The 143,239-nt window shown below is 41.9% G+C and overlaps 7 protein-coding genes across 15 annotated transcripts; 2 read left to right on the top strand and 5 right to left on the bottom strand.

Annotated features, from left to right (window-relative positions):
- The first annotated feature begins 25,072 nt into the window (after window positions 1-25,072).
- On the top strand, window positions 25,073-30,336 carry otx2b (orthodenticle homeobox 2b). The gene is made up of 4 exons (XM_031759638.2): window positions 25,073-25,303; window positions 27,369-27,576; window positions 28,125-28,276; window positions 28,762-30,336. Exons 2-4 carry the CDS (start codon window positions 27,480-27,482, stop codon window positions 29,383-29,385), a joined length of 873 nt encoding a protein of 290 aa, XP_031615498.1. The 5' UTR covers window positions 25,073-25,303; window positions 27,369-27,479; the 3' UTR covers window positions 29,386-30,336.
- Window positions 30,337-48,926: 18,590 nt separating this feature from the next.
- tmem260 (transmembrane protein 260) lies at window positions 48,927-75,831 on the bottom strand. 4 transcript variants are annotated; one of them, XM_031759607.2, is made up of 16 exons: window positions 75,334-75,831; window positions 71,968-71,999; window positions 69,794-69,945; window positions 61,522-61,699; window positions 61,313-61,426; window positions 60,664-60,843; window positions 60,545-60,585; window positions 59,146-59,232; window positions 57,971-58,079; window positions 57,483-57,655; window positions 56,028-56,199; window positions 55,389-55,528; window positions 54,602-54,778; window positions 53,584-53,637; window positions 53,229-53,313; window positions 48,927-53,107 (listed from the first exon to the last, which is right to left on the bottom strand). In XM_031759607.2, the coding sequence occupies exons 1-16, from the start codon at window positions 75,440-75,442 to the stop codon at window positions 52,847-52,849; spliced, it is 2,064 nt and encodes a 687-aa protein (XP_031615467.1). In that variant the 5' UTR covers window positions 75,443-75,831; the 3' UTR covers window positions 48,927-52,846. The 4 variants fall into 4 exon arrangements, with proteins under 4 accessions (XP_031615467.1, XP_039459687.1, XP_039459688.1 ...); XM_039603753.1 differs by having other exon boundaries at window positions 51,375-53,107; window positions 57,971-58,076; XM_039603754.1 differs by lacking the exon at window positions 61,313-61,426 and having other exon boundaries at window positions 51,375-53,107.
- Window positions 75,832-82,632: 6,801 nt separating this feature from the next.
- Window positions 82,633-96,378, bottom strand: peli2 (pellino E3 ubiquitin protein ligase family member 2). Its single transcript, XM_031759625.2, has 6 exons — window positions 96,062-96,378; window positions 90,129-90,258; window positions 87,937-88,038; window positions 86,483-86,680; window positions 86,058-86,246; window positions 82,633-85,587 (listed from the first exon to the last, which is right to left on the bottom strand). Exons 1-6 carry the CDS (start codon window positions 96,136-96,138, stop codon window positions 85,009-85,011), a joined length of 1,275 nt encoding a protein of 424 aa, XP_031615485.1. The 5' UTR covers window positions 96,139-96,378; the 3' UTR covers window positions 82,633-85,008.
- Window positions 96,379-99,483: 3,105 nt separating this feature from the next.
- ktn1 (kinectin 1) lies at window positions 99,484-118,355 on the bottom strand. 5 transcript variants are annotated; one of them, XM_039603509.1, is made up of 36 exons: window positions 118,103-118,355; window positions 112,125-112,825; window positions 111,690-111,848; window positions 111,445-111,537; window positions 111,228-111,358; window positions 110,983-111,087; window positions 110,706-110,846; window positions 110,405-110,511; window positions 110,035-110,179; window positions 109,381-109,477; window positions 109,102-109,286; window positions 108,917-108,964; window positions 108,755-108,792; window positions 108,556-108,646; window positions 108,178-108,246; window positions 108,017-108,054; window positions 107,841-107,931; window positions 107,608-107,676; window positions 107,469-107,506; window positions 107,082-107,172; window positions 106,847-106,959; window positions 106,665-106,761; window positions 106,387-106,427; window positions 106,172-106,262; window positions 105,315-105,401; window positions 103,825-103,914; window positions 103,633-103,719; window positions 103,464-103,553; window positions 103,243-103,335; window positions 103,067-103,135; window positions 102,882-102,965; window positions 102,073-102,156; window positions 101,027-101,110; window positions 100,836-100,931; window positions 100,614-100,724; window positions 99,484-100,502 (listed from the first exon to the last, which is right to left on the bottom strand). In XM_039603509.1, the coding sequence occupies exons 2-36, from the start codon at window positions 112,822-112,824 to the stop codon at window positions 100,473-100,475; spliced, it is 3,783 nt and encodes a 1,260-aa protein (XP_039459443.1). In that variant the 5' UTR covers window position 112,825; window positions 118,103-118,355; the 3' UTR covers window positions 99,484-100,472. The 5 variants fall into 5 exon arrangements, with proteins under 5 accessions (XP_039459443.1, XP_039459442.1, XP_039459441.1 ...); XM_039603508.1 differs by having other exon boundaries at window positions 111,445-111,561; window positions 111,690-111,845; window positions 118,103-118,350; XM_039603507.1 differs by having other exon boundaries at window positions 111,445-111,561; window positions 118,103-118,349.
- Window positions 118,356-118,604: 249 nt separating this feature from the next.
- msh4 (mutS homolog 4) lies at window positions 118,605-125,717 on the bottom strand. Of its 2 annotated transcripts, none has more exons than XM_031759627.2 (20): window positions 125,329-125,717; window positions 124,968-125,039; window positions 124,705-124,868; window positions 124,503-124,613; window positions 124,248-124,363; window positions 123,993-124,166; window positions 123,730-123,902; window positions 123,562-123,629; window positions 123,400-123,474; window positions 123,192-123,256; window positions 122,924-123,093; window positions 122,690-122,826; window positions 122,434-122,537; window positions 121,023-121,147; window positions 120,228-120,428; window positions 120,013-120,131; window positions 119,788-119,916; window positions 119,408-119,582; window positions 119,237-119,325; window positions 118,605-118,947 (listed from the first exon to the last, which is right to left on the bottom strand). In XM_031759627.2, exons 1-20 carry the CDS (start codon window positions 125,519-125,521, stop codon window positions 118,756-118,758), a joined length of 2,652 nt encoding a protein of 883 aa, XP_031615487.2. In that variant the 5' UTR covers window positions 125,522-125,717; the 3' UTR covers window positions 118,605-118,755. The 2 variants fall into 2 exon arrangements, with proteins under 2 accessions (XP_031615487.2, XP_031615486.2); XM_031759626.2 differs by having other exon boundaries at window positions 124,968-125,102; window positions 125,329-125,716.
- A 667-nt stretch (window positions 125,718-126,384) lies between these two features.
- vcpkmt (valosin containing protein lysine (K) methyltransferase) lies at window positions 126,385-128,001 on the top strand. Its single transcript, XM_031759629.2, has 5 exons — window positions 126,385-126,668; window positions 126,818-126,931; window positions 127,040-127,112; window positions 127,226-127,345; window positions 127,429-128,001. The coding sequence occupies exons 1-5, from the start codon at window positions 126,412-126,414 to the stop codon at window positions 127,531-127,533; spliced, it is 669 nt and encodes a 222-aa protein (XP_031615489.2). The 5' UTR covers window positions 126,385-126,411; the 3' UTR covers window positions 127,534-128,001.
- A 7,171-nt stretch (window positions 128,002-135,172) lies between these two features.
- Window positions 135,173-137,961, bottom strand: arf6b (ADP-ribosylation factor 6b). Its single transcript, XM_031759615.2, has 2 exons — window positions 137,651-137,961; window positions 135,173-137,396 (listed from the first exon to the last, which is right to left on the bottom strand). Exon 2 carries the CDS (start codon window positions 136,756-136,758, stop codon window positions 136,231-136,233), a length of 528 nt encoding a protein of 175 aa, XP_031615475.1. The 5' UTR covers window positions 136,759-137,396; window positions 137,651-137,961; the 3' UTR covers window positions 135,173-136,230.
- Window positions 137,962-143,239: the final 5,278 nt, after the last annotated feature.

Genomic DNA, 143,239 nt, shown 5'->3' with positions numbered 1-143,239 from the left:
AGACTTTCACTGAAACCGCACAACATTTGCTACGGTGTCTTCAAACTCTTACACATCTGTCACAAGTGCTCCATCTGAACCTGCTTTCATCTGTGAAAAGAATGAGGCGACAGTGGCCAGTTCTGGTGTTCTTAGATGAATCCCATTCAAGCTGCGCGGCACTGGGCTGTGAGCACAGGTCCTACTAAAGGAGGTCAGGATCCCACATCACACTCATGGAATCTCTTTCTTACAGTTTGGTTAAAACTATGCACATGAGTAGCCCACTGGAGGTTATGCTGTGGGGCTGTGTTACTGCTCCTCCTGTTTCTCTTTACACAAAGGAGCAGGTAACAGTCAGCAGCAAGAAGCAAAACTACAGAAAGATCTGTCAGGACAAAAAAAGGAGAGAGCAATGGTCTGTGGCCACCACCACCTGCAAAACTCTTCGCTTTTGGAGGTTTTCACATTGTTGCATCTCATGGTTGGAAATCACTGATTTATATCATAAAACTAAGGTTAAATGAAGTGTCATCACACCGGCAAAACTGTAGTAGTAGTCCTCTATGCTTCCATCAACATAAAGAACATACAGGGAACCATCCATTCTGCCTTTGCCTTGATCACCTAGATGTCCAATTTTGGACAACAGAAAATAGCATCTCACGTGCATTTTTCTATTTCTTTGGGATCTGACTGGCATTACAGTGCAGTTTAAACCATTTCAGCCACAGCTATGATCTTAATTAGCTATACCTAAAGCCCATCTCTTCCCCAGACAAGTCTAATTAAGCCCAGCGCCTTTCCCCAGCCAGAGCTCCTCTGTTGGCTAAAAAGGAGCCCACAATCTCTTGTCCAAGGATTACAACTTGGGACATATTACAAGCAATCATTTTTCCCCCACAGCACCAGAACCCTTGGTCGATGTCCCCCCATCCTTGTTTCATGAAAAGCACAATATTATTTCCCTGCTAATTTGCTCTGAGTGTGTATTAAACAGCCAAGCAAAGAGGAGAATCTTTTTTTTTTCCCCAGGATTCTTAATAAGAAGGGCAGACAGGCTAACTGTGTAGCAAAGACCAGTCGCTCTTTTGTACATGGCAGCAGCCGCTCAAGCTAAACGGTTTGTTATTAGTAGACGGGGGGGGTTGCAGCTTTACTGCATTAGTTATAGCAGTGTCTCTTGCCTCGCATGCTCTGAATGATGTGTTTTCTTAATTGGATAGTTCCCTTAACCCTGCTAGGATCTTTGATCCTTATTGTAAACTTTCATTGTTGTCCATCAGTCTTACCACAGCTACTGCAATTGCTTGGTCTCATCTTAGCATCCTAAACTCCTTAGTGTTAGTATCAGCTCAAGCTCTTAGCGCTGGATAAGCTCTTACTAATGTCATAATGGTGATGATTTGGCTGAGCCCTCCAGCGTTATGTCAATTCAGCAGAGGAGAGCAAGAGCCTCAATTAGCAGAAATTAGCTAAATGCTACTGAGTGGTTCTGCATATTTGAGGGCAGGGGGCTGACCCCCACAACCCTACAGTGTGTCGGCAATCAATTATATTTTCAATGGTGCAGCCTAACTTCATGATTGTGAGTGTCAAGCAGAATCTTTCAGTCAATTACGGTCAAGTAGCTGATTATCTGTGGAGTTTAGATGCTTTTTGCCTCATCACCAATTTACCCTGCATGGATGAGTGCGCGCTATTACAGAAATGCTTTTTATATCAGTCAGTAATACACACTTTTGGTTACTAATTTCATGAAATGTGCGTATATGAAACACATTTGAAACTGCATGTTTTTTTATCTGTGTTGTCAGCTTGCACATTTTATAGCTTTAGCAACCAGAGGAACACAGTGGAAGGCGTTGCTGCCTCCACTTGTAGTTAAAACAGCTGAAATGACTCTGTGCACTACCACTTTGAAGTTCCTTAGCAGACTTGTGGGTCAGACCTCCTGAGGAGAGAGAAAGACTCAATTCATCAGGGTGCAATAGAAGTGAAAGTAGAATACTCTTCATGTCCAATCATTGAGGGAGGGCCTGAGGAAGAGCAAGTGTGTGAGGCTGGGAGTAAGAGTGGTGCAGGAAAGACAGAGCAGAGGAGTGTGTGGGGATCTCCTGCGAGGAGCCCAGCCCTGGGTGGTTCTCACTGAAAGCCTATTTGTGGATGAAAGTGCACCAGCCCTGGGGTCCACTCGCTCAGAGAGACGAGGCCAGTGATTAAGGGGGCGCGAGGGCAGGACGGCCCTTTAATTTGGGGCTCCAGAGAGAAGGGGAGCCAGCACTGGTGTATCTGTAGCCAGACAATGGCGATTACCTTCCTCTTTATCTGGCGGAGAGGGGGCTTTGAGAGAGCAATCTGAGGAGCGGAGGAAATGGCACGACACAGGATTAGTGGCACAACAGGACGGTAAATTAAATGTTGGAGATGAAAGAATGAGGCTCTGACATGCATCAATAGAGAGCATTTGCTGCATTCTAATAACAGCAGCCGAGGAGAAATACCTGTAGAGATTAGTGTGTGTATAAGAGAGAGCCGGGAAAGATACACAATCACATAAATGACTTTGGATGTCTTTTGTCATGTGACGACCCTGGGTGGGTAAGTAAACAGGAGGGGTATGTTTGTGGCCATGTATGCAACACCACTGTAAGGTGTGTGTATCTGTGTGAGAAAGAGACACAAAAAATAGTGTCAGCAGGTCATAACTGCTCAAACACAATGAAGGTGTAAATGTTAGAGCAAAGATAATCCATAGCACGTCCACTGTACAGTAGCCCTACCTGGTCAGGTGAGATTTATGCATTTGTTGTAGACATCCCTGCATCAAAGTGGCTGATTGGCTGTGGGTGACTCTTCTTTATCCTTTTAGACATTGAATAATGTCTAAATAGCTTTCGGATTGTGTTTAAACGTGAAAAGAAACATAACAAATATTCATTATTTCATATCGGACTGATACTAGTGCCATAGGGTCAATACTTTGTTTCTATCCTCTAAGGTCAGTACATAGCACACTGATTTGTAACCCACTAAAATGATGATGGTTCATAAGTCATGACACACTGCTCTCCCCTACATAAGCTGCCTTTATAAGTTTTAAGTATTGGTACTGACATCTGTAAGACTGACCCTGTAGTTACTCAGTACTGGATCGATAACAAAATTTAAAGTATTGCGCAGCAATAATCTAATGACGTTTATATAAGAATATAATGATTTCCCCTTCACATATAAGCTGAATTTAAAACAGGTTTATTCATCAACAAGACTGAGTAAAAAAAGGCTATTTTAAACACAAAATCTATCTTATTAACAGATATCAAAAAATTGCTCCAGGTAACCTTCTTTAATTTATTCATCAATTATTTCTGCCACAAATAAATCGCTGCCATAAATGTATTAACTTACATTCATTAACAATGTTTTAATCCATTTTGACCAATATTTACTTTGTTAAAAGAATTATATTATAATAGCAATAACAGGAATTCTATATGTTACCTAAATACAGGAGGACATTTAAATGGAGTGTAACTGAGTGCCATAATAATATTTATACGTAAATCCAGAAGCCAACGCTTTCATATCCTACCTGAGAAATCTGGAAAGTTGTGAAGAAAGCTGGACCATTTTGTGTTCACCTAAACGGAATTTGTATGTGTGTTTGTTGGTTGTGAGGCTGGGATCTACAAATATTGCACTTAAAATAGCCACAATACCTGTGCGATAATCATCATCAATAAGTAATTTTTTGACTTCCACATGACACCAAACACAACTAAATTCTCCTAAACCTTAGGACTTATGGTCACATGGATCTAAAGACCCATCCGTAACCTGCTGGGATCCTCTGGTCGGTTAGGAAAATGTGTATTGCCCACCTGGTTGGTGAGTGGTTGCTGGAGGTTGCCGACTGTTGCTGAGTGAAATCGGTTCCAAAGAGGCTGCTGCAACAAAAACATAATTGTGGTTACTTTAGTTGCTAGCAGATTACTGCAGTCACCCATCTTTTCCATTAGGTTTCTGGAACTTGAAAAAGTGTGACACAAAAATGGAGAAAGTTCACTTATAAAGTAAAAGTTGTGCCTTACCGCTGTGACTAAATTATAACTAAATAAACAATTTACATGTATCTATGGACCAACTTCTACCCAAACTAACATATCAGAAAATCCATTTATTACTCTGTGCATTACAGCAATCAAAAGGCATTATTCAGTTATATTCAAGTCATCATTAGCAGAAATCTACATACACAAATGTTCTCATTAGTTTCTAGCAGTGACTGACAGGTATTACAGATAGAAACTTAGAGAATAAACAGAGTGGCAGAGTTATGAAGAAAAAGAAAGCGTAAATATGAGGCGTCTGATACACGAGCGACAGCTGACAGGAAGAGAAAGAGAGGAGGTCCTGAACACGCACAGAAATGATTCAATCAAAGACTAGCTTTATCTAGGTTATTACTACACCGAAGGAGGATGATGAAGAGGAGGTTTGCCTTAATCTTGGCCACAATGGAAGGGAACAAAGGCGTACTTACAAGCACTATCAGCCACAAATATCAAATCAGCTCTAGCTGCACCTAATCCCGCCAGACAGCATTGTTGATTCAGTGAACCTGCGGTCAGAGACATACACAAACATATGTGTAAAGGAGGCAGATACACACTGTGACACACAAATCTACATGTACAGTGTTCGTATCACTGGAGAAAGTTTATTATATGTTATGTTATAACACTGTATTCTTCTTAAAACAACCTTAATCCACAATAGCAAGCAAATTCACATCACTTATCCTTTTTTCACGGCCACATTTGAACACGCGTGTTAACGGTTTTGAAACTCAGGCTTGCGATTTTTCTTGATTTAACACTGGATAACAAATGTAATACCTGCTCAAACACCACATCCTAATGGAAATTAGGTTGCCACTTCACCACTACACAAAGACAGCTGTAAAGCCTTATGCTACCACTATACACCGTACTATTCCCGTACCAGATCATGGTTTGTGACCCCTGAACTTCTCAACAACCTTCCCCTCAGGGCCCTGTCCACAGTAACAGGAGCAGTGGAGCGATTGTCCTTGTACAGGATGTCACTTGGCAGAGGGAAAAGGACACTGGCAACTTCATTATCCTGCAATAACAGGCTAATTATTGTGTTTGTTAGCAACAAATCAGAGCACAACAGACTGCATGTCCCTGTCCTGTTTTGAGCATCTTAATTACTTACCCCCCCCCATCCGCATCCCTCTCTCTGTTGCCACTGCTGCTGTTGTTATTTTGCATATAAAAGGCACAGCTAATTGTCTGGACTATAAATATTCGGCATGCAATTAGCATCCTGGCCTGCCTCTACGTTGTGTTATCACCTCGCTGTTTGGTACGTAGTGAAGACCGCACACTCAATTCTCCATATCTAATGGGAGTTTGATAGCAGCAAAGAACCTTTGTTTCTAAGAACAAATGATAGAGAGTGCTTCCCTGTTGTCTCAACCCTCCATTTTGCTTTGAGAAAGAACACATCCACAACATCATTTGAGTAAGGGAGCAGCAGAAGGTTAATGCCACTCAGAATATACCTGTAAAAGGTGAGTTACGTAGGGTCATGTAAGAAGAGCAATTAAATGAAGTTCCATGAACAACGATTAAAAGATTTTTGACTGTGTTATGAGAAAAATAATGTAAACTTGTAATAGAAATGGTACAAGCAGTCTGTCCTTCTGTTCTATAGAGCTGCAGCATTGCTTCTCAAATAGCTCTTATGGTCCACGGAGCAGGTTCGGGTGTTGGTGCCAGTTCTGCCTTAGTGCTTCTTGAGAGCTAACCAGTTGAGGTTTTGCAAATGTGTGACCACTAATTATGTGACATCAAGTTTATTTACATGTATAACACTCATAGTGACAACATAAGATCAAATTAATAAGGTCATTCATACCAAGAGACTGATCCACGACCATTTGTCAACTACTGGAAAAATCAGAAAAACCACAGGAAAAATCAGTATTCTTGGACCGCCTGCAAAAATCTCCTTGTAATTAGATATCGCTGCAGTCCTAGTCTGAAAACAAGGGATGGACTTGTCTCCAAAGGCTCTCCAGCTACTCTCTGAGTTGCAGTAAAACTTGGAAAAGTGCAACACAAACAGGAAATCAAGAAGGTTCACATTCAAAGTAAAAGTTGTGCTTCTGCGCTGCAGCCAGCAGATTTCAAAAAGGTCCGACTTTTATTTTGAGGTGAACCTTCTCCATTTCTGGTTTGCTTCACATTTTTCAAGTTTTACTACCATTGGACTAATAGATAACGACTATTTGTATATAAACATTAAAAAACAGGCAACAGTGACAATCTGGTAGCAACTAAAAAAACAACTTGGTGCAGCGTATAGTTTGCAACTGATTTCAGTCAGAGAAAGCCAGCAACATCCAAGTTGGGATGTTGGGAAATAAACAGTTTTCCCTAACAACCCATGGTTGCATCACATCCAATATGGCGGACAACTCTTGCACTCAATGTGCACATGACCTCACGTGAGAAAGATCAGTACTTTTTTGGACAAAACAAAACATGTGTAGCTGATTCCAGAATATGCACCATTGAGAAAGAGTTAAGAGTTAGCTTTGCTAATACAGGAGAAAGGCTAATAAAAGAAACTTTTCCATCTGGCCCCAGGGACATGGAAAAAGGAGCCAGATCATGAGAAAGACATGAGGAGGGGCTGAAGAAAAAGAGGGGTCCAAACACCAGGGTGCTGTGACACTCTTTTCCACCCCACCTAAAATCAAAGAAAGTATGGAAAGGGTAAGGTGCACAAGAGAGACAGCGGGGGAGGGTAGGTAGGAGAGACTTCACGGATGATTGCAGCCCTGTTTGAGCCGCTGAAGTGCAGACGTGAACTTCTTTCATCTCCCTTCCGGGTCACTGTCCATGGAAGGAAGGGGCCTGTCAGCCTGCTCTCACTTCCCCATAGCTAGCCTTACATCTTCTCAAGATCCCCACCCAACAGAGCCACAGCACCCTGTGAAAGACCAGCAAATACAGCGGGAGTAACATCAGGCAAAAGCTGAGAGCAGAAGTATGAGAAGCAGAGAATTATAGCATGGCACAGCCTGTGGAAGGCCAGAAAGAGGCCACTTTCACTTTTGGAATTAAAAATATAAAACAAGTCCACAAGAGAGCCAAAAAGGTTGCCTGATGGAAGAAACATGGAGCAAAACAAAAGAAGCTTTCAAAACTAGCAAAAATAGCCAGTTTGTGGGGGTTTTTACTTGTTTTTTGTAAAACATAAAAACATACAAAAATTTGCAAAATAAAATTAAATATAACATTAAACTAGTTTGGCCCTTCAAAGAGATGAAGAAAAAAATGGGTAAAGAAAGGCAGAAAAGAGCAGGTGGAGATTTTGGGGGATGTTGGAGGGGGTGGATGTAGAATGAGCAAGACTGACCCTAGGTCTGTGTGGAAAGGCTGACTGGAGCCTGGAGGCTCGTTAGAGGCAAAATCCTGAGGGCTCCTAATTGGGCCGGCCAGGGCCAGGCAGTCTGAGAGAGCAGAGTCAGTCTCAAGGTTTGCAGAGGGGGAGGATGAAGGGGTGCAGGAGTTAATGGTGAAACGAGGGGGGGGGCTTTCCAAGTCACATGAAAGTTTGTAGGGATGAATGTACCATAATTAGATTAATAAGTAGCTTAATTTATCGCAGCAGAGGATATCAGCGGCTCCACATTAGAAGCAGGCCAGAAGATTAGCCTCGATCGGCGTTTCCAAAACACGATTAGCCCCCCGGCACAAAGACCAGGCTCTTTCACAGGTTCCTACCACAAGGGCTGGGATTAGAGAAACATGTTGAATAATCAGCAGTGCCCCCGCATGCTCCTCTCAAGTCTGCACCACAGCCAGGGGCGTAGTGCAACCCTTTGCCCCCTCCCTGTCCCACTCACAACACTTATCAATTAGACTATTATAAGGCCAATTAAAGTCAAGAGCAGCCATGTTAAAACAAGGTTTGCCTGTACCACCCAGGTTCAGATACACACCTTTTGCATGTCCACTTTATCCACCTGCACCTGCTGATACATGAGTCATCCTTTAGTAATGTAAAGCAAATCAGTGAGTGGTATTCAACCAGTGGCATTTGCCCATGAAGTCAAGCCCAGGGAATTAGCATCTTTGTGTGTGTACGGCCACTAAGTCATTTGTATATCCTAAGAGACCCAGAGGACTCACAGCTAATTGATTGTCCCTCCAATCTTCCCTAGAATGCCAATAAAGACTTCAGCATATGTTTTCCTCCGGTCCCGACCATCAGACACATGCATCATGAATGCAGTGCTTTTGCTAAGCTTTAGATCCCTTGATCCTCTGCATTCTCCACATCCGGCCTCTTGTTTGGGGAGAAAAAAAATCTGATGGTCCTTGAGCCAAGATTTTTGCAAAGTATCCCATCAATAGCAGAGAGGTTGCAGCTGTTAGCTATCTTCCGATAGGGTACTCTAGGAATATCTCTTGGATTTGTCACACAAGTAAAACTCCACTTTGGCTCACAGGATGGTATTTTACATAAAAGGACATTTGGTTGATCTTTGTTTCTGTTCACAGACTGCAAAACTGCAGAACTGCAATAACACATGAGAGGAATCTCAGGTGAACCTCTGCATGCCACTCCACTGACTTAATACTGTGCTCAAAATACTACTGCACTCATGTGGGAGAGTTTTAAAAAGCATATTTATAAATCACTCAGCTGTCACCACCTTGTCATGGAGACAAGTTCTATTTACCCTTGAACAACCAGCAACTTTTACATTTTCCGCCACTGTGCCACTACTGCATGCCAATTATCCAATGTGACTATGCAGCACCATGCATTGATATTAATGTGCGCAGAGTCAACATGCCCTACAGAAGATGCTTGCTGACAGATGAATCCTGCTGTATTGGCCTGTACGGCAGGTTGGGCTGAGGTTTGAAGAGGCTAACTTGTGGGTGACTATGGATGTATTTGTGTGTGCTTTTGGAAGGATGCTGGTGATAACATGCTTTCTGGATATTTGGTTTACAGATCCTGCAGTGTCAAAATGTCTTCAGGCAATATATATGGTTGCCCTTAAAGGTCAGTGCCACAGCAACACAAGAAATCCAGGAGAACTATTACAATTTTAACAATGTAGCTGTCTGTACATAGCAAAGCAGCACAAAAAAGGTGGCCAGCACACTCCTGCTAAACCTGTAACCCAATCTAGGTTAATTATGTAAAATGGGCTTATACCACCTTCTCTAACCAAATAATTCCTAAAGGAAATTAAGTTTTTATTTGAACCCAACTTACATAGCACATTTGTGTTTTTTTAATTACATTTTCTGTAAATAAGAATCTTTGGTTTTAGTCCATTAGCGTGTCAGCGGTTTCTTATCCACCATTCATTACCTAAACCTTTAATGCTCCCAAGCTCTTTCTTCTGCTTTTTTATATTAATTAGTACTTAAGGCAGAAAGTGAGCTTAGTTTGACTTCTTAAAATAGGTAGTTTGACCTTTCAAATCCCTCAGTTTCATCAGATTGTCAAATTTAAAAGGGTTGGCTGGAGTTGAGGAGATGATTTAGAGTTTCACCTGTGAGGAAGAGACAAAAGTGACTGAATGAAAGTTAAAAAGCAGTTTAGATGCTGTAGAGAGAAGGTGGAGGTTCAAAGACCTTGATGAAACATTGTCCATAACTTTTAAATCCTACTTTAACTATGACTGAAAAAAAGCTCTTGGATGGGAATAAAGCACTATCTACAGGTTAGAGGTGATAAGGTACCAGCCCATGATCCATGATACCATTTATGCACCCAGCCTGTTGCCAGCTTCACCACTGGTTAGCCAGCTCTCTCCAAAACTTCACTCCAACATCACGGACCAGCACTCTCTGCACTCTGCTTGTTAGATAGCAGCTGTTACTCTCTTTCCCGGTGAAGCAATGTCTGTTGTTGAACAAACGAGGGAAAAACAAGCAAACCCTGGGCTTGATCAGGGCCATGTGCAGCATGCAGCGTGTTGTACACCCTGCTCCGCTCCGCTAGCTACCCCATCAGCTAACCTTCGCCATGCACCAAATTAGAAACCCTTGCCATCAGGCAGACAGCTGGCAGCCATCCCCCGGGAATGCCAATTAAGTTTGTAAAACATTTAGACAACAAAACTGTACAAGAGAAAAACATCCCACAGAGGCGGCCGTCCCCACAACTCCCAGCAGTCCTCACCATAACCTCCACTGCCCCCTCCCCATCTGCAGCAGCTCCAAGAAGCCTCACCTCACAGCATATACAGGCCCAGGAGAACAGCAAATATGTTCAGAGAAATACATGAATATCAAATCAAAGCCATTGATTTTGTCATGCTAATGTTTTGTTATAGCAAATTAAGAGATGATGTTTTATTAATAAGTTGGCGCCTACTCAGTTAGATAAAGACTGGCAGCTCAGTCTACTGCTGAACATTCACATACTAATTAGCAGCACTACAACGCTGGATTCCTGATACAATCACCTATCATGACAGTGGAGTCAGAAGATCAGGCTGAATACCTCGAATCTGCCACTGTTGGCTTCTTATGCTCTAACAAACAGCTTCAAACTTTAGTAGTGCATTTGATCAACTGTCCAAAGTGGTAACCTGAGTTGTTGGCCTTGGGGGGAAGAAACTGGGTAGGGATTAGAATAATACCTAAGTAGCTTTCTGAAAATCGAACCCTTGAGTAGGAAAAGAATATGTTGGCCTTAGGCAGAGAGTGTGACCCACGCTCTCTTGCTGAATGCTTGCACTCACACTTGCTGTTTGTTCATCCAGGCAGCCCACTCCATAGTTGTTTCAGTGTGACACACCAGGATGTGACAGACAGACTGACAGCGTGAGTAACTAATTGCGACAGGATGCAAAAAAAAAAAAAGATCCCCTGAGCTTTAAGTAAATGGAAGTGGGAGAATGCCCTCATCTCCCAGCACTCCCCACCTCTCCACACACACACACACACGCAGAGCACTATCCCAGCTCAGGGCATCTCTATCAGTGTTAATTAGCTGAGCAATGATTAATATAGACGCTAAATGAAGTTATTTCTTGTAATCTGTGTTTCCTTTGAAACATCATTCATTGTGTCAATAAAACTCTGTTTGAATTCATTTAAGACAACATTGTTACAGCGAGAGGAGAGAGGTGACAGAGCTGAAAGCATGAAAATGAAGAAGAAACGCAGCGCCGACGAACGTGGTCCACAAATTACAAAGTATAACACGCGAGCCCAATTTATTAATTCACGACAGAGATTTTCTTTCATCTCTTTTGTTTGAACCAAAATGCCTGTCTTCATTTTCATTACTAACTAACATCGATTCACACAAGTCAATCTTCCGCTACATCCACAGGTTTTCCATTTTCTACGCTAAGGTTATCCAGAAAAGTCAGTGAGGCAAACATTTAAACAAATCAAACAACAAAATTTTGAATAATTAAAATAAAAAAACAATCTGTAATTGTGTTGTGTAGTCCGTTACAGTAATCACATCTAATTTAAGAAGTCACAGTTTCCTGCCAAAAGAAGAGATAGTTCGCATCAGACATGTTCTTGCGACTGGAAGTACTCTGGTGTAACCCAGGGTGCCGACTAGCTACAGCGTGCAGGACGCAGGACACGTGATGACCACTTATTAGCTGTGACTCTTACCTCAGATCATCACAGTATAGCATCACGCAAACTTTCTACGAGTGAGCTGGCTGGTTGAAGAACGTTGAATCCGTCTGTATCAGATCACATGCACTCCTATTGATTAATGTGTTGAAAACAGTGCTTTCTTTTTTCTCTTTAACTAATCAGGTGAACACATCTAACAGATATCTTTTGTTTCAGTTTGGGCATCGAAAGAATCACGTGTCCCAAAAAATCCAATGTATGGTCATATGTATTGGAAAAAAATTAAATAGGTACAAAAATAAACCAAACATGCAAAAACAGAAACAGCTTGTAAACTAACAGTTTTAACAATTATTGCAATAGAAAAATAAAATATTAATATATAACTTTAATAAGACTTTAAACTAAACTTTTGCTTCAATTTCCACAATTTGCTTTCCATTGTGGATTGTGAGGGATTTGCGAAAGCTGCATTCAAATAAATGACAGTATACAATGCTGTGAAAAATGTGCTCCCTTTCTGATTTCTTTGTTTTTTTTTTAGATATTTGACTCACTTAAATGTTTGATGACAATGACACTGACACAAAACACAACAGCAAGTCCACCTCTGAATGGCTCAAAAAAACACAAAAGTCCATTTTTGACATCGAAGGTTCAGCACGACCTTAAACGGGCTGTTTGTACTCAAAAACCCTTCAATGTGGCTGAACTAAGACAATTCTGCAAAGGAGGCCAGAATTCTGATGTGAGAGATTCGTTGTCAGTTAATCCAATGATTGACTGCAGTTCTTGCTACCAAGGGTGGCATAACTAGTTGTTAGGTTTAGGGGGCAATTGCTTTCTAACACAGAGCCGAGTAGGTTTGGATAATTTTTTTCCTTAATAAATAAAAATCATCATTTAAAAACTGCATTTTGTATTTACTTAAAATTTCAGCCTACCTCTCTGCATTAGTAACATCTTGCACGTTGTTCCCCACAAACACTCTTTTCTCCAGCTCTAATTTGTTGGATGAGAGGAAACCAAATTATAACATTGCAAGAAGATGCAGGGCACTAAAATACTGAGGAACACAGTAGGCTGCTGACAGCTACAAACAGTGACTCCATTCTTTATGTGCATTTAAAAATAAATATAGCAAAGCTGTAAGACTGCTACAATATGTATCAAACAGCTCCGAGGAACCTTATATACTTGTCATGGTGTGATGGCCGAGGAGAATGGGTCTTGGGTTTGTCTGCTTCAGTGCTATTAAAGAAAATGCGAAATGAGTGAAGCTAAACTTTGGCCACTGGAGGCAGCGTAGCACAAAGACTCCTAATCAAACTTCCCAAGGTTTCAGCTTTCTTTTAAATCAAGAGCAGCAATCAGTAGATTAAACTGTAGCCACTGTCAGAGTCTCTGTGCCTGATTTTCTCCTCCTCTGTCTCTCATCATCGCCGCTATCTGATGACCTCTCTTCTACGGATGGCACAAGAGCAGGCACTGACAGCTTCATAATTCTCCTGACAAACAGCTCAGTAAATGATCACTTTGCCACTACGATAAGTGCCAGAGTGGATGTAAAGCACACAGCCCCAGGAATGAAGCCAGAATTTAATTTCTGGCGGCTGTGTGCCCATCGAGATATACTCTTATTAAGAAATGAAAGCTGGTAATTTTAGATACAAGCGGAGTAAATGCACAGACAACTAATGGAGGCCTATTTCCCCTCTCTTTTTGGGCTTGTAGAATCTAATCTCAGCCTATTGTCAGGATGGACAGAGAGTCTAATCACTCTTAACCTTGTATCAGTGCCATAACCCCTTCTTTTTCTTTGCCCCCCAACAATTTTAAAATGATCTTAACATAATAACGGGACTTTTTGCATCCCAGTGACTGCACCTTCTTCCAGAATCACCACGGCTAATGGGATCTAATCTATACAATAAGGGACATTAATATATATGCAAATCAGATGCAGCTACATCTCTCGCGGGGGAGACAGAGCCAGTTGGCACACACTTGTATCATTTCTGTCACATGTGTCACTTAGTTGTTAATTACTGTTAACATTCCTAAAATGCAAATATGCAGTTCTGCAAATACCGCAGCACATGTATCCTTAAGTAATAATGCTCTGAGAAGAAAAAGACCCCTTCCCCCCTTGAAGGTCCAGCAGTGTGGGGGGAATTTGAAGCATTGGGGGGTTGAGGCTGCAGGTCGGCTGTTCAAAGCCACTCTGTGCATTGTTGGGCAGTAGGGGATTAGGTCTCTCCAGGCTGCAGAATTTGCTTTCTAATTAAAAGGGATAAGATGTAGAAAAATAGTGAGAGGCATTACTACTGTAGAAAAGAAAAGGGGTGGAAAGAGCAATGGTGAAAAGGAGGAATAGAAGTTTGTAGTGTAACCACTGGTGCTTGATCACAAGACTGGGCAAGAGTTACCAACCTCTTGTTCTGACTCTCTTTATGCCCATTTTTTTTTTTTTTTTTCCGCTGTACTGTAGCTCCGGCCTCCATCTCATTAACTCGCATACTTTGAACCTCGAAACTAAATATTTGTGTTATTGTTTTCCTTTTCCAACACTGAGAAAGCAACTTGTCACATCCACACACCAGCTTTTCTATGATTTAAGCAAATAATATAATGTATATTGCACTGTTTCCAGTGTTTTGCACATTCTTTAATACTTTACTTCTTTTCCGAGGGAAGTATTACAATTTTTAAAACACTACTCCTTCATCTTAATACAAAGTATGTAACCTTTCTAAATACTGTGTATGAACCAATCAAAATTAAAACCATGTTGAAGTACAACATTTAAAGTTCAGACTTTCTGAAGGCGTACTTTTTAAAGTAGATTTTGCTGATAATACGTCTGTAGTTTTAAATCTTAAATCAGACATAATCAGTGATGAGTTGGGTCAAAAAATAAATACAAAACTAAAAGCTTTTCCAGACTACTGAAACACTTCATTTGAGCAACTTAACTGTTTATTGCTGAACCCTGGGGGGTTGCTCAGTGACCCAGCATGCAGTTTTATTTAACCCTTTACTCCACCCCTTTTGTCAGCATGCTGCTGTTTTGGTACCCTGTCTTCCAGCAGGGGAGCAGTGCTCCCCGGGCACCTTACAAACGAACCCTGAGTTTAAAGCATACAGAGGACTGATTCCTTTTTCCCCCCGATCCCCGGGAGGTTAACGACATGCCAACGACAAGCCAGTGGAGAGCGTGGTCTCCACCTCGCTCTCCTACCCTCTTGGCCAACGCATGCACTGGAGTTTTGGGGTTGTTCTGCACCAGCACCAAAACCCCTCTGAAATCTCCAAGCACTAGAAAGTCCATCTCAAACTGAGCTCATTTCCTGGTAGTGTCTGGTTGCTGAAGCATCTCCACACCACCACCTCCTCTATTTTAACCAAGCTCCATGTAGCTCTCACCTTTTGCTCCCAGGCAATCTGATCCTATTTGGAGTGTGTGACGAGGGCTATTCTCCATCACCTCACTGATCAAGAGCTCCCCTGTAAAGCGGGCCCAGGGATGAGCAGGTACAGATTTGGGGAGATGAGGGAGAGGGGCATGTAGTGAAAGAATCTGCAGTGAGCCAAGGAGAAGATTAAACGGCAGCTAACCATCAGCACCCCACTCTTCTCCCCCCGCTTGCTTCTCCTCTCTACCTCACTGGTGTCCTGCGGGGAGGTGGGGGGCTTCCAGGGGGGAGGGAGGCGAGCATGAAAGCAGGGGGAGGCCAGTGGCACAGTGGTAGCTGAGCCATCTTGTCATCATAGCAGGACAAGCATATTCAACCATGTCCTCTGTACCCTCCCATCTTATTTCAGACACTCTGTTGACCTCCACTGAAATCCATCAAAACCTCTCTCTCGGCCCCTGCCCACCCCCTTGTTGGAAGAGTGCTCTCCGCTGGTGCCTTTTCTTTTTTAAAGGGCAGAGATGAGTCCCGGGCTCTGCAGTCTTTCCAGGCGTCCAAATTAATTTGCGTCTGGGCAGCAACATAAGCAGCACGGGGCTATTTGATGAGAGTGTAGGGCAATGACATGCACTGGCAGTCATGCCTTGATCTCTTGCTTTCTTTCCTTGTCACTTTCCACCTAACCTTAATGCCAGATTCATGCCAGTCTAATCCACATGGGTGGCACACAAACCAAACCTTGTGTGTCTTAGTGGAGTAAAATCCAGCTGAAAAGACACTTTCAAATTTCCGCTTTCGTGCATGTATCAAATATCTTTCTTGATCCAAGCGTAAATGACCAGTCTACTAAGACTACCATCAAAAGTGCACCAATCATAAAATGCATTGTCCTCACAGCAAATAAAATGAGCCATTTCTTAAAAATCCCTCTGCTAATTTCCTGATCAGTACCTCGAGAACAGATCCGTTTCACAACAATAAACACACTAAGGACATCTACAAAACAGCATTCCTTTAGTTTGATAAATGGATGTCAAAGTGAACTTAATGCAATTTGACATGCATTTGAAGTTGTGATCCAAAAAGGGGACCACAGCTAATGCCTAATTAGCATCATTAAATAATAAAGCAACTTAGACTAATAATTATTGCATGTACCCATTCTACCACTTGCACTGACAATTAACCTTTCTCAACTGGTGATTCGCAATTTGAGTAAATCCTGTTATCAGCAAATATAACACATGGCACGCACACACAAATGTGTTTCAAACACCACTCAAGGAAATCTATGCAGTGTTTACGGTCGGGAAGCAGAACAACAAAACAAACAGCAGATATCCACTTTCAGTAAACACCACCCAACCACTTAGTATCTTCCCAGTGGCTGGAGGGGGTGGGGAATCAACTTTAGGTGGCTGCTGCGAATGTCATTGAACTACTTGTGTTTACGCAGGCTTAATATTGCCTTGACAAGGTCTCTTTAAACACACAAGGAACGCTTCGGAATATATCAGCCCACCCGAGGGTTTAATTTTATAAATGCCTGCTGCTGCTGTTAGCAATATTTGACAAGTAATGTTTTCCAGCCTGAAGAGAAGTCGTCGAATTTAAGAAACACGGGAGGCGGGGAACCTCGCAAAAGTGCACTCGTCTCTGGTGCCGCTGACCACTGTTCATTCTGGCCAAATCTCTGATATTAGCTCACTGAAGCCAAAAACACGATTACCCAGAGACAACATAAAGGTGAAAAGATTCAGGATTGAGCACTCTCCCAAAATGTCTCTCCCTCATCCCAATTTGGCAGCACTTGGCTTGTTGCCCACTCACATTGTGTGGACGGCCCTGCCACTGTTGCCATGGGGATGTGTGGACCTGCACAGGGCCCTGAAGGCAGAACGGCCTGGTGGTGAGGTGGGGGTTATCAGCAGCAGCAGACTACACTGGGCCCCCATCCAGAGGCCTGGGTGCAGGAGAAGCTGTGAGGCAGTGGAGGCACCTCCTAAGCTCCGCAGGGCCTCTCTCCCTGGGGGATTCTGCTGCTGTTTCAAACCCAGCAGAGGATCTGAGATGCTACTCAGTAGCGCAGGGCTCCGGCCTGTCCACTGGGGGTCGGCTGCCTGACTCCCGTAAGCCTGGTCCAGACGGGGTGGGCTACAGTGGGAAGGGGCCAGGCCAGGCGAGCTGGACTGCGGCCCAGTGCGGTGACTGCCTGTCTGCCCAGGCGCTGGGCCACGCTGCCACTCCTCCCTGGGCTCGTGCCCCTGCACTTGGATTTCAAAGGGATGTGACAGGGGGGATTGGCTTTCCCTCTCCATTGCAGGATCTCTGCCCCACCAACAGCTTCTCCAGTGCCTCCCCCAAACCCCCCAAAAAAACAGCTTTCAGTCCCCAATTTCTCCCAGCCCCCAAATGCCCCTCCAACAGCTTTTCTGTTTCAGCCCTGAACTCAGACTCCCTCTCACACTGTGCCATTCCCACCACTGCTGCCTCACATTTGGGAGGAGAAGGGGGAGGTTGAGTTGCTACACTGCACCCATCTGCCCCATGTCTTTCCATGCTGTGGACCATGATGCTGCAGCATGGCTCTCTGGGCGCCGTAAAGACTTTGGCAAGTACGCTGGGCCTTAGAGCGCCCCTCCTCCTTTGTACTCCATCTCCGCCACATGTACACACTGGTGCACACCATCTGATTTAAATTTTACTTACGCAAAAACACGAATACATCTGATCACGTTCAAGTAACGAACGTCCACTAAGACAGATGGATGATTTGCATGGTAAATAATGGGAAACATCTCTAAATGTGCTGATTATAAACTGTTGAAGCTACTTTGGTTATGCCCGCTGAACCTGAAAAGATCGAAGTCAGATGCGGTGCCACAGTGTCTGTGTGGCAACCAGCTCATTCAGCAACTGGCCCATCATCAGTAATCATCCTACGAAACCAAAATGACACTGACAGGCTGCGTTTCAATTGGCTGAGATATGCTTTTCTGTCTCTCGCTCTCATTTTAGGTTTCTCTCTTCATTGCTCTCTGCATGGCATTTCTCTGGCAGGTCAACCAGTGAAATTCCTCCCCTCTTGGTCTCAGCATTCCCGCAGCCCACCTCCCTGCCTGGGCAGTGTGGAGTGGCTGGTTTAGGGTAGCATGGCAGTCCCCCAAAGCTGGTCCCGAGCTACAGCTACAACTCCAGCCCACAACACATTCCTCCAGCAGCTGACCAGTCCCCCCAGCAACCAGGAGTGAGGTGAAGAGAGGAGATGAGGCTTTGTAGTGGTGTTATGTTATCGCCTAGAGACCTAAATGAGCATTATACTGTTAAAGAAGTACAAGGAACACCTTTCTGTGCACAGCTTACCCATATCAACATTCTCATCACTTTTTTTGAACAGCGCTCAGATCATCTTAAATGATCCGTTTCTTTCTACTTCTAAACAAAGGTTCAGCTTAGTGAAAAGCCTCCTCGCTGGTTCACTGATGCTCAACAAGGTACTGATGTTTCTCAGCACGTTAACAGGCTGCACTCTCCTCCGCATCTCCATCCTTTGCAAGGATGTGAAGGGGCTGCACATCACAGGCTATCTATCCAAAGCTACTGCTGGACAGCTCAAGCAGCAGTAGGACAGGAGCCGGACGGTCCCCTCCTCCGCTCCCTCCTACTTCTCCCCCAAGCCGAGCCAGACGCTGTGTTTACTCTCCTAATTACAGGGGAGGGGCCGGCTGACAGGCGAGCCATCACAGATTCCCCACAGGCCCAGGGCTGGGAACGCTACAGACACCCGCCGCTGTCTCCCAAATGTGAAGGCAATGTCCAACTGTCACTGGGGAGCCTTCACTGGCAAAACCCAAGGGCCCAAAGAGAGATATTAAAGACATGAGAGGAATTGGCAGAGTTGGCACTGACAGGGGGTACGCTTGAGAAGTCGAAGTGGGGGACTGGGGGCATCGCCAAAGTGTCATTCAAAACAAAGTGGGGTTTGGACAGGGCACAAATACTCATTTACTTCCACACACACACACACACACACACACACACACACACACACACACACACACACACACACACACACACACACACACACACACACACACACACACACACACACACACACACACACACACACACACACACACACACACACAGCTCTCGCTCTTATCAATCCAAGGCGGGAGAGTTACACACCAGACACAAAATTCAAGTAGTAGAGCCCCGAAAATATATGTTCACACAGAAGTTCACTTTCTTCACTCCCTTTGGGCTCCTTCTGGAGCATCTGGCAAACAGCTATCGATTCTGCAAGTACACATCGCTCATTTTGGATGGTGAAGGATGATAAGCATCCACCTCCGCTCCTGCTTTGCTCCGCTTATTGTTTCTCTTCCTTTATCTCTTTGATCGTGACTTTCCAGATTAATCTGCTGAAAGGGGGGAAAGGTTCTCTATCGACATTTTATACGAGAGGGCAAAAGCAGTGAGAAAGAGCTAAATTTGGAGGCATCAGAAGTAGCCTGGAGCTGATATGTAACTTACAATTCCAAAGATGGTTTCTTAGTAGGAGACCCCAGTATTTGACTTATCATTAAGGACCTTTATAGAGTTTAAAAAGGAATATTTTTCTATGTCATAAACCATGCTTGGAGGGATTTTTGCATATTACATAACTGGCTTGCTACTAATATAAAATGCTGTAGTTGCACAGTTTTCTACTCAACTGCAATAAAATGTGCAGCCCGGCGTGCTAATGTATGACTGTGGCTTTTATAAAATATACAGCAAGTTTAATAAACTGTACCTACAGTGTGTGTGTGTGTGTGTGTGTGTGAGTGTGTACACTAACCCTCCTCCCAGGGAGGTATAATCCACTAGAGGTTGAAATGCTCCAGTGCTGTTGGGGGGTCTGAGAGAATCGCTCTGGAAGCATGGTGGCTCACCCTATCACATATTCAGGTCAAATAAACAAAAAAGAAAAAAAATTGTTGAGAGAAAGGTTAAAACTGAAGAATCGTCTCTTCGCCGGCTCTGAGATCGCCTCCCCCATTCCCCCCGGGCAACACACACACCTCACCCCCAAGAGGCAAGACAAGAAAACCATTTGATAAATCATGAATAGTCACAGTTGTGCAAGTGCTGTGACCATTTCTAAAATTTATTATGGGGATTACACACGAAATCACACAATGTAACATTTCCAAATGTGTTATGAATGCTTCCCAGAATCCAATTCAAATCCTAGGTTACCAAATAAGCCTGAACAAATCCCCCACATTGAGTTCTTCCACCTTTGAAGACTTGAGAGGTCCAGTCTGCAGGGCAGGTTTTACCACGCCACGCAGACACCTCAGCAGCACACAGAGAAGAGGGCTAGGTGAAAGGAGAGGGGGGGAAAGCAGAGCATAGCGGCGCTCTTACAGTGATGGCAACATAAATCTCTTTATTTGCATATTAACCTTGAATTAATTGCAAGTCACAAAATAAACAGAGGCGTGTCAATAAATAAAATTGGTTTAATTTTTCTGCAATGATACAAAAATAAAACATCAACTGAGCATCGTGTCAACTTCTAAAAAGAGCACAGATGCTATAAAAAGCAATGAGTGATGTGTCTTTGTGGCGAGACTGATAGTGTGAAGACGAGAGTTCATTCAGTCAGCGTTAACCTTGAGGCAGCAGAGTCCTCTCCCTCCTTGTTTGTCCTTGTCGGCTTTCCACCAGACTCGACTTTGTCTCCTCAAAGATGATCTGAAGGCGAGTGTGTGTTTAATTGCATCCGTTTTGTTTGTTGGCAAACTCCTGCGTGAAACACAACACAAACATTTATGGCAGCAATTAAAAGACTTGTCATATTAATGGAAAGAATGAACTTGGCAAACACACACACACACACACAGACACACACACAGAGCCGTGCCATTATGGCGGCACTGCATTTGAATTTATGGAGAAATGTGTGGGAAAGAAAGCCCAGAATTTCCCAAGTTTAGCACCAGCTTGAAAACTGGAGCACAGACTTATCCGACATCGTGCCCGTCTCTGAAATCATTTAAACAGAACTTTCAGCCTAAATTAAATTTATAAAACTGCACATGCTTAAGGAGATCAACATGCCTTGTGTGCCTCCGTGTTAGCAAACTCTTCCCAAACAGACACTGAATGAGGTTCTGCCCCTTTAATCCCCGGGGAGGGGACTGGATGTGTTTTGATGACCTCTGGGGTCACTTACATGTTACATTACACAAAGGTTTAGCTCCTTTGTGATAAGGGAAGAGTGCAGGGAAAGCCCTCTGTTTAGGCATCTTGTTCACTATGCAGTTGTTGCAGCAGCAGCAGTGGTTGCATGTATCCATCAAACCTGCCAGGCTAATTAAAATACAGCTTGTGATTATCCTTCTCCAGCTCATCTTTCTCTCTTTCTTCCCCTCTCTCTGTCACCCACACACTCACAACCAAAAAAAAGAAAGAAAGGGAAAAAAAGAAAAACACACACACACACACCAAATATCTAGCTACAGTAATTACTGCCTGCATCATTGATAAACAATAGAGTTTAACCTCAATCATTACATTAACTTAACTCTCAGCTGCGATAAAAACAGTTTGAAATAAAGTAGTTTAAAACATCATTACTACATTTGCATAACAATCCTATTTTTATTTATTTTTTTGGCAGTTAAATGATATCTGGATGGATGGTAATAGTTTTAATTCTATAAAGTAAAATTTCTGTTGGTTTATACATAACTTTGTGTATTTAATAAAGAGGGGAGAAAAAACTAGAGCATGTTAGCAGAAGTAATATTGAACGATAAAGGCTGACTGAAGTGTAATCAACCTTTCCTGGGGGTAAATTTGAAATCCTATGTGGAGAAGGAAAGGCTCTTCTTGACATTACAGATTATCGTTTCTATATGAATGCTTTACATGATTTTGTTCCCATTTTAAGTCTCTTTTTAAGCTGAGAATGAATTCCACCAACACATTCCTCGTATTCAGCCATGCGAATATGAAACTATAGGTGGGAAAAGAGAAGCAGAAGAGATGCGAGAAAAGCTGTTTTTATGGCAAATATGTTATTTGAAATTAAGGAAATTTACAAGCACCTTTTTTTCCTCTTTTTTTGTTAGACTTTCCAGTTTCACCTTTTTGTTTTTTAAGTGCGTTTATGTATTCTATAATGTGTTGATTATTTCTTTTCCACGCCTGGATAAAGCACAGAGCAGTGAGATTGGGGTCTGTATTGCCTGTAATTATCCAATCTTAAAAATGCGATTTTTTCCCCCCTATCAAACAAGGGTCAAACATCCAGGGCCTGCGCAGTGCGTTTGTAAAGATGCATGGCTACGCATTAACTGTAGAAATCACAGATTGGAGCGGGCCTGGTGAAATCCTCACCCTCAGGTTGAGTGTAGCAGAGGCGGAGATAAAAGCAGTCGTCGTCAATTAGCCGGGAGTCAGTGGGAGCGCTGCTCGCCAGAGGCGTTTAACTCCTTCTCCTTTTAAACGTCCTTTTAAGATACAAAGTCCCCGAGGAGGGCCAGGCTTTACAGTTTAATAAATTATTTAGCAATTTAAACGGTGAGATCCAGCAGATAACAGCACAAGACGTCATCATTTTTCACGCAGTTTGAGACCCTCTGCATGCAGCTGCCAAACATAAGGAAACATTAACAAAATATTTTTTTAATTAAGGTTTTACTGGCAAACTGTTTTTGTTTGTTTGTTTTTGTTGTTTTTTTTATTTAGGCTTGCACACTTTAACAGTCACAAGCACACCCTCGTGTGAAATAATGTATAACCTGAAGAAAGTGCAGGACTTCATTCACACTTTGTGCGCTATGATGAGTTTTGCTGTTTTAGTCATAAAGCAAACAGCAACACAATTAAAAAAAAAAAATACTTATCCAACAGTTAATTATTCCACCCGTTTAAATTTGCCTCTATGTGATAAATTAAGTGATTAATAGACTCTTTTTCGAATAGATGAGGCAGTTCCTCTTAATCTTTCAAAAATAAAAATAAAAAAATAAGCACGAGTTGCAAAATAAATAAATGAACAAAGAGGGTTACCTGAATGTGTCGCAGCTCCTCTTCCTCAAACATCTCCCAACTTTTCTCCCCTCGGCTGTGCTGTTAAAAGAAATCCAGCTTTGTGATCCACGCCGCCGCGTCCCCACGATCGAAATCTGTCAACAGAGATGTCACTGAGTTTTGCAAAGTTGATAAGGTGTGCTGTGCGTCAGACTGTGTGAGCTCCAGAGGCTGAGAGAGAACCGGTATTCTCGGCAGCTGTCACTGCACCTTTGACTCCGGCCTTGCACACGAGCCATGGAGAGAGGCAAGCGACGAGTCATAAAAGCCCACGGTCTGTCTGTGTTTATAAATCTAAATCAATATTCAAATCTGTTTGAAGTGGAGCGGGTGTGTCCGTGCAAGCGCACAGTGTGTGTGTGTGTGTGTGTGTGTGTGTGTGTGTGTGTGTGTGTGTGTGTGTGTGTGTGTGTGTGTGTGTGTGTGTGTGTGTAGGTGTTCCACAAAGCCTCTTAAGATGATACATTTACCAAGCCGTGACAAAAACCCTCGGCATATTATTTTGAGATGGGCACGCAGGTTCAAAATTCAAGTGACGTAGAGGAGGCTTATGTGTCCCTTGCAGCTTGTTGGTCCTCCAGTAAATATGAAATAACATCAACCCTGCACTAAGTAGCTGTTACTAGGTAAAAACAAAGGGAATGAATAAATAGTTAATATTATTATTGATATTAGTATTATTGTTCTTAGTATTATTATTATTAAATCTACAAAAATGCACTTTCGGCACATTAAACAGAATTAAAAGAGGCCTACCTTCATATAAAGAAGTCTGTTTCTCTTCGAGCACATCTTCCTCCTGCAGGAACCGTTTCAAGTGCAGTCAGTGAAAAGTCGTTCCGCACGTCGCCAAACGGAGAAGCTTTTTTTTTTTTTTGTATGTGTGTAATTGCATGGCTGGCTGTACCCCGCAGGTGCGGTGGCTGTGAATCCCCAGGCGCTCAGGTGTCTCCCCGGTGGGAACCCAACTGGAAATATTGTGGGTACATTTTGGTGCAGGGCCTGCAGCGGGCTGACGGTAGCAGACTGGCTGGCTCAGTGGATGGGAGGACAGTTTTAAGGAAATAAGTCGCTCTAAATCCCCCTTTTTTTACGACGTGCTGGAATGTGAGAGGACGGTGCAGCCTTGAAGCTCCGCTTTGGTCCCCCGTTTTTTTGTTTTTTTTTTTATTTTTTTAGGGTTTTTTTTAATTTTTTTGTTTGTTTTTGGGGTTTCCCTACATATTTAATTCTACTTATATTTCCCGGTCTTCTTCTGCAGATTTATCTGGTGCCTCAACGGAGATGATAAAACATTTTATAATCGACTTTTAATATTGATCGGTTGTCTGGAAGCTTTCGTGATATTATTCTATAATAAAACATCTGTGGTTGTATTTAAACTCGTAAAGTAAAGACGAGGGTGTGAAATTATAAACGCTTAAAAAGAGTTTCCCACTAAAATACTCGACATACATTAAATGCTCTGAGAAGTCTTTATTTTTCGGATATGTTTCGCCTCTTTCCCCCTTTTTTATTTATATAATATCTCTTACTTTAAGGCTTTCTTTGATGTCATGAAAAATATAATAAAATGAGAAATAAACTGACTTTTCTTTGCTTTAAACTCCTTCCACCTCTCATCATCCAACGGCGTACCGTTTATTTATTATCAGTGTGCCCTCTCTGCGGTGGGATGGGGATGTTGTCAGTCGCCCTCTCGCTGCCATTGGCTGAAGACTGTGCGTCAAAAAAAAGTAGCTGGAGACATTTGTTTCCCAGAAAGGAAAAAAAAAAAACCCTCCCCACCAGTGCAGAGACGGAGACAGAGACAGACCTCAGCTCAGTCCTGCGGCTCCCATTGGCTGGCACTTTGTACAAAATCTAACTCAAACCACTTCACTCACAACACACCAACAAATCCTAAAGGCGTACATGCAGCCTCCCTCCTTCACTCCGCCGCTGTCGCAACGCTTCAGAACCTCATGTAGGCGCTCAACGCTTAACTTTTATCTCCAGTGAAGACGGCTGCTCCTGCTCTGCTCGGGTTTGTGATATTTTCCTTTTATGCGACAGGACGTCGTCGATTTCTACTGACTTTTATTATTTCTCCCGGAGGACACCAAGTAGACAAAGAATTTTCCACTCATCCCTGCCAAGGTAAGTTCAGCTTTATTATTATTATTATTATTATTATTATTATTATCATTACACTATCGAAATTTAGTTAAAGCCTGCAATTCCTCACCTGATCACTTCCTCGCCTAATCGTTTTCTTTAGAAGAGGAAGCAAAACGTTTCAACTGGTGCTAAAATAAAAACCCACGAAGACTCTTAAAGAAATCCCAGCGAGGAGATTTCAGGATATTTGTTGGCATTAAATAAACCGTCAGGCTGTCACTGATTTAATGTGAGCACAAATACGGGTGCAATGGGTGCACTCAACAAACTGATTTATTATATTAAAGAAAAGAAAAGAAAAGAAAAGAAAAGAAAAGAAAAGAAAAGAAAAGACGGAAATATTGTAAATCACATCTAACTGATAAAATTACATTGTGATAGCTCCTGATACTGAAAGCAAGACCAGACTCAGCGCTGGGCTGAAGTTCTCTTGATGTAATAATGGGCTTTTAAATAATTAATTGATTCCTGGAGGTCATATTTTACCAATTTCACACTCACTCACTGATCCAGGACTGCAAGGGCGTCTATCCATGTTTACTGAGTCAAGTTTCAGACAAAAATTTCACACACGTACACACACTGCACTCCTGTATTCTGCGTAAATTAATACAGGATAAGGGAAGCAAAAATGGAAAACTGTGGAGGCGTCCAGGCTGAAAAGTTCACCGAAAAAAAGAAGAAGAAAAGGAGGAATATTCGGGCCTGCTACTGAAAATTATTCCTGGGCCTCCTCTGTCTTCTAGCTCTCCTTTGCCTCGGAAAATAAATAATTCATAAGACAATAAACCAACACTTCATTTGGATGGATCCTGTTTGGGGAGGGGGTCACAATTAGGAGTTTAGCTCAATCAAGCAAATATCTACGCGAGTTTAGTTTCTTTACTTTTGCTGATACTTTATACTTTTTCCTACTTTATATTAGTAAAATTTGCGATGAAATCATAATTAACGCACGAGGATTTGCAGGAAAGGAATATAAAGAAAGAGAGCCGGGTTTGATTTGCAGGAAGCTCTGTGGACTGTACGCACACCAAACTGCAGCTCGGTTAGCTGCCACCTGGATTCCCTCGTTAAATCACGAAGAAAAAAAACATTTCTGATAATTAATTCTTGGACAGAGTAATTATTATCGAGCGTGTGTGCGCGCAATTGGTTGACGGGTGTGTTTTAAGTGTGACAGATTGGGATGAGGGGGTTAAAACCGTTGGATATTGAAAAGGAAAAAAAATGCAACTAATCAAGAGGCACAGTGGGGATAACGCGTGAGGTTCACTGAAGTTGAAGTGACAGCAGTCAAAATTTACCAAGGAGCAAATTTGTTTATTTAAAGGAACTGCAAAAAAATAAATGTGTATCGAGAAAGTATGTGTCCATTTTTCTTTCACTGATTCAATATTTTTAAAATGATCTCCTCCTTACATAAAAATAACATAATTTATTCACTAAATGAACCTGAAAATTCAGTAATTTTTATTCTAAATCACTTCAATATCGGCGCATATTTATCTTAATCATAAAAAGTATTTATTAATGTTGACTGTGTGCTTTCACACTAAACGGATTCACACGTTTTAGTAATAATCAGTTCAACTTCAGCTGTTTTTCTTCTCATCCAATCGATTATTACATACATACAATCTAATGTTAACATAAAAGAAATAATATTAAAAAATAAAAATAAAGTTAGCTCCTAATAAAATAGATAATTTGCCAGCAACTTTTATTTATTTTTAGCTTTTATTTTGAAGAGATTTATCTTCAGTTCATGGTGTTTAATTTCACTGTATAAAGGAGAGAGTGGCTTTAACTTGTTGCAATCACAGGGCTCCTTTCTTTTTATTCATTTTCTTTTTTCTTAATCGTGGGAGGGCGTGTGGGGGTTGCAAAGATGAGGACAGCTGGAAAAGTGGCTGGTGCTTTTTGAGGAGAGCCATGCGCTCTGGAGAGGACTTATTTCGCCACAGCGTCACGTAAATAGAGCTAATATCACTTCACGAGAATATCCATCTTCCTCTTCTTTTCTTTTTCTTCTTTTAAACAGGTGCCAGGTGTAATACGGACCACACGGCGAACAGAGGACACCGAATACTCCTCGGGAGTTCCATCAATTTTCAAAATTTTCTCCAACTTCAGCACTCAGACAAACATTAGCATGATGTCGTATCTAAAGCAACCACCTTACACAGTTAATGGCCTCAGCTTAACTACTTCCGGCATGGATCTTTTACATCCATCAGTGGGCTATCCAGGTATGTTTAACCTCTTTGAAAATTAAAAAAGATGTGATCACGCAGCCTGAAAATGACTTAGGGCTCCTTGCTATTATGTTACAGCAATTAACCAGCCCTTCATATACATTATTTTTTAATTCAGGAATGAATAATAATTATTATTATTAGTCTATCTTTTAATAAAGGAAAAAAATTAAGAAAAATAAATACATTTATTAGACTGACCAGACCAATACAAACAAAAGGTGATGGAAAGTAGTCTACAGCAAACTTCTAGCGCACACAGCTTGGAGTGAGAACTAATCCCAAAGTCTCTCCGTGTGTGATTTTATTTTTAGATGTGGCTCCAGAGGAAATTACTGGCAAATTACTTTGATGTTTGCATTAAATTTTTTGGCACGTTAGACTCAAAGATGTCAAGTGCTACAATTTGCCACCGGGTTTTTTTTTACTCTCACAGGACTCCTGTGTAATTAGTTTCAAATTTGCCTTTGATGACTTTTTTTTTTAATTGTACATGTATACATAAATAACATATGCGATTTGTGTTTCTCTTGCACTTACAGCCACTCCACGGAAGCAGAGGCGAGAACGGACTACTTTTACGCGCGCACAGCTCGACGTTTTGGAGGCGTTATTCGCTAAAACTCGGTACCCTGATATATTCATGCGCGAAGAGGTAGCGCTGAAAATCAATCTACCTGAATCCCGGGTACAGGTGAGTCAACTGAAGCCAAGTCATATTTAAAATATTGTTATATATTGTAGAATGGAAAAAAATTGGCTCTGTTATTTTTTATTTTAATTTGAGAAGCATCAAACGAAACATTTCACTCTGGGACCTGTAAAGTGTTTTAGTATTTTAAATATATAGTATTTTAGCTGTACTTGTATTTGATTTAATCTGGGGGAAAATATATTTCTGACTCATTTAAAAGGAAACACAAGCATAAAAATGTTGTTTTTTGATGGCTGCTTTTTTTTTTCTTTTTTTCTTTATATGTACTCTAAAACGCTCCCCCGCCCCCAACAGCATAATATATGTTTTATCATCTTTCAATTATCAGGAAACTGTTCCAATTACGCTGAAATAATTTTAGTGGGGCAAAAAAAGAGGAACTATATAGTCTATTTTCCTATACAGCTTGGTTAGTATTTATGGGGACATTGTAATGAATGTGTTCAATTATGTTCCTGCTTTAGGTCTGGTTTAAAAACCGGCGGGCAAAGTGTCGCCAGCAGCAGCAGCAGCAGCAGAATGGGGGGCAGAACAAAGTGCGACCTGCCAAAAAGAAAAGTTCCCCAACCAGAGAAGTGAGCTCGGAGAGCGGGGCCAGCGGCCAGTTCACACCCCCCACCAGCACCACTACGGTCCCCGCCATCTCAACCAGCACCGCGCCAGTGTCCATATGGAGTCCGGCGTCCATTTCTCCCCTCTCAGATCCCCTATCTACCTCCTCCTCTTGCATGCAGAGGTCTTATCCGATGACCTACACACAGGCCTCGGGCTACAGCCAGGGCTACGCCGGGTCGACGTCCTACTTCGGGGGTATGGACTGCGGCTCTTACCTCACTCCCATGCACCACCAGTTGTCAGGCCCGGGGTCAACTCTCAGTCCGATGAGCACAAACGCAGTCACAAGCCATCTGAACCAGTCCCCGGCGTCCCTCTCCACCCAGGGATACGGGACGTCCGGCCTGGGCTTCAACTCCACAGCAGACTGCTTGGATTATAAGGACCAAGCGGCGTCGTGGAAGCTGAACTTCAATGCCGATTGCTTGGATTATAAGGATCAAACGTCCTCATGGAAATTCCAGGTCCTGTGAACCGAGCAATCAGCTGTCAAAAAGTGCACAAACAGTGACGATCACACAAGACACAGCGCTGCCATCCCTCAACAGAACACTTCAGACTGGGTAAAACGTGAGCCTGGCACACCGAGGCAGGGCTCTCAGGGGAGCCTCTAGTTTTTGGCATGATGGTCTTTGGTCCTCCTAGAGGAGAAGTTAATGTATTTTAGCACTGGCAAAGAGATTCTCCCCCTCCCGTTTATTCACCGGTTGTAGCCCTTCTTCTTTATCTGTCAGTGCGTACCTATGTGCGTAAAAAAACAGACAAACAAACAAAAAAAAACACCTGTTGAGGACGTCACAGAGTGGACTCAAAAAGAAAAGCACACCACAGCCACGGAAGTAAAAGAACAAAACTCAAGTTAATAGTCCTGCTGAAGTGCTCGGGATGGACAGACCTTCTTAAAGCTTCTTAAACAACTTTGCCGCCCTGCCGGCAGAGAGACATGAGGATGGCGTGTGGACATGGATGCACTACTTTATTTAAGAAAAAAAAAGTGTTTATAAGGAATCAATATGTAGTTTCTAAGAGACAATCAGTGTGCGTCTTATATAAATGGTACATATGTGTTTTTTTTTTTGTTTTTTTTTATCTGTGCTAGCCTTCGAAACTGTGATCTGTTGTATTGTATGCAATTTGTGAGCCCCCCCTCGCATCGGACTCTCTGCTGTGATTTTATTAGATTTCTAACTTTTTTGTTTTCTTTCGTTTTTGTTTCTTTTGGGGTTTTTTCACCAACGAAAGATGCTAATGGTTATTTTACTGCATCACAAAGAGAGACGAGACTTTCCAAGCACATGGTGGATGGTAGTAATTATCAAGGGTTAGCCATACTGGAAAAGACTCTCGGCTGCTGAGAGCTCTACACTTGCTTCCCCTCCATTGATCTCAACACACGGTGATTGTGGATCCTTTACTGGCTCCAAAGATGGTGTGACCTCACCGCTGAAAAGACATGAATAAAGGTCCTGTGAGCTTACTCTTTCATCAATAGACGATCTGTGTGTGCGTGCGCGTGTGCGTGTGTGTGTGTTGGAAATTAAAGTGGAACCCTGGCAATGTGCGCAAAAATCGCGGTTGTTTAAGGGGTTTTCTTCGTTTTCTACGACTTTAAGCCCTAAAAATGGAACAAAACCTTTGTGGGTGCTAATGTTTTTTCAACCGATGCTGCGGTGGTACATGTGGCTGATGAGGCAAAGAGGGAAAACCAGAACTTTCGCATTAATTAAGCCAATAATGGCCGTCTGAGTAATAATTAGCCTACACTTGTGCGTGCCGACCAAACTCTGTTTTCTCACGCGTAATTAGTTTTTCTATCACGTCTTAAAAACAGCCCAACGCATTAACGCCCATGTGTTGTCTTTCGATGAGTTTCAGAGCCATCCAGTGTTCATAGTGGTAATACGCCACATAAACCTAATCCTCTCCTTTCCCTTTATTTCATCGCAAAAGAAAAAAAAGAACGAATTAATGCCGCATTGTTTCCGGTAGTGCAATTCAGACAGTGAAAGAGAGTGTGCGGTTTGAGAAAGCAGTGTTTAATCCCGGACTCCAAGAGATGTTAATCCCAATATTTTACCGGCGGGGGTTTCTCTGGGGCGCAGGGCAGCCGTGGTCCTATTCAAAGCCCGCGCGGCATGGCTTTCCACGCCTGATCCCTGGATGAGCTCTTTAATATAAAGGCTAATATTTCATGTCTCACAAGCGCGCTGATATTTCATCAATATATCAAGAAACAACGCTAATTTGCTTTCACTGCCCTGAAAGTACACCAGTAAGAGATACACATGAGCAAAAAATAAATTAAAATATACAACACTTTATTTTGTTTTGCTCTGTTGTGGGGTTTACAGTTTAAGAAGTGCTTACAGCAGTGCAGTTGTACAAAAGTAAGAAATTGGCTCAAAAAGAGGGCAAGAAAAACTCCGCACAATATTCCTGTAACTTTTTTTCCCACATGCGCGGTGTGTTTAATTAAGTGCACAGGAGAGGTTATGTCTAGAGGAAAAAAAGAAATCAATACATTTTAGGACTCAAGAGGAGAAAGCTGTTTTTAAAAGAGGGTTTGTTGTTATTTACTTTTTATTGCTCCAACTTTCAAGTCCGACGTTTCTCTTTAAGACGACAGACAATAAAGTCAAAGCGGGTATGGGATCTGTAATGACTCGACATGGTTGTGCAGCGGGCTAATTGTTAGAAGTCCAACATTCAATTAGCATCCTTGACATTGCCAATAATCTCTCTTTCATTGGAGTCTCCGCTAAAGGATCACACTAATTAAAAGCGTTGCTTGAAATAATCGAAGCGTTAAAGAGAAGAGCGACTTTGACTCCACTCCTGCGTGGTCAGAAAATAGGTGTGTGCGCGTGTGTGTTTGTTTTATGAGGCTGAACTGCAGTTTAGAAAGACTTAATTATATAACAGGCCGTATAACTTATTCAAGGTTGAAGCACAAACAGCAGATTATTTATGGGTTCTCACTGCTGGATGCTCCTTTTAATTTAGCCTATTACACACGCAGATTGCAGCGTTATTCAACAGTAAATTACAGCCTAAGTTCGCGCAGTGCACCGCCAGGTTTAGCAACATACATGTATTTCGTTATGGTCATAAACAATGAAGCAATTGAACTCGGAAACAATAGCTTTGGTTAGTGGGTGACTGAATATTCATGAGATGCCTCAACAACTCCTTCTGCTGAGGATGGAGGGAGGGGGTTCAGACTGCAGGGTCACTTTCAAATGCCAGACAAGGAGGGAAAAAACTGTAAGAGACCGAGACAAGGTGCAGGAAAGGGAACTGGAGAATAAGAAGCATGGCAAAGGTTTGAAGATGACTCCCTTCAGAGACTACCAAAAGCCTCGTAACCCGGTTAAATTTAATCATACAGCATCACATCACAGAAGAAGTGTAGGGCATCGAAAAAGGTAAAGAACCTACAACATTATGACAGATACAATCTCAGTCGGAATAAATGTGCATTCTTGAAAGTGAATGATGAGTCCCATAATTAACTTTAGGCCTCCGCACATGACAAGAAAAATTATATATAAATATATACACACACCAACAGTAAACATACTTGTCATTTTCGCATTTAATGCTGAGTGATATATCCAATAGCAGCTGAAAGGTTCCCTTTCTCCGCTTGTTATTCTGACCCTGGAGTCTCGTGTCTTCAAAGTGCACAAGTCATGAGAGGGATTAGGCGTCCGGCCTTCACAATACTTCAATACTTCATACACAGCCTACAATGAGTTTTAATCAAGACCAAAGCAGTCCTGAGGAGCATATGGGACCAACAGACGCTGCATTAATCCCTCTTGGTTTTTGTCTAACAGCGGGCCGCGCAGCGCCCCTCATCCCCTGGTCTGCTGTCCGGTCTGTAACAACTGCGAGTCATCCTCTGCATCATCGGCCTGCGCAAAGTTTGCCGGTTGAGGCCTCAACGCCCGCGGGAGGAAATGGGGAGGATTACAAACCGAGTGTGTGGTCTGATCGGGGGTTGTGAAAATTAGACAGATGAGAGTAAGTGATCCTTTTATAAAATAAGGCAAAAAAAAAAAAAAAAAAAAAAAGAAGAAGAGAGAGATATAAATATTAGCTGCTGAACTCAGTGAATTTTTCATGTAAATGCACAGAACACCAATTTTTATTACTGAGGGAGATTATTAAAATAGCTGGCTAAGAATATTGGACAGGTAATTGAGAAAAAAATGCCTTTGAATAAAAATTAATTAAAAAAAACAGTAATTGAGAAAAAAATGTCTTAAAACATGTCTAAAAGCCTGCATGCTTTGTACATATAGTATACTTGTATATATTTATGGCTAAAAAATGTAATAATTCTTTTTAAATCAATAAAATGATGATTTTCAGGCGAAAATGTGCCAAAAACTAATACAAAATAATAAATAAATATTTTAAGCTAATCCAGCAGTATCCCCTTGAAAGTGCTTATCCAGGCTTAGTCGACATTTTCTGAAATTATTTAAGTTTGTGACATCATCAATTAATTTGATAATCTTGTCAAAGATTAAATTAAAGGGGTTTTGTATAGCCTACATAATAACAGATTTAGATGTTTTAAAAAATGAAGTCTAAAGAGATTTGAAGTAAGCGCAGTAAAAAGCATGTTATTTTAATTTCTCAGACTGCTCACACAAATCCGTGGATTTACAGAGATCCAAAACTGATAATGATACTAGGAAGCTAGACTAGGAGGTCTCAAAATGCAAAGGGCCACACATTGTTCGCGCAGCAGCAGCAAGCACCGCAAAACCTGTAACCTCAAAAATATCCTCAGCGTTATTTGCTTCACGGCCTGCAGCAATTTATAACTTTCTGTGGTAAAAAGACATGCATGTGAAGAGACTTTTTAAAAATTCTTTAGCTACTGGGTCAACGGGGTCCTTTGCCCTTGTAAGTGCTCTTTAAAAAAAACTGTTTCACCAAATATGCCCAAACATTTGGCTTATGATGTTCATAAGCCCCACAGGACACAGAGGGCTTATCAGTTCATTAGCCACTTGATGGCCTATTTCAAGTTATAGTAGCTGGGAGGAGGGTGATGGATGAGGATACAACCATCCATTACTGGGGCATATTTTGTTAAGCTATTCAGAAATGTAGAAAAAAAACCCATCAAACCCGTAAGAAGATTACCAGACCTCAGCATATGTTAAAAAACACATTATTACTATACTTATGGGTCAACTTAATACCTAGTTAGATAAAGCTCACCTAGTTAAGACTGGGCAGAGGATGTCCATCCATTACTCAACAAAGCAATTTTAGACACAAAGGTATATATAAGAAATGATAAATTTATACTCTGCAATGATTTTATTTGATTTTTATTTATTTTGTAACAGTAACTACATTTTAAAAAGGCTGAAATTCAGCATTTTTTAAAAACTCTTTGGATTAAATGTTTCCCAGACATTAAAAAAATCTCTCCACCAGACAAAATGGAAATACTTTCAGTGTGGATTACGCGTCATCCTAATGGTGCCGTACCACGAGGAGGGAAGTGTAACTGGTGGTTAATATGGCTCAAAAGGTCACACATATGATTTCATCGCATAATATATTAAACTGAGCCACATATGGCTTCAAGCGAAATACACGAAATTCTCAGTATTGTCAGAGGGGTGCAAACTTGATATCATATGTCATATCATATGTCCTTAATGAATAAATATTTCTGTCTGTTACAAGTGCAAAAAAAAATGCATTAAAAAATAACCAAAACTATCCGAGCTGCTTAAGCATTTCATCATCGTAAAAGTAAAATTAAAATATTTCACAGCCTTCCTTTGATTCCCAGCTTTTTTAAATTTTTGTGAGGAAGGCCTCAATATTGCATAAAATCTCCAGAAACGCTTTGATTTTTTTCCCCCACACTGCTGTCAAATTCAAACTTTCTAGCTCACAATATTTGTGCATGGTTTACTCCATAAAATGTAAAACATCGGCCAAAATGACTCATGGATATAAACTACTGTGTTACCCACATGCTATCCAACTGAATCACAGCTAAGTGAGGATCAAGTGTTAGTAAAAACAAGTACAAAACAACGCAAAGCACGAGAAACCTCCTCGATTGTGCCACTTAAAAACATTTGCACAGCGAGTAAGCTTTTAATGCTCGCTCCTGTTTTACTTACTTAGTTTTGAAGGGGGAAATAGCAGGAACAGCTGACATTTGACATTACATGCAAAACCATGATCAAACCCAATAGTTAATGGCCTCAAACACACCTTTTGATCACAAACAGCTTACAAATTTAATGACTTCATGGTGAACTGAGCCAATTTCTCTCCATTCTTGCAGTATTCTCACCACAGGCGACGCAGAATATCAAAAACCCGCGCAGTATATCTCAAAAGAGAGAAAAGAAGTTGTGCAACAATATACTTTAATAATTTCAAATTAATACTCTGCCCTCTTAATTCAGCAGTGTAAATGAATTAATCCATAAAAGGCGATCTACTCCTCAGAGAATAATTCGCCATCACTAACAGCAGAATGCTGCAGTGGTTTCCTCTTCCTCATCAACATCTGTATAGATCACGTAAGTGTTTCGGTTCCCCTGGAACCACTGAACAGCACACTAGAACAGATACCTGTGAAAGAGCCACTTCTCTCCTCCTCGTCAGGCTGCTAAGCCCACAAGACTCCTCGTTATAACAATTAACACAGGTACATGTGATGAGACCTCCCTGATAATTTACACCTTTCTAACCAACACTCTGTGGTTTAATCTCCTGCAAACATCCCTCTCTTGTGAGACAGGCCTATAGGAAGAACCAAAAATTAATTAGCTGAATCCAACAGATTAGAGCTCAGAGACCGCAGCTCAGATGGACAACAGCTAGTTAGAGTGCAGAGATGGCGGAGAAGCAAATCAGCCCCAGAGGAAGAATTTCTTCTTTGCTTATTTCAATATTTCATTGAGTGTTATACATCAATGAACTGTTTCAGGGTGTCATCGCACAAAAAGCTAAGCCTTTTGAATTCACGGCCCCGCAAGTGTATGCCTTCATCCAACGTGCCTTGAATACATGAAAGCAGCCGTCTCCATGACACACAAGTTCGAAACACATTTCAACTTCTAGAAACCTCAACGCCAACATGACGGTGCGGCTTTTCTTCCAGCAGGAGTCAATCTTAACTTTTCACTTTAGTCCACTGCATGGTTGAATAAATGGTAAAGGTGGTTTTTATCTCTTTTTTATGAAATATTTGGTACACGCTCAAGAGAGATGGGATGGAAATCCACTAATTTAGCAAAATAGCAACACATTGAGACAGTAGAGACTCGGTTTTAGAAGTATGTATATAGAAATTTCGAGCTGGAAAATGAGAAAGTTCACATATTGGTGGTAAACTTGAAAATATTGCTGCTAGTTTCAAAGCCATCAACACTAAAGCACAGCTTCAAATATGTGAATATAGGCCTTTTCATGGCAAATATTCACACTTATAATAGCAAGAAAATCAGAGTTGTAATTAAAAACAGTAATGATGGCTGCAGGGTGCAGGTATTGTGCATGAACCTGAGCTTTCGTTAATGTCATTAATTATACCTGTGCACATCCTGTTACGACGACCCAGAATGTCTGGTGTGACAAAGGCTTATTGCCACTATAAGTATGCACACAGCACATCTTAGTATTAAAGCTTAGAGAATCTGGATAGAAGATCATTTGACAGCAAACGCTTTGACTTTTCATAGCTTGAGTGTAATAAGTAACACGGTTGCATCTGTGTTTTTAAAAGAAAAAGCTTTACTATGATTGAAGCCAGTAAACAGAAGATATTTGGACCAGCTGTTCACTTAAAAACAGCTGGTAAATATTAGAATTACCAGGATTATTACTGATAAAATGTGGAATAATCTTCATCTATGTTACAATTACATCCAAAATCAGTCTGGCTAAACCAAACATATATTAGAGCAAGACCTACATCAGATGTTTCCATCGCTGATAATAAGACTTGGACCTTGATAAGAGCTGTTCTGTCAGTATATCTGTTAGGTCTTGATTGAAAAGCCGTCTTTGGGTGGTGCTACTTCATCTCAATTTTGTTAAGTTTAGCGACGTGACTTGGCCTTTTCAGAACCTTAGTTGCTAAACTTCGGGTAACATTTGGTTCTTAATTCATTGCTCTATAAGTGTTTGGTAGGCATCAAGGCCTTTAATTGGCAGTGGAGACCCAAACCATGATAATGCCTCCACCATGCCGCACAGTTAGGATGTTAGGAGGTGTTTCCCCCCTCTAAACATACCACTGTGTTTCTTTTGATAGCATTGTTTTCTTTTCAGGTCTTCTTCCTTTTTACATCATTTTTACTCAGTGATTTTCTTACAGTGGACACACGAACAAAAGCTTTCTGTTACCCGTTTTCTAGCTCTTTCAGGACTCCGTATCAAACTCACCCCTAAGGAACACGAGCAAGGGTCTTGAAATTTCTCAATTTGTGGTTTGTGTAACTTTGAATTGAAGGACACCCAGGTCTTTGAAAAGCATCTCTGTAATGCGTCTACGATCCTGTTAAAGATACTGTAATCAAAGCACAGTTCACACCAGTCAAACCAGCCAAAATAATCCTTTATACACAGGTAAAGAAAACCCAGGCCGCCAATCTCATTACTTTAACTGGAGCAGCTTTTGGTAAAGTCTTTAACACAGATGTTAATTTACTTTGTCCAACCCAGACTGTGACATGGAAAGTACACTGCATACCTTTCGTAACAGGAAAAAACATGGAGATAATAATTTCTTTTATAAGTAATAAATCCATAAATCCTCTGATTATTTTCGGTTTCCCTCGCAAATACTCTGTATCGCTAACTGGCACAAAGATTTTTCACTTGTCTCCTAATATATCTTAAAGAACCCGCTTTTTTCCAGTCTTGATGTCAGTGATACAAGATGCAGTTTGACTTAATACAAACCTACATTTTACAGCACCAGTGATTATTTGGTCAACTGGCTAACACATAAACAGCAACAGTTGCCCTTTGAAGACGTGATGCTCTAGGGCCTGTGAGCCAATATGGCTGACAACAGGCAAAACTGCTCTTCATATTGTAACCCAGAGACTTAATATGGCTTAAGGTTTGAGAATCTCTTCTAAGCGAAATCTTCCGGGGATAATCAAATCTCTCTCTGTCTTTATACAGCTAATTTGACAGTTTCAAAATCCTTCTCTGATCAATTTTACCTCTCTTAATCCCCTCTCACCCCCCCTTGCACCTGTTAGTCTGGGTCTACATGCGTGCCTCCCTCTCTCCTGAGAGCATATGGAGCAGTGGCTGACCCAGAGAGTCGTTGAGTGTGGAGACAGATGCAGCCCCCAATCCTCCACCCCTTCCCTCCACCCCTCCTCCTCTTCATCTACCCACCACGACCAGCCCAACCCTCCAATCCACCTGTTTGGGTCATAGACCACGGGGATGAGTGGCTGTGCGCGTGCCACACCAGTGGCTTGGCCACTGCTTTGTTATCCAACCCAAGACAAAAGGGTATTTAGGGAGACCGGCTGCCTGCCCAAGGGGAACACAATGCCATGAGGCTGGCAGGCCTGTGGACCCAGGGACGCCGATCACGTGCCGACTTTATGTGAATAAGCGTTAGGGGGCATCTGTTGTGTGTGTGTGTGTGTGTGTGTGTGCACGCGTGTGTCTAACCTGAGGTATTATGCCAGACGATGGGGAATTAGACAAAGAAGTATGATGTGGGAGTTGGAGGGAGGGTACTTAAAAACAATCGCATCTATTATAATTAAAAGAGGTCTACACTTGAATAGACTGCTGTAGTAATAGCAGGTCAACTTCTGCTGCAAATAAAAGGCATACTAAACTACTATATACTTATATATCACTGCACAGATCCATAAAACCAAACGCTGCTTCGTGATTTATGAACTTCAGTGCAGGAAAATACATTGTCACGCAGGTATTGGGGTCAAGTCATAAAGGTTACCGAGGCTGGGTCAAGTCCGCTCATCCCAACTGTGAGGATCCTGACCCCCCTACTGCGATTCAAGCTCTAACATTTGCAGCCATTAATAACTTTTCTTGCATCAGCTTTCATCGGAATAAGTTAAAAGATAGAAATGTGACATAAACTGTGATCAAGACACTATTCATGATCACCGATGGCAATAATGGACAAAAGCACGTACCCCCATTCGCAAAGGTGAAATTTAAATAGCATTCAAGTAATAACATCAATACTTGATCTTAAATCGGCCTTAAAATGCTGCCACACAAGTGTCAAAGTCTTGAGTCACACTTGCAACATCTGCAAACATACATCTATCAATACTGTGTATAAGGCAACAACAGAGTTTTTGTAGCTCCATGAAGCTACTCTGTACACACATATCTGGAATCATCACTCCATACGACCTGTCACCACTGATTTTTAGTCCAGGTCTTGTATCAACTGAAGGGCCACATGCATTTCTCAGGTCCTGTGTTTGCTGGTTGTTGTTTGATTTTTTACTGTTTCTTAAGGACATGACGTTCAGATTCTGTTCATGTGCAATAGATGTAGAGGATTTATGATTTTTAGGGCTGCCACTTTTTATTTTATCCTCCACTTGTCCCGTTTCCTCAAATCTTTTAATGACACACTGCACACCACACTGAGATATGCCAAACTGTCAGCTAATAGGTCTTTGAAATCACCTTCTTGGTGCTAAAATGCTATCTTATGCCTCTTAAACTGAGCTATCATTTTTCATAAATTCACTTACAGAAATGGGAACAAATGAGGTGTTCTTGGATGCTAGTAACAAAGTGCCTAAAGATACATTTTAAATTGGGTGCTTGTTAAGTTGTCTGTTGTATTTAGGCACAACACTGGCTCATCTCTAGAGTTAGGTGGCTTTTATAGGCTTGAATAATTCATAGGTTAGTGTTAAGTTAACAAACAAACAAAGAAAAGAATTACTTCTTAAGACCCCATTAAAAAATACAAGAAAGTCTGACTCTGTCAAGTGCTTGTTGTAATTTTTTTTTCACTGCAGTCTTGGTTTTATATTCCTTACATCAAACATACCAAGAAGTGTTGGTGTCAGAGTCTCAAAAGCAGGTCATACAACCCGGGAGTGATGCTGTTCAAATGTGCCCAGAGCAGCTGATCTCACCGAGATGCTGACAAACTGATCTGTGAAATTAAAGAAATTATATTTCTGTTTCCCTGAAATGGAAACACAATCTGCCACTTTAAATAATTAGAAACAAGTTTTCTTTTGGCTGGAAAACTCAGGAGTCACTCTCAGATATACTGTTAATAGGATTTTTTGTTCGAATGAGCTCTATTTTTGACATTGCATGTATTTCTTAAATTTTTGTCGAGTTTTATTAAAACTACAAACATTTTGACAAAACAAATTGAGTAAATCTGAATGGTTGTGTTAAATTTAGCACTATGAAGTTCTCAATGTAAATAAAATTATCTGTGCTGTGTGGGTGAAGATGGTTTTCCAGTGAAACAACTTTTCACATCATAACAAACAAATATTTACATTTTTACGAGTCTACTTTATTTTTCTTTTTGAAATATTTGACATATTTCAAAGATTTGAAAAATAATAAAACCAAAAGTGAAGCAGACTTGAACCACGATTCTTGGAGCTGGTATAAATGTTTAAGTTCATTTGCCCAGTCCAAAAAACAAGAACACACTTTTTTTCCCCCCGTGTGTGTCTTTGTTTAGTCTAGACAATATTACATCATTCTGGCAGGGGCGTTTGTATGTTATTGTGTCTATTGTGGCTTATACAGTGTGTCATGCTCTCTCAACAGGCACGGTTACACATGGCTTGGGGCGCCCTGACCTACAACTCCCCCTCTTGTTTGTCAGCAGTTGTTTGGCCTACTTTCATAAAGACAAACACAGCCATTTGTTTTGTTTTGCATTTCCATGAAAATGGAAAAAAACACACAAAAAATAAAACGGCATTGGGGGGGCAGGTGTGTGTGTGTGTGTTTTTAATTGTTGTTGTTGAAAGGGTAGAGGAACTCGTGAACACCCTTAATAGATTGCAGAGACTTTAAAAATAAAACCAAACATAACCCAAGTGACAAGATTTTGCCTGTTAAATAATGACTATTACCCCTGAAAAAAGATAATCAACTTCCCATCATGCTTTTAATTATCAACAAAACCTTTTTTGTGCAATTTTTAGGCTCTTCTTCAACCTTCTGGACACCAACTGAACTACGAGCCATTCAGCCGGCAAGCCCTCCAGCTGAATCGGCCCCTCCCTCCTCTTTTCAGTCTATGGACAGCAAGGATGCTACAGTTCATTAATGAGTATGCTCCGTAGCTCTTTAAGAGTCCTTAATTACACTGTGACACCAGTCAGCCCCAAACTAGGAGGGGCACAGAGGGGAGGCACGCTGGGGGAGGGGAACAAAGTCCACAAACCTCGTTTTATAGAAATCAAAAAGGGGCACCTAACCTATTCAGAATTATCAGTCAACCAATCTCATTCTGAAGAAAAATCAATTGTTTTGACACGAGGAACTTGATCAAACAAAATTGATTAGGTCTTTGAAAAGGTGTGACATGGATAGCACTCTGAGGCTAGGCGATGGACTGTGGCAAACACATGTGATTGAAAAGCTTTAAATGGGTGTCAAACAAGCAGGGACATAATGTTTGACTTAAATTATCAGCAGTCCCACAGGAGGCTTGTGGGATCGCTCCCCGGAGCCGGGTGTGTGTGCAGAATACAAACAGGGGATTCACCGGTGACCAGTGGGTCAGCACTGGAAGAGGGATGGGTGCCGGTTGCTCCTGTGAGACTTGGCGACATTCCTACAGCAGCTTTTTTTAATTTGCTGGACATGACCCCTCCTAGCAGGCGCTCACAGGGCAGACAGCACTTCTAACACACAGCCACGGTTGCTTTGAGTGCGTGTTTGCAGCGTAGGTGGGAGTGGGGGGGTGTTGTTGATGGGTCCCAGATGGGGTAATGGGGAGTTTAGCATCAGGATTACAATGAAATAGTGTGGCTTTGAATTGAATAGTGATTACCCCAAGCTCACAGTGGTTACACAATAACGCTGCTCCCCAACACCTCCACCAACAGAACAGGGTGTGGTCAGATATTTAAATCATACCGGCCAAAATTATTCTAAAATATTAGAGCATGATAACTGTCCTGTGAAAAATTACATCTCGACCAATTTTACCAAAACCAAAAACGTTTCATTTAGCCACACAAATCCCCAGTTTTAGCTATTAAAGTTAGTGGCAAGTACTGTGTATGTATAAAAAAAATAATAAAAAGTGCCCCCCCTCATGGTCACAGCTGGTTATTACTGCACTTTAAAGTCAAAATATGTAGCTGTAATAATTGACAGTCCCACTGCAAAAGGTGTTCCTTTATGCTTTCTCAGTTATTCTCCTCTTCATCTTTCTCGCTTCTACATCACATACGTACGCTGCCAGGATGACTGACTAATCTGTTTGTTAAACATGTGTCTTGCCTCTGAACTCCCCAGCTGCTGGCCAGTCAGCCAGCCCAGGGAGATTGAAATGTTAAGAGCGGTGAAGACAGGTCCACTAATTAAATTCCCCAGGTTAATCCCAGCCGATCCCCTCACCACACTCTCCAACCCGCAAGGAGACAGGAGGAGGGCAGAAACCAGGGGGAACAACAAACAAACAAACATTCAGCGCTAACAATGGATGCACGAAAAGAAAAAAATCACAACAAAACCGGATGAGGAACTGAAAAGACTGAAAAACCACATGTGGTGAGTCTCATTTAAACAAGCAAGCATGCAGACAAACATGCATCTGCGTGGGGAAGGGTGCAATAACTTCAACAAGCATGTTTAGAGCCAAAAGGCCACGACATTGGAGGAATCTTCATAAACACAAGCACACGAAAGCTCATCTACTGCTTCCACGTTGACAGCCATCACATCCCCAGGACTGCTTTGAAGAAAAGTTCATCAACACCAACCTCAGCCCTGTCATCATCTCAGCATGTACAGTGGTCTCATGTCTGACCCTTTGCCACTGTACAACCGAGGACAGCAGACCAACGACTATCAAACTATGTGACCTTGGCGGCATCACAACAGGTGCTGCATTCCACCTCATCAAGGTGTCACAGCTTCAGGTTGCAGAAAGTACTTTCAAGCTGGCCTAAGAAATAACAAACTGGCTTTCAAAGAGGTTTCATCGTGACAGAGACAAATAATTCATCGCCCAAAACAATAGACATGAGCATGAAGTAATGACGAAAGAAAACGAGCTTAAGTTGTGAGCTGCCAAGTCTTTATACAACTTTTAGGGCACAAACACCACAGACAGAAAACAAATCTTATCTGCCTTTCTACAAATCAAGATATTTATAATGTCGTGAGCAACGGCAGAAAAAAAGAGCACAAACCTCTGCCAAGGCAGCTCACTCTCTCTAAACATTATTTACTAATAAGGAAATAATATTGTATTATTTATATATTCACTTAGTTTTCTTTTTTCTTTTTCAGAATACTTTAAAGAGGCTTTTAAGCACAGTAAAAATCAGATACTTTAAATACACAAACATTATGCAGACGTATGTAATGGGTAACAGGTACTGATTTATAAATAACTTACTGGACATGAATAACTTGAGTTCATTATAAAATATCATATAGTTCAAACTAAGTAGGCAGAATATTCACTTTCTTCTGACAACACTTTCCTTGAAGCTAAAACACAGTTTTGGGTCAATTTCAAAGAAAGGCAGATATGAAATGTAAAAGTGAGGTCAGAGGTCAAATGTGACATGACGCTATAATGTGATATTTATAACCTTCTATATATCAGTATTGTTTCATAAATGTTGTCAATCCAAACAAAGGCAGCAAAATTTTAACCACAGTTGTAAAAATAAGATATTTTATGAAAATTTGACCTTATTTGAAGAAGAGCTCAGAGCTCCAAAGTACTGTGATATTTACAATCCCCTTCATACATTCCTGTGTATCAATACAAACAATGGCACATACTTCTGAATAGCTCTATATAGCATTAGTATCATTTTGACCTTCAAATCAAGCTACTGACCTTGAAGAATAGGTCAAAGGTCAGCTGTTATATGATATCTTAAATCTTTATACTGCATTTTCTATATGTTGACGATACACGCCACATTTGTAACAATCATAGTTGAGTTTGAAAGATTTTTGTCAATTTTCTAAAACTAAATTATTGAGTTTATTGAATTATTGAGACCTGAGTGGATGTCAGCCAAATTTTAATGGAAAGTTTAAATCATAATTCACTGAAAACAGAACAAACTGACGCGCACGCAGGCAAACGCTACCAAAAACATAACCTTTACTACCTTTACTCAAGCACACCATTTAACTATAAATATCAAAAGTAACTGATTTTTGCATTGGCATATCATATATCATTATATGATCCAATTATTATTATAGATAGGATGATGTATATGTGTAATTATCATTTTAATTAAAATAGCTAAATTGCTAAACTTATACCAGTGAGCAGCAATTCTGGCTGTAAATGTTGCAAAGTAGAAGTCTGAATATATATTTCTGAAACCTAGTGGAGCAGAAGTATTGTGCTTTAATAAATGTTATGTTTAAACAACACCAGACTGTTATAGTGAAAAATGAATGAAAGACACATGCAGAACTTTATGATACATCCACAGCAGATGCTTCATGACAATTACAAAGATTACAAAAGGAAAACTAGAGCAGGTGCTTTTGTACAAAGTGGGTGTAGTTTGGGGGAAGATGTGGGTGTATGACACAGTGTAGGCGTGCTGCGTCACAGACACGACGCGCCTGCGTTGTGGCTTCGCTCAGAGGTGTAATGCCTGATTAGGGGATTACAGGAAAGTGCTTCTTTGCAGTTCTGTGAGAAACAATTATTAACATGTTGGTGTCTCTAATCCTGGATAAACACAGCTTTTCAAGAACAACAGCGAGTCTTTCTTCCCCTCTTTTTTTAAAAAAAAATCCATGTTTAAACCCTGTAGTCACTTGAACTCCAAAGCCTAACTAATACCAGCAGAGGAGACAGGCCAGTCTTGTGGAACACTGTCATTACAGAGGTTGTGCTCTTGGTGGAAGACATGGCTGGCCAGCAGGCCTTCACATCAACGGGGAAATCCAAATTTAGCTTGGGGAGAGAAAAGCATTGTGCTGAGCACAGCTTGTTGAAAGGGAATTAGACTGAAACATGTTCACAGCCTGTAATCTTTTATTTGTTTGTACACTTGTCTCATGTAATCTGCTTTCTAGTAATGCAGAGATGATTTCCTAAGTCATGCTGGGGAACCAGTGGATAATAGTTACAGGTGGGCTGTTATCACAAAGCACTGGAGGTTCATGCAAATGTCAAGTTATCCACTTGCGATTGATGGACTCATAGGTCGCTATGAGTTTAAGAAGGAATTGTAACGAAACAGAAAACGGCAAGATTTTTCACAAGGTCGATGAGCCAATGCATAAAAAGCAAATAATTTTATAGATTTATGGGAATACATTCAATATTATAGATGCTATTTAGTGCCAGTTGTGCCTGATAAGAGTCAAGCAGGAAGCAATCAACCCACTGCTGATGCCTGAGCCACCAATCTACACACTTACAGACCTTCCCACACACACAGACACACTTTATCATTTCAGTGTAGCCTGTGGCTCTAAAATACAGCACATCAAAACAACCTGTAAGTTTCATTTCTGATGCCCTTGAAACCTGCTGACTGGCCATACTGTCCACTACCTGACACTTTGAAGCGTGCCTCATCTCAGTCGTCTCCTCTGCCGCGTTTCTGTGAGGTCCTGAGAAGAAACGATGGACAACATATCACGGCCTCGTTTTTCCTGCTACGTCAGTGTAACAAAACACTCATGCACCAAATTTGAAAATTCAATCAGTGGAGAAATTGGTATTCCTTAAACAAACAAAAAATACATATCAATACTGCACAGACTGGATTTTTTAAAAAGTGTGTAAGTATATCAGTTTGCTTTTTTGTCTCTCTTTTTTTTTACCTCGGGTTTAAGTCACTTAAGTTTCCACAGAGAAAGGGGGCAGGGCAAAAGCAGTCCTAAAGGTGCTGGTGCTTGTGTGATGTGGGGATGTGTTGTGCCCATCTGGCAGGACAGGGTTTAGCCCTAATCCCAGAGCCCCTCTGCAGGGGAGCCCCAGATTGTTGATCACTGCCCCCCTGCTGGTTCCTCCACACTCCTGACCTCAACACCACATAAACGCACAGACTGCTGGCATAAGAACACAACACAACTGCACATAAACAGCAGAGCAGTGGTCAGCTTCACACTTCCATATTCCACTCCAGCAAATAGTGCCTTATGATATTCAAGTTACAGGTCAGTACTGAGTTCGGTGACCACTAAGCACACACGGGCAAAAGTGTCCGCTGCACAAACAGAAACACAGAGGAAGACGAGAAAGAAATATGACCCTAACAGAAAGGAAAACAGAGAAACATACCCACACACATGCAGAGGGCACAGAGAGACTTGTTTTTGTGAGACAATATGGAATAACTAATTTATCAAACACACAACTATAGACAGAGTAAATATACACACACATAATTACAAAAACATAGACGGATAGGCAAACACACAAAGACACCCAGAAGCAGTCACCCAGCCATACACACCACACACCTAACCACTGATAATCCCCCAGACACAGGAACACACACACACTCACACACACATACATACAGAGCATCATTATGTTTATCACTGTGAACCAGCCCACCGACACCCATCATTCTAATTCCATTTGTCTGTTTAGATTCGTTTTGCTTTAATCCTCCCTTGTTTGTGCACATCTGCAAGCACTGCAATAGTACAGACCGAGAACGAGAGGAAGAGAGAGAGAGAGAGAGACGTACAGAAAGAGACAGAAAGCAAAACAGACAGAGAGAGAGAGAGAGAGAGAGAGCTCACAGGGAGCACTCTCCCTCATGACATCCTGGTCCCTGTAGCTCCAGCAGAAGGGGCAGACAGGCGTATCTCCTTGCCCAGGGAGAAGCTCCCTGTCCCAGCCACGGAGCTGTCGCCAGGCCCGGAGGCCCCTATAATCACTGCAAACAGTCAAACATCCAGTCACACAGGCTCTTACACCAACACAACATTACAGGCTTTTTACACAGTATTACACCACATCTTATTATCCCATTCAAGTCCCTCTATTAGCTCAATTGGATGGTGGGATTTTCATTTGTAAATTGGGGGATTTCAGATTAGCTTGTCTGTCAGCGATGAAATGCCCCCTGAGACTGTGAATTATGTGACCAATCACATATGAATCAATGCTTACGCATGCTGCAGCTGCATGAATGGATGGTGTCAGCAAGAAGAATTAAAACAACTTTAACCTAGATTACGTGTTGGGTGTACAGTACACATATTTAATCAATGGTCACAGCTGCAATGCACGAACGCCTCCGTTTCAATGTACACCCCACAATAAGCAGTGTAGGCTTTATGTGGCAAATAATATTCAGGTCTAATGGGGAATTATTAAAGAGATAAATATTAGCTTCCGTACACACCTAGCAGCAACATTATGCAGAACTGAAGCTGGTTGGTTGAAAGGAAACGAATGAATTACCCCTCTTCCTCCCCGGGCCTTCCATTCAGATACAGAGTGAGGGAAAGAGAGGCAAGAGAGAGGAAAAAAGGCACCCCGAGCTAGTCGAGAGACCCGGCAAATTATGAAAATGCCTCTCTGTGTCCTAAATGGAGGCCGAGCTCTTTAATGTGGCACAAAATTAGAACCTGGGGGAGGAAGTGTGGCCCGCTTGATTGGCGAAACCCCTCCTGGCCCACTACCCCCCTTCTTCTCAAAGCACACAGAGATATTATCCAGTGCCTAGTGGCGCTCTCTTGTACTGGGAAAAGTGAAGGACCCCAGAGAGAGCCCAGGGGCGTCCATAAAGGTGCCTAATTTGTCAGTTTACTCCTCAATTATTTAAATAGATCTAAGAAGGGAGCGGAGAATGAGGCTTTTTCCTGCCTCTTCTCAGTCAAAGCAGAGAGACCTTTCTCCACGGTAGCCATTTTCAATTACGCTCCGCACTGCTGTCTTTGATATACAGAAGTGCTGTAGTGGAGCGGGGCTGTATCAAATAAACAAATGTGTGTACACAAGATAACAACGGGAACTTGGGGATAATATTCAGCCTGCTCGGAAGAACTCAAAGTTATTTCACATTTACAAATTTGCAGATTAAAACAAAGTTTGTGGACATGTGCACACGCAGGAAGCACACAGACACATACCGAACGTTTTTCATCTGCTAAAATGTCACAAGCGTGTGATCATACACACCATACATTTACACTTTTATCCGTGAGGATTAAGGTAAGGTTTGGATACAGGGGAGGGACCTATTGTTACTCATCCCTCTGCTCTCCTGTCCATCCACACCATCAACCTACAACCTCACCTCCCCGCTATCCTATCAACCACGCACACCCAGCTGGAGTACCAGCTCCAACAGCCTGGCAATGCCACCTCCCCGCCAGAGAGACCACTGGAGGTATGTGGAGCCTGGGGGAAGAGATTACCAAGCGGTTGAAAATTGATCCTGGAAATAGAGATGTTGTATTCCCCAACCCTCTGACCTCTAATCCCTCGGATATCTTCCTCTATTGTTTGGTTTGATTTACTACTGGGAGGAGGCTGTGTGGGTTAAAGAGGACGAGGATGCTGTGAAGCTGGAGGGGGGTCCACACAGGGTCCTAATGTGACCTGATCACTCACAGGTTTTTTGTGCAGGCAGGTAACGGACCCTCTCTTTCTCTAACAGCTGAGCCACAAACCCCAAGTGAGATAAACTCATCTCTCAAACAGTAAATTTCAATAAGCACTATTTATATGTAGGCAGCATTGGCAGTGCAGGATCCAGCTGCAGTACAATGGTATAGGTGCAACCACACAAAGACTAGAGCAGGAAGACAATGCCATAGTTTTTTTTTTAAACACAGTAAAGAAACTTGCAAATACAACATACAAACAGTAAAACAATGGAGGGCACTACAAACACCTGTACAAATAAACTTGCACACATGCTGCACCTGACATACAAACACTGGCCGCCACACACTGTGGAAACACAAATCAAGAGTGATGGCAAACGGAAACCTGAGAAAAGTCAATCATGATGTCAACACAGACTGATGTTAATGGGCCTAATTCTACGCAATACACATTCAGGAGAGCAGTTAATTTAGCCAAGATAACAGTAGTGCTACCTCTGTGAGAAGTTTAAGGTTACAGTGTGCCTGCTCACAGGAGTTGGTGTTTCAGACAAACCTGCAGGCAAATGCTGTTTTTTTTTTAATTCATTTGCATGATGGAAGTGAAACTCTTGAGATTCAGAATCACTTTTGTCCAGTGCACACAGAGGCACTGCATGGGTCCAAACCCATGGACCTCCTTACACTGAGACATAAGTGATAACTATTTATCTGCTTTATTTAAGTCAGCTTTTTTACATTTTCTCATACATGTTTACTTGATACATGCAGTACCGTCTTCTATCTTTACCTCTTGCGTTCATGAAAAATGCCAAAGGCAATACAGGTGGACAAGTACAAAATAGTATTTTTGCACCAATAAGTAGAGTCGCAAAGAGCTATTAGCTGAAAACTAGGCATGTTTTGGCATGGTGTGCAATGTGTCACAAAAAACTGAGGAAACTCGACGAACAGAGGACAGAAGTGGCAGACCTCAAAACTATCTATAGCAGATGAACAGAATCCAAAAGTCACGTCCTTAAGAAATAAGAAAAAAAATAATTTAGTCTATCCATCTACTGCTAACTAAAGGCTCATCAGAAATGGTCTCAGTGGCTGTTAAGAATTCCTTCTTGTAGGAGGTATTCCAACTTACACAAGAACAGGACTGGAAATCAGTGGTGGAGCGATGAATGCAGGCCTGGCCTCCCCAGAGCCTGCACCTCAGTGTTACCAAAGCAGTGTTGGATCATTTTGACAGAGAGCAGAAGAAAGGCAGACAACATCCAGAGAAATATTACTAAAGACAACTTAAAGAAAATACAAGAATGCTTGCCTACAAGAGTTCAGGCTGTGTTGAAGAATAAAAGTGGTCATACCAAATATCGACTTTAAAGCTTGTTAGAAATGTACAAACTCTGTTTTTACCTCATATACTGTATTTCCATGTACGCTTGCATGTTTCAACAAACTGCTCAAGACTTGGACAGTACTGTACGTGAATAAGAAAATGTGAAACCGGTCACTTTCATGACTAAATCATAGTATGAAATGAGACATACGAGTCTTAGGAAGAAAAAAAAAGTTTTTCAGAGTGTAAGATTTTGCAAAATCTGTGGCCAGCTCAGTATATCATGCCTCTCACACCCTCTATTCTCTTCCCAAACACTAACCAACACACCCCAGCCCTCCGCCTCCTTCCACTCCAAGCTCCCATCCAGCCAGAGAGAGGAGTGGAGATAGGCCCAGTTGCTAAAGCTGTCTTTTCAGCCCCTGCTCCCGCTCGGTCTATCTGAGATACACAGCAAGCGGAGGTGTCGCTTTTCCGCTGGCATTTCGGACAGTATCTACTTATAGACGAGAGAAAAGGAGAAAAGAAAAACAGAAGGGGTATTATCAGGGAGGGATGAGAGCAGCAAAGGCATTTTGTCTTTTTATTCCCCTCCTAAGCCCTGGGCTTTGCTCCCAATCCGATTGGTCGATACGGCCAGGGATGTAAATGAAATGCAAAGAGGAATAAGGCTGGCTTCCCATCTCCAGTGTGTGCCCCCCTAAGTCCCCCGCCCCTCTTTCTCTGTCTCACTCTGTCTTGCTCTCTGGCTGTTTATGGCGTTGTGTTTCTGTTTCCCCATTCACAGACTTGCTGCTCTCCCTGTTTCTGTCTCACCCTCCTCACTCTGCCTCTTCGTCCTCCCCCACTTCGCGCCTCTCCCTGGCTGGGCTCACAGCTCTTATCTCCTCAGACGCCCCACATTCCAGCGTTGCCGTGGCTCCCTGCCTGCATCCCTGGTCACGGCGATTCCATGGGTTCCCACAATCCTCGGCAGCTTGCTGATTTAGGGTGGGCAAGTGACTCTCAGAAACAGGGGAGAGAAGAGGAACAGAGGGGTTACGGAAAGACAGAGTGAGAGGGGGTGGGAAGGCGGGGAGGGTGGGTGACAAGAGGGGGATGATAAAAGGAAGGTAAGGTAAAAATAAGAGGGGATGAGGCATGTGGCAGCAGATAACTGATGTAAACATTAAACTACACCAATACAGTCAAGTGAAGTTAAAAAAAAACACGATTTAAACCCGCATTATTAATTTGCCTGCAATGTCAAAACAAATATGATAACATTTTTTATCAAAAATACTACGTCTGAGAGCAGAGCACAAAAATACGTAAAAAAAAATCTTTATTGAAATATTTTAATCTGTAGAAAGCAGAATGACAGTTTCCCCCTTGTTTTTATGTGAAACCAAACCATCTGTGCTACAGCAGGTCGAACCTCATCATCCAGCCAGCTGACAGCCGCTAACCAGGCCTGCGAACACAGAGGGCAGATTACATTCTGAGAAAACTGCACATGCACTCACTGTCCCTCGCTTTCCGCTGGTATCTCAAACAGCAGGCTTCTTCAGAAACGTTTTATAAAGCTTATGGCAATATGCTGATTTGACCTCTGCGCAACACATTTCATGGCACGAGGTTCATTAACATCAACACGAACATTTTTAAAAACTGTGTAACTGATGCGTCAGATCCCGATCAAACGTATAACAAAGGCGTACTTCAGGGGTGTTCTTGAAACAACCCTGGTCCAGTCCGACTAAGTTTGACGGCACCTCTTCCCGACATTCACAGACCTGAGATTCCATTTTCCTGTGAGTCGGGCACTGAAAGTCTTGCGTATCTGCGTTTGTCCGTGAACTTTCCATGACTTTGCGTCTCTCGAACGATCAAAGCATTTTGCTTTTCAGTTCCCCCGATCTGTTTATCGAATAGGTTTATGAGCAATTCTGGCAAGGAGAGGGGGTTGAGTGGAGATTTAAGCATGTTCTCACACACATGCAGACCCAAATCAACATAGATGCCCGCATGGGCACACGCACGAACGCACCTCTAAAAGGGTCCCTGGCATTGTGACATTTCACATTTCATTTAAATCCAAGAGGGATTACCGCCCTCATGTTAGGAAGGAAGAGAGAGAGAGAGGGGGGGGAAAGCACTCATCGAATCCATTAGTTTTAAACATTTAAAGGACCATCTAAGATAGACTGATGGAAGGATAGAGGGGTGGGTGGGTGTGTAGGGCTGCCACTGATGTGGAGTGAGGACTGCGTGGCACAGCACAAGTCTGTCCTAGATTAAACAGCCGCTCTAATCCCCCATTTCTGCCCCCAAATTGGGTTTCCCTCAATCTCGGTCTTGCCATCCTAATGTGAGAAAAAGAAGTAGAGCAGAGGCTGAGGCAGAATAATCAGCACGTTAAAAGCTCTGAGAGCAGAATAGGAAAAAAAGGGGGGAAAAAGAACGAGATGTAACGATAAAGCAATTGAATGGGTGACTTTAAGAGAAGCGTGCAGAGCTTGATTGAGGTCAGACAGGGCTTCCTAAAGTCATGCCCTGCCGCTGGTCAACTGTAAACATTCATCAAATGAGACATAGCACAGTGTTAGCTCTGTTTGGGAACTTCAAACGAGAACTTATCCGCCAGCATTTCCCGTAATTTCAAATTTTGACATACAAGTCCAATTTGGCACAGTACATTTAGCCAAACTTAACACCAGTGCACCAGTCTTGATCCACATAGAGCGTCACCTTAAAACCACACAAAGAGGCACATTGGCTTAGCCATAATGTCCATTGTTCCAGCTCCATGGATCTTATGGGGTTTGCCTCCGGCTCTGTCGGAATCTGTCTCTCTCTTGGAGCAGGTGAGTAATGGCTGAGCGGATGGCGGGTGCCTGGGGATCAGTGGGGTCCTTCTCTAAGTAAAGACTGAAGTGCTGGACACTGCAGGTCAGTAGGCTGTCTGCACTGTAACCCCTGTGACCGGAGCGGAGCAGCCTCTCGCAAGCCAGAGCCAGGTTCTTGTCCCAGTTTGGAGGATAGTCGGAGTGGGCCTCAACAATCTCCTTATATAGCTGCCCGGCAATAAAAAAAAAAAACAGAGATAAACATAAAAACATTCATGCTTTTCCTGATGCATTTTAATCTGCCCTACTATGGTAAAGTGTTTGCAGGTTTGCTGGGTGTCAGACTCACAGTGTAAGACAGCTCAAAGAGGCGAGCTTTCCCCTCTCCTTGCATCCTTTCAGCCAGGTCAAACAGAAAGAAAGCTGTCTTCATCCTGAAACAAAGCACGCAGGCTCAGGGCTAAGTGCTGGATGGATGAGCCATGCAGATCTACACTCTCAGACGCACCACTCCAATGGAGTGATTTATGTAGATGCCGGCACCAAATACAATGTACATGTAGATGTTTTACCACACAAGACTGGTTTATGGAGATGTTCTGGTGAGGCAATATGCATCGTGACACAGCTTTTTATTTACGCTCTAAAGTATACATCCACTTCAAACAAGAAAACTAGCATCCGCTGTAAAGCATTCAGCATACCTGGCTTGCCACATCTCTTCATTAGCAACACGCTCCCAGGATGCAGGATGGAAACTGTTCATACATGGGGAGAAAAAAAAATCATTTCTTTATCTAAACCACCTTCAGGCACCGCGCTGGCTTATTCACAGTTCCACTAACTATAAATGATTATTTATGTGAATATATTGTTCCACTTGGCTGTGCAGGTTTTGATACACTAAACATCAATGTTTGCTGCATAAACATTAAGTGACTGAGCAACAATACCAGCTAGCACATTAGACATGGAGTAAAACCACATCTGCCTTTTTTTTTTCCACTTTGTTGACTGTAAACACTTGACCTCTTCTTCAAAAGAATATTTTAGCAGGGTTTCCGAGCTAATATTTGGCTTGTGGGCATCGGCAGACACGCTTGTCGTGAGGGTGCGGGAAATAATGTCACAGTATTCAGCCGTGGATATCTGAGTGAATGAAGGGCTCCTGGCAACAGCAACAAAATATGGAGCTTTGACTAATTCCACTTTTGACACAGTTATTGACATAACGCAATAAGAAACTCATTATTTTTCATCTTCAGTCTCATTTCAGATGGCTAAGGGCCTAATGTCTTGCTCTGGTTAAATTCACAAAGAGCTGGATCACAGCATGGAGAACAGAGGACAAGCCCACTGAGGGACGTTCTGTGGAGTCTGTGGAGGGACGACTGAAGACCACAGAGAGAAAAGTGAGCACTGAGATTTTTTCTTTTCTTTTTTTTTGCTCCACAGGATTTGTTTATTTTCTTGGCCAACAGCAGACCTTAAAAATTAAACCATGATAATTTTTAACCATTTAAACTTCAGCGACGCTGAAATGTTATAAAAATTCAAATGAAGATCAAAGAGATCAAACTTTTCTAAAAACATTTAACATGTTAGGTTGAATTTCAGAGCAATGAGCATAACATGACACCCCCATTACCAATCTAAATATATAGTATTTTAATAGTATAATCCAGGCTGAAATACGCATGAAGGTAAGAGTTAACTGTTAACCTGTTGTGTGGATCACTCCAGTTGTAGATATTGCGTGTACGATGAGCCCACTCTTCAGGGTGAAACTGCTTCTGAATGGGCACTAAGTAGTCACACACACCCAGGGGCCAGCGGGAATAACTGCGTTCCCAGCTCAGGTCTCCATCAGGAAGCCCGATGCAGGCAAACACATCCCTCCTGCAGAAAAACAGAGACAAACTCTCAGATAGAAGCTTGCTCGTGCCCTCAGTTTTTATCTCCGGGTAGCTGTTTATAATGACACACACAGTGACACCATGGAGACAGAAATTTCCTCACATCCCAGCACCTTCTAGCTTCCCATCAGCCCTGCGCTTCTCACAGACCCCGAGGGTTAGTCCCGCAGGTCAGTGTTGCCCCCACAGAGAGACATACATGTTGGCCTGGCAAACACTGCCCCCTGGTGGCCTTGGTATTAACAAGGCACCATCCAATTTCTGGATCTCAGTTCCTCCTGAAGGAGTGAATCATGGGAGCAGGGAGCAGCAGCAAGTCCACCAGAGACCGTTTAACCAAATCAAGTAGATTAGCTGACTTTTGTAGTTCATCAGACTCCTTTTATGGCCTCAACAGTTCTGTGGGCTTATCTCGTGCTTGCACTGTGTCGACCATCCTGCTGATCTCTGCCTCATTAGATCACCCACTTGTTCATTGTTGCCCTCCCAATTCACTCACTCTCTCTCTCTTTCCATTTAACATCCTCCTATTTAGCTGTTCAGACCATCCTTTTATTCCCTCTCTGCTCTTTTCATGTGTCTGAGGCACTCACTGCGTGTTGCGGGACAGAAATTGATCGAGACTGAAGGTGCCTTTCTCCTCGGGGTTGACCGGGTCCCACCAGCGGCCGGGAAAGTGGATCCCAGGGTGGTGCTGTGCCAGCTTGGCCACATACCAAGCATATGTCATCATCTAGTGAGAACAAAGAGCACCACCAATCCCAGAGAAATATTTATATCCAGTCGATTATCAGTTAAAGAATCATCAGTGCAATTAGTTTAAAGTGATTTTTTTTGTCATTATCTCTTAAAGCAACTGATGAATCATACTGATAACATATACAAACTAATAAGTATATAAGACAACACACTCAATTTATAAAGCCTTTACTTGCTGACTTAAGGGTTTAATTTATGATTTTCAATGAATTTCTTTCAGTTATCACAAAGCTGATTTTTGACATTTTGCAAAAATATGTTAAACACTATATTATCATGAGAAATCACACTTTATTCACATTTTAGTCTTCATTTGTTACTTTTTAAATATATATAAAATCTCTTTTGAATATAGTGTGGTTTTAATGGTTAAGAAAAATACAACAAAACAATTTCGTCATAAATAAAATTCCTTAACTTATATTATGAAGGACAAATCATTTCAATACAGGGAAAAGGGAAAACCTCCTGACCTCCTGATCAACCAGGCGTACATCAGGCCGTACGCCCTGGCAGTAGTGCAGGTATCGCAGAGAATTTCCAGGCAGATCTCCTCTGGTCAGGATGATCGAGTCTTTGGGGAAGGAGGCCAGAAGCTCCCTGCCGAACCTCTCCACCACAGTGTTCCCACTCTGATCACACTCCCTAAGATCATCAGCACATATGCAAGCAATTACTCTACACTAGCATCAAAACAGAAGTTGCATTTTCTCCCATTTTAAAACTGGTTAAACACATCTTTACCCCTGCTCAGAAGTGTGTGTGAGATGTGTGCGGCGGTGTACATGTGAGTGTCTGTAGGTATGCTTTCAAGGTGCTCTGAGGGTAAGTTGTCAGTGCCCCCGCCCCTTCCCCTCACTCTAGCTGCCTATCTAATCGTGGGGAGACAGGTGTGATGGGTCTGACAGCACAGGCCATGCTCTCCCCTTGATCAAAGCCGCTCAGTGATGGCTGTCTGGCACTCCCCAGCGCTACGCTGGTGTAATCTGCCTTCTCGGACAGCTAACATCTCAGACTGAGCTCTGAGAGTAGAATCTATGTGCTAACCGTGCCTCTCTTTAGCCCCTACCATGGGGTGAGCAGAGAAAAACCTGACATGTGGAGTTCAGACCTGCAGTATGAAGCGCAGAGAAGCAAAAGAGAAACAAATCAGGTTGACTCAGGAAAAACTGTGCATGGGGATTTTAGAAGGAGCTAGAAGAGTTTTTACTTCATTTAAAATTTACAAAGCAGAAGTATTTAACTTCATTCTTCATACGCATTTGGGTTCAGTGTAGTTACTGCAACATGAATATTGTAAAAACATTAAATTGACAGATACATGGATTGCAGAGTATCTGAAAAGAAACCGTAAGACTCGAGTGGTCGGACACAAAAACACTATTAGAGCCTGAAATCACTAATAGCCTGTAGAAGAAAAAAACAATGCAGCTACAATAATTATGTCCACTGTGATCAAAATCTTTGCTGTTAAGAATTAGTTTTCTAATTGTCTCCAAATTCAGACGTTACAAAGCCCTAACTCAGCCCTTTTACTGCAAATATACAACAGTGAAAATGGAACTGTAAGGATTTTATAAGGAGTTAAAGTTCGGAGCGCTGGATTTTTAAATTAAACAATGAGAATTCATTTAAAGTGCTGCTTTTGCGTCCCTTTGGTAGTGTCTTCATTCACATGCAGTGCAATTCTGAGGCCCAGGCCAAAATGAGTCTAACTGCAACAACACAACAAATCTTCAAATTTAAAGTCAGCATTTTAAACTCGTTGCTTCTGTCAGATGAAATCTACCATTTTAGACTTGTGCAATGAAAACCACTGTTGCACACCACAGTAATTCCTGACTGTGTATCAACAGCACTGCAGATTTTCATCATGCCTAACAACAGCAAGCTTGTTACTGTTAGCAAGTGGCAAGTGCAACACTCACCTGTGATTGGTGTGCACCATATGTGCCAGCAGAGCTGCAGTGAAGACCCAGCCTGTGGTCTTCCACAACCCCCCATAGCCCAGCCTCCTCTCCAGCCCAGCTAGAGTCCGGCTCAAGCCGAGGCCTGCCAGCACACACACTGCAGCATCGCTCTGGAGCCAGAAACGCTCAACCTGCAGGAAGTCACCATACAAGTGTATACCCCCCCCCCCCCCCCCCACACACACACACACACGCGCACACACACAGGCAAAAAAGTGTTTTCTTTAGTTTTTTTTTTTGCTTTGTTTTGTTTTGTTTTTTTCTGGGTTTGCTTTGCCGTTGGACCAGGATCAGCATCAACATACAGTATACTGCTGTCTCTGTGGTTTTATTTCAGAATATTGAAAATTGAGACATACTTGTAATTCAATGCTGAGCACAAGGTGTGATGCTTTAGCTATGATATGAGAAAAGATGTCAAAGAACATAAAAGTGTTATAGCTCACCACTCCGAGCAGTAAGGGTCTGCTAATGTCCAGGTTGGCTCTCCATGCAAAAAACAGCGAGTAGACCACCAGCATGACAGTTAACAGCCAAGACACTGAGCGACACCTCCTAGGACGGGACACCTCGGATTATTCAGCGCACAAATATTTAACCAGCTTTCCTTTTTTTTCTAAATGCATAGTCTGCCATTTCCATATTTTTAGTCTAATGTATCACTTTGTCTATTTACTCTGTAAAAATATACTTGTTTTGAATAAGTCTGTAAGAATATTAATGCACGGACGGGGATCACAAGCCTGAGAGAAATGTATCTGCCAGCAAGCTAAGAGGTGCATGATTGATTTTCTAATGCAGACTGAGTCATAATGAGCTGGTGCCAACCGCTGAATCACAAACTCATTACAGTACAGCTGTAAAATGTTCTTATACACCAAAAAGAAAACATTTCCCCTCGTGGCAAAAAAACAAGCCATCGTCCGAACCTGAAGAGACAAGCTTTCAGGCTGGAGCACAGTTTCCTGCCAACACACTGATTTGCTGATGTCTGTCAGCCGGACACTTCTACTCACTCAAGCTTTTCTTCATTTACGTTTTCCTCACTTACAAGCACAATAGCTAAAAAGCAAATGAAATCATATTTATAACCTTACACTTTAACATGGGGTAAATAAGCATTTGCCGGGTTTCCTTTGGGCAATCTATTAGACGACCTTCCTCTTCTTCATCATCTGTCTGTGTATGTAGCCAAGTTTATTGAAGTGCACCTCGGGAGAAGGGGAATAGCTTGTGCCCTGCGGGGCTTTGGGGCATTACTGGGGCTTTATCAGCTCCACCCAACAGATCCCAGCAAAGGCTCTCCTGTAATGAATTACAGGATCACGCTGCCACATATAGATGCATACAGGCAGTGATTTACTTGTACACACAAACATGATTTTGAAAATCCAAAATACACATCAAATCCTCTTGATCTGAATGTGGAGCGTCGTGACAGTTTGACAGTTAGGTGTCTCAGTGTTGTTTTGTATTCTTTTTTTCTAAGATCAGCATTTTGTCAGTGGTTTTGTTCCCCGTCTTTTACTCCAGGGGATTAGATTTTTGTAGTTGAAGTGGGTGCTGAGATGTGCATGACAGAGTTTGGTGTGTTGCACGCTGGCATCCAACTCATCCTTACCTGTCCAATGAGGAGAGCGCAAAGCCCATTCCTGCCAGTACCAAGACAGGAAGTGAAAGTTCTGCCAGGGAGTGGTCCAACTGAGCCCTGCACACACAAACACACACAGAGACATGACGGACACCGAAGACAAGCTCAATTACCCTCCCTGCTACTGAACTCAAGGACACCAATTATTAAATGCCCTTCATCCCCTATCAAAACAAACTCCTTGGACTGTGCACTCCTCCTTTCAATCGGATTGACAGATACGAATGACTGTGTCATCCACCCCCCACAGCCCCATCCTCTCCTCACAGCGCCTGTCAGTCACACAGCGCTTGCTCATAGCGGAGAGATAGTTTCCTGCCTCTTCCTTAATACCCATCTCTATTTGACAGCTTATTGAGTCTCTATATCTCCCAATGTACACTATGTGTGAATGTGCTCATGAGCGTGTGGTCGTGTGTGTGTGTGCGTGTCAGTTATTCCAGTGGGTTTACGTCTCCAGTGCGACATGCCTGTCATGTTCGCCTCTCTTCCCCATCTTGAAGGTGTGCTTGTCCATCAAGCAGCAGGGGTGATGGAAAGGGGTGGGTGCTTGGCAGAGGGGGGGCTGGTAGTGGGGGGTCTTAAGACGCACACGCACCCCATCCCGTCAGCTGGAGAAAGATACCAGGAGTGGGATGACTGTGGTGGTGGTAGCAGAGGGAAGCAAGGGAGGGAATGGGGTGGAGGGGGTGGGGAGGTGCTAGAGTGGAAAAATACAATTTCTCAAGCTCTATTGCAATGTCTGTCATCACAGCTTGTCACGCTTAAACACCAGAGCTGAGTGATCATTTCAAACTGCTGGAGAAAGAGAACACAGCGATTTGGCCCTCTAAGCAGGTTCAGTTCTGCTTTGATGGGAGAGAGTGGAATGGGAAGAACAAAAGCTGCTGGGGAGAGTAAGGGAAGAGATGGGCTGCAGAAATTACTGTGGGCCCTTATAATGGCTTGGTGTGTGTGTGTGTGTGTGTGGTTAAACCTGTGTAAATCACCAGAACCATTGCAAAGAGCAGTTGGGTCTTCCATCTCTAGTCCCAAACGTGCCCTCACTGTGCCTCAGATCAAATCGACCTACTTTCTTCCCTTCTCCATCCTAGATCCTACTGTCTAAATAGAAATGAAATACTCAAATCAAACATGCTGGGCAGTTTATGGATGAGAAACACACTGTTTCCTGCGAGACGGACAAAATGTGCTGCTTTGGCCACAAGAACTAGAAATTCAGTGATGTTACTTTGTTCTGGGAAACGATGATGTGAGTTTAGCTGATGGTCATTATACCCATTAAATGACCATCTTGTTTTCAAGTGCCGTTTACAATATTCAGACCAGGAAGTTTCATGTGCAAACAGCAGAAAGACTGTTTACTTACTGCAGCATTGTGGTCAGGTTAACCGAGGTTTCTGTCTTTGCCTGCAAAACAAAAATCAATGTAAGCTAAGCCAACAGGGTCAGGGTGTGTTTAAATGCAGCGAGGCAAGCAACACTTACCAGACAGAATGTGCCATATTCAGCTCGCAGCAGGTGGGTCAACAGACCCGACAGGGTGGTCTGGTCACCCCAGCTCCAGCGGGCTGTGTTGAGGTAGGATGAAATCGGCAGGTAGATGTACGGCAGGAAGCCAGCGAGGAAACAGAATCCCAGAGATACAAGGCCACGCAAAGACAGCTCCTGTTTAAATACAAGCATAAGATGTTCTTAAATTCATGTTGTCCAAACCATAAGCAAGAAAGTAAAATGGAAAGTGCGTGTGTCAACAAGACTGGAGAGTCTTGTTTGGTCATGTTTTTCCCTAAAAGCCCCTTTTTTCTTAGACCAACACTAACTTTGAAGTTACACTAATTTCCAGCTTCATATATTTAAAATTCAGAGTTTAAAACAATCCATATTTATATCTATCTTAAAGCCATTTTAGCTCCTCTCCCTTTAAACCAACTTTCCTCTGATTGGCTGCACCTCACAAACAGCAGCTTTTAAGAGGATATGTGGAGAAAAAATGAATAAGGAAAAAACATAGTAAATTATTTCTTAAGAAATCTTGTTTTTGTAGTCTTTTTATTTCCATCAATAAAATTGCACACACTCTATTTCTTCTTTGCCATCTATAATTCTCTTTATTTAATGAGACCCTGTGACTTACCTTTTGAGAGTACAGTCGGTAAAGGACCCAAGGAATGATGACCAACACATACAGCACCAGTGTGTGCTGGTTACAGAGCCCCAAGCCACAGCATAATGCCCCCCAGTGTGCAGTCTAACAGGAACAACCAAAACAGTGCAGCATTGTGCGTTTACATTGAATAAAACATAACCTGTGTGTTGAATCTGTTGTGTGGTGCTTTGAGTTACCTTCTTCCTCTGCGTGGCATTTTCAGCACAGTGGAAGCTGGCGGTCAAGAAGAAGAGAAGGCCAATAAAAAGGTTATTGAGGGTGAAGACCTCTGCCACCATGGACCACTGCCAGCTGAGTCTGGACACAGCAAACAGCCCACCAGCCAGCACTGCTCCAGGACCAGGACCTGCCAACCTGACAGTGTGGAAGAAGAGGGTTTCACTCTTTAAAAAGGACTGCATCGGAGAGCAATGATAAGAAGTTAATTACAATCTGGTCAAATAAATTAACTATTGTACTAATTTAACCATCTGGGTGTTTCAGTTGTTTAAAACGACTGCATTAAAATGAACCTCAAAAACAGTATTTCTAAAGGCTGCAGAACTTAAATTGCTTTTTTCAATTTTTTGATCAAAGTTGCACTGCAATGACACACGGAAAAAAAAAACAGAGAGAAAATAACAAAGTCAGCAGCTTCACACAAATTTTAAATGTTGTTGTCAAAAAAGCCACCACTTCCCTATAACTAATTTGGGGACCCATTATAATCTTCCTTCTACCCAAGTTTGCTTCTCGGACAAGACCTTGAAAAACACTCAGCGATTTGGGGTAATTCACATATCATGAGAAGTCCCTCTCGAGCAGCCGGTTGATCTTGAACAGACTGGCACAGAAACCACCGTGGTGGAGATAGCACTTTATCCTCAGCTTCTTAAATATAATGTGTGCACAAAAGTTTTCCCCTTCCTCCTCTCCTGTACTGTCTCCATCTCCTCTGTGGTAATTGAAGCAAACTTGGGATAATCTGTCATACGCTAAGACCCACCACTTACTAAACTGAGAGACAGAGGGGGAGAGAGAGAGAGAGTGAGGCGACAAATGATGGGGAGAAGGGAAAGAAAAGGAAAATAGTGCAGAAAAGTGTGCATTAAAGGGGTGAGACAGTGTGCGGGATGTAGGATGAAATATAGAAAAGGGAAGAAAAAAGTTCAAGAAGAGAGAGGGGAAAGAAGAGAAAAGGAAAAAAAAGGCAACCCAGTCCCCAGCATGCTGGCTCTGAAATATGAGCAGGCTCGACAATTAGGGAAGTCAGGCAGTATGGCCCTTTCCGCCATTGTGTGGAGTGGCTTAGAGTCCTCATCAGCCTATCAGCTAACTGACAGGCAGAGAGCTGCTCTATTCAGCACCGCAGATACAAGCTGCAGGCCAAACGGCTGCCAGGTCCCTTATGACCCCACAATCCCTTGCCGGTGACAGCTTCAAGCTCCATAGCAAATTAGGCGCTCTCACATTACAATCGCAGAAGACAGATTCCATTAACGGTATCTGAAATTGAGTAGAGAGCAGGCCCGTTATCAGACCTGACTCATAAGCACCGCCATTAATCACAAGGCATGATACCATTTATACATTTCCAGCTCTCTGCCTGCCGCTGTGATAGTCAGCCACAAAAGGCCTGATGAGACTTAGGCTAGGGGAACAATGGAGCTTTCTGAGGAAAGCGCGGTAAATCAGGAAAAAAAGGAGAGGGAGAGCGAGAGAAGGGTGGAAAAAAAAAACTTTAGCTTGCTGACTACTTCCCCTTTTATTCTTGGGTTTTCTCTCTGCTACTCTCCACTATTTTTTTCTGTGTTCTCTGTAAGGCAAGCCTGCTGAATGAGCACACGTATATGTGTGCGCGTGCACTTAATGGGGTTGGGGGGTTGTGGCGTCTAGGAGTGGGTCTTAATAAGCGATAGCAGCGACTTCCTCGCTGCACCGCTCCAGGAATTAGTTGTAACTTAAAGGAAAAATGAAGAAGGGTGGCGTTTCTAGAGGGGGGTGGGGGGATGCAGATGGGGACTTTTGTTGAGGTGCAGAGACCTCCCGCACCCATAATTTTACCTCCTCGCATGACAATTAACCCACAGCTCATGCACCTAGCGGGGGGGCTGGTTTGGGGGTGGCACGGGGTGCAGAGCAGTCATGGGGGTCCCAAAGAAGGGGTTATTACACCAAGTCTGTTCCTCCTTCTGAAGCTCGTCTGATAGCCAGCACTCGTCACATATTCAAAGACACACACACACACACACAGGCACACACTTCTGTTCCTGAACTTCTTTATTCTCCCTGAGTGCCTGACAAATCTCTCTGTTAGAGCTTGTCAGTCGGTAAGAAGCCAGTGATGTGTGTACAGTGCAGCCTGTAAATGACCTGTCTGTCTGCGCGGGACCACCTGGGTCCCAGTCAGCCTCTCCACAGCTCATTCTCCAGGCTGGCTGCTCCCAGGGCGCTCGGATAAAGCAGGACACATTTTGACACCAGTGTGGCCGTGTTCCCCGTTATCACGATTCAGTGCTGTGCAGGATGCTACCGCTGTACTGAAATGTTGTGGCTCAGTGACAATGGACTGGTTGGGACGTGGCAGGAGAATAACACGGCTGACAACGAGACTATTCAACCCTGAACTGATCCAACCTGCCAAAAAATGCCTGTGTCATCACTTGGGTAATTAAGTGAATGACCAATATACTTAAAGCATAAACGAAACACAAACTTGGAAATAAAGTAAGTGGTTAAAAAGAAAAAAAAAACTATCCATAATTCAACTTGAATAATATGAAAGAGGAGCACAGGCTGAAAAGGGAGGATTAAAGGTAAATAAAATAAAAAATAACAATGATACGAGAGACAATGTCCCCTTCAAGGACAGAATAAAGGCTCAGTATAATCACTTTGAAGTGTCAAAATGAGAACCTGCCTCATTTACACACTCGGTTCTACAGTATGGGCCGGAGACATGCCAGCATCGGTCGTCTGCACTAAACAGCATCACACAAAAAACCTACACCAGCACTCTGCACTGAATGAAGCTTCACAATGGATCTGGCTAAGAGAGCCGCTGTTACACACCACCCCGGGGAACAGACAATACCACAGCTGTGCCATCGCGGATCAACGACGCACTGTTCTCTAACCGAGTGGTGGTTTGGGTTAAGCGGTGCTGGAAAACAATCACACATTCCTGAAGAGGGTAAAAAGCCCGAGAGGGGGGGGTGGCCTTGCTCGGGCTGAGGCTGAGGTTTCCAGCTGGCCCGAGCAAACACCCCAGGGCTCCCCTCTGGCCGGGACACCAGGCAGGCTACTTACCAGCTATTATATGACAGGGGTATGATGTATTGCTTTGAAGTTTCAAAGCCAATCTGCAACTGATACACAAACATTAAGGAATGTCAATAAATCAAAGTATTGGCTTTGATTTAGTACTACTAAATGATCCAATGTTAATTTTCTTTCAGAGGAATTACATCATGACAGTACGATCGAACAGTTTTATGATTTTATACATTTCTGCTGTTTCGAGTTCAAATGGGTTAAGTTATTATGACACATAAGAGCAGAAAGATTTGTAGATTTGTGGGTTACTAACAAAAAATGCACTTAAAAAAACATGACACTGGAGTTTAAAATATAAAAAAATATGCAATGTGCAGTATTACATTAGAGAAAATGTAGAGTCAAGAGCTTAATTTATGCTTGAGAGTAAAAGCCAGATGTTACATTCTGCTGTTGTGATTATTATAAATTCATCATCTGTCAGCTGCACAATTGTTTAGGTATGCAATGCTAATTTTAAGATTTCAATTGGAGTTCAAAATGGATAAAATGATATGTCGTAATCTTATTTATATTTGTTTTTTATGGTTATTTAAACAGAACCATAACAATCGTGTTATATGGTGATATTACTGTTGATATTAGTAATATGGCAGCACTGACATCCGTACAGTTACCCTTTCACTTCCCTTTAATAGATAAAATATTGATATAATTACCTATCATATCACATTTTATTATATTTTAACTTTGCTGGCTTGAGGAATGACCACTGGAATGACGGCTGTTTATGATATTTTCCCCAATTATTTCATCTTAAACTACAATAAGAACTAACTAAGAAAATCTGATTTCTAACTGACGTCCACACTGTATGGTTCAGGAGGAAAAAAATAAAGTCTAACAAGTCTCCAAACCAAGCACTTCTCCATCTTTCCTTCCCTCGTGCGGTGTATGAAGAAGACGCTGTCTATTTGCGCTGAAAGGAGGGTAAACGCGGGTCCTGGCTCTGCCGCTCAGACACCCCTCCTCCAAGAAAGCGCTCCAGCGCTACAAGTGCGTGTAAAATTAATCACCACAATTCTGTTCAAACAATGCAGCCACTGACATGACAATTTCTCCCAGAATGCCATCTTAATCTCCACCCAACACACAAAAATTACAGGAAGAGGGGGGTGAAAAAAAAAAACCATTTAGAAAAATCCCGTGTTTATGCAATTCACTGAATGCCATTTTTTATTGCTGCTTTTTTCCAACAAAGTCATTAGGCACACACCAGTGATACATAAATGTTGCTGTATAGATTCCATTAACTAATTCTGGGTGAATTGTAATTGCCGAGTCTGATCCGTCTCTGTGCCTGGTGCCTTATTAAGACTGCCTGTGGTGGGTGAGGAATGTAATATTGACGTCCGAAGCAGACACAATCTCGGGCCCACGGGCAAAAGGAATATTAAACTGGTACTGTATTCTGCTGTCTATCTAGCCCTCCTCCCTCCTCCGCTCTATCCCCATCCCGTAGCCAGTAATGAGGAAATAACATCTTCATTAGACATCTGTTTAACTGTATTAGAGGATGAGTCCTGGGGGAACCATTGGTCATGCTGAGGAGGGTGGGAGTAAAGGAGGTCTGTTGGACTACAATGTGACGGATGAGATACTGCAGAATAGGAACAAAAGGTCCAGCGATTGAGGCCTTTTAAACAGACAAACTTAAAATTGTCTTCTGCATTTTCATAAATAAATTTAAAAAATAACAGTAATGGGTGTATTCTCTATGGATACTTGGGCTGAAGATTTTATCCAAGAGTAGCAGACGTGAGAGGGAGGGGCATCCTTGCCACCTACAGGAAGAGGTGAGAGCATTACCCAATAAAACAACTCTATTCAGCTGTTTTTTGGATACAAACCTACATCAGTTGTTGCTAAAAACAATTCCCCCACACGTTGCTCCTGACACGACCTCAACAAGACACACACAACCCCACCCCTGTGGAAAAACAACCCACCTGAGCGAGGAGAGAAAGCACCATCGGGACCATATGGTGGAGGTCCTTATAAGGAGCTGGGGATGCAGCACGCGGCAGGGGATGGCACCACGCCCACCCTCCCGTCCACTGAGGTGTCAGCTGTGCCACATGGGCTAGCTCTTGGCAGGGGAGCCTTTCGCAGGTGTGCAGTTTTTCTCTCGAGGGCCGCCGAGGAAAGAGGGAGGCCAGACACGTTTGGTGTGCTTCAACGGGCCTGTTATGTAATCATGTGATCAAACCGAAAAGTGCTGATGACTGAGCGGGGCGAAGTTGGGTTTTTTTCTGCTGTGATGGCTGTCAGCTCGCTAACGTGTCTGCTTGCGGTGTCTCGGGATAAGCTGGGGAATGGAGAGAGATTCCTCTCAGGTAGCAGAGATTCAGAGCAGCTTTAGCAGATAAACTATGAAACGAGAGAGCACAAAATACAGAGCTGTCTGGATTATCCCGCTACGAAGGGCGCATTCCTCCAGAGACTCACAGCTGAGGCCTTTAGCATTCCACCAGCCAAATGTTTCTCTCTGTGAACCTCCAAGTGCAATCGATAGTAATTATCATTACATCCACCATCCTCAAAGGCTTGTCAGGCCGTGGTGTGAAAACATAACAAGACATGCAATTCGGCCATCAAACTATATGATCAAGCAAAGAAAACTGTAATTGACAAATCAAAGGGAGGCTAAATTGCTACATTTAAACTTATGCAAGAGAGAGAAGTGGCTTCCAAGCCTATCAACTTACATTCCCCCACATTAAACACGGCAATCTGGCCGACTAATTTAAATTGATACATCAAAGGCTCACAATGTTGGGTATATTCCAGATGAATTTCAAGGTCTTACCATTTATTATTTGAGAGAAACTGACTTCGAGTTCCCGTATTAACTTCAAAATATTTTGCCATCTGAACATAATTTCACAAAGCAATAATTTGTTTGGGAGGGTGAGGGCGGCCTATTTCCCAGCAAATGAAAACCAAAAAAATGAGAAGTAGTTACAAAAAAAACTGTTTAGAAGGGCCAACAAAGGGACAAAAACAACAAATGACATTTAAGAAATTAATTATGTTGGGAGAGGACACAGCACACTCACTACAAGGGCAGAGCAGGTATGAACGGCTGGTCAGTTTTGGCATTTCATCTGAGGGAAAGGCCTGAACAGAGGGTCTCTGCATGGCCGTGGCATGACATTTATGCCAGTATTGTTGACAGGGTTAAATCACACAAATGCCCTGCACGCCAGAACCAAGAAGCAGGTCTCGACCATCCGGGAACCCTCGCCCAGTTCTCTCATCTTTTGCCCTCTCCAGTAACCCCTCAGTACCCTGAGTGTGCCAACTGATCCACAGCCTCATAGCTCATCCCAATCTAGGCCCTGAACAGATAATGACTAAAACCTTTTATGCTTATTTCTCTAAACTGGAAGCGTAGATTATACATTCACACTTAAGAGCTTATATGGTGTAACTGTGCGCTCTGGATGAAGTCCTCACCACTCATCAACCCTAGCTGGCGGTTGTGGGTAAAGGGGGGTTGCAGAGCTTTATAATGACTTTTTACTTGACCATAATCCACAACTGGATCTAAATCCCCTGAGATTATAAACTGGGGCTACGGTTAACATGCAAAATAGGAGCCAAATATCACCAGACTGCATGGATATTTTCGGCCCTCAAAATAACTGTAAATGTCTGGCCAAGAACGGAGTCCAATCCTCTAATTGACTGGTAGCTCATCAAAAGCATTAATACCAGGGGAGCAAGAGGGATGTGCAGTTAAAGCATAACAAAGAAGTGCAGCGTTTTAACCCCCCCTTTTATTAACCCTCTTTTTATTGTTTTGTCCTTTTTGCCTTGTCCTGGGAACACTGGTGAAAGCTGGCAGCCTTTGGTTCACCTCTCAGGAACAGTAAGACAGGGCAGGGTCTAAGACTGATGCAGTCTGGGCTTAGGGCCAGTCCCCTGGGTAGCTCTCCCTCTCCAGTCCCTGCCCTACTTCAGCAGGGCTGACCCTGTACCCTGACCTTCTCCAGACCTCCTGCCACATCGCACACACTGGCCAAGCACACAGGAAGCAGGCCCAGCACTGCGCACTTTATAACACACACAATTTCATTTTCACTTGCTGTCCTCCCGCTATCACAGAGTCCTCACAGCCTGCCAAGGTGTACAGCAGGAAGAAATTACATCATATTCAACAATTCCTATTCTGGAAATAGTAACTTAGAAATATACGACATGATTGGAAACAGCCCAGTATGCACAAACTGGGACAAAAAGGTAAAATGTTGACACTAAGCTGCCACTAAAATGCAGTGTGGAAAATGACTAAAATCACCAAAAAGGGTGATGTAAGGCAGTCTGGCTAACCATGCAAGATAAACACACAGACAAAGCAGGAAGGGGTAAAATACTACTTATATGATACGGTCAGCAGCCGGCGAAACTGCAGGGTGGGTAGATGGCAATGCGGGGACCGTAAACTGTGTTTATGACTGAGCGAGGGGAGAGGTAGTTGTAGAGAGGGGAGAGGGAGGAGCGCAGAGAGTGATCCTGTTCCTCTCAGACCCAGGAGGCAAGAAGGGGAGAGATTAGAAATCGTGCCATGTCAGGATTGGGAGCATGCTGGGCAGTGGGGGGGCAGAAGAACAGGGATGTCAGGTTCGGGGGGGTGGAGGGCACAATAATTGGGATATACATACACATACACGCATTCTCACAACGGGTGGCTGATAGGTAAACAGGGAGGGTAAGGTGCTGGGAGGGAGGACGGCGACTGGGTTCTGCTTCTGAATACTGAACAGAGGATCAGGGAGACCACTGCCTGTCAGTCAGGGCCCAAAAATACCACTCTCTGTTCCAGACAGCTTCACGATGCAAAAAGTCAGTAGGGGAATGTTTAAAGACTGCCGCCACTCAAAAATGTCTTCTTATTATTGTTACTTCCCTTGATGTGAGTTACTCACCAGAAGGCTCCTCTGCTGAAGGAGGGAGGCTCTTTGTGCCTTCCTTAAAGTTCTGTTTGAGAGTTTAGTACTTCAGTTACTGATACCTATTCGACTGCAGAGTACACCAATGTAATTTTTTATACAATCACTAAAATCCCGGAACAGAACATAATGCATCGAGAAATTCCAGGATTGGGAAAAACACTTTTCATATGCCTACCTGCAGACAGTAATGCAGAAGCCACCACAAGCTGCAGCCCCCAGGAGGCTACTCATCAGGTTAACACTGTGAGCTGGAGAGAGTGAGGGCAGCAGAAGCATAGCCATGTGAGCCAGTAGAGTGAAGAGTGGGTATCCTGGAGGATGGGCCACCTAAAGACACAAAAACAAAGACAGGGGCCATTTCACACGTGAACTTTTTACACTTTTGGGAGAATCAGGTGCTCCTTTCTTACATGCAGCATATAGCAGGAGATGCGTTCTTACTGCTATACTAGAGGAAATACTCCGTTTGGTTTGTGAATGGAAGCAGGTTTGATAAAGTGAGTAGGGGGCAAAAACACGTGATTACGCTCACTAGTCTTAAATTCAGTGATCTGCTATTCACACACTGCCACAATCCCAGAGATCTGGCAGGCAAAGCACTGATGTTTAGAAAAAGAGCTGCAGTATGTGTAAAAATAGCTCACAATGTGATGCTATCACAATAGGTTTAACACTATGATGAATGTATCACAATACCTTATACATTAAGAGACAATAATCAATGATATATGCACCTTAACTGTGCAACTTTTTAAAAAAACGAAGACAAATAGGAGAAAAAATGTATTTATTCACTGCAATGTAGTGCCAGTATGCATCACTATGCATTACTTTTACTCCATTTCAGTAATGAAACTGTTTAATTTTTTAGCTCTCTTTTCCCTTTTTAAGTTTCTCCTTCTTCACCTTCTGTTTTCCCTTAATTATGTGATAAGCGCCGGCAGTGACTCCGGTACATCGGGACTGTGTGGAGAGTCCCTACAAATCTTACTTTTAAAAATTCTGATATTTAACACCAGTGTACCATATCTGTAATTCTATCGCACAAGAAAGGGATATGATATATTGCTGTATCAACATTTTATCCTCAGTAGGTAAGCACATGCGAATTTTGTGAGGAGTCAGAAACATCCTGCTTGGCTTTACTCTGACTGTGCTGTCATATGAGAGCCCTACTCTCTCTTTCTTTCCCCCTTTTCTCACTTCTTTGCCGCGGGCCTCTTCCCAAGGACAGTGCAGCTCCCTCGAGCCCGTGGTATAACACGTGGTGCTCGTCAGCCTCAACCCCCAAACCACCGCAGAGCCGTAGTCATTTTCGCCTGGGAGATCTTGGCAATCGCAGCAATTAGCCACTAAGTCTCTTCCACCCAGATAAGGGCTCAGTCATTAAACACAGACTCATTCCCTGGCACAGATAACACAAAGCATCCAGGCAGTGAGAAGGGGCAGCGCTTCGAATGAACAGAAAGCCGAAAGGTGAGAGTGTGACTGACTCACCAGTTACCTCGAACACAGCAAAGGATCTTTTTGCAGACATGCAAACAGCTTTGCTAAAATTTGAGTGAGGAGCTGGGAATGGAAAAGGCACGTCGCAATAACTCGATGAGCAAAAAGCGAGGCTGTAAATATGAGAGAAAAAGAAAAGCTCCAGCAGCGAGAGTGGTGAACTAAATGGTAGCATCACGCAGGTGGGTAACGTCACCAAAATGAAGAGCGATTAAGAGAAGGACTGTGTGGGCTGACAGCAGTGTACAGACATGCAGCTAAAGGACAGCTGAGCGATAAAGGCCACAGGGAGCAAAGAGAAGGAGAACTCTCAAGCTCTGGGGATCAGAAGAGGGGGGCCAGCAGCCTGGGTCCCAGAGATGGCCTGCAAGGCCCTGGGGAGGCCTGAAAGGCAGACAGGCAGGCCACACGGACTGCAGCACTAACGGCAGGATTACTGGCATAGTGACACCGACACAGCCTCCCTAAAAGGATCACAGCGGCGTAATAAACTTTATTAAATAATAAAACTTATTATAACTGTTAACCCGATTTAGTTCATTCTTCGCGGCTTACACACACACACAAAAAAGAGGGGTGGATATAATAAGCCTTATACCGTACATAAGGCAAAGCCTACAAAAGCCATCGCCTTACCATTGACTTTAATTGGATTTGAAAAACGGGTTGCAAATTATAGCATTCTCTACTTGCAACTTAGTAAAATAAGTGTATAGAAAAGAAGGGGAAAAACCTGTGGACTGAAAGTAAATTAATCTGCTTTCTGCCCATGCTTAATTAAACTTCCTTAATGCTTATAAGAGTTAATGAGTGAATTGATTAAACAATACAGCTAATACTTACCCCCAGCTCACAAGCAGTGGTGATCAGCTCTCCTGTGGAAGAGAATAGGGGAGGAAATTAATGTAAACCCAATAATTATTATTAAGAGACAAGTCTGCTCCCAAAGTTTTCCCAAATCAAATACTTGCACTGGGGTTTTGCATTAATTTGCCAGGATCAAAACCTGCAAATCTTCCCAGTGTGACATTTCCTAAGCGGCACGCTCATTCTCTTCATCTTTCACTTCTCCCCCGATGCCTCCCTCCCTTCTCCGGCACATACACACAGATATAAACACACGCGCGTACACACAAACCATTAGACTCCCCCTCCAATGCTCTGTCACACAAAGACACACATATGCAGATCTGAGAATAATGCTTCCAGTCCCATCCTCCCCATGCATTAGGGTCCTTTCCTTTCCTCTTTCTTCTGCTGCTCTACGTGCCTCTCTCCTGCTCCCACACTCCTAATGTCTCAATGTCTCGTTTAGTCCGTTGGGCACAAACAGAAAGGCTACGCCGGTGACAGTCACAGAATGAAGTAAGCTGTAAAAATAAAAGCCGGCTGCACAATTTTTTGACAAGCTCTGTGTGAGGCGCAGCACAAAGTGAAAAGAAAACCCCTAAAAGCTTTTTGAGGGAGCTTTAATGTATCTGGGCACAAACCCATTTGTGCCAGAATACACCCAGAGCATTTCAAATTATACTGATTTCTCACCCAATGTTTGCATCTCCCACTCATGAAAATTGAAATTTGGTTCAGATTAAATGACATTGATAAATGTTTAGGTTCAGGACAGCCCCCTCTACTGGTACCAGATGGGTAGTCCCTTCCTCCGTCAAACACATCCAATGAAACGGTGGCCTTGTTTCTCGCAGACGCTATCACTTTTACAAGCTATGTCGAATCTGTAAGACACTACACGCGATTCCATTAAATCACATTAAGGTAAATTAATTTATATTGCTCTCCAGTGTTCACTGGTTTTCAAACATATAGCACGTAAGAAAGAAGAAAAGAATACAGCTGTTTCAATCTGAGCAGGTGTTGGTGCCGTTACATATATTTAAAAACAAACAAACAAACAAACATCTGCACAGTAGGGACATGAGCAGTGATGCAGTAACAACCTTTACAAAACAGAAGGGCTGGATTTCAGATGGCACTGGTTTCCTCTCATATTTTGCAACCTTGCTGATACAGTGAATTACGATGCCTAAATTTCTGCCACATGAGGAGCCCTAACTCTTATCAGTCTAATGGACCATGAAGTCAGAACTCCTCCACCTGCACAGCTTAAATGTTTTCACAGCTCCATTTCACCTGGCATGAGCCGCCAGCTACCTGCCATCATTTAACATCACACTTTCTCATCCTTCATCGGCTTCTCAATTTCACTCATTTTCCCCTTAGAAGTGGCACACTTTTACACCATTCAACGCTGAAACTCAAACTAATACCAAGCCAAAACATCCATCTCAGTGCAACAGAGATGCAGTTCTGCAGCCCCAATACTAAAAAGGGAAAATATTGACTCAACGGGGTAGCAGCACGGGTGCCAAGAGTCTTTGTGGTTGTGGAGCATGGGCACCCACACCAGTCTTCCCATAATCCCCATCATTTCCACACTCCACATTCCTAGACAACAGCGTACCCGCGGGGCTGCGCTCAAGCCTCTCCAGGGCACATCACACCTAAAGAGATTAGGACACAGAGACGGAGACCTGGAGAATTCGGAAGGGTGTTCAGCTGGCACTATCAGAGCGGGCATCCTGCACCGTCCCTAAACACTGTGGAGAAGGGGCTGGCCATTTTTTCAAAGGCCCTGTTCGCTAGACAGCAGCACAACCAGCAGGGCTACTCAGCACTCCAATTGCCCGCTCTCGCTTCATCTCTCCTCGCTTATATCTGGCCGAGCTTTTCTTATGCTTTCATTCTGCAAAAATGCATTCCCTTCTGCAGCTCGCACGCCAAACCAGTAAAAACCTAACAAGCAGAGCCTTCATGCCCTCAAGTCCATAATTTACAAGTTTGTAACCTTGGTATCACTTCTAAACACTGTTTGTAATTGTTCAAGGCACTCCTTCATAAACTGCATTACAAGAATGTTGGGAAAACACATCGGAAGGTACTGAGTGGAATACATTCAAGTCCACAGTAAGCCGTGTTAAATGTAAATTAGTTTTATGCATGCACACAAAATATTGAATTTAAACAAGCAAGGACAATTATTTGTAGTGACTGGCTGTCAACAGTGCTTTGTCAGCAATTATGGTGTCTGTATTACCCAACATGGTGGCACAGTCAGAAAAATCTAAAACTGCATAAAATGTGGAGGAAAAGTGCAACTAGGTGTGAGTCAAACATGGTTTGCACAAACGCCTAACAAACAAAAGATTGCTGGTTTGGTCTGGCGAGAGACACAAATACCTTTTAGGATTGTATCAGGAAGGGCATCCGTTGTTAAAAAATAAATAAATAGATAGATATGTCACAAAACAAAATAAAAATGTTAACAATTCTGAAACACATAATATGCTTTTATTTGATTTTTTTTTTTAATTGCAATTTCATCTTACAGTAACATTATACCCATGTGCAGCAGGTAACACTGGGTCAAAGCATCTTTTTATAGTCACGATTAAGTCATTAAGCATGTGGTTAAAAAGATTTCTGCTATTCATTCACGCTTAATAAAAATAGGAGTGAACCAAATTGTGACTTTGGAGAACTGTTATACCTCTACAGACTTCAACGAAATCCAAATAAGTTATGTTATAGAACTACAAGTAAAACTGGATTACAACTAAAAACGCTATTTGCGTTACTTAAAGAACAGAAAAGCATAAACTACATTAAACTACATCATCCCAAATAGGACAGGAAATTGTTCTTTACAGCACCACCAATTTACGTCAAGATAATTTACGTCAAGATATTTTAAAAGAATAAGAAAGAAAACAACGAAATAAATACAGATAGTCGTGTATATTTTTGCATTATTTGTTAATTACACTGACTGAATATTATGAAAGAATGCCTTTTGTCTTTACCAGCCAGCGTTGATTCCAAAATCAGCCTTAAACACTGCAAGTAAAAAAGGTATTACCATCTCATTTAAAGGTTTTCGTATTTACCGCGGACGATTTAAAAACATGAATGAAAGAATGATTCTTTCAATTCATATATGTGTATCTCAAAGTCTGGCATGTGTTTTTTTACGTTGTCACGTCGACAAATATCGCTTTACTTGCACTTGCAGCACCACGGACAGCACCAGTCAAGCTACAGCGGCTTAATCAACGAGGTGCAATATGATTGGCTCCCGGCAACACAACAAAGCCACGTGACCAAATGAGCGTTAGCTAGCCTGCTAGCACCAACCTGAGTCTCCACCGGGGACCGTCCTCTGCACACAGGGCACATACAGAGCGGCGACACAAGCGACCACGGTGCCTGTCAGTATCCAGCTTGCTCTGTGCTCCGCGGACATTTTGTTTCTTTCAGGGGAAATACGGACGATTTCCACTGAAATGCCTCTTAACTAGCGAGCTAACGTTAGCGTCCATGTATTCCAGACCCTTCGGGGTATAAATAAAACTTTGAGCTACGTCTAAAACGATGTTGGGTTGAGCTGAAGTAAATTTAATTTAGTTCCAAGTAAAACCTTTGCATAGTCTTCAGCACACTTGCAGAAGAGTGTGCTGAGTTAGGTCCTCCCTGCCCGCGGAAAGTAGCAGCCACATTCACGCCGACTGGCTAACCTCGCGATATTACCGGACACCCTTTCCTCATAAGTTGTATTACTTATTGAATTGCTGTTTCTTGCTTTGTAGACGGAAACAAAAACGAGCGTTTCAAATGAGGACAACCAGTGTTTTATCTCGGACGTGTTGATGATGATTATGACTACTTCCTGGTTCACTCAATGTCATTCAGGAGTGTGCATCAGTCTTCTTTCCTCACTTGTATTTATAGAGCTGAACGGGGAGGGGTTGGGTCTGCATCTTTACGCGTTACGTTTATTTTTCTGTCAAAATTAGTGTAAACAATGAAAGCCTTTCCTTTTTGCGCTTTACTCATTAATTTTAAAACATACCCAAGTTTTCAGGTTTTCTTCCAAGTATAATATTGTGTGCTAAAATGTACAGAAATTGAAATAACTCTAAATCTGACTAATTTGTAAACTGAAACTACATATGCCAAGGAAAAGTATGTGTTGAAGTCTAAAGGCTCAAACCAGCTACTTAAAGGGACTAGTTTGTGATTACTATTCATTGCCAGGCACCATTTTGAAGGACCAACATGCAAATATGCATTTTCTAATGCATATGATTTCTCAGTGCATTTCAAGAGCTTTAGTTGAGAGGGCCTGCTGAGTATCTCAACTCAAACATAGCCTGCCTTCTCTCATTTGGAGGGGTTGTTTTAAGCCTTACAGTGAAAATGGCATTATTACTGGATTAAAACATTATTATATTAAAGCTGTTACAGTACCTGCTTCAAATGCACAATTACGTGCACAGTAAAGCACTAGATTATGCCAGAAACAAGATACACGAATTTGTAAATGTATCACAAGTGTCCATATTTCACAGGTTGAGAGGTGACTGTAATAAAGAAATTGCCCTATTGAACTGATAATAATCCCAGCCCACCATAAATGACTCTGATCCTTCAGTAAATTGAGCCCTTGGTGAGGTGGAGTGGTGTCAGCACCTAACCAACTCTCAGATGGCTCTCTAATCCTCCCGTCCCTCTCACCACCACCCTCACCGTCTAATCAGTCTTGAACACACACATAACACTCACACCCATCTGACACACAAACCAAAGTACTCACCCTTCCTCATACTGGGGCTCAGCCATCTCTTCAGTGTGATGTCACTGCTAATCCAAGCTTGGTTATCCACTGGGGTGCAGTGCTGGCAAGAGGGATGTGGGGAGGAGATGGGATGAATTTGTGGTGGTGGATGGCGGGGGGTGAGGGGTAATCAGGCACGTCATAAAGACTTCTCTCTAAAACCATCACTTTCATTACCCCCTACCACATAGAAAGCTAGTCTTGTACCCAAACTGTACAACATATGCACAAATGCTCATTGAAGCGCCAATATGGACACATTTTAGCTCTGATATTTGAGATAAAACACAACTGTAGACATATTCGCAGCCATGTAGCTCATATTCGGGGCACAGAGGAATCATTAGAGAGCCAGCTGGATTAAGACCACCCCCCTCCCCCCTTCTATCCCATGCATTCACAAAATAAACGCAGGGCCTTTATATTGACAGCTTGTCCAAAGAGAGGAATTACCCACATGGTTGAGGACCTCGTTCCATATGGCGGCAGGCTATTAACAAACATTAGTTGACTGTAATAGCAGCAGTATTAAATTCATTATCTTTTTCAGATTGTATGTGAGGTGTGTGATTTTGTATGCGTGTGTGTGTGTTTGTGTGGCGTGCCCACACTGTGTGCCAGCGTGTGTGATTAGAGAGTTCTAATGTTCCAGCTCTGGGGATTTGTAGCATAAGATAAGAAAGGGCATTAACGGTGAATTGTGACGGTCCAGTGGAGCAAAACTGTTGTTTAAAATGTGCGTATGCTTTCTTTGCCGAGTCCTTTTTACATGAACAATTTGCATTTTGTCTCAGATTTTTGTTGCTGATTTTTTTTAACTCAATCCCTTACATACAGAAAAAGAGCAGCCACACGTGAGAAAGTGGCTGACTGCAATTCCATCTATTTGATTTTGTATTTTCCTCACTTAACCTACCACATATCTGTTTTAATCTTACCTTAAGCATCCTTGAAATGAGGTGTAATCCAGTTAAGCCCCTTTGAATCTGCTTCACAGCAATATTACACCCATTCGTCGACTCATAAACATTCTCGCTGCTAAACAGCTGCACATTGGCGGTGTCCACGAGCCAAAATGTACATTGTGTTGATGCTGAAAGATTAAAACTCTGCAGTATTTGCACTTGCAAAAAGAGCAGCCATGTTTACTCAACCTTCTCTCGCTTACAATCAATGGGCAGCATGCAGACAGGGTGAGAAATAACTGGATAGGATGCACTTTTCATAACATTGGCTCTGTGGGCCACTGCAATGCATATGAAATAAAACAATCAAGATGCATTTGATGTGCGCACTCTCAGCTTTAATTGAGGGGGTGGAACAGTTTTATACACAGCCCTACCACCTCCTCCCCCTTTGTCAAAGTCTCAGATGCAATTGGACAAATTAACATAATCATAAATAAAATCCAAATTTTTAATACGTTGTCAAGAATCCTTGGCATGTTGTGCCGATTGGCTGAAGCCTGGAACCAACAGACATTAACCAGGGGAGCGGATCTCTTGTTGTTGTTTCTGGGTTTTTCTGACTTATTTGTCTTCATTCAGATGCATGCTGTTAATATATCAGCCCATGGATATCAGTGTACACTGATCACCATAAAAGTGTATAACATGTAATCACAGTACATAGTGCCAAACTACTTTTCACATCAATGAAAAACAGTCTCACTTTTTTGTCCAATAAAAAAACAGGTTACCGCGTGTTTGGTCACATCACTCTGGGAATATCATTTGGAATCGTAACGAGGTAATTTTATGTTTTATGTGTTTGTTCATGTTTTGTGCGTTTTTAAAAAATTTGGTTAATAAAGTTAAATCATTCTTGAATTTGTAGATCAGGTCTCTGTGTAGGTTCACTGTGTCCTTTCATTTAAAACTGCCTCTCTTTTGCTCCACAAAGCCTGGTCCAAATACTAGTCAAAAGACAAAGCTGCGAGAAACAACAAGCATTAACGCTGTGCTCTTTTGCAAGTGGAAAAAACACGACCGTTCCCTGTAAAATGTACATGTAGCGAGGCCTTGAACCACAGAATAGGTCTTCAGAGAGATTAATTCTCCTCTGTGATCCAGTTCTCATTACAACAAGCAGGGGACTCAAACACACATAATAACAGGGCTGACTGCTGTTCCTTTGTAACATGTGGCTACTTAAATGATCCTAAATAAGATAGATGACAAGGATAAAGCAAATCATAATCGGCATTTTGCACAATGGAACATAATAGTCTGCGGAGAACAAGGGACAACATACAGAGCTCCTGTTTTCATCGCCTGGAGCAGCACACCTAGTCGAGAGCAATTAAAATGAGAGGATTCAATTTTGTCAAACACCAGGAACCTGAGATAAATCTTGTATCTCATTTTCCAGCGTGAGGACACTCCCTCGTGTCGGTGCTATCATGTTTGTTATGGTATTTTTAAGAAACAGCTGGCTGCCGACAGACTTGCTAAAACAACCCCACCCCTCCCACCCTCCCACCCTTTCCCCAAATCATGCTAATCCCAATCATTTCAGTGTGAGACGCAGGGGTGAGGAGACGTTAGAGTCGGGTGAGGCCGTGAATAAAAGATGGTCTTAGACTGAAAATTTAGACAGAGCAGAAGGGGGAGGAGGGAGAGAGCAAGGCGGCACGTCACTGCATGGTTTCCATGTGGGAGCAATCCACTTACTTGAACTGATAAAGATTTAATTAACACAAGACTCTGCAATTACTCCATAATTAAAGTAATTTGTCCTCTTGTTTGGATGAGTAGGCACGACGCCGCATGTGCCCGTGTAAGAGCAGACGAGAGAGAAAAAAAAGGGGGGCGTGAGGTGCTCAGAGAGGCAAAGTATACCCCCACTTTAGTGTTTGAATTTAATGCTTGATTTTCCAAACCTATTTTTCCCCACATATGTTCTAATGAAATATTTGTATCGGCTTCTCTTTAGCCCTGTGTTTATTTGCCTTTTATTTGACAACTCATTTGTTATTCATTGAGAAAGTAATAAGCTGAGTAGGCTGAGTACAAAGTATCATCAAGAGCCACATGAAATAGTAAATAGGCCTGATATAATCATAATCCTCTTCAAACTGCACTGCATACAGCTTTGAATTGTGTAGTGCTACAGAGCTGGCTGCAAGCTAAAGGAGAAAAATGCACGCGCACACACACAAAAAAAGTGGGATGGTTTTGTTTGACAATTCAAATTGCATGACTCAGAAGTGAGAGGAGAGTCCTGTGTGAGGTGTTTGACCTTGGGCCTGGATAACAAAGGCTGGACCTGACTTAAAGTAAGACATGCAGGTGTTTGATTGAAGCAACAATTAGTGACTAATCACTCGAGACAGAAATAGTGAGGAATTAGCAGCACAGTCCAATATGTGGCACTGTGCTGTGGCAGTCCAATTTGCCAGAAGATTAAAAAGAAAAAAGACCTGCCAAGTTTACTATTAAAAAACCAGGGAGACAAATGTGTCTTGTGTTAGCTTCTGAGGGTTGTATGTGCTGTTACTTAATTTACACGAGGGGAAGAGCACTATCTCTTATTTACAGATGATGATCTGCATATAATTTGCCTCAGTTGCACGCTGGGTAATTGAGGTAAATATCACAGCATTCAACTTGCCAGCTAAGGTATCCCGCTGATAGCTTGGCGTACAGCCCGCAGCCACCTGTGGCATTTCACATGTTAGGTGAAATCACAGGGCAGACAGACAAAAAGAAAAAGAAAAAACATAAGGCAACTAAGGCACAACTCTGAATACAACCTTCTGATGTGTAACAGCTGGATGATTGACAGCTGTTGTTGACTTTAATCCAATAACCTATATATTGCTGGCTGTTGTCAGAGGGGGGAAAAATCCCATCTAAATATCTGAGGAAGTGGCACGATCACTGTTTAAAAGTTTCAGTGTTTTTTTGTTTTTTTGAAGGCTGCATGCACTTACAACTGATTGCCCCCCCCCCCCCAGCCACATTTTGAAGCCGGGCCTTGAAAACAGTTTGGATTTCATTACTATCACTATGTGCAGGGGTGCGCCTACCCAGAAGAGTTATCCAGATGTACAGCATATACTTTTTCAATGAGAAATAACTGCCATAACCCTATACCTATATAGTTTGCAGCTCACTGCTCTCAGCTATCAAATTAAAACTACTGGAATGCTTACGTACTTTAGTTAGTAAGACTGAATTTCTTTTTGCCATTGGCCACCCAAAAACTCTCTTAATATTCTAAAAGACACCACCAATATATCATTACAGCACCGGATAATCAATATTCTTCTAAAGCATCTAAATTTTCCTGTTTGGAAAATTCACTCAGCAGGAGCAAACTTGCAAGCCATCACTGTCAATAAACCACCTTGTTTTAGGCAAATATGACAGCTTTGTGCTCTCTGATTGCTCAGTCACCAAACAAAAGGAACTTTTTAGTACAATTATAATACAACGACTCCCACTGAACTGCAAAATGGTCCCATAAAAGTGAAAAAACTATGCTAGAAGTGAAAAAAAAAAAAAGGGGGGGGGATGATAGGAGGATCATGGTTTGTGTAAATTCTCAGCATTAGTGCAGGACGTGCACCTCATTTCTTACTCATGAAACTGAGAGAAGGAAAAAAAAAAAGTATCATCCTGCTTTATTTGCATAACCCAGCCCTGCTTAGGGGCAGGGGGACCCACCAAGTGATCTCAAAATTAGCATGCTGTCACCTTCAGTGTCTCTTCTGTCATTAAGAAAAACAGGCAAGTGTGCAGACATATGAACCTATTTCACATCTACTGCAGAAATGTTAATTAGGAAGCACGGCATCCCACAGCTCCGTTCCTCTCCCTGTGCCAGAATGACATGTTATGCATTTAAATCCTTTTCATGCGTCCTTATTATAGAGAGGATGAAGTCACATGCGAATGATGGAAAATATCATCATGGTACAATATTTTTGCATGTACACTAAAAAAAAACCCTAAAAGCTAAATATTGCACACAACTATGCACTCCTTATACATCACGCCAGGATTTAGATGGGGATAAAAGACTATTATAATTAATTTGACTGCATAAGCAAAAACATATGGTATGTAATAGATTAATCGGTTCAAACTAAATATATAGACTCCTCTGATAGCCTAATTGGAGGATTTTAGTCCTCACTGGCATGCCAATTTAAATAATTCAATTTCTGATGTTTCATATGTATTTTTGATGCATTTATATTTAGTGTTTTTCATAACCAACATCAAACTTTTATTTATTTGCTGTGTTTTCAAGCTATTTTATCCCGCAGGCTCAGTAGCTTGAGAGGCATAATGCCAAAGGCACTATTGTTGAGGAAACAGTGCCCTCCTGTGGCTTCATAGGGAAACTGCATACTTTAAAAAAAATACTGAAAACAAGGGGCTACACTCATGCAGTCATTCTCTAATAAATATTAAGATGAAGCTGATAAGATAGAACAAGAAATGTGAATAAAACAGACTTGAAGAAAATTCTCTGCCTTATCTGGAAAAAAAAAAAAATACTGATAGAGCAATCACAATTCAGAGCCGTTTTGGCAACCAAGATAGGAGAGAAATGCTCATACAGAGGAATGATGAAACACATATGTAACTGTGATTAAACATTGCTGCTATGTTGGTTGTGCGAACACAGCTGAGACATCTGGAGTGTTCAAAGGCAGCAGCTGAATAAAAACCAACAAATCCCCATCAACCGCACGCAGCCCTTTAAAAATCGGTGGATCACTTTAAAAGGAGTCCCTGAACATTACCCACAAGTATGAAATAGAAACTGTCAGTCAGAGCGAGAGAGAAATCCAACTTGGTGCCGAGTGTTTTTAAAAAATATTTTATTCTTTGCAAAGGAGGCATTAGGAGCATCAGTGCGTTCTATGGCTTGTGTACAGAGTTCCTGCTGGAGACACAAAAATAATAATAATCATAGAACAAGCCCTTGGGTGAACTGTGGGCCCCACCCATGTTTACCGAGGAGGAATGTTTGAGGCAGCTACTCTTGCAGCTGTTACAGAACACGGTCTTAAGCAATGGACACAGTGTTTGAGCCGAACGCACGTGAGGTTAGAAGGGAATGCTACCGTACAGTATGTGGTCTAGTGCTTGACCCAGCATGGCAGTTAAATAACATCAGCAGAAATCAAGCGAGTCTGAAATGCTCTGTGGTTAGAGGAAAAGTGTAATGCTGCTGACATTCTTAACAATGCCAAATATGTTTCTCTTCAGAGGGAAGCGGAAAGAAAAAGTAAAGTAAAAATACCACGTCCGGGACAAAGGCAGATTTCCCCCGCCTCAGATATACCTCTGAATTTTTTAATCATCATAATAAAGTCTGGGAAAACCTAATGCTATATAATAGAACATCGCCTTTAACATCTCATTGTCTTAATGCTCACTATTGTACTTCATAATCTAATGTTGGAAACGACACTCTACGTATGGGCACAGTCTGGAAAGCTAACATCACGGACAGATTTGTCCCAGATTCCTTAGTTTTCAATTCATCTGCTACTTTTGTTTTGGACAACTTGACTCATCCGTGCACAATAGAACTTACCAAATTTGGCACAGAGTGTGATAATATCATTGTTCCCATGAAGCGACTGAACAGCCTTGACTGTAATCCAGAGCTGTCAACATTCCACCACAGCAGCAGCAGCAGCAGTTTGGGGGTAGCATTGTTTACAGAAACACTTTGGATTGGAGGAAAAAGTGGCCGTCGCATCTTGCATGTGGAGAGAAAACAGCTCCTCCTTATATTTGGTATAATCTCTGGATGCTGCTGAGACTGTGCCCAGGTTCGACAGCGTACAAATCATTGGATCAAACCCAGCGTGGGGATAAAGCTAACAACAGTGCAGACTGAATACAGTGCGTGTCTGTGTGTGTGTTTGTGTGGGGCAGTGACAGCTAGCAAGCAAGCAGGTACGCTTGATTCATATGGTTGTACGGCTCCGGCGATTTATTTAACTGAAAGCAGGCTTCGATCACGCCTTGAAAGCAAGTTGTATAATCAAAGCACCACCAGCGAGAAGGGTCAATGCATTTCAGTACATTCATTGTCAAGCCCCTGCGACCTTGTGTTAAATCCTGCGTTCTCTCTGGTAGCGTTTTTGGGGATTGGGGTGAAGCGATGCAGGGTGATTTTAACGGCCCGAGGGCACCCACGCAGTCCAATCCACACGCACACAATCACACAAACATGCACGCACACATACGCTCAAGCATTCTCACACACATTATATATGCTGGAGAAAAATATATTAACATTTGCATTACAAAACAGTACAAGGGCCTCAGTGTAATAAAATACCTCTGGTGTTAGAATCTGTGTGGGTTGTTATTTTTCTTACACCTTCTGTATGCAAAACTATCTCTCTCTTTACCTTCAACAAAATATCTTTTTGTCAACTATGAAAAATATTCCCATAGTTTGATGGGATTTGAGGCACTGGATTATATCTCTGTACATAAAAAGTCTTCCCACCCACCCCCCAACTCTCGCTCAAAGTTTGTTCGGCAGTTGGAAACCGCCTCCGGAGAGCTACAAAATGTTGATGCCGTTACGGGTTAAGGACCAGGACATCAGTGTGGACCATTTAACAAGTTAACTATTAAAACTTCCATCTTCTCCTGGCTTTTCTCTCAGCCAACAGTCCAGCTGTCTGGCTCTGTAAAATCTTGGTTTCAGGCCCACCAGGAACTGAATTATATACCCTCCCCCACCCCACCCCGTATATTTCCCAGAAGACTCAACTACACCTGCTTGCTATAATTTGGTTCAGTCTGATTCATGAGTAAATTCAGCTCATTCCTTCTGCAACCTTAGTGTTACAGCCCTCTGATGGAAAACCAGCAGGCACTGTAGTTTACAGCCCAGCACTGGAGCCTTGTTTAAAGAGGTTTGTTGGCAGGACAGCTAAAACAGTATTTAGTTCTGGAGGAGCCGTGGGTCTGTGGTCCAGTGTGCTCCACATCTCTGTGTCCTGCAGTGGCCATCCAAACAGCCACAAAAGGCCCCAAACAATCTGTAATGGCTCTCTATTGTCAATCCACAGTACATGACCAGAACCTGAAAAAGGCTCGCTTCGTTCCAGAGCCGGCTTACATAAATGAAAGAAAGCACAAAATAATCTTTCACTGCATGTCAGCATTCCTGTTTAATCTCCTCTGCCAGAGCAAGACCCCTTAAACTCAGTCCACCGGACCTTGGAAGATTAGCTTGGAATAGCCCTGAGTTGGGCTGAGTTGGGTGGCGCAAAAGGGGCAGGCTGCGTGGAAGGCGTGAGTGCCGTGGGGCAGAGGGATCTCTGACCAGTACTTGACAGACTTCTCTGAACACACGTGTCCGCATGGCACGAAGGCGTATGTGGGTGCACCTGTGTCCACGTAGAAGGCCGGTTCGCAGCCCAGCCACAGTGGCACGTAGGGCCCCACCACCCGGCACATGGGACACTCTCGCTCAGTGTTGGCCTCCTGCTCTGAACGGTGGCCCCAGTTGTGGTAACCGTGCACGTGACCGCACGCCAAGTACACCCAAGGCTGCTTCTCTTCCAGAGATGAAAGGGCACGGCTCCGGTGCATGCTGGGGAAGGCGAGGGTATTGAGACCCACAGGGCACTGGGGGCGCGCTGCATTGATCTCCTGCCTGAGTGCCTCCAGGTGCTTTTGCGTGGGAGTGTGGAAGAGGCCTTCGGCAGTACGCCACAGCAACGTTGCTCCACACAGATCCACCAGGGAGCCGTCCTGTAGAATATTGCTCTCATTCTCCACCTGCGGAGGATAGAGAAATGCGCACACATTTACCTTCTACATGGAAAAAAAATCCACTGCCTATGACATGCTGATCTTCCTTATTACTACATTGTACTACAGATTGACAACATCTGGTTCGCCTTTAGTTCCTGTTACTGCTGAGTTTCAGACAGTTTTTGGTTTTTTTTTCCCCTGTGGCACAAGTCCCACCCAAATGCCATTTAAACCTTTTGTGTACAATAGGCAACCAATCAGAGGAAGGCTTGCTTATTGAGCAGGAAATCAGCAAACATGGATTATTTCAGACTTTGGATCAAGATAATTACTTATTTTGATTTGGGACTCATTCAAAGCTACTCTAATAGTGGCTGTGGAAGAATTAAAATAATAAACATAACAGGGCCACTTTAATATTCTAAAGTACTTCTATAACATCACAGTGTCACTGCATACATACACTGATACATTTTAACTTTTCAACTACTCACCAGTTTGCCTGGGGTCTGTGCTGAGCGGGTCTCTCTCAACGTGTAAACATCACCACAAACAGAGATCTCTCTCCACACGCCAGGCTTGGACTCCTCAGTGAATCCCCCCTTAGGGTGCATTACCAGCACACCATTGGTTGTTAAGCCGTCCATGTGACCATCAGGGTTTTTCCATTTTGCAGCTTTTTCCTACAGGCAGGACAGAAAATGGATGATGACACAAACTGACATGATGTGTGGCATTTCACTTTTTACGTAATAGTGCATATGAAACAGTGATTTTCTTTATCTGGTTACAAGCTTCAAGGATTAGAAGCACTAAAAAAGAAAAAAAAAAAAATAGGCAGCCATGTAACCTTACAGGCTAAAAAGTAGCATAGATAGAGATGGTGCATAACCACAATGATACACCAAGCAGTAATTACCCCAAGGAAGATGTTTTTGGAGGTATCAAATCCGGCTGCATAGATGCGAGCGGTGTAGGGCGGGGTACGTTCACAGACAATTCTGCAGGCAAAACGAGAGATGGTACTCTGCGTGATAAGAGTCTCTTCGCCTTCTTGACCCCCTGCTATTGTATCAGTCACCACAAAGTCTATGGGACTCTCAGTAGAACGCCCAATCTGCAAAAACAACACAAAAATAATAATTAATATCATGCTGTACTGCACAACAGTTGCTAAAGAAAGGATCTCAAAACAGTGCAATCAATGAAGAAAGGTTCTTTGTAATTCATACCAGGCACAGCAACTGTTCTGCATCCTGCTAGCGTATGTACGTGCACAAGCAAACACACACAGAGTATCTATATATATTTTAATGGGCATAATTTTCAGCACTTGGAAACAGTTCAAGCTGAATAAACAGAGGCAAAAATAGGCTTTCCTCCTTTCATTTCCTCTTTTTCCCCCCATCTCACACTGTCCTGAAGTCCAACACTTTGAGTGGCTTCCTCTTCTCTGTGGTGCGTTCAGTATTGTTTAGACACATGGGGAAGATAGGGTGCTGAATACGAAGCATGTGTCTGTAACATTAACATCCCTTGGCTCATCACTGCTGTACGTTCAGATTAATACTGGAGCAGTGTAAACCGGGCACAGACTATTTTTATTGATTGGAGTGTTTTTGAACTACCCGTTTATACTTTTTATGTGTCTTAACTTGCTTTTCTGCTATTACAGCACTAAATTTTCTTACTTACTTTACTCTGTATTGTTGTGTTTTATGACTGCTTGTCTGTGAAAAGCATTTTATACATAAACTTTTAACTTTACAGTTAAATCAGGGGGTTGTGTATAACCAAAGAGGCTAAAAGAGCCCAAAGAGACCTCGTCAATCAGTCAAATTAAAGCTTACATCCATATTTTCATTTTTCCCATTCATACAGAGCCATTTGAATCAACAATCTAAGGATAGAGTAATTACTGTCCTGACAGCCTTTGAAGCCCCTGTAGGCGATATAACAGAACACAAACAATAAAGGGCAATAAAACCTTTCCAACAACTGTCAATCCTTTAAAAAAAACAAAAACAGGTTAAGTAGCATCAAATTCAAACAACATGTCTTAGCCAGAGAACTAGCAGCTCTCCTGCTGTTAAAATTACAGCCACATCCTGCCATAGGAATGGGGAACAGGCTCTGAATATTGTTGGCTGTCAGAGAGGAAATACTCCTCCTGGCTTTACTAGATCAAAACTGGTAATGTTAGGTATAGAAGTACATTAAAAAAAACAAAACAAAAAAAAGCAGAACAAAAGCCTTTTTGTTCTATGTTTTCTGACTATAAAGAAGTACAGTAATCACAGAGAAACTAATGTACGGGCTGTGAATGTATCTGAATGCAGTTGTGTGCCAAAGTAAAAGTGAACGGACTTTTACCTGAAACATGTCTGTGTCTTTATCATGGCTGTACTCTACCACTACGGTATGGTTCCTGGACAGCGTGTAGGAGATACTGTGCTGACCTTTAGAGCTCACAGCCTGAAATGTGAAAACAAACAAACAAAAAAACCCAACTTGTTCATTACAAAGTACACAGTGCAACAGTATAATAAATCATCATCCAATCTGTGGCTTTATCACCGGATCTGAGAGTGCCAAACAGCACAGCAGAACTACAGTAAAACCTTCCTTGCACAATCCTTTCCTCGTTGGTGAGGTTAAATTAAAGACCAGAGCAAAAATCAAACCCACTATTAAAACACATGGCACTTAAGCGATGATTCACATCCTTAGAATCAACAACTACGAGGCGCTCCTGGAAGAAAACATGTTATTGTCCTTATTTTTGTTTTGTTATTGACAACTTGGAACATTTCTATGGATTATTAGTGTGTATGTGTGTTTTTTTACAGCTCACAATTAAGCCAAAGCTCTACCGGCTTATTGCGTAATTTTATCATGATGTTACCAAAATCCTAAAACCTATTACAGGAATTTTTTGGGAAGAGGAACAAAAAAAAGACTGTAAAGTCACACTCGCGAAACAGTGATCATAAACTCCCTGCTGGCCTCGGTTAACACAAGTTCGCCAGGCAACTGAACTGCTTCACGTCAGTGTAGCGAGGAAGGCTGGGTTAAAGCCCGGCCCTAGCTTCCATCAACACTGTACCACATGCCATCTCTGCTCTAATCTGCAAAATTCCATTTCCTAAACACCCCCCTCCTCTTCGTCACGTGCAGGAGGGAAAGCGGGAGAGGGAAAGTGGGTCATCAGAGCCGCCACGCTCTGCTGTAACATCAGATGCAGACGGGGACAAATGTCATCATCGCATGCAGTCTTGTCTTGACTGCACGGCTACAAACAAATGGTGCTCCACCTGTTAAAGAACTAAAAAAGGAGCAGTGCACACACAAATATGTATTTTTTATAAACGCTATGCCCCAAAAATATCCTCCTCAACCTTCCCGAGCGGTAGGAGTTGGAATCATGTTTTGAATACGAGGCTGGCAGTGGCATCATGGGAGCTCCTCATTATCTGCCATGAACACTAGAGTGTGCACCGACACGTGAGCTCTCCCTCTCAGCCGCAGAGACTTCATTCGTATGCTGCACTGGAAGGGAGCAAGAATGGGTTGCAGGAGGTGGGCGGGGGGCTTGTTTCATTTTAGTGATTTATCTCTTTAATACCCCCTTCTCCTTAAAATAAGCTGACCACCCACCTCGTCACTTAGAGAATGGCCCTTTTTTGACCGCTTATACACCTGGACGAGCCAGGCTGACATAGAGCAACAACCCCTGAGCTCATCCTTCAAGTCCCATAACAGGGTGCCAGGGTTGAAGTGGTCAGTGAAACAGCCGGTAACTAATGTAATGCACAGTAAAAACAGCCACATCTAATGCAGATAGCAAACTATCTGAGACGTAATTTATGATGTGGAGCAGCAGAACAATTTAGCCATATTTCACAGCACACTGCAGCTCAAACTCAAACAAAATAAAGCGCAATCTCTGCCATGAAAAGGCCTCTGTCACTGAATCGTCCCACAGCAGGTTTCTGGATTCCACAACCTGACAGTAACCTGAACCAGACGGCCTTTTAGCTAAAAATGTCAAACACTGGTCTCCAAGTGGCGCAGAGGTAAGCGGGTCTTGTCTGATGTTTAGCAGTTTCGCCTAGGAACCGAAGGTAGGAATGCAGGAAGGCAAACACGTTTTACTGGATGTGGCACTTCCCTGCAGGCAGTCTGCCGTGAAGAGAAACTCTGAAGCCCAGCTCGGAACTATAGTCATTGTAGTGGAAATGTCAACATTAATGTCTGCCAACAATAATGTAAAGTGCTTTTCACAGCACAATTTACTAGTTACCACAATCACTAAAAGGCCATTCAGCTGCTGTGGAAAAAAAACACAAAAACCAAACAAAAGAAATTATGCTTTCAACTTCATATACAGCCAAATCTTCTTATGTACATATGCAAAACCAAAACAAACAAAAAACCCAAACTATTACCTAAAAAAAGAAATATCACCTTCTGTTTCTGTTACATTTTGTCTGAAGAGAAAGGCAGACAGATGTTCAATCTCACAGAGAGCCTGTTCATTAAATCATTAAATCATCCTTCTGTACCTTGCTGGCCTGGGGTGTGTTGAGGACGTGCACAGTGCTTGGTGATACACCATTGGGTTTGATTCTCTTGTATAGAGCAAATCTGCTTTTCCGTCTACCGCGATCTCCGTTGGGCAGGGAGCCATTGTACCTGTCAGAGACGGGACAGGGTGGAGAGAAGGACAGCAAATTGACAGTTATTTATTTATTTTTTTCCTCTGTGTGAAAATGCTAACAGCTTCCATAGCTGCAAAAAGATGTGTCTAATGAGATTTACCGGCAAAAGTCTTGTAATCATATAAGAAGTAAACACGGAGAATTAGAAACATTCATGTGTTCTGAAAAGGAGATTTGCCACGCATTACATCACTGACAATCTAATACACCCTATTAGTAATCTAAGCGTTACCTTGGATAACGGCTCTTATTACATAATGCACTCTGGTGCTGGTGATTTCAGTGTGCGTGCACTGTGTAAACTGCAGCTGTTCTTTTGCTCTGTGTCCCAGGCAGGAGCACGTTTTAAGATGCATGTCAGGTTTGCTATCACTTTGGGAATGCACAGTCTGGGTGGATGACTCAGACACCTTCTTTCAAAGCTGAATTTTATACACGGATACAGCTTACAAAGCTATCTGTTCCGTTTCCAAAATCACTTAATAACAGACTCCAGTTTTGCCCTTTAGTGTGCTGAGAGGCACCTAGCCTAAGCTGCTCTTTGTGAATGAAGAAGCCCCTTCCGGTACAACTGGTCTTCTTTCTATCCACCAGCTGGTTCCTACAGCTGGGACACCCCATGCTCGACTATCATCCAACACACAGACCTTCTGTCACACACTCACATAAACCACGAATGTGCTGAACAGACACTTTGCACAAGATACACATTTATATTAAATGCCTCAAGTTTGCACACTAATGCATCAGAGGGAACAGAGTCTACGAGCCACTATGTAATTTGACATTTTTCCCTTTCTGTTTCTGAACAATAGCAACAGAACCTCCTTCTGCTCCTTCCCACCTCCCTCCCAGGCTAGTCCACCTGTCCCATGTCTCCACACGGCTGGCCAGGCAAAGAAACACATGGTCCTAGTCAGCACAGTGCACAAAGCTGGCCTGTAGGACAAGCCACCCACAGAGAGCTAGAGAGGCACTGGAAGATTCTATGGACTAAATGCAACAAATACAAAGACAGAAAGACAGGAGGAAAGTGTCAAATGACAGCAGACCTGGTTACCTTCTCTCCTAAAGTGTTCAGCTTTTACTTTTAGTGGTGATTACTGTATGATAGTACTCCTTTCAAGGCCATTTCAGGGATTCTATTTCCATGTAATTAGACCAGTGCACACTTTAAATTCAGACCCTTACACAGTTGTGAAATCTTGGGCTCCAAAAGCCTGAGCTGGCCTTCTCATGCTGCTTTCAAAATAAAGTACAAGCGTACAAGACAGAAGTTAGATTGAATCTAAAGAAAAATAAAATAATGCCCACTTTCCCCCCATTTATATAGTAATTGTGTTGCTTTCATTCGCAAGTAATCTGTAAGAGAAAACAAATAAAGCCCTTTTATTAATGCACACATTCCCAAGCTAACTTCACATGGTTTGTTCTCTGCACTCCACTTTTATTTGACCTGCTCTAAAAACACCCCACCTAAATAAAGACCAGCTAGCCCTACATAAAGATGTCTTTTCAGTTTAGGGGGGGGGTCTATTGGCTGGCTACCTGCCCCTGTGTGCCTCATACAAAGCACACAATCAAATGATATCCAGCTTAGTGTTTTTGCCATGATGAATTCTGACTGGAGAATATAACCCTAGCTCTGCAAGAAACGCAGCATATGCTTTCAATTATTCAGCATTACACCGAGGAACAATATTCTGTCATGCAGGAACTGCCACCGTCACATTAGCTAGGACAGGCTCTTTAAAGCTGCGTTCCAACTAATTGTGATCGCTTTCCCTTTTGACCCGTGCCAGACAGACAGCGGATTTACCTTCCAATACTTAGCAGCAGGGATTAGAAGACTCTGGCATATCACCTATCCTCCAGGGTTGCGGTAAGGAGCCAACAGCACCTCCTACTTCCTATGCTAACATGAAAGGCTAGTGTTCACAGAATGAGGAGAAGATATGCTGAATAGCTGTAACACTCATTAGAATTACAGAAAGTTAGGTTAGGCTTACAGGGTCACACAAGATGGTTTCTAGGTCACTAAGACTTCAGCCTATCAATACTTCATCTAAATCAATCTAAGCTGTAAAAATACATAAATAATACATCATTACCAGACAACCAGATGGCATGATGAGCAAAGACAGTATGAGTCAACTAAATGAGCATCATCCATCCATTTTCTTATCCATTTATCCAACTTAGGGCAGCAGGGGTGCTGGAGCCTAGCCCAGCAGTCACGGGGTGAGAGGCTGGGCACATCTTGGCCAGGTTGCCAGTCAATCACAGGGCTGACATAGAAAGACAGACTACCACATACTCCCCAATGCATATTTACAGCCAATTCACAATCAACAAAAATCCTAGTGGCTGTCAAACCTCGTCTGGCATACCCCACATTACTTTATATATGAGTAAGCACAATAGCATCAGCCAAGTCTCATTTGGTAATAAATAAAAGTCTCTCTTTGCCTAATTGTCAATGCCCTGCAGTTTCTGAACCTCTGAATTAGCTTAACATGAGTCTGTTTGGACTGTGGGAGGATCCTGGTGCAAATGGAAAAAAAACCTACGCAGGCACAAGACGTACATGCAAACTACACACAGAAACGCCTCAATCCACCAAGAGGTTTGAATACTTGTTGAGAGGTGATCATGCTAACCACTGTGCCACTCTAGATTCAACCAGTTACACCTGAAATCTACAAATTCTATTGTAGTATTGACCAAAAAAAACAAAAAAACAGAAAGAGACGTCTCTTGTCTTTATACCATTTATATTACGACATTCATACATTCATAATATTAATAAAAAAGCAGAATCTATGTCAGTCTGTACCAAAGATGCTCCCAAGTTTATTTGTACACTTTCCTTTAATGAGTGTTTCTTTAAGGCAAAATGTAGAAAGTTCAATCAATAGGCCTAGTCTCCCTGCCACAATGGACAGAGGAAGCTGAAGAGAGGCAAAGGCTGAGTCCTGATCAATCCATCCTTTCATTTGCAGGATACCCATGCAGCACCCCCTCCTCATCCTGCCTCCTTTCACTGACCAGCACCAAGCCAATCTGCGGCGGCAGAGATGGGGGGGCAGCCATGCAAGTAATAAGAGCCACCACGGTCATGGCAACAAACCGCTGAGGGAACTGCTGCTCAAACAAGCTTTGTTCCATGCTGTCAGCTATCTTGTCTACCATCAGTTTTATCAATGGGATGTGATGTCATGGCAGTGATTATACACCCGTCACATCTGATTCACATATGTGTCTTTATGTCGGGAGAGAGAACAAAAGTACCAGCTTCAAACATGCCACATACTGAGCCTGGGGTAATAAGCAGTCAGCACTTTTTATCCCTTACAATAAGCACTATGACTGCGAGTGTATGGGTGGAGGGCAGTGTACAAAAACACAGTGTAGTCTGCTCTCTGTGTAAGCCATCATTTCAGCACCTTATTTCAAATACTGTAAAGATGAAAGTCACACAGCAGCATGGTCACCAGTGAATGTGAACTATAAAAATTTCATAACTTTTATAAGAGCCTCAGGACTGGCCAGTGGCCAAAGTTCAGTCACTCGTGTTTTCCATCATCTGTGGCGGCTGTTGGCCATGACAATACAGACAGGATGAGAAGGTGACTGTTTAGAAGGATAGCTTGTGGCAATTTGTCCTAAATGAATTCTAAACAACCAAACAAAAACACACAAAACAAAATGAAAAAAACAAAACAAAAACCAAAAGAGGACAAAGCAGTTATGATATAATAAAGGTAAAAGTTACACTTGCTTTATTCGGTGACAACACAGATGTGAATAACTGCTTATTTTGTTTGCCTTTTTACATTAACAGACTCTGTCCGTGTACTGTCTGATATTATCCAGTACAAGTGGCAATTGGATAGTTACAGAATGAACGCCAAATAATTCAAATACTTAACAGGGGTAGGTGTGTTCTTCTACAAAAGGCTTTTTAAATGTAAAGAGTGATGTGAAAAACAAAGATTACCTCAACAAATAGTCTGAAAATGACCAGCACATGCCAGCTATCAATACATCCGATAGGCAAAATAACAGACTGACAGAATATTACCATCTTTTTTGATAAATAATGTTTTAAGTCATAATTCCTTTGCAGTTTCTTTCCCATGTTTTATATTTACCTGAAATTATATCAGTAAATGTATAAGACTGACTTTTTTTCCCCCATTGAGTAAAATACTGATATTTTATTGACAACAATACACTTAATGGTGAGGCTCTTATCAGTTTCTGTAGAGATTCCTGACCAGTTTACTATATAGAAGAAAATATGTATTCAAAAAATACACAGGTTCCTGACACCAAGGCAAAATTTCCACTGCTGCGGGTTTGACGTAATTGTTCTGCAATGTGAAACTGTCAGAAGAGCCTTGTCAACTTTGAAATAAGTAAGCGATAAGCTTAAAGGCAAATAAGTATAAAGGCTTGACAATAAGGAACTGATTACTGATCAACTACTCGTTGGGCAAGAAATGTAAAGATGCCATTAAGGCTTTTAAGAAGCCGGATAAGATGATTTAAAGCAGATGAATAATAAAAAACACATAAATAAATAACTAAAAGAGCTACAGCTCGGCTTGTTTTCAACACTCTGTGAAAACATGGTGGTTCCGTGCATGCCCAACAAAAATTACTCCATACTGAGATATAAACAAATACAAAGATGGAAAAAAAACAGCAGAAAGGTAGCTTGACTGAACCACCTTTGATGTGTTCCCATAGACAGCTTAAGAGTCTGCTAGTATAAAGCAATATAAGAATATATGCTGTGAGATTAGATAAACTTGTCCATTGCTTTCCCTTGTTTCTCTGACTTGCACTGGAGCATTGTGGGTAATGACAGATACTGTATAAGGTATGGAAATCAGTAACCGACTCCTTACTACTTGCTATACAGTATAATTCAGCAGATACTTTCGCTGATTTTCTCTATGAACAGAAATTTTTTTTTACTGTATAAATAACATTTGAATGTTCCCCACATCAGGTATCATATCCCAATATCATTTTATCGAATTACATATATCATTACAGAGGACTTCGTAAGGCTCTCGCTGTTATTCGACACTTAAGCTCCCCTTGTCTGTTAAATAAGGAATGTAAAGATAACTTTTTGCAGGTCAAGGTGTGTGATTTTAAACTCTTGCACCCTGGAGAACAGCCGGCAGTACGTGCGTGCGTGACTGCAGAAGTTGTGTTAAAGGAAGCACCCTGGGGCTGGGGGAGGGGACCATCACTACTTCCGAATTCCTAAAACCCCATGAATCCAACTTTAAGGTAAGAAGGAGTGTCCGGTCAGAGTTGCTGAATAAATCTCACTCGGGTTCCCAAAGTTGTCACAAATCTGTCCTATTTCACGGACACATATGTAGACACATGCAGGCAGTTTGCAGTTATCAGGGTTGCCAGGGAATGGGATATTTAAAACCTCCACATTTGTAATTGCGCACGTGTCTGATTTGTGGGATAACGTGAGCTTGTAAATTTCTAAACGGAGCTTGACGTGCTCCCTGAATATCATCACAGCGCCTCTTTGATGTTATATAATGTCGCCTGTGTTGGAAGTTGATCTTGAATTTAAAAAAAGGACAACAACGCATCACTGCTAACTCCATGCTATTTTCAAAAACTTGTAGCTTAGGTAGCAGTGTGAGTGCACGCTTGTGAAACTTGAAAACAAACACTCGCTTTCAGTTTCATGTCCACACTTACTCAGAAGCAAATACAACAACGATTCAACTTACCCCAGTACCACCAGCTCTCCGTATTTCACTAGGTCTATGGATGGGGCGCAGTGCTCCTCTTGGCTTAACGAAAACATGAGGCTCCTGGCTTCACTTCACTGTTAGCTTTACAGTAATAACGGTTCACAAATTACCTAAAATTCCTCCTTAAAAAGCGCGACGCAGATTCGTTTCAGATGGCGTACACGGCAGCATGTGTTTCAGTGTTCTCACGAATCAAGTTTGCTAAAAATAAACTGGTCTGAAACTTCCTCGGCGTGACATAGCAAAACGTAACTTACTTGGCGGTTGAATGCGCTCTAAAGCAGATACAAAAACAGCAAGGACCAGGGCCGGAACGTACCATTCACTTCTACTTTACTTTGTATAGGGGGAGCTCTCTACCTACGCCTTCGTTAAAATGGTATGCCTGGTCAAATTTTATTGTATCTATTCATTAAACACATAGATAATAGTACATGAGAATGCTTCATCTTTAATCAATTCTCGTGTAGACAAAGCAGTTGAATCTACATTGTAATAATCATTTTTGAAACCACCCGTCATGGTTTATGGATCGCACCTTCTGTTATGTAAACAAAGAGTACAATCTGGGAATTCTTAAAGGGATCATACTTTTTCCTGACGTGATTGCAGTTTCCTATATTTGACGGAAATAAAGGTTTAAACGTTTTGTGTTGTATTTACATTTCTATTATTTACTGTTTCAGCAAAATGTGCCAAGGATCACATGATTTATAAGTGCAGAAGTTATGCCTACTGATAATGGGACATAAAAAGTGGGAAAAGACATGGTGAAAAAAAACTATTCAGAATCCTCCTGGTACATTTTCTGACTGAGATAACAACGAGTGTGTGAAAAAAAGAAAATGTGAAATCAGATTTTGTAATTTTGCTGGTAACCCCCTAGGCTCTTTACAGCGTGTTATTTGATTATGACTTTATTGCAGCTGGCTAATGCGTGTGATTGATTGTGCAACTTAATGACATCACTACGGATGTGCATGCCTCGAGGTTTTATTTTCACCACACCATTGCTCATTTTGATCGTTTCATTTTTGTCTCTGTTTTCAGCATTCCTTTTGTTGGCTTCCGGTCCGTGAGTGCATGCTTATTTCATTCTGTAATGTCAGTCAGCTGGCTGATGTACATTAGTCAAATAATAACACCAAGGCCTAGTAATTTGGCTAATTGCTTTTCTGAGACTGACTCAGAAATCTAATTTAACCAAATGTCCACACGTGACGCTACTAAGAACCTCTCAGCCTCTAGTGACACCTCTTTTAGTACATCACACATTCACTTCCCCCCCCCCTCATGCTTTTCTGGTGAAAGTGCCACTTTTGTCTAGCAGTCTCCTCCACGCTTTAATGGCTCTGTCTTGTTTAACAGGAATCTGCATGGCTGGAGGTGCTATTACTGCTTCAGCTCTGTTGCCTTTGCAATAATGGCCTTCTATTTGAACTGGTGTCCAGTTTCAAAGTGCAATAACACCTACAGAAAACAAAAGGTAGTCTGGGAATACAGGGGCCGGAAGGGGTGAAAAAAGCCTCCCCTCCCTCACAAACAACAAATTTAAACTTCACCACAATAAGACAGAGTATTGTGCATTTGTAAGCATTACAAGTCAAATATTTGGCATTTGTTGAATCCCTTTAATGGTGCATACACTTGGCCACTGATAGCATGGATTAACATCAGCTTCTTCAGCATTTGTGCATAGGGATCAAGCTGTATTTGGCCTGGAACTACAAGGGCCAGGGACTGATCTTAATGCTGTGGGTATAATGAATGTTTACTCCTTTTTTGTGTCACTGTCTCCTTTCTCTCTGCTTTCATCCGCCATTGTCTTTGTAATAGAGCTCTATGGTCTTTTCTGTGTCTGTCTGATTCACGTTCCCACATGCATTCCCACATGCATACCCACAGAAATACACACACAGATTTTTTTTTTTTCTGGGGGGGGGATCAAAGGCTTTCTACCACATACCACACTGATAGAGAGCAGATGCAGGGAGTGGGCTGCTTTGCTGGAGCTGTGCTGGTGTAGTATGAGTGTAAATCTGTGTTTAGGGGGAGGAGTCAAGCGTTAGCAGGCAAGAAGCATGCAGAGCAGAGGCGTACTGCAACAAACTAAATTGCACAATTGAGGGTACGAGTGTTAGCAAAGGAAACACAAGGCCCCTGTCAACTTCCTCACTGCTCTTTGGCAGGCTTTACATGACAGCATCTCTATGCATGAGGTGAAACAACGAGCATGTGTCTGACAAAGGGAAACCTCAGATTTATGACATTTTAAAATCTCTGCAATTTCCACACAAAGGACATCATATTGATTACAATGGCGGAACTGTAGAAAATATCCCTCATTTTAGATATACTATGAAATGCAAACGTGTACATTTTTAGGCATGTAAGCAAATGGCTGTATATTAGGAAATAGCCACTTTGCAGTCGATTGTGCATACATGGTTAAGCAGTTTGCAACAACAAGCTGTGAAAGGTGCTTCCTGTGCGATCCAGTTTAACAAGTATATCAAAGATGCTGTGAAGCATATTTGGTCGCGAGGTTTCCATGAAGGCAACAGCTAGATCTCCAGTCAGCTGACTGGCGCATGACAGTGTGGGAGAATGTGAGGAATGTGCTGATTCCATGTTGCCCGTGTTCCTGATCTGACCCGCACCCCTCCTCCAGGCAGCACAACAGTCCTGTTGTTTTTAAGGCCTTTTAACATGCAAAAGATGAGAGCAAGAGCTTTCTGTGAAGAGAAGTCAAAGTCAAGTCATGTCTAGTCGCATGCAGATTTATCCTTTTGTCAAAAATAAAAAGCTGGAGGTGGCAAAGAAAATATGGAAAATTTAGAAAGAATACACCCAGGCCTTTGTGCCTTTATAAGGGCTTAAGTAGAATGGTAAAATTTCACTTTCAAATGATCACAGTAGAGTGGTACTTTCCAGCATTACAGGTGTCATCCTTGGTAGGTTCTAGATTTTAGCTACAAGTTCTTTCATAAGAGTTGTACCGCTGATAGAATTAGTAAGCCTCACACAAAGCAGAAAAAGTGTCCCATAGTGAGGGATTATACAGCATGTTACTATCACAGGAACCTGGTCACACCCCAAATGTTCCATAATTGAGGGCAGGCAATATCAAGCTTTTTTACTATCATACAAAAACACTTACCCGGAATAACGCCTCTGCATGACGGACATGTTTATTCTGTATTGTCATGCTGAATTTACCTGCTAGCAATGGCACCATTAACAGAAGCTTTGTGACTTTTCCTTTCCCCATGTTAAGGATTGTTAAGGCTATAAACAAAATCAATTCAAGTTCCAACTTAGGTTATGTGCTGCCCCACTGTGGCGAGGAGAGGGAAGTGCATTGGTAGAAGGGAAAAAAAGCAACACAGGAGGCTGAACAGATTTATCAAGCATCCCTTTTATTAACATCACCCGTTACAAAAAGAACAAAATCTTCAGTGTTAATGATCTTAGCAACAATATAGCGAGTGCTGATTACAGATGATATGGGACGCTTATTCCTAGAGTAGTTGCAGTAGGATTAAAAACCCCTACACTGGTGACCTGGCCTTACACAGCCAGGGTCACACACACTCCCTTCTGTTTGGAGCAACAGTACAGACTTGAGTACAATTTGTCCATGCATCTCCATAGTTACAGTCACGTAGTGACCCTTCAGATATGCTGAGACCTCTTCTGATCTCCCTTCTCCCACCCAGTACTGAGCCAAGGTATAACATGGAGCTATGAATGAATAAATGCATAATGGATGCACAGTTGGATAGTTTTCTGATCAGGAGGCAAACAGATCAACAACATAGTGTATTTCAGCAGGTCCTAACTGATACATTTAAACACTACATATCTTTAAGTTAAGAAGAAAAGGACTGAAAAACCAAAGTTTGTTTAGTCGAGTTGGAAATTCATATCACTGCCCTCTCTTAAGACAAATAACAACAAAACTACTGCAGTATTCAAAAGGATTTCAATGAAAAATACAAGCATTTTAAAACAGAGGAATGGTGTCCACATAGTTTAAATTATACTGGATGTCATTAAGTTTAGAATAAAAATTAACTGGCATTGTTGCTAAAAGAAGAGGAATGTGGAGGGAGTGGAATAGTGTGTATTTTGGTATAGTGCCTGGAGTGTCTGGAGTTAACTGTAACCTCTGCCTGCTCCTCTGTGGCCAGCAGTGAGTCTGGGAGTGGTTTGCCAGCGTCTTGGCCAGAGTCAGTTTGAGGCTGCCTACAGTACAAGTGCAGTGATAGAGGTTGAAAGGGAGGAAGTGGCTGGGTGTGACAGTATGCTGTGATGTGGTCAGGATGAGACCGAAAGTCAAAGGTGGTCTCTGTAATACAGTCAGGGTGGCTGCGTGGGGGTCTCACTATACCTTGGGCAGATCTTTATCAGCCTCCTGAGGGAAAGCAAAAACATTCAATTGCAAAGTTTAATCTTCATTGACAAGAGGAAAGACAGGAGTATGATACCCAGTTGTGAATAACAAAGCACGATCAAAAGGCCTCACCCCCTCCTGTCTCTTAGTGAGTTGCCGGCTGATAGTTTGTAGGAGCTGTTGCAGTTCTGTGACTGTCTGACCCAATCCTGCAGTCAATTTCTCCTTTCTGTCAATCTCCTCCTGTCACAAACACAATTTTTTGGTCTTAACCTGACATTAAAAGGACCAGATGTCGCAACATAAACATTATTTGGTGTCACAACAGTGTTACAACACTCAAACTGCCCTTACTCTTTGTGATGACAGACTGCTGTTCTCGATCAGGTCATCAGCATTGTCTGTCACTTTTGAGAGCTCCCCTTGGATCAGATCAACAGATTGTTGGGCCTGCATGAAGGGCCAGAAATTTCCGCTTGTTAGCATTGTGGTCGGCAGTTTGACCTTTATCAGAAGTGTAATGAAATCCAGATCATTCCCGTTACCTTATACAGGTCACCAGCCACCTTTTGCCTCTCGCTTTCTTCTGCCTCCAGCTTCGACAGCGTCTCAGTGAGCTGGGTTTTCAGCTGGAAAGAAACCAGACATTTAGATATTTTGCACTGTTGACCTGGCCTTTGAGTCCCGCTTCTACTTTTTCAGAACATATACAAATCCTCTTGCCAACATTAACTACATTAAACAGTTCAACATTTGCACAGATTTCATTTTTTTCCCTTGGCCTGCTTAGACAATGTTCAAACCAAAAATAGCACTAAGCTCATGTGGGCTTTTTGGTACAAGCTGAGAGGATGAATCATAATCCAGGAAGTCCTGTTTAAGTAATAAAATAATTCCCTAAATTTTATCAGACATCGTAATACTTCGTGTGTACTTCAGAAGAAATGACTGTATCACTGATAACTTTCCAGACTTTGTACATTTCTGTCTCAGTGTTTCCACAACTGTGAGACAACACAAGTCATTATGTCAATCACTTAACACAAGAACAGAAGGAATTCGCACCAATTGGTATGAACCACATAGAAAAGTGATCGTCATTCTTATAGTGCTATTGTTGAAGTGAACACAGCCAAAATATTGCTTAAAACTACTAAAGACTCATGACCACTGAGGACATTCAGTGACTATCAGACAAAACAGACACACAAAGCTTGCCTGAAGGCATCAGAGAAATTAAATTGTAAGTGATAGACAAAGAGGAGGCATACTTTTGGCCTGGCAGAAAAAGAAGATTTTTAATTAGCAAGCCATTTGTTAGACACAAGTAGAGTGCAGGTGCAGAAAAAGAAGAGTTAGTATTATAAGTATAATTGAAAGTAAAGGCGAGTCATCACTCAGAAGCTGTAAATCCCCGCCCCCCCAATCTTATTCATGGCTCCACCATGTAAGTCCAAATCTACAGATTTTATGAATGATGACCCACAGTTTTGGAGAGCCCTGTCCTGTTGCAGTCAGTGTAGCCCCACTGCTGAGTGCAATAAAGGATAGGATTTAAAGGAGCTCTAGCTAGAGGGTGAGCAACGCTTACCAAAGTCAGCTCCTCATTCTGTCTGATAGCCTCTGTATATGAGCCATCAAGTCTGGTCTGCAATTCAGTCAACAGATCTTTAAGCTGAAATTGAGTTTGACAGGGTTTTGTTTAATGTGAGTCTGTCATGGGTGAACCAGGTCAGCACTACCAGCACAGTTTATGCAGTCATACAAGCTGTCACTGACCGGGCCATAAGGCATCCACAACCAAAAAAAAAAGTCACAAATGAAGCACAGAGCACTAGTTGTGCATGACTCCAGATAACCAGATTCATAAGTGATTAAATTCACACAAAACAAACCTGTGCTGTGTGAATTTTATATTCCGAGAATAAACAAACTGTGGGGTGCCACAAAACGCCACGCATGGAGCAGTTTTCACACATGAACTTGGGACAATTTCAAGACTTAAGTTGGGATATTTCTCACAGTTATCCTTTTCTCAGAACAGAAAATGCTGAAATAGCCTAAATCGGACACATTTGCACTCGTGAGGGGGCTGTGTGAGTAGAGCCTTGCACACAACATTCACTAGCTAGTGGTGAATGCACCAGGATATTAACTGTGCTAATCACACATCAGTGAGATCCGACATTACAAAGACTTTTAAACTGCCATCTCCGTAGTCTAATGTCCAATCAGACTGCGTATAACATTTGCAGTCTCAACGCCACCTCTGTTGGGTGCTCTCTGGAAATGTTCAGGGTAATGGTGCATGTGTGAAAACAGCTCAACTGTTACACAACAGAGGTCGCACGTTCACCTCAAGAGGTTAAACATGACTGAAGAAGTCCAGTTTCTGCTCACCTCTCTGACTTCTGTCACATAAGTGGCACTCTCACGCTCCGCCCTCTCCAGCTCAGACTCCAAGTGCTGTTTTTCTCTTCTCAGCTACAGAGCACAACAGATGAGCAGAGATACAAATGACAGCCGCTCTAACAGGACATTTGCGAGTGTACATTTTAGAATGTTTGTGTGTTTGGTTTACTGACATTTTCCAACTCTGCTTCATCAGTTAGTCTCTCAACCTCTTGCTCCAAAGCTGCGACTTTCTGGCTCATCTGAGATCAAAGAAAGAAGAACAATCCAGTGAGAGACAACTCTCAATATTTCACTTCAGTGACTCTGGATTTAGGAGTTTTATCTCTTGCTAAACCTGAATCCATACCTGTCCGAGCTCTGCTTGCGATAGCTCCAGCTTCACCCTCCAGCGAGACTCCTCCTGCTCCACACTGTTCTGGAGGCGCTGCAGGATGCCCTCCTGTGGACACAACAGAAATGACAGCTCCATTTGGAAGGGAGATCACTGTGCTACCATAATGGCAACTCCCTCACCCCCCTAAAAAAAAAACCAAACAAACCCAAAAGTAAAATAAAAATAACCCTTACTGTCTCTGCCAAAACCTTCTTGTACGTCTCACAGTCTTTCTGTAGAACCCTTTGAGTTTCCTCAGCTTCTTTCAGTTTCTCAGCCAGTTCCTAGAAAGTGGATCGTACTTACTGATGCACTCATTTGAAAAAGGAATGATGTTCAACTTTGCATTTTTTCCAAATTTACCTCAGAGTCTCCTGATCCAGGGCTGGATTGTGGAGCTGAGTTTTCACCTGCTGCCCTTTCAAATCTTTGGAGCCATTCTTGATGGTTCTACAGGACAATTAAGGTGGAAAAATGAAGTAAACATCAACCACACAACATGTAGCTGTAGTGTACAAATGCATTTAGCATAGAGGTAAATGTTTCCTGTCATACCTGTTCAGAAGGCAGAGGCACATGTGGCAGAAGTCTGTGTAGAACATCTCGGCACTCAGCCTGACATACAGCCAGCACTGTTTGGTTCTCCTAGAAGGTAGGGAGCAAATTGTAAAGAAAGAAAAAGAGAAGAGGAGATTAATAAATGACTGTTCAAATACTTAAGATATTTTCAATCACAAGGTCCAGTGGTCATCCAAGCAAATATAACCAACTTTCTCTTAACCCCCATCAATCTGTTTCAAACCAGTGATCAGTGATCCCAGGCTGCAAAAAAAAAAATTATTTTTATATTTATATATATAATCAAATATATAAGCATCAACAGACCACATATATATAGCCATGTGTGTCACCTCAGATTCAGAGCATCTCTCATTTGTGTTCACAAAAGTATCTTGAAACTCTCCAATAAACAAAAAGTATTGATCAGTCCTCTAATAATACACCATCAACTCTCAGGTCTGAAAGGGGGAACACATGCCATACACGAGCCAGCTGACTGTCTAACCACTGTTTGCATTAACACGCTGTCACAAGACAGCTTTGACACAGAGTGTGGAGCTGAATACAACCAACCAGCATGCACCGATAGCACACAACAGCTGCTAAGGAACTCCCTGGCTCAGGCGCGAGAAGGTGCTTTCTACTGTACTCAAATGGCAGGAGAGCAGCTGTTGTGCCGATGGTTCAGCATGTACCCTCACCTAATGTAGGAGGATGACTGAAATAAACATCACTGTAACTCTTAATAGCACAGCTATCCGGGAGCAAACTCTACATGAAGTAGAAATGCATGAAAAGAACAGCTGATTGCGGCTTAGATTTAGTTGCACTTTGTTCATCCTGATAGAGAACAAAGATGTTTCAGTTGTGAGAACAGAGCATTGAGAAACATTAGAGGACTGCTGCATATTCATTACAAGCTTTGAATGTTAACACTTCTCTTAAACAAAAAGGGAAAAAAGGACTAGATTTGAATTAAACAGATTTTCTTTGATTAACTGGTGATATTAACAGTACAATGTCACAAAGCATGCCACATGACAGAGAGACGACAGGAAGCTGCAAAATGATTACAATGAATCTCAATCTAATGACATCTAGTGAATTTCTAAGTCACTGCACACTCATTTCCAAGCATCGACCTAAGCTTTGGGTAAGAAAAGGGAAAAAAACCTCTTACATTTCAAAGCATAAAGGAAAGTTATGTATACACACTTAAGAAGCCAATATTTGTTAAATAAATAAAGTCAGAGATGCCCGAGGGGGAGCAGATTACTGTAGTTCACCAGCTCAAAAACAGCCAATTAAAAAGTTGAGGCCAAACAACAGAGCGGGAGGAGTGAAGGTAAATGAGTATGCAGTTTTGTTATGGATGATGGCAGAAAAGAAATTTCACTGGGTCGATTATGGCAAAACACAGCGTTTCGGAGGGGGATGCATCAGATTGGAACTAGAGTGAAGCAGACTGAGGTGAGGTGTCGAACCTTGACAGCTTTGCTGAGTTTCCCTTGAAGCATGGACTCGGTGGCTGACAGAGCTTCCATTGCACTCCAGTTTTTCTCCCGAAGCTCCTGTTTTGGTCAGTTCCAGAGAGATACTACTTTCAGTTCAGCCTCGGGGGGGGGGAATGCATTCAGTGACCCTCAAATAAAGACTGGTAGAGTAACAAAACGAACCAAAGGCATTTCTCATCCATGCTCCAATAGCTAAAAATATGTAAAAAGCAAAAAGTCTTGATAGTCCTGCTCTGACACCATGTGTGGTTTAAAACAACATGCACAGCCTGCACAGGTATATTTAGTAAAAAAATATTCTTTAAGTCATTTTAATTCTAATTAAAATAAGTGTCTTCAACTATAGTGTGCATATAATAATACAAATATGCTTTATATGCTTCTCAGATTAAATAAACCTCTCTCAAAAATAATAGAGACGAGTTTCTAATGCTCTGAATCACCCACAAGCACAAACAGGCTTGCTGAAACAGTCATGGCCAGCGGCGAGCACAACAAGAGTAGGCTGGAAGCCCTCTTATGCAATGCTCAGCTTAAGCAATCCAAAACAGACACTGAACTGATGTGTGTGTAATCGTGTTGCATACACAACCTGAGCTGAAGAAAAATTTGTATTTGGTTTAAAACAAACAAAACAAGGAAAAAAAACAAAACGCTATTTAAAATGAACAAAAAGCGAGTGGCAGACAACAATAGGCAGAATGAATATATGCAGTGTGCAACACTGTGAGGGGAGTGCTTTGTGAAACACAATGGGCAGGGCTGATTGCTCATAGGGTTTGACCTGTGCTATTCCACAGTTCAGGTCATTGCTATGTGAAACCTACATCGTTCTTCTTCCTTTGAAGGTTTACGGTGTCCCTCAGCTCAGCCAGCTCAGCCTGCAGATCGGAGACCTGTTTCTCCTTCTCTGACAACCTGACAGAGAACAGCAGAACCACGCATTACAAAACTGATCAAACTTCCGGTACAATACAGTAAACAGGCCTTAAAATTAAAACAGTGTTGGTATTGTTTTGATATGTCATGCAATACTACTCACGCTGTAAGGAGCTCTGGGCTTGGCACTACCGTGTGGGACTGCTATATGAGCGGGGGAGAAACAGACAATGAAAACCAACACTGAATATCTTATGACACTAAAATAGGGACAGCCAAATAAAGAAGCTATAGCATGACGACAACCTTTAACATAGTAAAGAGAGCCCCCCCTCCTTAAATGTCATCTGGATGATTTTCAGCCAGAAAATGTGTAACAAGAGGACTTAACATTTTTATCATTTTTATATCTACAATATACATATTCTCTCACTTCCTTACCTGTTGCTGTACCTGCTGAATCTTCTCGCTTAGCTCCTTCGTCCTTGCCTCCAGCTCACTCTGTAGTGTCTGGATCTCCTGGTCCTTTCCCACCAGCCTGTTGGTCAAATGTTGGTCATCAAAAGTCGGATTTGAAAGGCATGTGCGTAGGGAGCTTACACTGAGGTGCTGATTTAACTCACTGAGCCTGGAGTTCTTGGAGCTGAGTAGCAGAGCTGGTCAGCACTTCTGCTGTCTCCTTCTGTCTCAGCTGCTCTATCTCTGCCTGCAAGGCAGCCAACTGCTGCTCCAGAGCCTGTGAGACAAAAACCGATTCAGACAAGAGCCCAGACAAGGACAACACTGAAAAACAACGTGAAGAAAGGGTCTTTTGAAATCTGCCAAACTGTTTACACTGATACAAGGAAAGGGCTGCACCTCAACCGTCTTCTCTCTGGCCGAGCTGCTGTCTTGCACTGCCTGTAGACTCTCCTCCACCATTTTCAGCTTTGTTTCCTTTTCTTGGATCCTTTGAAGCACAATGAAACAAGGGTCATTACATTGTAAAGCCTGTGAAATCTGCTTATCTTCACAATATCAACAATAAGAGGACATTCAACAATAGACAGCCTCTTGTTCCAGTGGGAATGGATGTTGAAAGAGCTACTATGAGGGGTGTGTCTTAGGAGTGTCCTGGACTGCCAGGGGAAATGTGTTTTTTTTAATATGCTTACAGAGTCAGTAGTAGCCTTTGTTTTCATGAATAGGATATGGTTGGAACTAAACCTTTGTACTAAATAATCAAATAAACTTTATTGATCTTACTTGCTCTGGAGTTCTTCCACCATCAGCTCTGAAGACACCTTTAGTTAGAGGGGAAGAAAAATGAAAATAAATAAATAAATATACAGAATAAGAATCAAAAATTCAGGAAATATTTCTTAATAATCATTTTAGAACCCACCTGTTTATCCATCTTTTTCTTAAGGTCCTCAATTTCTTGTTTAAGTGACCCATTCTCTTCCCTTGCAGTCTACATTAGGGGAAACAAATGACTTTAAGTCTTCATATCAATTAAAGATTGTGGTTAGCAGGCCAACAGTATTATGCAGAGTCACTTAGGGGAAGCTGTGGTCAGATAAATGTGTGTATATGAGCCAGGATGTTTTGATTGTGTCTTTTAGAGAAAACAGATACCTTAAGTTCCTCCTCTTTGTTGGCCACCTCAATCAACCCTTTCTCCAACAGGCCCTCTACAGTTTTCATGTTTTCCTCCTTCTCCCGGACACTGTTCAAAGAATTATGGATCGTTTACTTTATAGACAGATTAAGACGCTGATGTATTTAAAATGTGCTCTAGTTCTCATACCCACCTCTTCTGGAACTGGTCCAAAGCCAGCTGGGATGCAGTCTGCAAGAGGACATCCAAAAGTAGATTGAGAGGTTGTTTTAAATTTAAAAACAAAAAAACAACAACAAAACACCAACATATAGTGGATTTTTTTTTCTTAAACAGAAAAGCAAAACAACTAACCTGATCAGAAATCTGTGCCTGCAGATTCTGAATCTCTGCCTTCAGTGACATGTTCTCATTGTGCAAGGCCTGCAGATGAATACAGGCGACACTTATCATGCCAAGACAATGGAGGATCTGACATACTGTGCAATCACTTGGAAATTACACAGAATTCCTGATTCTGTCTTAGGTTTACAATACCAGGAAGTGCATTAAATCAATTTGTCATCTGAACCCAAAATATCTGCAAATCTGAGCATGCCCTCTTCCCGGGGGGATGGTGTACATGGACTTCAAACTATATTTCCACTCAACACAGCAACACATTCCTGCAAACTAATGAACCAGTGCAATGTTAGTAAGAGAAGCTGTAGTGAAGTGCTCTTCTGAATATACCTGCATGTTAGTTTCTCTACTAGCCCCACTGCTCCTCTCAGCATTTAGAGAATCCTCCAGACTTTTTCGCTGCAGCTCCTTTTCAGCCAGACTAGGCAAAAAAGAAAAACAACAACAACACAGGGAAAGATGAAATATAGCTCAGTGATACAGCCTGGAATGTGATCCACAATATCTGAGAAGATGAAATCTTTCTTACAGCTTTTGCAGCTCCTCAATGTGGGAGACATGAGTGGCCTAGATATCAAACAGAAATGTCATTAGCCTACATTCTCTCTCACACACACACACAAACAGAGCCATCTAGGTACTCATCCCATATTGACTCTAAATGATAAGTGTGTAAAGTTGACCCATTTACCTGCGTAGAGATCTGGACCTGAAGACTTTTGTTCTCATTCATAAGTTCCTGTTAAACACAAGTCATTAGTGAGCATTAGGTTGAGGACTATAATATCGTTCACATCCATTTTGATATCATTCAATGTAACTATAACAGTTTCATTGTTCTTGCTGCAGGTTTGGCACTGTGAGTTGTGAGCACACCTGAACCCGGGCCTGGAGCGAGTCGTCCTGCATACTGTGCTTGGACATTTCCATCAGCTCCCTCACTTTCTGTTCCAGCCGGTCCTTGGAGACCACAGCTTCAGTCAGGCTGCTGTGTAGTGTCTGGATCTCCTTGTTCTTGTTGCTCATCTCAGCCTCAACTGCCAGCAGCTGATTGTGGAGCTCTGCAACCACACGACAGCCGTCACTGAGCAACCATCATTTTTTTAGGGTTCGCAAAAATTAAAGCTTTTTTGGTGCAATGTTATGTTTTATCACCTTGTTTGGAGGTCTGAAATTTGTCTCTTTCAGCATTGACACTGTGGATGAAGTTTTGCAGCTCCTCCCAGCGCCGCTTAGCATCCTGCAGCTGTGCCTGGAGACAGATACAAACTCTGAACACCTTCCTTCCATACACTTCATTTGGAATTGAGCGATTGTATAAATTTTGCAGAGGAAATTAAAACTTTATGAAATCCATCAGAATCTACAGGCTTATGTGCAGATTCATTCTCTGATTTTTTTCTACACAGTGCAATTCTCAGCTCTTATGATCGCACTAAAGCTCTTTGCCAAGACTTGTTTGTGTCGAGCCAGCAATTTAAATCTCCATCTTATGATCGTGGTCTGCGACAAGTCGGGAAAGGCTCATCTGAGTGTCTAGCAGGAAAAGTGTTGTTTATACACAGCACAAAGCCTCAAACATTCCTGCTTCCAAAGGCAACAAAAATCCTTCCAGTTCAGGTTCTGTTTCCCATAACCCTCACCGGGACTTCCACTATAACCTCCTCCCATTTCCCGAGTAATGCTGCCACACCCGCTAACCAGATTTGAAGCATGTCCAGGTTTTGCACAACTCGGTTCATTTTTGTCTCAGCTGGGGAAACTGAAGCTCAGGCTAAATAAACACGCCGCGCATCTGGATTAGCGTACCTCCAGCTGGGACACGTTCTGCTTGTAGCTGACCTCCAGTGACTTCCTCTGGTGCTCCTCCTGCTGCAGCTTGCTGTTGCTGTCTGATAGCTCTTTCATCAGGCCGGCATACTCGGAACGCAACTTGTTTAGTTCGGCCGAATTCCTATCAAGCACACGTACATGACATGAAAATGCATTTGTTAAGGTATATGTATGGGAAATTGCAGCAGAAGCATTCCACAAATAGCTTAGGTATTGTGTAACGAAAGATAAGGTAAAAAGACAATGAGGTGACTAAGAGATATAGCTGGAATCACTATGTTTCACTACGCTGAGCATGAGACATGTATGGAGCTCTAGGGAGCGTGCACAGCTGTGTAACACTGACTTGCTCTCCATCTGGTTGGTGGCGGAGCTGACTGCGTCCCTCAGGATGCCGTTCTCTTGCTGCAGTCGACTGATCTGGCCTTCCAGCTGCTCCCTCACCTGCTGAAACTACAACAATCAACAGTACTCAGTCTTCGCCAACTCTCTCTGGGGTGCCAAAAAAGCTGCCCGAAGTTTCTTTTTTCTTCACATTTTTGAAATTCCTCATTTGTTAAACAGTACTAGCAGTTTTTCAAGAGTTATCAAGTATAATACAGCCCAGTACTTGCTGAGGTGATAATAACTGAAATGTAAGGCTTCACCTTTATTTGCATTGTCTGGAGCTCTTGGTAGGTGCCCTGTGCTTTGCCCTGCATACTGCCCAGTTCTTTCTCCATGGCTGCGCGTTGCTCCCTCATCACTGATTCTACCCTGTTTGTCTTCTGCTTCTCAACCTGCAGCTCCTGAAGCAAAGTATGAAGATAAATTAAGCACTTTACTGAACCGAGTGGAATTATTCCAGCATTACAGTGATTAAGTTGGAAGGAAACCAGTCATGTCACAATTCATTAGGGGAAAAAAAAAGACGGGACTCTAGACCTGACTGAGCTGTTTCACTTTGTCTTTGGCAATGGAGGCCTCCTCCTGCAGAGTTGTCAGAAGCTTCTCCCTTTCCTGGGCAGTCGGGTCAGGCCTAGTTGAGGACTGTCAGTGAAAAAGAACACATTTTAAAAGAAGGCATAGAAAGTCCAACTACAAACACTGGGTGACCTGCCAAATGCAAACAGTGTGGAATGTTGTTTGTGACAGCACCCAATTCAGCTTATCTCTTATTAATCTCTCACCTTATGCCAGGCGTCCACGGCATTAGGACTCTTCTCTCGCAGCAGAGCCATCACACTGACGGCCTCTGCATCTGACAGAGCCAGGCTGGACAGACCGGAGAGCAGCTCCTTCAGTTTCACCTCTGTGTTCTCTGTTAAGGCCAATAAATACGAGAAACCCAGTTTAGAAGGGCTTACAAATATTTTGCGATTTAAAACCCACGCTTTCACCTCTTACCCTTATCAGTCTCGTTTTTCTGCTTCTTGCCAGACCCTTTGGATGGTGCGTCATCATTATGGGCTGCCTGGTGGTTAGCAGAAGCTGCTGAGTCTGGCAAAATATGGGCTTCATCAACTGGATTTCAGAAAATACTCTTTATTAGATTTCCAGGCTTCATTTTAAGCTTTTGTCTTTACAGTCTTAATAGAGCCAAATTCTTCAAATTTAATGTTATTAATTAATAACGTAATAATCATCGTTACCGTGATCAGTTTTCTGCTTCTTAGCAGAATTCTTCTTTTTCCCACTGGTCACGCTTTGAGTTGCACCATCTAAAGCTTTGGTTTCAGCCACAATAGGAGCTTCTTTCTTGACAGTAGCTGGGGCCTGCTCCACTTTAACCTCTGTATGCTGCTCATCTGCTGGAAAGACAGGACAGCAAGTTCAGAAAACCTTCTCAGGTTGCCTTGATTGATTAAATAAGAATGCTCGATTATCATTAAAGTTACTGGCACAAATATCTGAACATGAGAAAGTAGCAACTACAGCAATATTACTTCTCAATTTTACCACAACTGCTGTAATTTCAAACAAATACTAACCAAATGAAACTGCTACTTGGCGTTCTCATGTTTTCTTAAAAAAAAAAAAAAAAAAAAAAACTGCAAACATTTTAAACATTACTCTTGGTTACTAACCAGACTCCACTTTTTGTTTCTTCTTTTCCTTCTTTTTCCCAGAAATCTGGGGAGGTGTCTGAGCTTGAACGGGAGCCTGAACAGCTTGGATCTGGACCTGAACCTCATGTTTCGGTGAGGGTGTGCTGGACTGTTTGCTTGCAGCCAAAGGTGCCTCTGTCTTGCGGCTGACTGGCTTGGAGCCGTTCACTTCTGGCTCCTCAGAGGGAGAAACTGTGGCGGCGGCGGCGGCAGCAGCAGCAGCAGCAGCTTTGGCAGCCTTCTTCTCCTTCTTCTTTCTCTCTCTCAGACCAGCAGGAGCCTCTGGTGACACCGAAACAGGCACATACGGAGTGGGTGTAGGTGGAGCAGGATCAGGGGTAGCAGCTGACACAGTTTCCTCCTCTACCTCCACAGTAGAGCTGTTAGCACCTTCAGCCACATCAAAATCCCGCAAATCCTCCTCTGACTCCCCCCCACCTCCGGTTCCTCCGCCGCTTCCCCCACTGGAGCTCTCCTTCTTCTTGCTCTTCTTCTTTTCATTCTTTTTACGGGGGTCTGGCTTGCTTGGTGGCAACTTGAGGTCACGCTTCTGCTTGGCCAACACCTCATCGTAGGAGGTTTCTTTCATGAAGAGCCAGAAGAAGAGAAACATGAGGGCGATGACCAGTGAAGGGGCCAGGATGAGCAGGTACTGAGAGTCGTAGATATCCACCGCCATTCTGAAATTGGACAATAACCCAAGAAAAATAAAACCAAGCTCATTTTAGGAAACTTGTCTTGTTCAATTTACACGTAATGTTGGTTTGAAATTTTAATAGATAAAGACTAATAGACTGATAAAGACAGCTAAATACCCGATCCTGAGGTGATAAACTGCTCAAATATCGAAACTGATATAATGAGAGTTATACTCTCAGTCAGCTTGCTGCTCCTTTCCATCTAACAAGTCTGGCTGGTCTCTCAGCGAGCATATTAAGTTTCAGTCACAGGAGCCAGAGTGATGGCTGAATGTGACAAGTGAAGGGTGGATCCCTCAAGAAGGCTAAGAAATTGCATTCTCACAGGCTAGCGCCTTTTCAGTCACACTGTGAAAAAAATATCCCAGCTTATCCTCCTTTTGATTCTAATGGGGACTAGAATACGCAGAATGAACAACATGCTGCATTCAGAAAGATCTGAAACTTGCAACTGCGAAGAAAGACTCAACAGGAAACTGCTTACTGAGCTCACAGACAGGAGAGTGAAGGACAGAGCTATAGATCTTCTTGCAAACGGACATCTTTTTGAAAACAGAAAAGAATGCAGGTTTAATTCACTTGGACACTGAATTCACTATTCAGACCCTGAAACTTCATCCATCTTTACACAAACTCTTTGGTTATAGACCTCAGAACACTTTTCAGACCTGATTCTCTAGGCAGAGTTCATGAGTGGAAATGGATTATGATATGTGTACATAGGGGGCGGAGTGTAAGCACACCAGTAGTGCTGAGAAGGTAGGAGAGGAGATTCTTCTTCTTCACACCCTGCCCCCTCTTAGCGATATGATCCAATTAGAAGGCAGTCCCCCAGCCACACAGCTTAACGTATGTACACATGTGTAACTTGTGCAAAGAGAGACACACCTGTACCTAAAACACTGACTGTGAGACTCAACTTCGTTTGCCCTGGTTTTAAAGGGGACCAAATAGGTCAAGATCATTAGAAAGGCAACTAGGCTAAAAAGAAAATGGCTCACAGTCTCTTAAATAGTCACCTCCCTCTTTCAGCCCCCACAAGAATGACACGGTGGTTATTCTAAACTCATATCGGACCGGATTTGCAAGGGGCAAAAATACACCTACATCCAAGTGTCACAGGATGAGATCTGCTGCAGCTGCAGTTCGGCCCCCGCCTGCATAAAGCCAAAAGAAGATGATGTTCCTCCACCACAAACAGAGTTTACAGAGTCAAGTGGTCCTAAGACATCATCAGCTTTGCATCTGCCAAAGATATTTCTAGGAACTATGTAGTGAGTTTGAGCTGACTCCTCAAGGCTATGCAGCAAGAATAAACTAGCATAGAACTGGCATTTTCCCCCTATATTTCCCCTTTAGGCTCTAGTTTTCCTCCCTAGCTCATATCTTTTTCGCTTTAATCACCCAGATAAGATGTTTTTGTGACATTCTTTGCAAATTTCCAGCAATGGCGGCAACTTTACTAAAAATAAATAAATAACGAACCATTTTCAAGCATTGCTGCAAAGTACGTCTCGCAAATCAACACACGACGACACCACGTGCAAAACGGTGACTTATCACAAAAATTAAACCACAGTGTTTTGACAGTGGGGGTAAGTTAAGCCCTGGGTGACGGCAGCAGTACTGTGTCGCTAACAATGCAGAGTGGCAGCGACAGTGAGTGACCTGAAGTGTGACACAATCCCATACTATACTCAAGATTTGTGGCAGCAATACAGCGTAGGAGTCACTGTTGTAGAGCAGACGTCTTTAGTAATTTGGATTAAGCAGATTACCCATGATAATACATTTAAGAATAACTTTCCACTGCAGGGCTTCCTGTGGACTGGCAGGCTTAGTATAATGTTGATACTGTTTCATTCCCTTCTCCTCCCCTCCCTGCCTCGCCCAACCCTTCCCATTACACGCAGCACATAAAAACATATCAGGCTCATTATGACTACGATTTGATCCAATTTTGAAAAACTGTTTGCCTTTGAAACAGCACGCCTTTCCTGTGAACACAAACTACAAGCTCCCCATTATGTAACATCTTTGAAACATTTTTTTGGGTCCAGTTTTTATTATATAACATTTTTACTTTTACTTTGACTCAAATACATCAGATTGTCTCATCTTAATAATTGATTGAAAATGGCTGTCTTATTCAACCAACCCAAGGACTGAATTCCTTCACACTCACAGAAAACATAAACGGTGAGCAAAGATATCTGTGAAAGCATGCACCGAGATGTGGTCTTTATAAGAGATTTTACTCTCTGCTTGTCTTTTGTATTGGTATCTTATCTGTGACCTCATTAGAAAATGTGCCCTTCATTTTGAGCTTTAAAGCTTTACACTTGAACCAATAAGAAACACTTAAAAACCAAAAATGTATTTCAGTTCTGGATAAGACTGCCCCAAACATTAACTACCTGGAACACACTGCAGGTTTTATAAGAAAATAAAGTCAAAACATGAAGAAGCCCTTTTAAACTATGTACTACAAACACAACAAGTTTCTAGTGTAAATAAAATCATTAACTTTCAGTCGCTGCTAGATCAGGAAATTGCTGATTGCATATTCGAGGACACTCCCGTACCAGAGTACATTATGTGTCAAAATAGCTCCGCGTTTCTTCCTGGTATTTAAAGTGTGGGTGGAGTAAGCAGTATGAAGGTATGAGGCTTGGTTGCTTTGAGTCCCTAGCCTCAGACTGGAAGGTGCATGAGATTTTTTTTTGTACGGCCTGAGGCTTGTTCCAGAATCAAAATGAGCCCGCAGGACAAAGCCCTATCGGGTTATTGGCTCCCCGGAATCTAACCACTTGGCTGGCCAGCCCTCTTGATTTTGGCAGACATGGACACAGAGACAACTCCTGATAACTATCAGGTCCAAAAAGCAATACAGACAGTAATTGAAAATCAGGCCATGCATACATAGTAAATGTAAAATAGGCAACAAGTCATTTTGAAACACATCTATAGTCCAGGATACTACAGAAAATTTTAGTTTTTTTAGTAAAGTTTGCAGTTTCTCTAAAATAAATTATATAGCCAATGTAAGTCTAAACAGACTATGACTACTCTAAACACTATGAAAAATGAAAACTATTTTTCTGGATTAAACCTACAGTAGAATGGTGGGGAGATGGCCAAATGAAAATGTGTTACAAAATGTAATTAAGTGGTAATAACATAATAAATTAATATAATCGTTATGACTGTAACAACTGCATCTGCAGGATTTTTTTTCTAGCAGTAAGTCAATGTTCACGACAAGCTGTAGGAGGTGCAGTAGCAGTCACTTTACCTTTATGTTTTAATGTTATAATTACTTTGAAATTATGAAGAACATCTTTGTAATGAAAAGAAAACTGCTTCTTTAAAGTGCGCCATTTTCAATACAAATTTAGTACAGGGTCACAGCAACAGTCATTTCAAGACGAAGACCGTTTATTATTAGAGCGGAGATTCCAATGATGAGACGGTCTGCTCTGAGTAAGCACTTGGCGACAGTGGGAAAGAAGAACTGCTTTTCAACAGGAAGTGACATCTGGCAGTACTAGGGTCAGGAAGGGGCAATTTATAGGCCCTACCGTTTGGAGACTAAATGGGTAAGAAGACAGAAAAGAGGAGCACAAACCACAAACAAATGGGGGGTTAAAAATGGACCACTGTTTTTTTTCTACTTCCTCCACCATTGTCTACTAAGGAAACTTTTGAGCGTATTTTTTTTCTGCCCTTCAAGTGAGATGCCATTATATCAACCTTATCCCTACATGTCATTTGTATTTTATTTACATGTTTTGTGTCTGTATTCTGATTTATAATAATTGTATAGATTAGCTAGATTGTTGTAATATAATGTTTTTTTTATTCTTAAAATTTAAGAAAAATCATATTCACTAACAGCACCTTTTACCCACAAAGAATAGTCAGGCAATTAAAATAATCTACCTTAGATTTATTGTTAAGTCAAATGGAAGTTGGCTCTCTCTGAATACTGACATTCATCTTTATCAATCTTCTGGCAATAAACTAAAGAAAGTACCAAAGTACACAGCGACTGTTGTTTTGGTTTTATTGGAAAACATTAACAAATAAGTTATATGCAAGGATATGATCCTCCCTGTCAGGCTTTATCCAGGAAAGTATGCCATTAAGTAAAACACTTCAGATTAGAACCCATCTACAGACAGACCTCAAAGAAACTAAAAAGAAGACTCTTGTAAAGCAAAGCTAACAATGCTTTCATCAAAAGAGAGAAGAAGCTGAGCCATAACCCTAAAGGCTTTTTAAAATAGGGGCAATGAGGTCTCGGAAGGAATCTCAAGGTCCTTCAGAGACGTACTTTAGTTTTGTGTTTACTTAGTAAGTAAAAGTCAGTTTAACAAAGTCTCACTTTTCCACAGTAACGTGTTTGGTCACTAACCCCATTATAATTCCTTCTTATTGTGCTTGCCAGCACCTAAACTTGGTGATGTAGCCCCGAGTCATCTCAACATTTACCAGCTGAGCCCTAAAAGTTCCAGCATGCTAGGTCATGCCACACGTAGCATCGTGGGCCTTGTGCTGACTAGTCAGCCAATATACGCAATGGCAGCTATTCTTACACTTAGAGGAACACTGTCAATGATTGCAGCATGTAATCACAGAAAAAGCAGAAGTGGCCTAAGCTCTTGTCAAGCTAGCCCAGCTAGGTCATTTATCACACGTCATACTCAAATAAACCACGAAAACGAAAGAAAAGACAACACATGTCACAAAGATGACTTCCCAGAATGACGAGCAAAAATGTCCAACTGCTGGGGCTTAACTGTGTTCCGGCCACGGTCATAAACAGTTGCTACTATGTATAAATCCACGAGGAAAAAGACTCGTCACCACTTTTTAAGTTCGACTCAGCGGCTACAGCTCAACACTATGAATGGGCTAGCTAACTAGCAAACTACCGAGAGGAAGGCACTAGCCTTAGCTGCCCAATCCAATTAGTACAGAGGCGACAGAACTGACCACACAAATGTTAGCCGGAATACTTTGACTCTCTTTCACACTCTCTGGAGGGGTGGACATTTGCCCACACGGGCCTCATTCCTCCTCAGATCCTAGCCTCCATCTCTCTTGAAATCTCTGACCCGTCCCCATCCTTCCGTTAAAGTCCTGAGGGCCGTTCCCAGGCCTACGTGAAGAGCTAAGCTGTGCTAAGTACGGGATGAGCAGCTTTTTTCCACAAAAAACGAATAGAAGATTTCCGGAAACAGTCGCTAGAAATACCTGTAGCTTCAGTTTGCTGTTCCCTTAGCTAGTAGTGAAATGGCGTTGCTCTGCGTTGACACCAGCACACTCCTGCCTTCCCAGGGCAGCTCCAACCCGGCTTTCTTCTGCGCTATCCGTCAGAGAATCTGCTGTTTCTGGTTCGCGGGGGCGGGTCACAGTCAGCCTGCTAAGGAGCGTTTATTTTGAGGCTCGTGGCACACCGAAGGCCACATGTCATCACATTACAAATAATAAGTAAAAAGTACCGCCCTTTCGAAACATTCTTGGTTCGTAAATCTTACGATACTGAAAGAGGAGTGGTCCAGCGCACTTCCCCAAAGTCTACAGACTAGAGTACTATATTTGTATGACAAATTCCAGCAGATCTTTGCTCACCATTATGGCTTACGGCAATATTTATGTAATTGTAAACTAAGAGAGTGGGATGTTATTAACTTAATGCACATTCTGCTATCTTTTACTTTGCATTAAAAATCATAAACACAACAAATTTACACAGAAACTATTTATTATGACATACTTTACAAAAACAGTCGTATAGCTATTTATGTCAGATAAGGTCATCTTTAAACTCAGTGTGTCATGTCAAGATCACAGACAAAAAAGAAAGTGTATGAAAGCTCCTCCATGCTGAAAGCCTTAGAGTCAAGTCACTGCTCCTCTGCATCCACTGCTTGCCCTGCAGTCTGAAGCTCTGCCTCATACTGCTTCTTTAGACCTTTCAGATACATTCGCAGGCTATCGGGGTCTAGTCTTGAGTTTCTGGCAGTCTGAAGCAGGCGTGTGGACAGGTGGTACACAGCTCGCTGCCTCTGAGTTTCTGGATCAGTGTGATGTCTAGCCTGAAAGAATAAAACATGTTAGGTCTTCTCTTTTTATCCAGCATTTCTCTGATTTTAACCGAGGGTTATTAACAATGAAATACATATTTAGCCATGATACAGCATGTGTCTCTCAGTGTCTAATGCTGGCTTCCTGCTGATTATAATTTGTTATACTGTGGCATAAAAATGGGACCTTCCAAATAAGCACAGGCGAAAATGAACTGTTAATTTTAAAGGCACAGAGAAGAAGCTGACGACCCAAAGATGTTAGGACAAAAAGTCAATAACTGAACTTTCTAAACCATACCAAAAACTGCTGGCTAACTTTTGAAGCAACTGTCGTTGCCTCTTGAATTATGCTTGAAGGAAGGGCAGTCATTTCTGCTGCTCTCAGACCTAGAAAAACAAAAACAAGCTCTGTAACCGCTTCCATGAAAAATGCCAACAGGGCTGTTGTTGGATTTCACTGACTCTGTACCATAGTGTCTTTCTTCAGAGGATCCTCGATTCAGCAAATATGTGTATACCACGCTCTCTGCACCAGTGTCACCACTGCGTGTATGCTGAACCTGCATGTGCTGGTTTTCCACGTTCGGGTAGAGAGACTCCAGCTGGCACAGTTCAAGGAAGTGTGTAGCAAACAGAGTGAACGCCTGCAAGAAACAGGACACACCTTGAAAATTAGGTAAGAATGCCCAATCTCTTTGTTGGTTCTACCGTTCCACTGTTGATCTTACAGGTGTAACAATAAGTTGTAATAAATTAAGTAGCTAATATGGTGCATAAGAACCTGAACCATCTGGTTTTCAATTTAGAGAGAGGAGTGGTGATGCAGGGCTGTATTAGGGCATACTCTACCTTCAGGCCAAGGAGAAACTCGCAGACTGAGTGACAAATACCAATCCCTTCCTCAGCACTGGTACCACGCCCCAATTCGTCTATAATAATCAGGGACTTGTCACTTGCATTGTGGATTATGTAAGAGATCTTTTGGACAGACACACTCAGTTAATTACATATTAATGATCTTTTTGATTGATGTTTTTTGTTTTGTTTGCTCAAATATAACTTAGGAATGTGTACCTCCTTCATTTCTAACATGAAGGTGGAAGAGTTGGTTTCAAAGTCATCATCTACACCAATTCTGGTGAAAATCTGATCAGCAACACGAAAACAAGCATACTCAGCAGGGACGAACGAGCCTGAAATAAAAATACAGTGTCGAATTAATACACAGAAATGAACAGGCCTACATTTAAAATTCACATGGGGGGGTGGATTTATAACTTCCTGCTGACCTATCTGAGCCATGATCTGACACAGCGCCACCTGTTTGAGGTAAGTGGATTTGCCACTCATGTTGGGTCCTGTTATGATGACAAAGTTGCTGCCCTCAGAGATGTAGCTATTGTTCGATACAGGCTGCTGTCTGCCAATTCGCTCCAGAATTGCGTGACGGCCCTGTTTGATGGCCAACGTATCTGTAAACTCTGGACGCACTGGCGGACAGAACAGAAAAACACAAAACAATAACTCCGTCTACATACTCAGCCTTACATTCATTTATAATGATTGATGTAAAAACACACACACACGTGCCATCTATAAGATTACATTTCTATACACCATTTATTACTCGTTCACTTAAAGGTGTCACAACATAGTAACACAACGATATCTGGCAGAGGTGGGTGTAGAGGTAAGGCAGTTAGCTCCTCTGCTGGGTAGATTTGTCTCGGTAAGTACAGCACATCAGTGCGCAGTTATGTAAGACGGGTAATCTGAGTACAAGCTGGCTGGGATAGAAAGGGGGCAGGCAGTCAGCACGTGTCTATAACGAGACACTTTCAGACAGCTGAGGGCCAGCATTCACCACCTACATGGCTGATTGGGTTGGTGCTGCCCACGACAGAACTAAGGCCAGCAGAGCTGTCAGCTCAGTAGAGGCGTTTCTGGCTGTCATGTGTAACGATGGCTGGGTGCTGCCTTCTGCAGCACACAGCACACCTTCAGACAACAGTTCAGGCTTTGTCATGGTTAATATGACAGTCTGACTGACTTGAGAGCTGGAATCAACAGTGATTCATGCTTACCGTAGTCTGAGATGGTGCATGCATTTGCCAGGGACAGCAACATGTCCAACATGGATAGAGCATCAGAGAGCTTATAAAGGCAGTGAATGTGCTCATGGATAGTTCTCAGCAGCTGGCATATCACCCTGTATGGAGACAGGTTACATGATTCAGGCTAATGAAAACTGAACTGAATGGAAATTATAGTTAATAAACAGTGCCCCCTAGTGGACAAAGAGTACAACAAAGTTTAATAAATATGTCCTTATAAGCATAATTAAAAACAGAACTTGGCCACGGAGGAAAATCTACATTCCCCAGTTTATTGCATGAGTTGAATAATTGGTTTTAAAGGAGTTAAGTAACCCCTTAAATAACATCAACTGGTAAAGATCAGTAAATCAGATCAAAGTTCTGCTGTGCAAAAGTCTTGACCCAACCCTTATTTCTTCGTATTTTGCTTTCAAAGAGCCAAAACTTTCTGTAATTTTTCTTTTATTTGTCTTGAGTAATAGCTCTCCAGGCTTTTTGAAGGTCTTTCAAAGTTTTTCTTTGGACACTGGCTGATTTTTCACATATTTTCTGTCCAGTCCTTGTACTTGACCATTTTCCCAGGAATATTGTTTTGCTTGTTAAGTGACTTAATGCTGATCTATGAATCATTCAAGCATTAAAAAGGATCTAACGCTTAGCAAAGAACCCATTTTAAATTGTATCTTTAGAAACTTTGTTACTGGCAGCCTGTGACAAAAGACATAATTTTTTCCAATGTCTTCAGTTGAATCTATTGCCAAATGTTTTATTGCCAAAGATAATAAAGTTTTACAACATAAAATAGTATTTTTGCAGCAACAAGGTGATTCTCAAAAGGCTAAAACGTGGCACATGTCAGCATGGTGTGCAGTGTGTCTTTGATAATGAACTTGATATGAAATTTGATAATGAACAAGTGAAGGACAAACGAAATGGCAGCCCTATCCACAGCAGATGAACAGTACCTGAAAGTCGAGTCATTAAGAAATAGGGAAAAATTCAGCAAAGACCCTGCACACGACCTCAGAGATGCACCTGGACCTTTAGTTGATCCCTCTACTGTTCAATGATGCCTCATCAGAAATGATCTCAGTGGCTGTTAAGAAGCCATTATCAATGAAGGAAAACAGGGAGGAAAAGAATGAGGCATGCTTGAATATCACAAGAATTGCACTGAAAACTGGTGGCGACAGCTCTTATGGAGAGTTTAACCCAAATGTAAAAGCTCTAACTTTTAGTTTTCTGGCAAAACATAAAGAAATGAGGGGCGACTCCAAGACTTTTGCACAACACTGTGCAAAACTCTAAAACTGCTAAGAGCAGTCATACCACAAAGCTATATTCCTTTACCTCAATTTTCTGTTCAAGTTTGTAAGTCACGAGATCATGATCTACTCACACATAAGATATGTGAAAGATTTCCCTCAGGGCCTCCTCACACCGGCTGTTCTTCTTCATCAGGTCTGCAGTGGTGAAGCCATAGTTGTTCTTGTGCTTAGTTACCTGAAGTGGAAAGATGTTGAAATGCAGGTTTTTCCCTCTTCATTCAATGTCAACCTTATTGTCCCACCAGTGGCAATTTAGCTTCCTTTATTAACAACTAATGCTGAGTTATATTTTTTGCTAAAAGTCTGGCTGCCTTCAGTGGACCTTACTTTGATGAACTCTGAGGGGAGGTTCCCTTCTGGTAAGGTTAGTCCTTCAAGCTTCAGCTGGATGAAAAAACCTCGAGCTGTGCTGAAGCTAGTACGCATTGGCAAGCCGTATTTTTCCCCCAGCTGGTTCACAAGCTCTGTGCAGCACAATGACATGAAGCATGGCTAAAGGTAAGAACAGATTACCTAAACATCGTAAGACAAAGTTATCTGGAAAACACTAAGCATTAACACCTGCAATGTCGTCCACTATCTCAGTGTAAGCTTTCCGGGCAATGTCGAGAAACTTGTTGATGTTCGGGCGCACAGCGTAACACTTCTGGGTGCGCATTTTAAAGCTATCTTTGAGGTAAGTTGTGTCATAATTGATCACAGTCTTGATCTGCTCCAGGATCATGTCAAACCTGAGGCAGACATAAATGTATACAGTGGAATGAGTCTGTAGACAGGAGATTGTAACTAGCAAATTCAGTTCATCATACATAAGCACAAAATTTACAACCTGTTATCTTCAAGTGTTGTACTATATGCCTTGAGCAGAGCTGTGTTCCGGTTCTTCAGCAGCATCTGTTTAAATGGTATAACACTTTAACAAAGACTCAGTATTTGCATTATAACTAAGTCACAATTAGCTTTTAATTAATTAATTGTTTTCTTATTCTGTCCATGGCTATTGGGCGATTTTGTATGAGGATGTTAGCAGCACAGACCCTTAACCTCGGCACCAGGTCCAGTGTGTATTTCAGCTGAATGATATGTGTAATCTTTGCTTCAGCAACTTGAAACTGTAGGAAAAAAAGTAACAGTAGTGACAAATGCACAGAAGTAAACAAATAGAATATTGTCACAAGCACTGAAAGTACTGCACATACTGTTTCCTTCTTTGGGATTTGGACGAGAACTGAGAGCAGCTGGTCAATGTCAAGGAAGTGACTTATGGCTAAAAGGGCCAGAAGAACAAACAGTCAATGCAGATATGATCCAATTTTCAGTATGCAGAATATTTATAATGATTCAAACTTTTTGTGCCTGTTTCCAACCATTCTTTAAGCCAAAGAAAAGCTCCTCATCTTCCAGCAGCTCTTGTATGGTGTCCAGGCGAGTGTTGATTGTTTCCACATCAACTAGAGGCTCCAAAATGTTGGAGCGCAACCTTCTGGCACCACCAGGTGTTTTTGTGTGGTTGAGTACCCCGAAAAGAGTATGGTCACTCCTAGAACGAAAAAAGAGAAGGCACAGTCAGACTGCATGACAGAGGAACTACATAAAAAGATGTCATTCTTATCATCGCTTTCCATCTCACCTGTAGTTTCTATTATTAACCACCAATTCCAAGTTAGAGGCAGATGCTGAGTCAATCATGGCTGTCTGCTCACTCCCTTTAAAGCTCACTTTAAGGGACTTGGCAACGTAGACAGAGTTCTGGAGGAACTCTAAATACTTCAGCAAAGCAGCTGCAGCTGCTAGGCAATAATACCTAAAAAAAAAAAAAAGTTATCACATTAGGCAATGACAAAAGTATTAGGCTACAGTATCTCTCTATCTATCTATAGCATACTTAGCTTGAACTTCCATAACAACAGTGCTGAATTCTGGGGCACACAGCTGCTGAATGTACTCCAGCCCTTTCTTCTCATTAAAATACTTCCTTTGCACTGGAGTGAAAGGTACACCCTGAAGAAAAAATACCCAATAAAATTCAGTTTGCACCACACACTTAGCAACTCAGTGAATACTGAAGCACAAGTTGGCTACTCTCTACTTTAAGTGGAAATTTGTTTTAAAGAATTGTGTGTTATTGTTGCATTTGTACCGGAAAATTCTCAGTGATGAGATTGAACAGCTTTGTTCCTTTCCCCTTCTCACTGGCTGTGTCTGGCATCAGTATTTCCACTGGGACCAAGATGTGAATCTTGGTTATGACCTTCAGATGAATAACACATGACTGAAATATAAATTCCATGTCTCCCAGTCTGTTTTGAGTGCCAAATGACAGTAGGACATGGGTGGTTTACCTTGGCATATGTTCCTGTATCTGCAAACTGAGAGAGTACAAGCTCTGGGCATTTCAAATCGAGACTAGCCATGCCAATCTCTCCTCTGGCTAAGCCGCGTCCTTCAACTACTACCACAATCACAGAAGCACCAGTGTTTGTGGATCCAGATGAGTAACTTGTTCCTGCATAAAAAGATCTTTGTTAATAATAATACCTTATTTTTAAAAAGGCTTAATTAATACCAGAGTAATCAATAACTCGTGTCTGTGCGGGATGTATACCAGGTGCCCCAGCAGACCCTGGGGTCCTTCTATGTCTTGGTGTTCCTCCACGGCTGTGGAAAGATGAGCTCTCTGTACAAGATGAAAGAAGCAATGAAGCTGGCTTGCCTATTCTAAAGCTGCTCGGTAATTGACCTATAGCAATAGGAAACATAGGAAAAGAGGTGTAGTACAGTATTATTACTGCTGTGTCATGCCAAGAGCCACATTTTGCCGGGTGCCCCAACTGCTATCAATGAAAAATAAATAAAAAAATAAAAAAATAAAGATCATTTCATTACAGAAATGTCAATGTTAGCACGTTTTTTAGTATCTAATCTCACTCTCCCCAAAATAAAAGTTGCTAATGTTAGCACATCACCTGAGGCCGTTCCAGATGATGGGCCGTGGCGGGAGCTCGTACTGCCTTCATTTGAACTTTGCTTTGATGAAGCTGATGTGACACAAGAAAAGGTTTGGTTCTGTCCACTTTTGTCCTTAGGTAATGTACCCCACGACTGTTCACATGCTGAGGCATAACCGTCAGTTACCTCCTCTGTGCTGCTGGCAAACATTTGAAACTTATGCAGAGGTAGAACAACTGACAAACACAGACTCAGATGTACATCTGTAATATTCAGTTACTACACTTCGACAGACAATATGAAGTTGCCTCTCAGCTGCCAGTTCTCTCAGCTAGCAAGCATAATTACCGCCGCCACACTGATTGCAGTGGCGCGCGAACACCTGACGGCTTCCCTACGTCAGCCTCTACACAAGTTAATCGTAGTAATATTTATTTATCTATTTTTTATATTATTTTCTTTTTTCGGTCATTAATAAGAGTTATTGTGAATTTAAAAAAAATAACAACGAATAAATATACAAAAAAAATCACTTCAACTCGGGAAGACACAAAACATTTTTTTTATTATTATTATTATTATGAGGCCAAAAGAAAATAATAATAATAATTAAAAAAAAGAAATCCGTATAAGCCTTCGTTCTCTAAAAGAAACCATGGTTCTTGGTACGCTTCAAATAATTTTAAATAATTTTAGAATATGCTAGGGTGGAAGGACCCTCCAATCATCGTTCATGTTCATGTCTTTAATTAAATTTATTATTTTTTTTATTTTATTATTTTTTACATTTTTTGCAACTTCTGTTTAAATTCTGTTTGATTTTTTGCTATTAAAATTTTATTTTTAATGTATTATTGTTATTAATAAAATTTAAAGATAAGTATTTCTTGTCTCGTCTTATATTATTGTGAATCCATAGACTTTTCATTGTTTATGATTGTATTTTTAAAATAAAAAAATCTAAATATTAGAAACACATAACTTTTTTAAAGCATCAAGCACAACTCTGTGCACCAGTCCTAATGTTTGGCGAGGTAAGTCTTTTATTTAGAAAAATATATCAGACCGGAAGTTCTTTTTCTGTTTCTGTTTTGGCCAACATGGCGGCTAAGGCAGACGAGAATGAATATTTTGTCAGAGAAATCGAGAGAAACGACGGCTGTGCCCTAAAAGTTAAGCAGTGCCTCTTGGGAGATGTTGGCTGCGTTGTGTGGGATGCAGCTATTGTTCTCGCAAAGTATTTAGAGACAAAGCAGTTTTACGATCCGTCTTCAGGTGTGAACGTTTGGTCTGGTAGGACTGTGCTAGAGTTGGGAGCTGGTACGGGAGTAGTTGGTCTTATGGCAGCAACGCTAGGGTAAGTTATTTATATGTGATCTTAGTGTTATGTTTAAATATCAAAATATTTAAACGTCATTCCTTGCACTACTACTATGTTTTAGTAATCATCTGGGAAGAGTCAGTATTGGTGATTTATTATTATTTATTTATTTTAAATTCCTGCAGAGCACAGGTAATAGTAACAGACCTAGAAGATTTACAGACCCTGTTGAAGGTGAACATCCAAGAAAACGAAGCGCTTATCAGCAGTGGATCCATAACTGCCAAGGTACTGAAATGGTTTGTACTTACATTTCCTATTTTTCTTATGCTCCTAATATAAATGTCGCAGTAATACTTCAGCAGGACATTCAGCATATGCTTAATATTTTATTTCCATTATTACAGGGGTGAAGATGTGTCTGAATTCTTGCCTTCCCCAGATTATGTCCTTATGGCAGATTGCATCTATTATGAGCAGGTACTTTCCTGTAGTTTTCAATCCTTTATGATCCCCTACAAGATTGCAACATTACAATCATTCTGAAAAAGTGTTGTATGTCTCATTGTGAGTCATCGCTTATTTCCATACAGTCAATTGTTCCACTGGTGGAGAGCTTGAAGCTGCTTTGTGGACCAGAGACCTGCATTGTTTGCTGCTATGAGCAGCGGACTGAGGGTGTCAACCCAGAAGTGGAAAGGCAGTTTTTTGAGGTTAGAATTTGTTTTTATTTCCACAAACTAAGTGGAGATATTTGTCATAGCTATCATCTGACCTGCTCTCTTTTCTTTTTAAGTTGTTGCAACAGAACTTCTGCTGTGAGGAGATTCCTTCAGAGAAACAAGACCCAGAATTTAGCAGTCCAGACATCCACATTCTGCACATTCGAAGAAAAGCCTGATTATCGGACTCCGATTGTGACATAGAAACTTGGAACAGTGTACTGAGCTTGTTTAAGATATTAAATTTTTTAACTTTTTAAAGGGAAGCATGCTGTTAGATTACTGTGTGTGTTATTTGACTGGAGCACACATGATTAAATCAACACACAGACACTATTTTTTTCCTGCTCAGTAGAATTCTCTTTCAGTCCATGTAGTTCTGTTTCTGTGAAGCTAGATGGCAGACGTGTGCAAGCACAGATCTGAGAAACAAGTGCATTGTTTGAGCAAGAGGCATCATCCCCCTAGGTTTTTGCAGTTAGTCTTGTTTATACAAAATACAGTTAAGCAGATGTGAAAGTGAAGCCTTTACGCCCTAGGCATCTGCCAAAAGCTGCAAACATGAAACCTACTGGACTTCTGCTCTTGAGCACAGACATGTTTTCACATTGTATTTCCCATTCCCATCATTAAACTTGGAATATTTAGCAAGTGGTAACTAAATAATTAGATAATATGTACAATTACATGTTTACATAAAAATATTGACAACCTCATGCAGAAATAAGCACCTGATGACAGCGATAAGTGGTGTTTAGAGTGGTTTTCTTTGTGATTTTCTTTCTTCTTGTGAATTATGTAAATTCAGACACTTGTGAGAAGTAGTTGCTTAAAATCTGAAACTTAGGAAAGGATTTAATTGTGTGCACTGATTATTTAAAGAGCCAGGCTACTCACTCAACAATTAAATATTAAGATGTGAAGACAGTTTTGTTAACTTTTCATATGAAGTGAGGTTAGGGTAACAAATCAAACGCATGACTAAAAATTTCAATCTATATCTTTATGTGGGGTCCCCAATCTTTAAAAATGGAGGACAACAGGGATCTGCAATGCCAGGTTTTGCCTTCCATGTGAGGGGAATTCCACTCAAAGCCCCAGATTAGGTGGAAGATTATGGCTCCTTTTCAAGCATAAAACCATGAAGTACGGCCCATACTCCCACAGGCATGCAGGGGCCCCTCACAGCCTTTCATGCTGCTGTCTGTTTACACAGTAGAGCTGTAGCGTAATGAGCAGGTTGGCCTCAAACACTCAGGCCAAGTAAAATGTTAATACTGAAGTTGACAGGATGAGATCCCCCTAAATACTCAAATTGATACATGAGAGAAATATTACAATAGATCCAAGTTTGATTACACATTAATGAAATGGTCCAACATGATCACTGGATGAATGCAACGCTTACCTATTTTAATAAGCAGAAAAGCCCCCTGTATACAAATTTCCCTGAATTTAAGAGTTGGCGTTATTAGTAGAGCAGACAAGTGGCTAATAATACTACAGGTGCAGGTGCTTTGTGTATAGAGTCAACACGAAATCAAGCAATCTGAAAGCATGAAAAAAATTGAACAATGTATGTGTATTCATTTCTGTTCCAGCTAACAAACCAGTTAACCAGTCTCTTCTAACTGTACATGTGAATGTTTAAAATGAGCATTTGATCAAGAGAGGCAGAGGTGTGGTGGGATTGAATCAGATTATAGATGTTGGTCGATGAGAATGCCTATGAAGAGAGGAGCAAGTGAGATTAATTGCATTTTTATTTTTTATTTACAATTACTATAAATAACTACAGCAGATCATGTAAAATAATCATTCCCCGTGGCCCTCCTGTGCCACTCTCACTTGCACATTGTGCAGCTGGACTGTTACAGTCAGAATTAACTTGCGGTTAAGGTCTGCTTTGGTTTGGCCGGGAGACATACGGCTAATTAATTTGACTCACAGCTGGTAATAAGTCCATGTCCCCCAGTGTGGTGGGGACAGGACCCAGAAGGGTTACTGAGGAGATTAGAGGGGTAAAGGGGAGCGCCATTATTCTGTGTCAACACTTTCTCCCCCACCCCATCCATGGGTCTTCCACTTAAGTAACTCAGAATATATTTCCCCATCCCTGGTGTTTTCCTTAAATGTTAACCAAAAATAATTAAAACGGTGTAATTGTGCTGTTCCTGTGGATGACTAATTAGGCTCACACAACAGGGGAATAGGAAGGCCCACTGTAAATGAGGACAGCCCACAGTGAAGCAGCAGCAGTGTCTCGGTAATCTGTTATCATATATATCAGACACACATGCACATTACTATGGATTCTGTAACCATCAAGACAGAATGGGGGCATTTTCTGCCAACAGATGGTGCTATAAGTAAGAATAACTCTTAATGGTGTGGAAAACCTGTATTTGGAACACAAGTCCATAGCATCTAATGCATACTGGGATTTTTATGTGTTTTTTTTTAAATAAGTTTAATTACTTGATCATTGTCTTGGGCTAGTGAACACCTGCAATGGATTCCATAATCAGCATTCTTGTAAAACAATTTAACATGAGGTAGCAGTGCAGCATCTCTGCACCCCCCCCCCCCCCCGCACCCAATACCAGATGGGTGGAGGAGAGTCTGACTCCAGCAGTCCGTGTGGTGCGCTCAACTCTGCTGCATCACAGCCAAGTGACACAGAGGATCCTTTGTGTCACCATCATCACGCTGCCTGGAGCCAAGAGACACTGCTCCAGAAAGGAAGACTCATTTTCTCACTAACTATTAGGGAGTGGCTCAAGAATAGACATCAAACTGGGCTGATTAAAAATAGAAGAAGGCCCGCATGAAAGAGTGACTCCTCTGATTCCGCAAAGGTGTATCCACACACACAGACCCCCCCACCCTTCTCCATTTTATATAGCAATCTGAGCCCGACTGAACTTTATGGTGCACCAAGAGGGAGCAGGCCAGACCTCGCTTACCAAACAGCTTACCAAGCACTGTATTTGTTATCTTTCAGCTATCTCTTTATCCTCATCTGGAAAGATGGGACACAATAATGCTAATAATCTGCAGCACTCATTGTTCATTGGATCTGAGCGCAAGAGGTGGTACCGTGCCAGGGAAGCAAAGCCCAATGGGACAACTAGCTTATAGAAACACAATGCTGCCCCCCCCAAACACACCCCTGCAGGGGAACAGGGGGAGGGCGGGGGTGCTGTTAAGACAGCTGTGCTGCAGTTGAGAGGGGAGCACTGTGAGAATACTGCACACACTTTATTCTCCCCGTTAGTGCACTAATGTCAACGCTATGCCGGTAATGACATTTGTTAATCAAAGGTCATTTGATTGTCTTTGTGGGCAATATTAGGTTTTAAAACAATATGCATTATATGCACGTACAAGTGTGTATGTATATATATATACACACATATATATGTATATATATGTGTATATGTGCAGTGTATGTGGCACAGTCATGGTCATTTACTGATGTCAGCAAAAAATGTAGTAGTAGTTTATTGATCCCTTGGTTGAAATACCAAAGGTTCTGTGACTTCACTTCCTGTGACTGCTGTCTCCACGGCATACTAGTGCAGTGATGAATTTGTCATTATAAAGATGTGTGGTGGTCCAGGACAGAGGAAAGACTTTTAGAGCAGGGAAGCAGTGTAGCTGTGTGCTTTTGTGTAAAGTTTCCCTGAGTCATTACCTCACAGCAGTCTGAATCCGGACTGTGTGTGTGAGTCTGTGTGTGTGTAGCATCGCCTAGCTCGCCACAAATCTGAGACTTCCTTCCAAACCCAAACTGTTGTTTAATCCAGATGCACTGTCACGCGAAACACTGACTCTGCTGTAATTACAGCGATCTTGTCACATACACAGATGTAGTCAGTCGTGGAGTGTGACAGTGTGGCAGCGAGCTCCTGAGGAAAGTCTCTGAGTTCACTTTGCATGGATCTTCATCATCCTGTCAGCGAGTGTGTGAAGGCTGTGGGTGACTCCATGTGGTTGGTGGATACTGCTCCTGGGTGAATGACTGCTGTCCATAGTAGTATACACTGCAGTGTTAAAATCACTGCTTAGTGGCTCATCCTTTAACACTGTGGAGGTTTGTCATGTGGCATCTGCTATGCTGATGCCACATGACAAAGGTCAGTGTTCTGTGTACTGTATGAATAGGCCTTAGGCAAATGCATTAAATAAGCAAGTAATCTAAAAAAAAAAAATCAAACTGACTTCATTTTACTTCAGAAACAGACTTAAATTTCTGTTCCTTGCAAGCAAGACGCTCGAGAGGCCTCAAGCTGCAGCACCATTTATGCCTGCCCCTCCTCCTCCCAGTCTGAAGCACTTTTGACACCTGAAAGCAACGATGGTTAACACTCTTTACTCTATTTGTGGTGCTGTTCAAAAAGCACAGTACATTGTTCCACAGTTCAGCTGGTGCACACATAAACATTTTATCACTTTTCAAGAGTACTCTGTGGACACATTTATGTGTAACGGAAAATAAATAGCAGCTCTGAGGGTTAAAAACATAACTGAACAGACTGGATGTCAGCCAGCGAAACGGTTTTCTTTGTGACCTAAATTAGTTAATGCCTGTATGAGCACTTTGTCTGTGCAATAACAAACAAATTGGATATGTCAGGTGGACTTCCAGCACTTAACAGTTATTTTCTGGTTCTCTGAATTTGCAGTTTCACCACAGTAAGCAACCTTCACTTCAGATATGAATGGAATGCGTTTTGGACTTATGCCCAGAGTGCACCTTGGATATCACAGCCTCATATTTTCAACCTCATGTAACTGGCCTGCACTACACAGCATTACTCACTATCAAAACCACAACATGCTTGGAGGAAACCTCATTTATGAGCAAAACCTACTCCAAAACACCTGCAATCAAAACAAATTTCAGCCCCAGCGACGGTACCGAAAGAGAAATGCAGCATTTACCATGGCATTCTACAGCGTTAACCTCAACAGGAAGCCTAAAACGACTTTCAGCCACTTCCGGACCCGTTTTAAACTGAGCTCTGTGCGAGTTCATTATTAACAACGCACTCAAAGAAGGGGCATGGGATTTAACCAGAGGACAGAGAGCAAGTGATGTAGGGTAGTTTCATAACCAAAGAAGCTTTTTTTTATTGTCCCTGAGAATAAGCCACTGAACTAAGCTCTGCAAACCGTGGCTTAAAGTAGGTGTTCCCTCCTACCATTTGGCAGATAAATAATAATGGTGTTTAGTTTTGTGTGCAAAAATATGTGTCTGCATGCATCTCAAATCCTTGAGTGATTAGCTAGAAGGGTGTGGCTGTCGTCCTGCAGGCCAACATTAAAGCGGCAATGACTATATTCAGGGCCTGCAGTCAGAAAATGAGCATTACATTGGTGCTACCTTCACAAATGTTATCTGCAGCTGGAGTTTAGAGGAAGTGAAGACAAGTGAGGAAGACAAACCACACCCCTGAAAACCACAAGCACAATTCAATTCTAAGCATGGGAGGAGTACAGCTACAATACTACCCACAACAAATTCTCCTGAGTAGTTTAAAAACTTTTGAAGTTGACTGATGAAGGACAAGCCGTTAAGAAAGGTATTCCAATATTGCAGAACTTTACTTGCAAAGATTAGGTTATCTTTCGATTTCTCCCCACTCTTCCTCTTTCCATACAGAGTAGAGGAACTCATTGGAAATGTGCAGCAGCCAGCCGCCAGTGTGATACCAAAAACACCAGGCCACACTGGCAGAGGTCCCATCAGGCCGTTGTCCTGGGAACCACACCAACAAACACGCGTTTTGGCCGGCTAAGACAAATCTGTCATACACATTCTTGCACAGACCAGTGGAAGTTTAAGCCCTTCTTATTCTGCAAATTATGACACTGGTGACTCATGAGAAACAAGTGCTGATTATCCTCATTTGCTGGTGTGGTCCTGACAGAACCTGTTTCTTTGCTGCTGTAAAAACAGTCAAATTTGCTACAATTTTTTTGCAAAACCTGACAACCCTAATTCTTCACAAGAAAGAAGAACAAGCTTCATTACTCATTATTTCTGTGACCTAACACCCATTTTTAATCTTTCCTCCCAGGAAATGTAAGGAATTTTTGCTGAGTGCAGAAGGAGTTGACAGAAGGGCCGGGAGGTCTCATCTTTACAGAGAAGAGGTCATAAAACCTGCTTACACTCTCTGTCCTTGCCCCAGGGCCCAAGTGTTGCCAATAAAGCTGTGAGGATCATATGGTTGTAATGAAGTGGTGGGAACCAAAGTGGCCATTACAGCCCAATTAAGCTGCCATCAGTGTCTAATGGAGGCCCTAGACCTAGCTCTTACTGAAAGCAAGTATTTACACGTACCCTTCGAAGCTTGGATACTTTGACTGACAGTGTTTGTAGCTGATCACAAATCACTGCTGCATTACGTATGTGGGTTGTGTGAAACATCGGTAGAAGCAGAGTCATATCGATGTCACCTGACCTGTCTGATGGAAACCTCCGTTGTGCTAAAGCAAACATCCTGAGGGCCCTGCAGCAACGCACTAAACACCAAATTTTCCACAAAACAAATGCTGCCATGATTAAAAAAAAAAACACAAAAAAACCATATGAAACAGAATGCATCACCTTGCAGTAAATGCAAACACGCACTTTATGACTAGCTTTCATATTGCCAGTTTCAGTGGAAAAGACACAAGGTCATTAAGCATGCTGAGCCAAAAAACTCTAGGACATCTGTAGAATAATGCTAGCTAATCTTTTGTTGCTCTAAACACAGCAGCCAGATGACTTGTGAACACCAGTGCTGTCTTTGGCAAAAAGAAAAATCCAGTTTGTTAACCAGCTTCAATGGAAATATTTGTTTTCCATGTCCTAAGTGACAATATAAAATATTTAGAAGAAATACTTTGCAAAAATATATTCTATGAGTAATACTAACCCCTAAACATTTCAGTGACAATGTAGTGTACGCATGTCTGCTCGAACTAGGAAGAAGTGCATACAAGCAGCAAGAAAGTCCATGCTTTAGAAGTATGAATTGAACAGACTGCAAAACTATTCCTAGTCTGCTAGTTGGTACTTATGTTTGTGTTTATCTTGTAAGAGTACACACTGATTATTCATGGTACTACCCTTGTTATACAGCTTTTGGCATTTTCAAAGGATGTAGAAATGATCTTAACGCGGTCATGAGAGGCTCCTTAAAAAGTAGGACGTGTTCCAATCAGCAGTTTCTCCGATATATCCAACAGGCAAACTACATTTTCACTTAATCACAGAGCATTACTCAGACATATTTGAGTTTTCATTTCTGAACAGCAGGGCTTCTATTAGGCAGCTTGAATAAAAGCAACCAAGACTTTAACTGCTGGTCCCAAGCAAAGGCAGACTCAGGAAGTTACAACTGACAGCTCAGCATCAATTTAACTATGGCTCACAAGCAACATGCAACATTCAAAAAGAATTCGCAATTCAGCTGTACATCTCCGCTGCCCTTCCAAATGCCATGCAAACTATCGTGTGGCTCTGTTGTTGTTCCAAAAAGAACAGCAGTCGGGACTTCCTGTTTTGTACATTTCCCCCCCCACATTTACTGGCAAGGGAACTGAGGCCAGCAACTTAGTCTAAGGGGTGAACGTATAAACATTCATGGAGAATACCACTGAGCAGAGGGAGAATTTTTAACACTTAAATTGTAAGCCTGAGTTTCTCGCACATTAAAATAAACTTCCTATTACATTTTTCTGCTTTTAGAAGTTTACCAAAACTTGAAAATGTTGTGTCAACCACCAACTACATTTACTCTTGAAAAAACAGAGACATAAAAGATTTAAAATCACTTTTTTAATAAGACATTACAATGACATTGTTCTGTACATGGTACCCCCAGTCAAAATAGGAGTAAGAGCTGCACCACAAGGTGTCATTCAACATTTCACCAGTAAACAGCTCCCTCTGACTGCGTGACAGATGGATTCTGATGTAGGGTTAATGTACTTTCGTACTCATGCTACAGATATAGGCTATCATATAATGTCCCATTGCTGAGGCTAATCAACTGTGGTATCAGATTGAGAGCTCAGAGCTGAATGACATTCCTTTGGAAAGATTGAGTCGACTGACTACGCATTACCCAAAAATCAAAAATGCATCCCGACAAGCATGTTTTAAAGTTACTGGAGGCCTATTTGTTGAATATTCAGCACAATTAGGTATCAAGACATGACACAAAAGGTCAATCAGTTAAATATATAGCCCACAAAAGGGTATTGAGAGGGGTAACAAAACATGTCCAAAGTCATTATTTTCCCTCCTCTCATGCCCCAACTGGTGAGAATGAAATGTAAGCATTGGTTTAATTTTTTTTCCTCAATACCATTGAGAATGAATACTTTTCATCACAGTACTGTCTTGAAACAAATGTCAAAGTCCTCCATGTAGGCTACATAACATTAAAGAGCTCACCTTAGAAGAAGAAGAAAAAAAAAATCCAAGTTCAATGCAACAGAGACCGAAGAACCTTGAAACAAGCTTTAGTCCAAGAATTAAGATAAAAACTTCAGCTTCATTAGAAAAATTATACAAAACAGGAGAAAGAATAGGCAAAGGCGGTGATTTCTGTGGCTTCAACCTTAGGACCAATTAACTCAATATTCATCAAGCAAGCCCCAGAAATAATGAATGTGATATAGGCCTGCTACAGAGTACAAGCAAACTTTAAGCCGGCAAACCCAGTTAGAGATAAATTAGTCATGGGGTAAACATAGTATTAAAAAATAAATGGGAAATAATCAACTTTTCTTAACCATACTCATTTTGAGAAGTTATTTGTTACTTGCAACTTTATTATAGTTTTGACCTAAAACAGTCAGCAACTCAATCATTAAGATTTGTAATTTGAGGTTAGCCATGTCAAGCCCTCATATAGTCCATCACCTGTGGTCGCACAGGAGGGCTGAACATACCAATTCCTATCTCTGATACGGGTCAATCCGAGCTTCTCTTGGATTTCGTGTGGCTTCATGGCATCCGGAAGGTCTTGCTTATTGGCGAATATCAAGATGATGGCATCCCTCATCTCCCGGTCATTAATGATGCGGTGAAGTTCCTGCCTTGCTTCGTCGATGCGATCCCTGTCCGCGCAATCCACCACGAAAATTAACCCTTGGGTGCCCGTGTAGTAGTGTCGCCACAGGGGGCGAATCTTATCCTGGCCTCCAACATCCCATACATTGAACTTGACGTTTTTGTAGGTCACAGTTTCCACATTGAAGCCGACTGTAGGGATTGTGGTCACAGACTGTCCGAGTTTCAGTTTGTAAAGGATTGTTGTCTTTCCAGCAGCATCAAGTCCAAGCATCAATATTCTCATCTCCTTGTTGCCAAATATTTTTGAGAGCATTTTCCCCATTTTGAACTCTTGTGCATATATATTCTGTGCCTACTGAGAAAAGTTTCTGATACCGTCTTGGTAATTACTCACTTAAGATTACAACTTCAGTTTTTACAATATCTTCACAGGTGAAAACATGACTCTGAAGAGCGACTGAAGGTTAGAAAGTCAAAAGTCCTTAGCCTTTGCAGTACTTCGGGACTTCTCGTTAAAGTCTGTCAGGATCCTGTTGAGAGCGGGGACATTTACCTTCAGTAAATCACACGGGTTTCGGGGCCTATACACAACATGGCACGGTGAGGTTAAGAACTTGACACCAGCTGTTGCTGTGCGTTCATTGCATTGTGTAAAACAACACAAAGCGGTGTATGAAATCTGGGCAGAGTCGATTTAAAAAGTGAAGGGAGTAGACGCTGTGAGTATATAAGGCCTCCCTCGAAAAGCCGCGGTGCTTGTGAATTCCTTGTGGTGTCTGTGTCTGGCGGTCCTCTTCACCGGGTGCGCCCTTGTTCTCTACCAAAGGAGAAAAGCAGCTTTCTGCGGCTATTCCATCAAGCGCTGTGCCGGGAAACTTCGCCGTGTGGGAAGGGACGACTTCGAGAATAACCTCTGTGACTCAGCAGCACATGTACCCACTCGCGTAACTCCTGTCCCCCCTGAAATGAGATTCGGTGGGAGGGTCAGACATGAAAAATTAGCTAGCTATCGCTCGTGGTTGTTTCACACAGGTAGTAGGCTAACATTAGCTAGCTTGTTGCCTGCCTAGCTAGCTAGCCGCGAGCTAACTAGCTAACGGTAGTTAGCTCCAGAAAACTAATCTTATCTGGACGAATAATACACACGTCAATGACAAAATGTCTGGGACAAATCTTTATCGGTTAAACGGTTAATTCAAATATACGTTACCTACCTCTTATCTACCACTCCTTTCTCCAGAAATACACCCAGCTTTCGCCTTTCTCCTTTGAGTGGAGCTGGTCGCAGTGCTGCTACACCGGAAAGGTGTGGAGCTGCATTAACAGCCACTTCCTCCCGTCTGCTTCATTCAGCTACTGCCGCCTAGTACAACGCTGACTGTCTGGGTCATGATGATAAACTATAGACAGTATTATAACGCCGTTTACAATCAAATTTCACTTCTGAAATAAAAATACGGCGCTGTTTTCTTTTACGCCGTAAAGTTAACAGTAAATTAGCTAATAACAATTAGGGTAACACCGCAACGTTATTCCTTATTCCAAACTGTTTCCAGTAACGACATTAGTATCACGTTATATATGAAAATGGTCTTTGGAATGAAAATATGGAAATACATACACTGAAATACACTCCATGCCTAACATGTTCAGTTTCCAATGTTTCTATCTGATAAGTCTACTGACACTGTAGTAATGTTAATTAAAGTAATGTAACACCGCCCCCTTGTGGCTGTTTAAAGTTACTATCCAAATGTGTGATTGGCAATCATTTTGTGCAGTTCTCTTTGTCTGTCCTCTGTTGTGTGTGATGCAGCAGGACAGGTGTTTTACTAACCTTTGCTTTGCTCGTTGCTGCTGCCATATAACTATGTGGAGAAAAAAAGGTGTTGCATTTATTCATTGGAGTTATATGCAAACACTAGTGAACCAGCATGCATCCACAGTGCACCGCTGACATCTGTCTGCACTGACAAATGTACCTAAACCTTTAATGAAATAGTTTATGAACGCAGAGTGATTTTAGTAGATGTTAAAATCAACTCGTACACTTTAAATTGTCTATAAAATAGTCTAGGGCAGCGGTCTCCAACCCCCGGGCCTCGGACCGGTACCGGTCCGTGAGTCGTTTGGTACCGGGCCGCGAGAGTTGAGGCTCAGGTGTGAAATGTATGGTTTTCAGGGTTTTTATCAGTTTTCAGCGTTGTTTTGTTATCGTTTTTATCGTTAACTCGGTTTTCCTGGGTCTTTTCACGTGTGTTATGAATAAATCTTCTCTTTTTCGGTACCGGTACTAGTTTTATTTTGTTGTATTCATCCGCGACACCTTAAAGGCCGGTCCGTGAAAATATTGTCGGGCATAAACCGGTCCGTGAGGCAAAAAAGGTTGGGGACCGCTGGTCTAGGGCACAGGTGTCGAACTCCAGGCCCCGAGGGCCGGAGTCCTGCAGGTTTTAGATGTGTTATTAATCCAATACAGCTAATTTAAATGATTAAATGACCTCCTCAACATGTCTTGAAGCTCTCCAGAGGCCTGGTAATGAACTAATCATGTGATTCAGGTGTTTTGACCCACGGTGAGATCTAAAACTTGCAGGACACCCGCCCTAGAGGCCTGGAGTTTGACACCCCTGGTCTAGGAGAACAATGGTCATTTTTTTAATTGTAAAATGAGCAGTGTTTAAAGTAACTCTGGAGATTTGATCATTTGCCCTAACTGTGTAAGTAATCAGATCCATGGTCAGGCAGGTGATTCAAGAATCCCATAGTCGTGTGAAACAGACCTTAGACAGAACAATGTTTGTTAGTAAAGGTCACACGAAAGCTTGCTTGGGGTTTAGCAATCAAGAAGGAATGTCTGTTCAAATATCAACTCTTTGGGCAAGACTCCAAATACTTTGCCTGCAGTACAAAAATCACTGTCACAAAAGAAGAAATCACAATGGAAGAAACCCAGTGGGAGTAGCATTCAGGGGAAAATGAATGAGTAACACTTTATAAAAATGTCACACCATTAACTATTAAGGCATTAGTGAGTCTCTAATTCATCATTTATAAGGCATTACTTCTCTCTAGTATGAAATTTATAAATACAGATAAAAAATGTTTATATTTTTCTGCATGTCCATTTAAAACAACCCTATAAAAAAGAAAAATTAAAATAATAAAATAAAGTCAAGATGGATATTAACTATAAAACTATACAAGAATTGCTGTGTCAAAAATAATGTAGCAGCATTTTGGGAATCCTGATTTTATTTACATTATGGCTATTAAATATTGCTATTTATTGATTTAATGTGGCTGCATCCTTGTTTTACAGGCTGGGGATTGTAAGATTCCATGGAAATGCCCATTGATTTGGGATTCTCCATAATGAAGGAGAACCACTTCTTAACCAGATCACCTCCTTACCCCAAGGAACTGCTCAGAGTTTTCACTGAATGTGAAGCGGGAGGTGATCATCCACTACTTCTTTCATTTCAGCCGAGTTCACCTAATGTGAAAGCACTTTGGAAATGAACGTGACTGGACTTATCTGACTAAAAGTAGCTAACAGACTACAAAGCAGAGGAAAGTTGAACTTCAGGAACGAGCTAAAGAAATTCCAACACCTGAGAGACATTTTCCTGCGTTATCAGTTTAATGTGATGGATGCTTTGTTTATGGTGTTCACAATGGTTGTGAAGCTCTGTGAAATATGCAGTTTTGTTTGTGAACACTATATTCACCTTTTTTTAAATGAAGCAGCTTCAGTATATTTAAGTTAAATTACCCTGTGGCTCTAACTGCTTGGTGTATCTTTCACTCTTAAACTCCTGTTACTAAGTTAGACTCTGGTCCGACCTACGCTTCAGTATTCTGCAAACCTCAGGTGGGTTATGTTTGCGTCTGGCACTAATTATTTCTATGTTCTATATCTCTTTGTGGGTTTTCTGAATCATTTTCTGTTGTGAGTATAGCCAAGACTTGTTCAAGTCTTAAGATACTTTCATTTTCATTTGTAAATGGTTTATAAGGCAAAATAGTCCTCACTTTAGATGAGGTCATGCAAATATACTTAATTAATAACCAGTAACTGTGTGAATTAATGATTAATTACAATATGAACTGAAGTATTTATCTTCTCCACCCATAAGATCCTGGTGTACTCAGCAAACCTTCAGACAAAAAATGGTTCAACCCAGGACAAATTGGGTGGACCTAAACTCAAGCTGAACAGTGTTGTGTAAGAATTGCAATGCAGTGACGAGTGCTCAAACCTGCATAGGAAGAGACAAAATAACCACAGACACATGCACCACATAGCAGAGCCAGGACCTCAGGACTCAGTAGCACTTAAAGGACAGGAAATATCCTTAGAGGTTACTAAATGTTCACAGTATAGAAAGAGAAGACAGTTGATTTGAGAGAGATGAGTAAAGATGGCCGTCTATGTCCACTGTGAGTGGCCAGCACTGAACACAGGTTGTGGTCTGTCATACTAACTATCAGTTGTTTATGACATGTCGGCTGTCTGGCGCCTTTTCTTAGGCAATTCAGCTCCCACACACACCTTGACCTGTGCGACCTTAATAACTTGCGTGATGACAGGTTGGGTCAACCACCTGCAGGACCACCTTCAAGGTAAAATCAAGGTAAACACTTGGGTTAAATATCCAGCCCAGTTGCCTTCAGCTCAAACACTTAACCCTTTAATGCCTGAACCAGAAAATTATTCACAGATTTTTTTTTTTAAATAGAGTGTTTCTTGAACCTTCTCTGTATCATATCTGCTACATCCAGCATTTTACTGCTTAAAAATGTATTGTGCAATTTATTAGTATTATTATTATTATTTAATAATTCTCTAATTAATTCTTATTCTCTTCAGTAACTTTTCTGAATACTTTATGAAGCTGTTTCATGTTTACTAGTAAGTTATTAGATTTAATTTATATAACACATTTAAAACCAAAAATCTTTACAATAGAAGAAACAAGCTATTTACACAAAGTAACACAACAACTTCCCTCCAACCACGTTTCCAGAGATCAGCTGCTTCCAGAAGCTTGACATACAGGTCTGTTTTCAGCTCAGGTTTCAAGATTGTCACGTTGATGCTTGTCTGAGGTTACTTGCGAGATCATTCCACAGTCTCGGCAAAGGCACACGCAAGACACTTTACTGTTTTGATTACAAACAGTGCCAATTTATACCACATTCTCTAATGCACAGAGAGCCACTGGAGTAATCTGTCAGTAATCTGGCTGCAGGATTTTGGACTAATTGTAGACGAGCAAGAGATGACTGAATAGCTCCAGTATACAGTGCATTACAGGAGTAGATGCAACAGAAGTATCATTGATTCTTTTCAGATGGGTTCTAAAAATAAAGATTTTATTCTGAAGATTGTTCTGGGCTGAAAGAAACTGCAGTTCACCACAGCATTATGATGTGTGTCAAAGATTATCCCAAAACTTTTAACCTGTGTTTTTATAGCCTTCCCTTTTTTCCAGTCAGTCATTTTTTTTATTTATTTATTTTTTAACACAGACTTTGCTCTTATGACATATAAAGTGATTATATGTCAAAGGCCTGATACTAGGGTATTTTGTTAAAACATCGAGATAACAGACACTGCTATGCATCATCACAAATTTATAATAAATGTACATTTAATTTCAGTAAGTGCACACTTCTTTCACAAACGAGTTTTAAATGTAAAAAATAAAAATAAAAAATAAATTAAAAAAAGATGTATAAATTTCATGATGCATGTATATCTATTGCCCCAAACAAAAAACAAAAATTGCACAAATTGGAAAAATTGCACAAAATTATCCAGAAGGCAGAAAACTGAGTTGTCTGGACTCCTTGACAACACAGAGTGTCCTCCTAATGATCATAGGAATCTACCTTCATGCATAAGAGTCAGAAACTATAAAACAGTAAGCATTTTTAAAATGAACTCAAAATGTTTCTTCTTTAGCTCTGAAACCAAAAAGTGGAGAGTGCCAGGTATCCTTGTGGTTGACCCGTAGGAAGTTGACCCTCTATTAATCATGTGCGTTATCACACTCACTGTTTCAACTTACAAGGGCCCGATTTGTCTATGTCAGATAGTGCATGCTGAAATAACCAAATAAAATATGTAGTGAAAATGTCAAGCTAATGTCTTCCTTCTTTTCTATATTGTACCCAAAACAAAGCTTCACATACAGGTTAACATGCAGCAAAGGCACCTTTCCGCATTTATGAGCCCACATTGTGAGAAAGGTGCACACAGACATTTCCCTGAAATACACACATGCCAGAGGGTGTTTCTCCCCCCATGCGCCTGCAAGGAGCTTTACAAGGAAGTTGCCTGCCTGTATTCTCTGTGCTTACTAATTCAGGCCTCTTGAGCACAGTGAAAAAACAAACTAAATAAAAGAGACAACTAAATAAAAATGGCATAATAATTAGTTCTCAGGCTGTTTGGGTGCATTTTACTGTACTGGTTTGAGTACAGAGTTCCTAAATTAAATAAACCGGTAAAAGAAACTGTGTGTGGATGGATAACATTTCAAAAAGCATTACAATACATTACAATACACAATAATTGTAATGGTAAGATTTCCTTCCAATATACAGCTACTACATGTAAGAATTTTTTTTAATGGTAAAGGTCTAATTGTTCTGGAAGTTATTATCAGAACAGCTTTTCTACACGTGGAAATAATTGTTCAGGAGATTCAAATGCATTGTATGAAAATATATAAATTTATTATGTAAACTGCTTCTTATCAAGGTGAGAAGAGCGACAGCAGTTATCATCAGCC

The sequence above is a fragment of the Oreochromis aureus genome, linkage group 19 (genome assembly GCF_013358895.1).
Source record: "Oreochromis aureus strain Israel breed Guangdong linkage group 19, ZZ_aureus, whole genome shotgun sequence".
NCBI lineage: Eukaryota > Metazoa > Chordata > Actinopteri > Cichliformes > Cichlidae > Oreochromis > Oreochromis aureus.
The sequence above is the reverse complement of the archived record's forward strand: the minus strand, read 5'-3'. Positions and strand labels throughout refer to the sequence as shown.

Coding starts and splice junctions, on each gene's coding strand:
- otx2b (XM_031759638.2), top strand. CDS start 27,480: ATGATGTCGTATCTAAAGCAACCACCTTACACAGTTAATGGCCTCAGC. Junction 27,577..28,124: donor TCCATCAGTGGGCTATCCAG/GTATGTTTAACC, acceptor TTGCACTTACAG/CCACTCCACGGAAGCAGAGG. Junction 28,277..28,761: donor TACCTGAATCCCGGGTACAG/GTGAGTCAACTG, acceptor TTCCTGCTTTAG/GTCTGGTTTAAAAACCGGCG.
- tmem260 (XM_031759607.2), bottom strand. CDS start 75,442: ATGTCCGCGGAGCACAGAGCAAGCTGGATACTGACAGGCACCGTGGTC. Junction 53,314..53,583: donor GAAGAGATGTGGCAAGCCAG/GTATGCTGAATG, acceptor GCTTTGTTTCAG/GATGAAGACAGCTTTCTTTC. Junction 53,108..53,228: donor TCTTTGAGCTGTCTTACACT/GTGAGTCTGACA, acceptor ATTGCCGGGCAG/CTATATAAGGAGATTGTTGA.
- ktn1 (XM_039603507.1), bottom strand. CDS start 112,824: ATGGCGGTGGATATCTACGACTCTCAGTACCTGCTCATCCTGGCCCCT. Junction 107,677..107,840: donor ACAAAGAGGAGGAACTTAAG/GTATCTGTTTTC, acceptor CCCCTAATGTAG/ACTGCAAGGGAAGAGAATGG. Junction 103,136..103,242: donor CGCAAGCAGAGCTCGGACAG/GTATGGATTCAG, acceptor CTTTGATCTCAG/ATGAGCCAGAAAGTCGCAGC.
- vcpkmt (XM_031759629.2), top strand. CDS start 126,412: ATGGCGGCTAAGGCAGACGAGAATGAATATTTTGTCAGAGAAATCGAG. Junction 127,113..127,225: donor ATTGCATCTATTATGAGCAG/GTACTTTCCTGT, acceptor ATTTCCATACAG/TCAATTGTTCCACTGGTGGA. Junction 127,346..127,428: donor TGGAAAGGCAGTTTTTTGAG/GTTAGAATTTGT, acceptor TTTCTTTTTAAG/TTGTTGCAACAGAACTTCTG.
- msh4 (XM_031759626.2), bottom strand. CDS start 125,521: ATGTTTGCCAGCAGCACAGAGGAGGTAACTGACGGTTATGCCTCAGCA. Junction 123,903..123,992: donor GTTAATAATAGAAACTACAG/GTGAGATGGAAA, acceptor TTTTCGTTCTAG/GAGTGACCATACTCTTTTCG. Junction 118,948..119,236: donor AAGTTAGCCAGCAGTTTTTG/GTATGGTTTAGA, acceptor TTATTCTTTCAG/GCTAGACATCACACTGATCC.
- peli2 (XM_031759625.2), bottom strand. CDS start 96,138: ATGTTTTCGTTAAGCCAAGAGGAGCACTGCGCCCCATCCATAGACCTA. Junction 86,247..86,482: donor CCAAAAACATCTTCCTTGGG/GTAATTACTGCT, acceptor TCCTGCCTGTAG/GAAAAAGCTGCAAAATGGAA. Junction 85,588..86,057: donor CACAGACCCCAGGCAAACTG/GTGAGTAGTTGA, acceptor TATCCTCCGCAG/GTGGAGAATGAGAGCAATAT.
- arf6b (XM_031759615.2), bottom strand. CDS start 136,758: ATGGGGAAAATGCTCTCAAAAATATTTGGCAACAAGGAGATGAGAATA.